This window comes from Nerophis lumbriciformis, linkage group LG17 (genome assembly GCF_033978685.3).
Source record: "Nerophis lumbriciformis linkage group LG17, RoL_Nlum_v2.1, whole genome shotgun sequence".
NCBI classification, from domain to species: domain Eukaryota; kingdom Metazoa; phylum Chordata; class Actinopteri; order Syngnathiformes; family Syngnathidae; genus Nerophis; species Nerophis lumbriciformis.
Window position 1 is genome coordinate 26313567 of NC_084564.2, and position 144179 is coordinate 26457745.

Sequence of the window (144179 nt, forward strand, 5' to 3'; positions counted from 1 at the left end):
CAGGCTTTTTACACAAGTATATTAACTACAGCAATTCGATTATAGCCAAACACATTGCTCACACTCTGCTCTACTATCTGCATGCTTTGATTTGATATTCTTTCCTCAAATAAATTCATCTTAGCCCACGAGACATTTCATTTGCATATGCAACGTACAATATATCTCTCTACCTTGTTTGTACTCCAACAGCACAGATTGTGGTTAAAGAGACAAAATGTTCCTTAAAAGCAAGCTTAAATTGCTTTCTTTTTTCTTTTTTTTTACATTGACATTCATCACAAAAGCTGCACCTGTTTTATTTCACTTACCATGTCTGCAATGGCCGCGCTATCTCGAGGACAAAAGCAGGAGCACCATTCTTCTTCCAAAAAGTTAATTACCTGTTTGCCACTCATTACATTTTTCACACACCACACTATTGTTTTTATTGTATTTTTTTTTTGGTCCAAATACAGCCTTCCGCAGAGAAGTGTTTTCCCTTTGGGAGTCCTCATGCTATTGTCACCTATCTCAGGAATCGTACGCGCAAAACAAGCTAAGAACTCTACTTTCCCAGAAGAGAGATGTGATTATTAGCGCTGCCTCCGAGGCTAAATCCGAGATAACAGGCCACACGTGGGGAAATGAGATATCCCAGTTATCTGTAGCATGTGGCAGAAAGAGACATATATTGCCTAATAGGGAAACATAGTGTTTTAATGGTTAAATACTCAAGTGTAATACTAAATACTAATATGTCCAAATCATAGGCGCCGATCTACATTTCTGCCAGTGGGTGCTCGGTGTGTGTGTATTAGTGTTGTCCCGATACCAATATTTTGGTATAAAGGGGACCACAAAAAATGTCATTATTGGCTTTATTTTAACAAAAAAATCTCAGGGTACTTTAAACATATGTTCTTATTGCAAGTTTGTCCTTAAATAAAATAATGAACATACAAGACAACTTGTCTTTTAGTAGTAATTAAACAAACAAAGGCTCTTAATTTAGTCTGCTGACATATGCAGTAATATTGTGTCATTTATTATTGTATTATTTTGTAAAAAAATATTAAGGACAAGTGGTAGAAAATGAATTATTCATCTACTTGTTCATTTACTGTTAATATCTGCTTACTTTCTCTTTTAACATGTTCTATCTACACTTCTGTTAAAATGTAATAATCACTTATTCTTCTGTTGTTTGATGCTTTACATTAGTTTTGGAGGATACCACAAATTTGGGTATCAATCCGATACCAAGTACCGTATTTTTCGGACTATAAGTATAAGTCGCAGTTTTTTTCATAGTTTGGCCGGGGGTGCGACTTATACTCAGGAGCGACTTATGTGTGAAATTATTAACACATTAGCGTAAAATATCAAATAATATTATTTAGCTCATTCACGTAAGAGACTAGACGTATAAGATTTCATGGGATTTAGCGATTAGGAGTGTCAGATTGTTTGGTAAACGTATAGCATGTTCTATATGTTATAGTTATTTGAATGACTCTTACCATAATATGTTATGTTAACATACCAGGCACGTTCTCAGTTGGTTATTTATGCCTCATATAACGTACACTTATTCAGCCTGTTGTTCACTATTCTTTATTTATTTTAAATTGCCTTTCAAATGTCTATTCTTGGTGTTGGGTTTTATCAAATACATTTCACCAAAAAATGCGACTTATACTCCAGTGCGACTTATTTAATGTTTTTTTCCTTCTTTATTATGCATTTTCGGCAGGTGCGACTTATACTCCGGTGCGACTTATACTCCGAAAAATACGGCAGTTACAGGATCATAGATAGGTCATATTCAAAGTCCTCATGTGTCCAGGGACATATTTCCTGAGTTTATAAACATAATATAAATTAAAAAAAACAAAAGAAGATTTTGTGATGTAAAAAAATACATCGATGTATTCATAGTAGTATCGACTAGATCCGCTATTGTACGTGGTATCATTACAGTGGATGTTAGGTGTAGACTCACCAATGGTGTTTGTTTATATTGTAGCGTCTCGGAAGAGTTGGTGCTGCAAGGAATTCTGAGAATTTGTTCTGTAGTGTTTATGTTGTGTTCTGGTACAAATATTCTTCTTCACCTACTCAGTGGCTTAGTGGTTAGAGTGTCCGCCCTGATATCGGTAGGTTGTGAGTTCAAACCCCGGTTGAGTCATACCAAAGACTATAAAAATGGGACCCATTACCTCCCTGCTTGGCACTCAGCATCAAGGGTTGGAATTGGGGGTTAAATCACCTAAATGATTCCCGGGCGCAGCCACTGCTGCTGCCCACTGCTCCCCTCACCTCCCAGGGGGTGAACAAGGGGATGGGTCAAATGCAGAGGACAAATTGCACCACACCTAGTGTGTGTGTGACAATCATTGGTACTTTAACTTTAACTTTCACTTCTTACAAAATGTGTTTGTCATTGTTGTTTAGTATGGTTTCACTATATGGCACATGTTTATGACAGTGTTGGCGTTGTTCATATTGCCACTCTTAGTGTGACATGTATGGCTGTTGAGTAAGTATGCCCTTCGCACGCTCATGCATGGTGTGTTGAAAGTAAATATATTTATGTCATTAGTTCATTGTCGGGCACTAGAAGTCTTGGCTAGACTTTGTCAATTATAGATTATATGATTTGTGACTTATTTAGTCCTTAACACAGACTTGACTCGCCACAAAAATAATAACGAAATTGATATTTCAAAAATTATTTTAAAGATCGAAAGTAGCCATCAATCCCACGTGGGTGCTCGGCATTGTTCGTGGGTGCTTGGGCCCCGAAGCACCCACGGGATCAGCGCCTATGGTCCAAAGGCATTTGTTTCTACAGACAAAATTCTTGGGGGCAAACTTCTAATCAGAGGTTCAGACTAGTTCCCTCTAAATAGTAAGCCATCATTTTACCAAAATATCATGTACATTCATATTTGTGGGAAGGGCAGCACGGTGGGACAGGGGTGCGTGTGCCTCACAGTAAGAAGGTCCTGGTTTCGATCCCCAGGCTCGGGGTCTTTCTGTGTGGAGTTTGCATGTTCTCCCCATGACTGCGTGGGTTCTCTCCGGGTACTCTGGCTTCCTCCCACCTCCAAAGACATGCACCTGGGGATAGGTTGATTGGCAACACTTAATGGGCCCTAGTGTGTGAATGTGAGTGTGAATGTTGTCTGTCTAGCTGTATCCATGAGGTGGCGACTTGTCCAGGGTGTATCCCGCCTTCTGCCCGAATGCAGCTGAGATTATCGGGAATGGTCATGTGTTGTAAAATGAAAAACATAAACATATAAGATGTGTTTGTCATTGATTTGCCAAAAATAATAAATCAATCAAGAAGAAAAGTGCTCTATAGTGTGAACATAGAACAAAATAACGGACAATAGTCAGTCAAAAAAGAAGAAGTAATGTTACAAAAAAGATTTGCACTGAAATCTATTTTTTTGGTTGAAAATGTGCAATATTTCAAGAAAAAAACAAAAATTGTGCAGTCATAGTTCTAAGAAAAAATGCAATAATACAACAATCAAGTTGTAATTGTACAGATATAGCCATATTTTCTCAAGACAAAAATGTACAAAGAATGATTGTAAAAAGAACACATTTTTAAAGAAAAAAAATCAATAACTTGAGTGAAAATGTTATTTTATCATAAGAAAAAAGTTGTAATAATCAGAAAAAAAAGTCTGTTTATTTTCCCTGTGTCACTTTTGTTTGTTTAGTTTAAAAATGGTAACCATATTTTCTGTATGGCAAAAGAAAGGCAAGGGCACATTATGTACATTTCAAAAGGGCAGCAAAAACCATTGCAATAAAGTTAACAGTCGGCACAATATTTGGTTATGCAAATGTATTTTAGTACCGAGTTGATCCAGGGAAATGTTATGTTTGGAATAATAATAACTATACCTATTATTTTTATTTGAATTATTATACGCAGTGTAATTTACCCACAGCAGATGTATTCAGCTTTTAATTTATGTTAATTTGAAAATATACTTGGCTGAAAAATGTCATTGTATTGATTTCAAATGTCAGTTTGTGGGCTGATTGCTGCAGTGGTGCCAGGTGCCATACATGCGGCTTGTTTGGCACAAATAAGAGGGACGTGGAATATGATGTGCAGGATCGCTTGTTACGCTCCAAGTAAATTAGGATTTTTGTGTTATTCTTGTCCTTTGTTCAAGTAAACTTAAACTTTGTTGGAACAAACTCTTCTTACAGAGAGAACTTTAGATCGTTTTTACGGAGGACCCTTGCAAAACTAATACAAAACTATTACAATAAAGACATTTTATTTGTTGAAAAAAGTCCAAATTGTGACAATCTGTCACTTAATTTCTGTTTGTGCTTTCTTGTTTCGTGTTTATTTCCTGTCAGCACTCTCGTTTCGTTACATTTACATACATTTCCTGTCTCCCTGAGCGCTGTTTTCACCTCACCTGCTGCTGATTGGCGGTCTGGCCACACCTGGTGCTAATCAGCAGGCGGCTACTTAAGCCTGCCTCGCCTGCTCCTCAGCTCCTTAGGATTGACTTTATGTTTTGAGAACCTTACATGCACGACTGCTTCCTTCTCTGTGTAAATACATTAAAATCCTCTTACCTGATCCTCATTCGGCTGGTTCCTGCATCTTGGGGTCACAAATACTACAGCCATGCGAGTTCCTCACACAAATAGTTTGAGAAAGTTAAAGTAAAACTGCCCTTTTTTCCATTTTTTTTCCCTCATCGTCCACAAAACTTCTAGCAAGAGGTGGCTAACAATGCAGTTAATGGGGAGACATCTATTCCGCCCCCAAAACCCTCTAAAAACATCCCTAAACATTCAACAACGTTTTGTATATGTCCTGTAAATATGTATGTCATGTAGTAACTTGCCCATTCAGAATGACATGTGATATTTACAGTATTTTGGTTATTTTTAAATATTTTTCCTGGCCGCATTTATTTCACTGAGTGCATAGTGTCAGGTTCAAAACCCCGATGACATCTATTAAACAGACAAGAAGCAAGGAATTAAACAGAGACATAATTCAATTTAGCTCATTGAGGAGAAACGTCTTTGTACAGTCTTCCACCACGCTCTGACGAAAGGTTGCACGCCTCCTCTTTTATTTGGACTTTCTCTGTTTCTAAAGGAAGGGGGGTCGTAAACAGTCGTTGCCCTCGGTCACAAAACAGTTCAAAGAAAAGATGCCTGGAGCTTGCGTCAGGTCCTGCTTCCTCTCCGCTTTGTAGATCTCAGGTCAAGACAAGATCTTCCTGTGGATTACAATAGATCAAAGAATCCAACCCCTTCCTGTCGCTTCCCATCGTACACAGTGGAGTTTTACAAGCCTTCTGCTTGGTAGGATCAAAGACAGCTTTTGTCCTCTCGCCGGTAACTCATGGCAACACAAAGTTTTGTGATAACTTAGATACAATTATTCTGACACATAGCAACGCTATTTTTATCAACAGCCAACCATAGCAGACTGATGTAAACGTTTCATAAACGAAAAATAACATAACAAAACAGTCACCATACTTGCTCTCCCATCCCTGTTGTATCTTTCAGCACAAAACGTGTTCTCTCTTTGAGCTGGTAAAGTCTTCCTCGCGATGTTGTTGGGTTGTATGTTGCGTTCCATTTGTTGACAGCAAGTATCCACTGCCTGAGTCGGTCCGGATTTGGACTTAGCGTGTGGATTTTGAAAGTTGACCAACGTCTAGGCTTGGTGCCCACAACATTCCACTGTACAGGTGCAGAGCGGGATTTCTAATCTTATTTGCCGTTATTTCTATTTTCTGAATAAATGATGCGATAATGTTCATCAGTCTACTCATTGGTGTTAACTTTCAATCTATCAAGATGAAAGAATTATATCAAAATCAAATTACAGGATGTTTTTTATGTAGTTTGATCATTTTCCTCAACTGATGTCTTTTCTTTCTTTCTGGTTCATTTAAAATAGGGACATATACAGAAACACAGATATCTGAAACCGTTATCCAATGCATGCATCATAGCGTTTGTAGCCAAAGCTAATTTACAACACTTGTCCCCAACAACAACAAAAACACAGATATAACATCATTAAAATAGGAAAATAATAAGAATAAGGCAAAGAGGAGTCGATAATAATAATAACCAAAACAAACAGGCTAAAGAACAGCTTCTTCCCCAGGGCCATAACCATCCTGAACGGACTGCCCCATTGTCCCTCATAACTGCCTTCTCTTCGGTGCAATAACCCATTCCACCAACCACCCTGTTTTTTTTTTTTTTTTTCATGTATATATTCATTTCACACCATATTCATTGCACTTCTACATTTTTTAAATTTTTATATATCTGCACATTGTTTTTCTAGCATGCACACATCGCACTGTATGGAATGGCCTCAATCTCGTTACCTTGCGTAATGACAATAAAGCTGATTCTGATTCTGATTCTGATAATGAATATAGTAATAATACAGACAAAGTGCAAACTAGATAAGAACCAATACTAATGATAATAATACAGACAAAGTGCAAACTGGATAAGAACCAATTAGTAAAAACTAAACATGGGTACACGATTGTTGCTCAACTAGCCACACTTTTGTCTGTTTTTTGAAAGTGACAAGTGTAGGTATACTTTTCAAAGTGTCAGGGAGAGAGTTCCATAGTTGTGCTCCTTTCATTGAAAAGGCAGTCTGGGCAAGAGATGTTCTACGGAATGGAACGCAACAGTTGCCTTTTGACGTTGCTCGGGTGGTAGATCTGGTACCATTTTGCAGTTTTGTAACTGCCTTGCAGAGCAATTGGGGATTATATTATAGAGACACTCAATGGTCTTGATTGATGACTGGTGTGCCTGGGACCATGTAGTTAAGCCGTAAGAGATGTGTGAAAGAATCATTGAATTCATCAAAGTAAAAGCACAGCTGAGAGTTAAGCAGTTTCTTATAATCTTAAAACAGCCTAGGTTTGCCTTCAGGGTTTTACACATTAATGTGACTTTTGAAATTCATAGTCTATGATTATGCCCAAATATTTTACTTCAGGTGCTTGTCTTTTAAGTGTTTAGGGTTGAACAGGATGATGTCAGCCAAGATGCTATTTTGTCTCATTTAACTTCTCAGCAACTAGAGTACAGGTCTGACCTGATGTATATACCACCGTGTCATCCGCATGCATCTGTAGATCTATATCTATGCATACATCTGGTAGGTGGTCCCAAGACACTACCCTGAGGTATGCCTGTTTCAATTTTGCGGAAGGAAGATCTCACATTATTAATGGTGACACGTGTGCACTAACGTCATGTGGTTTATTTTGTACACATGTAGCATCATCTACAAAGATACAAAGAATTTCTATTGCGACATCTGGTGGACACATTTAGAACAGCTGTTTCTTTCGTTCAAAAGTTTCAGGTTAATTTTTATACTTAGCAAACTCATCCCAAGGGGCGGGTAAAACCTGGTAAAATCACAGCACGATAACTTAAAAATAAAGACAACTTCGGATTGTTTTGTTTGTTTAAAAATAGAAGAAGCACATTCTGAAAATGTACAAATCATAATGTTGTTGTTTTTTTTTACACTTAGTTGTAGCGGTTAATGGTATTCTATCTTTATTTGTCGTTATTTATATTTTCTGAATAATTTATGTAATAATATTAATCAGTTAACTCATTGGTGTTCATTTTCAATCTATCAAGATAAAAACATTATAACAAAATCAAATTACAGAATGTAATTTATGTAGTTTGATCATTTTCCTCGACTGATGTACTAACATCATGTGGTTTATTTTGTACATATGTAGCATCATCTACAAAGATACAAAGAATTGCTATTGTGACATCTAGTGGACACATTTAGAACAGCTGTTTCTTTTCATGGGGCGGTACAGCTCGGTTGGTAGAGTGGCCGTGCCAGTTACTTGAGGGTTCCAGGTTCAATCCCCGCTTCTGCCATCCTAGTCACTGCCGTTGTGTCCTTGGGCAAGACACTTTACCCACCTGCTCCCAGTGCCACCCACACTGGTTTAAATGTAACTTAGATATTGGGTTTCACTATGTAAAGCGCTTTATATAAATATATATGTATAAATATAAATATACTTCACTTCATTCAAAAGTTTCAGGCTAATTTTTATACTTGGCAATCTCATCCCGCAGGCCTGATCCAGCCCTCGGGCCGTACCTCTGACACGTCTGATTTAAACATTTCAGCTCATTTTTATACTATATTGGGGCGGTATGGCGTAGTGGGTAGAGCGGCCGTGCCAGAAACCTGAGGGTTGCAGGTTCGCTCCCCGCCTCTTGACATCCAAAATCGCTGCCGTTGTGTCCTTGGGCAGGACACTTCACCCTTGCCCCCGGTGCCGCTCACACTGGTGAATGAATGATGAATGAATGGTAGGTGGTGGTCGGAGGGGCCGTAGGCGCAAACTGGCAGCCTCGCTTCCGTCAGTCTACCCCAGGGCAGCTGTGGCTACAAATGTAGCTTACCACCGACAGGTGTGAATGAATGATGGGTTCCCAATTCTCTGTGAGCGCTTTGAGTATCTAACAATAGAAAAGCGCGATATAAAATCTAATCCAGGGGTCTCAGACGTTATTTTGCGGCCCCCACCTCAATATGAACGTTTAATGTTAGTGTGGCCCGCGAGCATACTTGCCAGCCCTCCTGATTTTCCCGGGAGACTCCTAAATTTCAGTGCCCCTCCCAAAAATCTCCCAGGGCAACCATTCTCCCGATTTTCACCCGGACAACATTATTAAGGGCGTGCCGTGATGGCACTGCCTTTGGTGTCCTCTACAACCTGTCGTTGCGTCCGCTTTTTCACCATACAAACAGCGTGCCGGCCCAGTCATAATATATGCGGCTTCTGCATACACACGTAAGTGACTGCAAGACATACTTGGTCAACAGCCATACAGGTCACATTGAGGGTGGCCGTATAAACAACTTTAACACTGTTACAAATATGCGCCACACTGTGAACCCACACCAAACAAGAATGACAAACACATTTCGGGAGAACATCCGCACCGTAACACAACATAAACACAACAGTACAAATACCCAGAATTCCTTGTAGCCCTAACTCTTCCGGGCTACAATATACACCCCCGCTACCACCAAATCTCGTCCCCCCCAACCCCACCCAAAGACAATTCCAGGAAAAGTGGGAGATGCAATATTTCTTTGTTGAGCACAGGGACACCCCGACGTGTCTTATTTGCACAGAGAAAGTTGTGGTGCACAAGGAATACAATTTGAAATGTCATTATACAACTAGACATGCTGAGGAGTATGCAAAATACCAGGGAGATGAGAGAGTGAACCGGGTTGCATATTTTAAAACCAGTCGACTGAGGCAACAAGATTTCTTCAAGAAAGCAACCGAAAAGAGCAATGCAGCAGTCAAAAATACTGTAGCTACATGGTGAGTGAGATGGTAGGTAGGGCGGGAAAGCCTTTCAAAGAAGGTGAATTCATTAAAAAGTGCATGTTAGATTTTTTTTAAAGAAACATTTTCTTGCGGCCCAGCCTCACCCAGTTTCTGCATCCAATGGCCCCCAGGTAAATTGAGTTTGAGACCCCTGATCTAATCCATTATTGTTATTATTATTACACTGCAAACTCATCTCACGGGCCGGGTAAAACCTACATCATAGCGGAGTTTGACCTACCTTCAATTGTTCACCGAGACTCAACAACCTTCACCTTGTTTTTCATACGTACGAAGGAGAAAAGTCAGGCAAGGAAGGGCCGCTGCCAATTACACTGACCGCGTCCTTCTACAGAAATAGCAGCAGACAATTACATTAGACGGCGACCATTGGTGGCAGTCAATCGTATTAGCCCCAAACAGAGCACAGAGCAGACTGGATGATGAGGAGCCATCCCGTTCACACGTACCCTCCTCCCACTTAGCCATCGGCGTTGAACAACTTTGATTTCCGGCTAATATAGCTTTTAATGTAATTTATGCATTTGTCACTTGACACTGCAATGGAGCAGCTTTGATGAACAGTTTAGCAGAGCCACGTGAGCGACTTCACGCTCATTCATCCCTGCGAGAAAAATAAGAACGTATTCCCTGTATCGCCACATCACATTGTGACTGATATCAAATGCTGCAATGAGTAAACACGGGGCCTCTGTGGAAGAGGGGTTAGTGCGTCTGCCTCGCAATACAGAGGTCCTGGGTTTGATCCTGCGCTCGGGATCTTTCTGTATGGAGTTTGCATGTTCTCCCCGTGACTGCGTGGGTTCCCTCCGGGTACTCCGGCTTCCTCCCACCTCCAAGGACATGCATCTGGGGATAGGTTGATTGGCAACACTGGATTGGCCCTAGTGCAATGTTTTTCAACTAGTGTGCCCTGGGAGAGTGTCAGGTTCAATCACCGATGACATCTATTAAACAGACGAGAAGCAAGGAATCATGCAGGGACAGATTTCAATTTTGCTCAATTAAGGAGAGACGTTATTTGGGCTATACTCTAGTTACAGATCCAAACTTCGCTCTAAAGTCTAGCCCACGTGCTTCCTCTATTTATTTGGGAAGTCCCTGGTTATATCACTGAAGCTGTCGCTGAGGGAAGGGGGTAATCTGACAGCCTCAGTTAGACACAATATATGATTATACAAAATGCAAATATGTTGACACTGGTGATATCGCCTTGTCTCCGCTCTGTCTGCGTCACGGCGGTGTTCGGCCTTGGCAGTCAGCAGGCCGTTCCTGGACACAGACACTGATACGAGACTGGCTAGCAATCTTTTGGATTGCGGGCTTTGCACAGACAAAGAAAAATACCACTTCAGCACAATCGATAATAAATATAGCAACGGCCCTTAAGCATAAGAGTTGTGTGATAATATATACATAATTATTCTAACAGAGATGATGTAATTTCACCTAATTGGGTTAAAAATAATTTTTGCAAACCAGTAATTATAATCCGCAAATGTGCCGTTGTTGAGTGTCTGTACTGTCTGGAGCTCGGCAGAGTAACCGTGTAATACTCTTCCGTATCAATTGCTTTGTAGATGTCGGGAACATGGTTTGTCATGATCACAGCGTGTAGGTAAGAAGGTATCTAACACTTAAACCAAAAATAAACAAAAGGCGAAAAAAAGGCACTGAAGCTTCGGGATGGCTATGCAAAACGAAACTAAAACTGAACTGGCTGCAAAGTAAACAAAAACAGAATGCTGGACGACAGCAAAGACTTACAGCGTGTGGAGCAGCAGACGGCGTCCACAAAGTACATCCGTACATGACATGAGAATCAACAATGTCCCCAAAAAGAAGGATAGCGTCCGCAAAACTTAAATAGTCCTGAGTGCGAAAACAAAGCAGGTGTGGGGTATAGCGTTCAAGGAAGACATTAAACTGCTTCAGGAAAAGACCAACAAAAGAGGAAAAGCCACCAAAATAGGAGCGCTAGACAAGAACTAAAACACTACACACAGGAAAACAGCAAAAAACTCAAAATAAGTCATGGCGTGATGTGACTGGTGATGACAGTACACCTACTTAGAGACAAGAGCTATATTGATGCATGCTTGGTTATGGTTTAAAGTCATATCCAACAATTAAGAGAACAACTTTTTATTGTCAATATTGGCTACTGAGTTTCATTTTTTTATGTTTTCTGCTGGTGGTGTGCCTCAGAATTTTTCAATGAAACAAATGTGCCTTGGCTCAGAAAAGGTTGAAAACACTTTACTAGTGTGTGAATGTGAGTGTGAATGTTGTCTGTCTATCTGTGTTGGCCCTGCGATGAGGTGTACCCCGCCTTCTGCCCGAATGCAGCTGGGATAGGCTCCAGCACCCCTCGCGACCCCGAAAGGGACAAGCGGTAGAAAATGGATGGATTGATGGATGGGGCCTCATTTTTCTTACATTCTTACTATAAAAAAAAAGTCAGCCCCCCGTAAAGCCTTTTCAAAATATTTTCTTATTTTATAACTATCTGTGTTCGCATAACCCATTTTTTCTGGCATGCGCCCGCTGGTCCTAATTAGCATAGATAAACACCCGCTTGTTCCCCGTTGGAGTGGAGACTGCGGGGTCGCATGCATAAACACAAGAGAAGTCGATAAGAGTTGGGAGAAGTGACATTGCTTGAGCAAAAGGTGAAAGCCAGTGAAAAGTGGGAGTCAAAGCTCAGTAGGACTTGGGTGAATGTTGGCTGGGGGAAGCTTACTGCTGCAGGAAGGAAATGCAAAAATAGTTGTATTATTTAGTAGCGGCGCGAGTGAACACGGTGCTACAGATTTGACAATACAGAACAAGGAAACGTGGATACGAGCCCAGAGACATTCATGTATTAGAGGACATTACATCCCTAATCCTTCATGAAATGATGAACATGCATATTTTAAAATCAGCATAATCACACAGATGTCAGTTTCTGTGTCAGTGCTCCTCTCAATGGGCCCCATTCAGCAATAAGTTCCTAACTTGTCCTCTTATCTTTCTTCCTAAGTGATTTCCTAAGATGAGTCCATTCAAATTCATGATGTGTTCTTAAACGGCCAAATTGTTCCCACCTGCTGTTCTTAAGTTGCTGAATGCCAAATGGTTAGCGCGTGCGTGTCCATCATAATTTTGCATATAAACACGCCCTTATTTCCCCAATATGCATATGTAAACACCCTTAATTCCGTAATTTGCATAGGTAAACGCCCTTAATTCCCCATATAAGGGCACAATTCCTTAATCTTAGAGAAACATGTAATTTAAAACATTTGTATGCACGTACAACACTTAAGACCTTCAGTATATCTGTATGTGCAATTAAATTATGGAATGGATTAAGCAAAGCAATCAAACAATGCACTATAATGATCCACTTCAAGAAACTCTTCAAACTTAAAAGTGTTTACAAAGTACAAAGAAGAAGAACCATGATAAACATTCTGAATTTATTTCATCCATCCATCCGTTCATTTTTTCAAAATAATCGTACTCATCTCACCAAATGAAATGTAACTTACTTCACCGAGTATTATTTATCTATTTATTTATTTTTATTGTGATTACTTATGGAGCATATTGTGAATAAATGGAGAACAGGAAGTGAACAAAGGTTTTAGCAACTGTTATGTAAAAGAAAAGGGTTAGGATTAAATAAGCTGTGCTTCTTCCTACTCCTTTTCGAACATGTCGAAAAGAGAAACTGGCAATTGTGATGTATCATGTTGTATGCTTGCATGTTCGAAATAAACTCAAACTCAAACTCAAACTCAAACTCAAACTCAAACTCAAACTCAAACTCAAACTCAATCTCAAACTCAATTCCGGCGGAAAAGCCGAACATCAGACACACGGAGAAAACACAAACAGATTACAGAAGAGAAATACGTATTATATATTAAATACATACAGTAGCGTCAAAATGTCAAAATGTAAGTTTAAGAAAGGGGGGACTGCTGAGGTAGCCCCGAAGCGGTAAAATAAATATTTGTCACTTCGGGCAAAATATGGTCGTGAAATATGCGCTCCCTCCCTCGGGCACGATCTGCGACATCTTGCAGTAGCAGCAAGTGTGTGTGTGTGTGTGTGTGTGTGTGTGTGTGTGTGTGCGTGTGTGTGTGCGTGCACGCACACAGTATTTTGAAATGTCTATATATTGCTCATTTTGCTATCTATCTATCTATCTATCTATCTATCTATCCATCTATCTATCTATCTATCTATCTATCTATCTATCTATCTATCTATCTATCTATCTATCTATCTATCTATGATATTAATTTAACATTAGACAATAGAAGTAAGGGAACTTGTCACACTTAGGAACAAACAGGCCACCCTAAGAGAGCTCTGGAGCACTCTTAGATTTTGTTCTTACCTACGAACAAATCCCAGCTAAGAAAACATTGGTGAATACAAAAATCTCCTTAAAAACTTTGTAAGTGGGCCTAAGAACAACGTTTGTTCTTAAGAACAGTTGCTGAATGGGGCCCAATGTTTTTTTTTCCACTTCCTGTGTGCTTCCCTCTGCCATGTCTGGAGAGCTGATTCACACACCTGTCTCTGTTTGGGGATTAGGAGACTCCCCTGTGGACAATCACTAATTAGGAGTATATTTGCCTGCTATTACTTGTTAAGTAACTTTGCCTCTCCGCTAACAGTGCTTGTGCTTGTTGTTTGTGGTGGACTGCTCTTCCTAAATCAGTTCTCTTTTGTTATGCTTTGTTTTCTGGTACCCAATAAACGGACCTTCTGTTCACACACACCCTGCCTTCTCTGTATCCCGGGGTCCCACCATGCGAGATGTCTTTAAAATGGAAATCTGAACACTGAGCATACTTAACATATTAATTCATTGAATCAAGTAAGACAAATCAGCTTTGTTTGATAGTACTAAAGTAAAGTATTATTCTCTCAAGACAAAAGTCACAAAATCGTGACAAAAATGGTAGTAGTTCGAGAATAGTCATGTTTTTTTTAGGAACATGACAAAAATCATAACAGAAAACTTCTCAGTAAAAACCTTGTAGCTGAAGTTGTTATTTTTTTGCTAAAAATGTCACAATATTACAAAAATAAAGTATTATATGTATCAATATAACATGTTTATACTGTCAACTTTATGTATAAAGCACTTTTCATACACAGGCAAGTTGCAAAAGTACTTTACACCAATTTAAAATAACAATAAAAAGTGAGGTTTGCGGAAATTAAACGCCACCTTTAAAAAGTTGACACTTGAAAATCACCAAAATCTAATGTTCTCTAAAAAAATAGTATAACAATTTGTACATTTTTCAAACTATATATTAAGATGTAAATAATATATTGATAAATAAATAACAACATAACATAATGAGAGTAATAGTATCAATAAATAAAATAACAATAAAAAAAAATCAATTGTTAATTTAATTATCAAAAAATTAAGAACCTTGGAAGAGTATTACTAAAAATAAGTTTTAATACTACAAGAATAGTCCCTTAAAAAGACATAATATGATGTCAAGAAATGTGTAATATTCCACAAAAGTTGTAACAGTACAAACAAAATCATAATATTGCAGGAAAACTGTATAATACAAAAGTAGATGATTGTAAATAATTGTACTATTACTATAACCAGGAAAAGTTAAATTTTTTGATGGAAAATTAATTGTGGAAAAAAACGGTTAAAATAGTTTTACTATAACAAGATAAAAAAATTGTTATCGTCATTTATTTTTTCAAGAAAAAGCTTGTGGCTTAGGTCATATTTTCTCCCCTATAAATTGTCATAATATTACAGGAGTAAAGTATTATATGTATCAAACTAACACTTTGATATTACTAAAAATAAGTTGTATTACGACATCGGGGGCAGTACCTCTGGATTGGCAGACCGGGGTGGTGGTTCCTCTCTTTAAAAAGGGGAACCGGAGGGTGTGTTCTAACTATCGTGGGATCACACTCCTCAACCTTCCCGGTAAGGTCTATTCAGGTGTACTGGAGAGGAGGCTACGCCGGATAGTCGAACCTCGGATTCAGGAGGAACAGTGTGGTTTTCGTCCTGGTCGTGGAACTGTGGACCAGCTCTATACTCTCGGCAGGGTCCTTGAGGGTGCATGGGAGTTTGCCCAACCAGTCTACATGTGCTTTGTGGACTTGGAGAAGGCATTCGACCGTGTCCCTCGGGAAGTCCTGTGGGGAGTGCTCAGAGAGTATGGGGTTTCGGACTGTCTGATTGTGGCGGTCCGCTCCCTGTATGATCAGTGTCAGAGCTTGGTTCGCATTGCCGGCAGTAAGTCGGACACGTTTCCGGTGAGGGTTGGACTCCGCCAAGGCTGCCCTTTGTCACCGATTCTGTTCATAACTTTTATGGACAGAATTTCTAGGCGCAGTCAAGGCGTTGAGGGGATCCGGTTTGGTGGCTGCAGGATTAGGTCTCTGCTTTTTGCAGATGATTTGGTCCTGATGGCTTCATCTGGCCAGGATCTTCAGCTCTCACTGGATCGGTTCGCAGCTGAGTGTGAAGCGACTGGGATGAGAATCAGCACCTCCAAGTCCGAGTCCATGGTTCTCGCCCGGAAAAGGGTGGAGTGCCATCTCCGGGTTGGGGAGGAGATCTTGCCCCAAGTGGAGGAGTTCAAGTACCTCGGAGTCTTGTTCACGAGTGAGGGAAGAGTGGATCGTGAGATCGACAGGCGGATCGGTGCGGCGTCTTCAGTAATGCGGACGCTGTATCGATCGGTTGTGGTGAAGAAGGAGCTGAGCCGGAAGGCAAAGCTCTCAATTTACCGGTCGATCTACGTTCCCATCCTCACCTATGGTCATGAGCTTTGGGTTATGACCGAAAGGACAAGATCACGGGTACAAGCGGCCGAAATGAGTTTCCTCCGCCGGGTGGCGGGGCTCTCCCTTAGAGATAGGGTGAGAAGCTCTGTCATCCGGGGGGAGCTTAAAGTAAAGCCGCTGCTCCTCCACATTGAGAGGAGCCAGATGAGGTGGTTCGGGCATCTGGTCAGGATGCCACCCGAGCGCCTCCCTAAGGAGGTGTTTAGGGCATGTCCGACCGGTAGGAGGCCACGAGGAAGACCCAGGACACGTTGGGAAGACTATGTCTCCCGGCTGGCCTGGGAACGCCTCGGGATCCCCCGGGAGGAGCTGGACGAAGTGGCTGGGGAGAGGGAAGTCTGGGCTTCCCTGCTTAGGCTGCTGCCCCCGCGACCCGACCTCGGATAAGCGGAAGAAGATGGATGGATGGATGGATGGATGGAAGTTGTATTACAGTATAGGGGAATCTGTTTTTTTAAAGAAATGTCATGATATACTGTAACAAGAAAAAGTAACATCACTAAAATAGTCATAATATCAAGAAAATATGTAATATTCCACAAAAGATGTAATCGTACAGAGTCGAAATATTTGTGTGAATGCCCAAGCATATTCTACACCAAAAAATAATCGGTTTATTATTATTATTCTGCTGCAAAAGTTTGGCGCGCTCCACAGCCCACAGTTTTTATCCGATCTGAACCAATCAAGTATCCAAATATTCGGCTTGACCAGGAAAAAATATCCTGTACTCACCAGATTTCTTGATTTTTCCAGGAGATTTTGCCTATTGAAAATGAATGAGTCAATTTTCAAGCATGCACAACTCGCATATTTCTCACCCGAATCGAACCGTTCCACCATCCACACACTCCACTCACCTTGGACAGTCAAACTACCAAGTTTAAGGAATTCCTGGAATTCCCGGTTTTCCAAAGCCCTATTTTCAACTGTTTTTGACCATTCCCCCTTCAAAACATTCCTCTTAGTTGGAACACCAATTGCTCCTATTTTTTTTCGTACAAATTTCCGGTTTTCCCGAAATTCCATGAATTCCGAAATACCCATTCTCGCATCAAACCGTTATTACGTCAACATTTTTCAACCAATTCCAAAACTTCAAACACCAACCTATTCCTATCACCCAGGACAGTTGTGCTAGTATCAATATTTTCAAAAATTCCAGGTTTTCCCAAAATTCCCAAATTTCCTTGAAATTCCCATTCAAATGAATGGATGCATTCATGGTTCTACAATATCCTAAATTCTCAACATTTTGCGCCATTTTTAAACCCAATTCCGACCTTTCAACCTTTCATGCACACTACTCTTCTGATATATTGAACGCAAAACCCGAAATTCACAGTTTTCCCGGGATTTCCAGTCATTTTCTCCCAATTGACAATGAATAAGAAATATACAATCAAATACAAAACCTACATTTCTTATCCGATTTGAAACCGTTCCAACATCCACACACTCCACTCACCCTGGACATTCAAGCCACCATGTTTCCCGGTTTCTTAAATTTCCTGATTACCCGGAATTACCAGGAATTTTCCCCCATTGGAAAATGAATGTGCAATATACAAACCCCTCCATATTCTACATTTTGCATCCATTTCGAACCGTTCCAACATTCACACACTCCACCCACCCTGGGTATTTAACCATTTCAGTTCCGCCCCACGCGTACGGCGGTTTGGCAATTTGCGCATTCTTACAGGAATTGCAAATTCTAGTTTGAGTATAAAAGTAGTCATTTAATTCAATAATTTTAGTATTACCAGAAAAACTAGTAAAAAAAAAGGCTCATTATAAAAAAGTTGCAATATTATGAGTTTTAAACTAATATTTTTTCAAGTTAGAATAATTCTAATAATACAAAAAATAGTAATAATATAAAAACACTCATATTTTTCAATAAAAATCTTGTGGATGAAATTTTTTTTTCTTCAATAAAAAAATTATAATTTTACAAGAACATAGTATTATATGTATCATATCATTCTATTATTACTAAATACTTATTTAAAAAAAAATTCATGTAGGATTTTAAAAAGAAAAATTAAAAGAAAAAAGTAGTATTACTAAAATTCACACATTCTTAGATTAGGCCCCACTGTTTTCCATTCATGGTTTTCTCATTTGTTTCTTTTTCCTGTAGCCCTCGCTCCAGCTGGAGGCGGAGAAATTGGACACACCTGATGCTGATTGCTTCCACACTTTATCAGCTGAGGGTATGCAGCTGAGAGACACCGATTCTTGCCTCCATGCAATCCTGCACAACACACTGACGGACATCTCGCTTAACCTCCTTGAGCTGTTATACCATCGTCTATCGGTAAGTACTATTACTCCAGCCTCTCTCAGTGCGAGTCCAGTTTCCTACCTCTGGCTACTTCTTTTTTTTAATTTTTTGGTACCATAGCAAGGGGATTCATATGGCCTCTTTCGTCGCAGTTTACCTGACACATGAAACGTGACAAATTAGGGGAGTGCACTATCCACATTAGCCACCAGAGGGCAGTAGAGTGTTGGATGTCTTAAAATCGTGTTTTATGGCAATTCCAACTTTGATGACAGCGTCAGTTGCTATGTAAAGTGGCCATTTCCATTATTTTTAGCAGACTGCATTGCAAAATTATTAACCCACCCTCTTTCACCCAGGAAAGAGGCCATATGAATCCCTTCCTCACTGCACACCTTTACAAATGTACCATCGCCTTTAGTTTTATTCCAAAAGTACCTTTTTAAAAGACTATATTTGTTATACACCTGTCTCTTGCCTTTGCATCCGGGGACCAACATGCAAAGCCGTGACAAAAAATAGTCATAATGTCAAGAAATTGTGTAATGTTCCACAAAAGTTGTAACATTGCAAAGTGTAAATATTACGCTGAAAAATGCATGATACAAAAGTGGTCAGGCATGTATAATTTTTCTCTTTTAATAATACCAGAAAGTTATATTTATAAAGAAAAGTGTCATTATGAAAAAAGTTGCAATATTTTGAGTTTAAAGTCACATTGTTTTTTAAAGTTTGGATCATATTATTGCAAGAAAAAATTAATAGTGGAAAGTAGTCATATTTTCTGATAAAAAAAATTGCATTTAATTTTTATTTTTTTAAAGGTCTGCATGTATATATTTGATTTTGATTTTTATTAAGGATCCCCATTAGCTGGTTGCCACAACAACCCACTAGTCTTCCTGGGGTCCGCAAACTCAATACAATTTCAAGTAAAAGCATGTAAGTATAACTACACAATACAGAAAAATAAATAAAAGCATCAGTAAGAAAACAAGCAAATAATTTACAGTCACATAATAATAATTACCATATAAATATAAAACCAAACAAAATCATCAACACGCAAACTAATTTAAAGACTCAGATAAAATATTACTTTCTTTTTAAAAACCTGTTTACTTTCAATGCCGGTGAGAATTCGAGACAGGTTATTCCAGAGCAATACAGATCTATAAATAAAAGATTTCCGCAAAGCATTCTTCCTGGGAATGAGGGAGTACAAAATGCCCCTCACTGGACGCCCTGGTATTATGATTATGCATAGTGCTACTGTGAACTATTTGGGCCATGAGAAAAGCAGGAGTTTTACTACCGGTTACTGATTTGAACAATATTAGAGTATTAGCTGACAACCTGTTCTGCACTGTTAGCCAGGAAAGAGAAGCATGCATTTGGTTTACATTGGTTCTTAGTGAACAACCCAGAACCAGCCTTGCTGCCCTATTCTGGACAATCTGGAGCTTACTGATCTCACCACTTGCAGCAGACGCCCAGACTGTAGAACAATAGTCAAGATGACACAAGACTAAACTCTTAACAATCTGACAAAGAAGAGGTGGATCAACAAAAGGAAAGGAAATACCAACAACCTTTCTAATCTTTGTAACTATATCACTGATATGATTTGACCAGGATAGAGTGCAGTCCAGGATCACTCCAAGGAGCTTGGCACTTCTGACCTGTTGAAATACCTAGATCCAACTTTGGGTCACAAGATAACCCTTGCCTAGTCCCCAATACAATACTTTTTGTTTTTGAGATGTTAAGGACAAGTCTGTTACATACTGTCCAGTCATGCACAGCTTTTAGTTCCTCACTCAATAGCCCAGGGTAAATCATTGGTGAATATAGAAAAAAGTAAAGGTCCCAGGCAACTTCCCTGTGGAACACCACAATCCAAACTTCTGCTATTAGACAAGCTGCCATTAAGATACACCTGTTGTGATCTTGAGGACAAATAACTCTGTACCCACATTAAAGCCGAAGTATTAAAACCATAACATTTAAGTTTCTCAATTAAAAGAGAGTGGTCAATCACGTCAAACGCAGCACTAAAATCTAACAGCACAGCTCCAACCAACATAGAATTATCTATAGCATTAAGCCAATTGTCGGTCATTTATATAAGAGCAGTGGGCGTAGAGTGGCCCGTTCTGTATGCATGTTGAGAATCAGTTGCTAGCCCATTTGATTAAAAGTAAGCTTGAATTTGTGCATATGTAATCGCCCTGAGAAGGGAGATGTTTGAGTATACAGATACGAGGACACAACTTCGTTCTGCTCACGTCTGTATTGACTGCCAACAAATCAAACACCAAACATGTACAAGTACACAGTATTGTAACAAACATAAAATGCACTCCAGTATTATCATACGGATTTTACATTCAAATAATCGAGTAGGATTTTCTGTTCTTTGCACTAATAGACTTTACCTTAGTGTAACAGTATTTGAATATGTCTCAACAAGTAAACACAAAGGTCCACCCACTACAGTAAGTCTATATTGTTTTAGTAACAAAAGTCACATTTCTCCAGTATTTTTACATAAACCAGGTAGGATGCTTATTGGTCTAAAATTGCCCTCATTGAAAGCCAATTTGGAATCCTTATGTAGAGGAGTAACCTTTGCCACCTTCCATATCTTTGGACACAGGTCCACTTGTAAAAATATATTAAAAATATGACACACAGGCACTGATATGATACCAGCAGTCATTTTCAGTAACTTACTATCCAGGTTGTCTATACCAGTTACTTTGTTGTCCGGAAGAGAGTGTAGTAACCTCTCAACCTCACTGATTTCAACCTGATGAAAATTGAATTCACACCCCTTATTACACATTATACTATTCTTAATGAGGTCAGCTGATTTGTTGTTATTGGATATATGCATATCATGCCTTAATTGAGATACATAATAGTTATTGACATGATTGGCAATGTCACATGGCTTAGTGAGTACCAACCCATTTGATTCCACAAAAGGTGTACAGACATTGTTCTTTCTACCCATGATTTCATTCAAAACATTCCATAAGTTTTTGCTATCATATCTCACATGATATAACCTCTGTTTGTAATATTCCATTTTTTTCAGTTTGTTTAACTCTGTGACCTGGTTTCTTAAGGAACAGTACTCATGCCTGTCATCAATTAAACCTGAGTTGACTGAAGCTTTTTTAGCCATGTCTCTTTCTGTCATTAAACTCATAAGTCCATTATCAATCCATGGGGCAGATTTAGTTTTGACTGAAAACTTTTTCAAAGGGGCATGCTTGTCCACAACACTCATGTACAAACCCCGTTTCCATATGAGTTGGGAAATTGTGTTAGATGTAAATACAAACGGAATACAATGATTTGCAAATCCTTTTCAACCCATATTCAATTGAATGCACTACTAAGACAAGATATTTGATGTTAAAACTCATAAACTTCATTTTTTTTTTTGCAAATAATAATTAACTTAGAATTTCATGGCTGCAACATGTGCCAAAGTAGTTGGGAAAGGGCATGTTCACCACTGTGTTACATGGCCTTTCCTTTTAACAACACTCAGTAAACGTTTGGGAACTGAGGAGACACATTTTATAAGCTTCTCAGGTGGAATTCTTTCCCATTCTTGCTTGATGTACAGCTTAAGTTGTTTAACAGTCCGGGGGTCTCCGTTGTGGTATTTTAGGCTTCAATAATGCGCCACACATTTTTAATGGGAGACAGGTCTGGACTACAGGCAGGCCAGTCTAGTACGCGCACTCTTTTACCATGAAGCCACGTTGATGTAACACGTGGCTTGGCATCGTCTTGCTGAAATAAGCAGGGGCGTCCATGGTAACGTTGCTTGGATGGCAACATATGTTGCTCCAAAACCTGTATGTACCTTTCAGCATTAATGGCGCCTTCACAGATGTGTAAGTTACCCATGTCTTGGGCACTAATACACCCCCATACCATCACAGATGCTGGCTTTTCAACTTTGCGCCTATAACAATCTGGATGGTTCTTTTCCTCTTTGGTCCGGAGGACACGACGTCCACAGTTTCCAAAAACAATTTGAAATGTGGACTCGTCAGACCACAGAACACTTTTCCACTTTGTTTCAGTCCATCTTAGATGAGCTCAGGCCCAGCGATGGGATGTTCCAAATACGTGTTTGATGAGCATTCCTCAACTTTATCAGTATTTATTGCCACCTTTCCCATTTTCTTTGTCACATGTTGCTGGCATCAAATTCAAAAGTTAAATGATAAATGGGTAATACTTGTATAGCGCTTTTCTACCTTCAAGGTACTCAAAGCGCTTTGACAGTATTTCCACATTCACCCATTCACACACACATTCACACACTGATGGCGGGAGCTGCCATGCAAGGCGCTAACCAGCAGCCATCAGGAGCAAGGGTGAAGTGTCTTGCCCAAGGACACAACGGACGTGACTAGGATGGTAGAAGGTGGGGATTGAACCCCAGTAACCAGCAACCCTCCAATTGCTGCACGGCCACTCTACCAACTTCGCCACGCCGTCCCCAAGTTAATGATTATTTGCAAAAAAATAAAAAAATGTATCAGTTTGAACATCAAATATGTTGTCTTTGTAGCATATTCAACTGAATATGGGTTGCAAATGATTTGCAAATCATTGTATTCCGTTTATATTTACATCTAACACAATTTCCCAACTCATATGGAAACGGGGTTTGTACATTAACATAAATAAATCCAGTGCAGCCTCAGGGTCTTCCTCACTGCACACCTCGTTCCAATTTAAACAGGATATTTCATCAATAAAACACTCTTCATCAAATCTCTTATAAGACCTTGTAAAAATAATTTTCGCTTTGGGTTTAGGAACCCTTGTCTTTCTAGTGACTGCTATTATATTCCATCCATCCATCCATCCATCTTCTTCCGCTTATCCGAGGTCGGGTCGCGGGGGCAGCAGCCTAAGCAGGGAAGCCCAGACTTCCCTCTCCCCAGCCACTTCGTCCAGCTCTTCCTGTGGGACCCCGAGGCGTTCCCAGGCCAGCCGGGAGACATAGTCTTCCCAACGTGTCCTAGGTCTTCCCCGCGGCCTCCTACCGGTCGGACGTGCCCTAAATACCTCCCTAGGGAGGCGTTCGGGTGGCATCCTAACCAGATGCCCGAACCACCTCATCTGGCTCCTCTCCATGTGGAGGAGCAGCGGCTTTACTTTGAGCTCCTCCCGGATGGCAGAGCTTCTCACCCTATCTCTAAGGGAGAGCCCCGCCACCCGGCGGAGGAAACTAATTTCGGCCGCTTGTACCCGTGATCTTGTCCTTTCGGTCATAACCCAAAGCTCATGACCAAAGGTGAGGATGGGAACGTAGATCGACCGGTAAATTGAGAGCTTTGCCTTCCGGCTCAGCTCCTTCTTCACCACAACGGATCGATACAGCGTCCGCATTACTGAATACTATTACATTGTGATCAGTAAAACCTACAGGAACCGAGACTGCTTTGGAGCGTTGGTCAGGAACATTTGTATCAATGCATGTAGGTAAAATAATACCATCACTACCTACACCTTTTCTCGTGGGAGGGGCAACAATTTGGGACAGATTGCAAGCATTTAAAATGGATAGTAACTTATTTTTTTTTGGAACACCCCTGTCCCAGCCAGTCAACATTCATATCACTCAGTAAATAGAGTTCTCTATTCTCATCTGATATCCTGTCAAGCATCTCACATAACTCCTTCAGATACAGAGCATCAGCACTAGGAGGCCTATAGAAACAGCATACAATATCCATCCTTCCATTTTCTACCGCTTATTACCTTCGGGGTCGCGGTTGGTTTCAAATAAGGCAGATGGACCTGCACACAAATAGCTTCAATGCTCTCCTTCATCAAATCATTACACACTTTGATAGATAAATTATTCTGAACATAAACAGCCACCCCACCCCCAAACCTGTTCCTATTTTTCCTAAAAACTGAGAACACCTCAATGGCTACAACTGAATCAGAAAAGGAATCATCAAGGTGGGTCTCAGAAATGGCAAATATATTAATAAAATTATCTCTGATAATACACTCTACTTCCTGATACTTATTATTCATATTATTATTATTATTATTATGCAGGCTGTATACATTCACGTGAGCTAACACCAGGCCCCTATGAAGGCCCAGTTTAATGCAGGATATAACAGTAGTGGAAGTAGTCATTACACAGGCCAAACCAAGATGCTAAAAACACCCACGAATGCCCATTCTAAAAAAGCCGGGGGGTAACCTTTGGGTCCCGATACAGCTGCCCATTTACGTACAGCCTATCGACAGTTAATGCCACTCTCTTGTTCTGGGCCCGGTTCTCTCTCATGATCGGTGACAGTTTCTTTCTCCTATTGTTGATCTCAGCCGGAAAGTGGTCATTTAACCAGAGAGAGGTCCCTTTCAGCTCCTTTCCTCTGTGTTTCACCAACTCTTTGTGCTTACAATGCTCAAAACGAGCTATTATGGGACCGACTTTATTGTCCACAGGTCTGCCCAAAGTTATGTCTCTTACCACCTCCGGGGAGAGTTTGAGCTTATCCGACATGAACTCTCTTACAGTTTTTTCCGGATCGGCGTTTCGTTTTGTAATTTTGTGTATCATTCACAACCCTTATGTGAGACAAGAACACATATGTTTTTCTTTATATATGCATTTAAATTTTTTTAAATACCCAATTTTTTTCCCACACTTTAAACCGTGAAGGTTATAAGACGGTGCGGCTAATTCATGGATTTTTCTTTGCTAACGGCCATAATATTTTGTATTCAACAAATAGATTTCAAGTAACACCAACAGAGACTCCAAAAAGGTGTGTTATTGTTTGTGCTATGGCGCCATCTTTTAAAAGAGCTCACTCTTGGAAATGTACTTACTTTGTCGTGCCTTGAACCGGAAGTATAACCGTCCATAGATTGTTCTGCTTGAAAGGATTCTGCATTCATCACTCCAAGCAACATTTGTAAATTTTACAATCCAACTAAAACAATTCAATATCACTAAACCGTCCCGTGTGCGATGGCTGTAGGAGTCTTTTCATGCATATTTGTGCGTGCTATCGTAATGTAATCAATCACCCACCCGAGCCTGAGGATGGACAAGTGGTCGTAAATGGATGGATGGACGGCATTCTTTTTGTATTGTTTCAATTTCGATAACTCACCAAAACGTAATAATTCAACATCTGTAGTGTTTAGCAGATTGAAGAGCTAGATTCCCGCACTTGGTGGGCAGTTTATATATCGGTGCGCTCTATAGCCCGGAAATCCAGTACATGCTTGCAATAGTCAGCCAACAATGGAGGTAATGGGAATCACTCTATTCCACTTTAACAAACCTCCAAAAACATCCCTCAACATTTTAAATACATGTGAGTATATATATGTAATGAAATAATAGGCACATTCATAGTAACATGGCGCATGTACATATTTGGGCCTTTTTAAGCATACGGCAAGGTATTCATTTCACAGGTGTATCACAGCATTCGCTTAGACAACTACTGCTCATCATGGCCGACGTCATGACCGCCAACAACGACTCCTTTGGAACAAATGATAATCCAGAACCTTATATTTCTGAGCCTCAATATAAGGAGGATGAGCTACAAGTTTTAGAAGCTGAGTGATAAGCATATCCAGTAAGTGGCTTTATTGCTAAGTGCTTAACAAGCAAAAAAAACTACGACAATAACAAAACAATCACTTACTGTACAGTGTCTGCTCTCACTGGGATGCCGACTGTTGGGAAGAATTATTGTTGATCCTCACGCCGGTAGAAAAAGGAAAAATATGAGCACAAACGAGCATCTTTTTGTGTTTTTTCTCGCCATCTCCGGGTTTAAGTTGAATGTCAAGGTTAACCAACTTCCCGGTTTATGGCCACAACCTTTTACTCTGCAAGTGAGAGGCTTGACTTATAATCTAGAATGTACTTTTACCAACTCAGAGCACTGAGCACTGTTTCCCGCCGATAAAAAAAGTAGTTCCTCAGCGTCAGCACTTACAAAAACAATATCGCTAATACTTGGCAGGTCACGAGATAAAAAAAATAGTATAGTTGGCGGTAGGGCTGGGCGATATGGCCTTTTATTAATATCTCGATATTTTTAGGCCATGTCACGATACATTATATATATCTCAATATTTTGCCTTAGCCTTGAATGAACACTTGATGCATATAATCACAGCAGTATGATGATTCTATGTGTCTACATTAAAACATTCTTGTTCATACTGCATTAATATATGCTTATTTTAAACTTTCATGCAGAGACGGAAACCTCAACTAAGTAATTTTACCAAAAGTGTATTTATTAAACAGTTATTAGGCAGTGGCACAAACATTCATGTCATTTCAAAACAGAAAGTGCAAGATTGTCAGAGACATTTTAAAACAAGCTATTAGTGCACTTTTGTGCATGATGTCACTAAGATGACATATCAAAACAACACTAAATTAAAGTGCACTTTTTGTACAGCACGCCACTACAATAGTTTAAAACAAATAAAGTGCACTTTTGTGCATGATGTCACACAAGATATTTCAATAAGTGTCAAATAAAAATGAGCTGCATAATAGGAAATCAAATAGTGTATGTCATTCGTTATGTGGTATGTTCCTGCGGACGTATTTCATACAGTGTTGATCTGGAAATTGTTGCTTGGGCATTTTGTTGGTGTGGCACCGGCCGGAGATGTTGACATGCAGAGTTTCAAGCACTCTTCATTCTCTAGCGGGTGACTTTTCAAATGATACTACAAATTAGTAGTGCTGCTACTTTTTGTAGCAACGCTTTTGCCGCATACTTGACATATTACGGTTGTCTGTTCAACATATTCCCGCTTGAAGCCAGACCACCGCCAGACGATGGACCCCGTGCTGTTTTTCTTGGGAATTAATTCTTCTTTCTTCATTTGTTTGCCAGATTCGCACCTTCTTTCTCTCGTATTACCACTCACACCTTCTCTCCGCAAGCATCACAGCTAACCTCACCCATGTAGCTACCTTTCTGCTCGGCAAGGGCGTATGACGTTGCACGCGCGACAGTATGTGACGTATGTAAGAAGGTGCGCTTGTTTTATGTCTCTGTGAGAAGGAGAGACAAGAAAGAGTGGGAAACGCATGCAGTGTAATGCCCGCAGCTAAAAGCAACTGCGTGAGAACGTATACTCGAATATCACGATATAGTCATTTTCTATATCGCACAGAGACAAACCCGCGATATATCGAGTATATTCGATATATCGCCCAGCCCCAATTGCCGGTTTTTGGATGTTTTTTTTTTTTTTGTACTTTATCGGCCAGTAGATCGCTCCCATTAGCTGCATTGTTAGCCACTTGTACTTGCGGTATATCGCAAATTAGAATGCATAAGAAAACAAACACACACGTCTCCTTGTCTTACGTAACAATTGTGAATTGTAGGAAACATTCCAAAAAAAGTGCAGTTCCCCTTTTAAGATAAGAATATTAAAGATGTAATAAATAAAGTAATCAGTTAAGTAACTGTTTCAATGAGTAATCAGACTATTTTTCCAAAGTAACTGTGGCAACACTGTATGTGACTAACATTATTGCAGCGGGATAGCTAGAGGCTAGTGCAGGAGACTAACCTCGAAGCCTACATTTTCACTTAGTGTTGCTTGTAACAGACAGTCAAGACTGAAAAATAAAACACAAGAGAAGAAGTGCCAAAAAAAACCAAACATTGTTTAAGTCAAGCTCTGTGTGTTGATTTGGTTAACCGTACCAACAGTTGTGCACTATAATAGTTAGCATTGTTGTCATCGTCATTATAGTGTTGTCTGTAGAATTTTGAGGACAAAAATGAATTTATTCCATTTTGGAATAAGGCTGTAACATAACAAAATCTGGAAAAAAGTGAAGCGCTATCAATCAATCAATCAATCAATGTTTACTTATATAGCCCTAAATCACTAGTGTCTCAAAGGGCTGCACAAGCCACAACGACATCCTCGGCTCAGATCCCACATCAGGGCAAGAAAAAACTCAACCCAATGGGATGACAATGAATGAAAGCTATGAATACTTTCCGGGTGCACGGTATCACTCAATTCTTAAAGTGACAGTTCTCACACCTTTTAGGGGTCAAGGAGTGTTTCCTATTGAAGCCAATTAAAGTCTGTTCAAAGTTAATTTCCCTCAGGGATTAATAATTGTTATCATTATTAATTAAATCCAACCTGCATGTTTAGAAATTCATTAAAAAAATCAACCTTTGGACCAACACACATTCAGCATAATGCAGATGAGAAGTTTTTCCTGAAGGCAGAATATCAATTAGTATGCGGCAATGATGACAAATGATGGTGATAAAGCTCGAGTAGTATTTTGTCATGTATTTGTAATCTGGTTTCTTGGTATTGTACAGGAGTGTACCTTGTGTACACTTCTATAGTTATGTATCTGCACAATAATTAATGCAGTCCAGCCTTTGAGTCAGGGATACCGAGAGCCAAAGAGAAGCCAGATCTTGAAAAAACCCTCTTCCTTCATTAACATACTTGCCAACCTTCCCGATTTTCCCGGGAGTCTCCCGAATTTCAGTGCTTCTCCCGAATATCTCTCGGGGCAACCATTCGCCCGAATTTCTCCCGATTTTCACCCGGACAACAATGTTAAGGGCGTGCCGTGATGGCACTGCCTTTAGCGTCCTCTACAACCTATCGACGCGTCCGCTTTTTCACTATACGAATAGCGTGCCGGCCCAGCCACATGTTGTACGTGGCTTCTGCATACACACGGAAGTGACTGCAAGACATACTTGATCAAAAGCCATACAGGCCACACCGAGGGTGGCCGTATAAACAACTTTAACACTGTTGCAAATATGCGCCACACTGTGAACCCACACCAAACAAGAATGACAAACACATTTCGGGAGAACATCCGCACCGTAACACAACATAAACACAACAGAACAAATACCCAGAATCCCTTGCATCACTAACTCTTCCGGGCTACAGTATACACCCCCGCTACCACCAAACCCCGCCCCCCCAACCCAGCCCACCTCAACCCCCCCCACCCCAATCTCCCAAATTCGAAGGTCTCAAGGTTGGCAAGTATGTTCATTAAAGACTCAATTGTCTTTCTGGAGAGATCAGGAACTTTATGGAATCATTACCGTATTTTCCGGACTATAAGGCGCCCTTAAAATCTTTTTTTTCTTCTCAAAACTCGACGGTGCGCTTTATAACTCGGTGCGCCTAATGTACGGAATACGTTTGGTTGAGCTTACCCACCTCGAAGCAATTTTATTTGTTACATGGTGTAATGATAAGTGGGACCAGTAGATGGCAGTCAAACATAAGAGATAAGTGTAGGCTGCACCGTTTGATGTGCTTCAACATAGGAGTATTATTATGGTGTGTGTATAAGGTAAGACATATTGTCTGACGTTTTGTTTTGCAATATTATGCAAAAGCAAATTTTTTTATCTTCTGGTAACTGCTGATCTGTATTTGAGATCTGCATAAATCCTGAAAAATTCTCCTTTGTAGTCCATGACGAGGCCGTAGTGGATGAGCTTAATTTTTTTCTCTCTATCTTCTTGTTATGGGACAGTCATCTTCCGCTGTTGCCATTTCTAATATAAAGTAGTGTAAAGTTGTTACTTATATCTGTCAATAAACTCGCCATGAAAGCGCTAAAACATACCCGTGTAGTGAGTTTACATTATTCACCCAAGGAACTTTTCGTTATTTGAGTTGCAGTCGGACGCTTTTTCACGGGACACATTTCCGGTGTTGTTGTTTCCGGATGAAGAGATGCTGCGCCTTTATTGATTGAAGTAAAGTCGGAATGTCATTAAAACAGTTAGCGCCATCTTTTGACACTTTTTCCACACCCGTCCTTGCACGCTACACCGCTACAACAAAGATGACGGGGAGAAGACGCTGTCGAAGGTGAGCCATGTAAATAAGACCGCCCACGAAACGGTGCATCTTGAAGTGACTGTCAGAAAGCGGATTGAAGATGATCTGTAAAACATCATCTATGCAACATTTTGACCAAAGAACCACCATTTCATGTTATGCATTCTAAGTGTTTTACATTTAGAAAAAGAACAACAATAATAATAATAATATGACTCCTTTAATGCGCCCTATAATCCGGTGCGACATATATATGAAAAAAGATCAAAGATAGACCATTCATCGGCAGTGCGCCCTATGGTCCGAAAATACGGTATTCTAGGAGAATATTCATTCAGTTGTTTAATTTTGTACAAAAACAGTAAATAACGTAAATGACAGAAAACTACAGTCGTTTCAAATGTCAACTTGCTGCCTTTAAGAAACAATAACAAAAATCAAGAAAACAAATTGTGGTAGTCAATAACGGTTACATTTTTTGATGAAGCGTAGTACAAGAAAAAAAATGCAATTACTCAGTTCTGACAAAAAAAAAAATGGAATCATGAAAATCAAATGAAAACCACTCCAACACACCACTAGTACTTTGTCTCACGCCCTATGGCTTTTATACCAGCTTGCAGTCTCTGAGGCCTGCACTCAACGAGGGACAAACCGTACTCATCAGTCTTGCTCCACCTTTCTCTGATTGCTGTTGTCAGATCAGCTTTGCAGGTTGGAGTCTTGTCATGGAGCATTTTCTTCAATTTCCACCGGATTTTCATTCGGATCGAGATCTGGACTCTTTGCAGGCCATGACATTGACCTTATGTATCTTTCTTCAAGGACAGTTTTTACACTTTTTGCTCAAAGACAAGATGCATTATCATCTTGAAAACTGATCATCATCCCCGAATCAGAATCAGAAATAGTTTATTAATCCCAGAAAGATTGATGGAATAAGAAAAGTGTCCAAAATGTCAGAATCAGAATCAGCTTTATTGTCATTACGCAAGGTAACGAGATTGAGGCCATTCCATACAGTGCGATGTGTGCATGCTAGAAAAACAATGTGCAAATATATAAAAATTTAAAAAATGTAGAAGTGCAATGAATATGGTGTGAAATGAATATATACATGAAAAAACAAAACAAAAACAGGGTGGTTGGTGGAATGGGTTATTGCACCGAAGAGAAGGCAGTTATGAGGGACAATGGGGCAGTCCGTTCAGGATGGTTATGGCCCTGGGGAAGAAGCTGTTCTTTAGCCTGTTTGTTTTGGTTTTAATGCACCTGTAGCGCTTCCCAGAGGGCAGCAGGTGGAACAGGTCAGAGCCAGGGTGGGTGCTGTCTTTGATGATGGCACTGGCTCTGTTGAGGCAGCGGGAGGTGTAGATGTCCGTCAGAGAGGGGAGAGGGCGGCCGATGATCTTCTGAGCCGTCTTGACCACTCTTTGCAGCCTCTCCCTGTCTGCTGCAGTGCAGCTGCCGTACCATACCGTAATACAGTAGGTCAGCAGGCTCTCGATGGACGAGCGGTAGAAGGTCAGCAGCAGGTCAGGCTTCAGGTTGTACTTCCCGAGGACTCTAAGGAAGTGTAGCCGCTGCTGAGCCTTCTTGATGATTGATGTGGTGTTGACTGTCCAGGAGAAGTCATTAGAGATGTGGACTCCAAGGTACCTGAAGGTGTGGACCCTCTCTACACGCTCGCCGTTGATGTAGAGGGGGGCAGGGTCGGTGCTGCTCCTCCTGAAGTCGACGATGATCTCTCTGGTCTTGCTGGTGTTGAGAGCGAGGTTGTTCTCCGAAGACCAGGCCGTCAGCTTCAGGACCTCCTCTCTGTAGGCAGCCTCGTCACCCCTGGAGATGAGCCCGACCACTGTGGTATCGTCGGCAAACTTGACGGTAAGGTTGTCACTGTGGGCCGGACTGCAGTCATGGGTGTAAAGGCAGTAGAGGAGGGGGCTCAGCACACAGCCCTGTGGGGAGCCGATGCTCAGCGTGCGGGAGGATGAGAGGTGCGGGCCAAGTCTCACATTCTGGGGTCGGTCCGTTAGGAAGTCCCTTATCCAGGCGTTTGTGAGAGGGGGGAGGCCAAGAGTGTCCAGTTTATTGCAGAGTCTGTCCGGGATTATTGTATTGAAGGCAGAGCTATAGTCCACAGAGAGCATCCGGACGTAGCTCTGCTGCTGCTCCAGGTAGTTCAGAGCAGAGTGGAGAGCAACAGCGATGGCGTCCTCTGTGGACCTGTTCGCCCGGTATGCGAACTGATGGGGGTCGAAGTCTGGAGGGATATGGTCCTTGATGTGCTGGAGAACAAGTCGCTCGAAGCACTTCATGATTACCGGAGTGAGGGCCACTGGTCGGTAATCATTCAGGCTGGTGATGGGAGACTTCTTCGGCACCGGGATTATTGTAGATGACTTCAGGCAGGATGGGATGACTGCCTGAGCCAGGGAGAGGTTGAAGATCCTGGTGAGGGGGGGAGCGAGTTGGTGGGCGCACGTCCTGAGCACCTTTCCTTGTACTCCGTCTGGTCCGGTAGCCTTCCTGGGGTTCACAGCCAGGAGCACTCGTCTGACACTGTGCTCCTGTACAGTGAGTGGAGTGGCGTCGGAGCCCGGTGGGGGTGGGGGCAGGGCTGGAGCAGATGAGTGTCGCTGGGGGGTTTCGAAACGGGCAAAGAAACAGTTAAGCTCCTCTGCCAGTGTCGCACTCTGATCCGCAGTTGTCATATTGCAGCCTCTGAAGTTCGTGATGTCATGAATGCCCCGCCACACCTCCCGTGAGTTTTTGCTGGACAGATGGGACTCTATGCACCTCCTGTGGTCCGCCTTTGCTTTTTTAATCCCTCTCTTCAGGTCGGCTCTAGCAACACTGTACAGTGCCCTGTCCCCTGACCTGAAGGCTGCGTCGCGGGCCCTGAGGAGTGTGCGGACCTGGCTGGTCATCCAGGGTTTCTTGTTGGGAAAAACCCGGATGGTTTTTTCCACAGTCACATTCCCGATGCAGAACTTTATGTAGTCCAGCACCGTTCCTGTGGCTGTCTCCAGCTCCTGTTGTTGGAAGAGGTCCCAGTCTGTGTGTTGGAAGCAGTCCTGAAGTTTGGGGAGTGCATCGTCAGGCCAGGTCATAACAGTCTTTGTGATAGGCCTGGCCTGGCGTCTGATGGGGGTGTAGGTAGGAGAGAGCAGGAGGGAAAGATGGTCTGACTGTCCAAGCTGGGGGAGGGGTGTAGCTCTGTACGCGTGCTTTATGTTGGTATACACGTGGTCCAGGGTGTTCTTGCCCCTTGTAGAACACTTCACGTGCTGGTAGAACTTAGGGAGTACAGTCTTCAGATTGGCCTTATTAAAATCCCCTGCTATGATATGAACACCGTCGGGGTGGGCCCGCTGCTGTTCGTTGACGGTGTTCAGCAGAAGAGAGAGCGCTGTGTTTACTTTGGCGTCCGGTGGAATATACACAGCCGTGATGATAACAACAGACAGCTCTCTCGGGAGAAAAAAAGGACGACATCTAACAGACATGTACTCCACGTCCGGGCAACAGTGCTGTTCAGTGATTGTCCCGTTGTTGCACCAGTTCTCATGCACGTAGATACAGAGCCCCCCTCCTCTGCTCTTACCGGAGTCCTTAGTTCTGTCCCGGCGGAGCAGAGTGCGTCCGGCTAGCTGCATGCTAGCATCGGGTATTTCCGGGTGAAGCCAGGTTTCGGTGATAATCATAGCACAACAGTCCCGAACATAGCGGTTTCCAGCAAGTTGTAACTCCAGGTCGTCCATCTTCTGTACAAGGGATCTGGCATTAGAGAGGAACAGGCTCGGTAGAGGTGGCTTGTGGGGTTGTTTCCTAAGCCTGAGCAAGACGCCGGACCTGCGGCCACGCTTCTGCTTCCTCTCCCTCCTCCGTCTGCGCCGTCTCCCAGACCCGACAACAAACCACGGAGAGCCCTGTGCTCTCGCTATGTCATCTGGGATGTTATGCTCGTGGTGAAAGTCGCTCGAAACAGATATCTGGTGCGAGTTACCGATATCCAAGAGTGACTGGCGGGTGTACCGGGTGTTTGCAGTACAGGTGGTGCACAAAAGGAAAAAAAACATGAAGAAAAGAAGGAAGAAAGAGCACTGAAATGGAGAGCCATAAGCCGCTGTGTCTGTGCGCGCCGCCATCTTGGGGGGAAAAATAAAAAATAAAAAAAATAAAAAAAATGTAGACTTGTGCATTTACCGGTATTGAAGATGTGACGAAAGACATATCCCCAGTGCCATTACCTGACATGCAGCTTCATATCATCAATGACTGTGGAAATGTGCAAGTTTTCTTCAGGCAGTCGTCTTCATAAATATAATTGAAATGGCACCAAACAAAAGCTCCAGCATCATCGCCTGAATAGGACTTATCCAGTCATCCATAGTCAGTGTTGGGACTAACTCGTTACAAAGTAACTGTAAAGTTACTGTAACACTGTTAGTTTCCGCGGTAACTAGTAATCTAACGTGTTATTTTTTATTATCAGTAACTCAGTTACCGTTACTACATGATGCGTTACTGCGTTATTTTACGTTATTTTTTATGTAGTATCGGTTAGAAACAGAAAATCTGAGTGTGTTTTATTCGAGCGCAGCAGTGTTGTCCTTCTGATTCTTCTTGTGTCACAAGCCAGAGAAGAAAACGTGCGCTCTGTGTGTGTGTGTGTGGGTGTGGGTGTGGGTGTGGGGAGGGGGGGGGGGGGCGTGTCTGATCATGGCGGAGATATTCCGGAGATGTAGATATTCTCACTACTTTTATTTTGTCGAGCACAAAGAAAATAACATTTTAGTTAAATGTAAGTTGTGTCTTGGATCAAAGATCCCGTCTACTGCCCAAAACAGCAATTCAAATCTGCTGAAACAGCTACAAAAGCAACATGCTTCGACGAAGCTAGTAAAGAGAGACACAGACTCCGACCCCTCCACCACCACCACTTAAGGCTTAACTCCGCCTCTGCTTATCATTCAGCACTGAAGATACACACTCTGTCAATTATCTTGTATACTCTTTCATTCTAGACTTCTAGAGGGTTTGATTATCACATCACTCTAAATGTATAGACTATAAAGTTCACAAACATAAAGAGGGATGCTAGTGGGCCAGGCCAATCTTTCCTTATCTCTAAACTAAAACTGGGGAAATGCGTAGAGTGTTCTGGGCTTCAGACATGATTTTGTTTCAGAATTCCTTGAGAAAAAACGCCTGGTTGGGCTTTGTGTATGTAGTGAGTGCCTTCCTTGGTTTACAGCTATGTTATTATTATGCTGTTTGTTACTTATGTATGTTATGTTGCAGCTATTTAAAACAGTTTTGTCAATTTGTTCCGGCCTGAAATAAAATGGCCCTTTGAAACATATCTTTGTCTTTGTGTGTTGTATGTAGACCACATTGCTTAGCAGAGTTCAGTGATGCAAATGCATGTCAAGTTGATCACCAGATTGTATTATTCTCCAGTGTGATAACAGTACTGAAATGAATGCTAAAAGGGCATTAATGGGAGCTTTAAAAAAATAAAAATAAAATAAGAAGTACCGTATTTTTCGGACTATAAGTCACAGTTTTTTTCATAGTTTGGCCGGGAGTGTGACTTATACTCAGGAGCGACTTATGTGTGAAATTATTAACACATTACCGTAAAATATCAAATAGTATTTTTTAGCTCATTCACGTAAGAGACTAGACATATAAGATTTCATGGGATTTAGCGATTAGGAGTGACAGATTGTTTGGTAAACGTATAGCATGTTCTATATGTTATAGTTATTTGAATGACTCTTACCATAATATGTTACGTTAACATACCAGGCACGTTCTCAGTTGGTTATTTATGCGTCATATAACGTACACTTATTCAGACTGTTGTTCACTATTCTTTATTTATTTAAAATTGCCTTTCAAATATCTATTTTTCGTGTTGGGTTTTATCAAATAAATGTCCCTAAAAAATGCGATTTATACTCCAGTGCAACTTATATATGTTTTTTTCCTTCTTTATTATGCATTTTCGGCCGGTGCGACTTATACTCCGGAGCGACTTATACTCCGAAAAATACGGTAACTAAATAGTTACTTTTCACAGTAACGCATTACTTTTTGGTGTAAGTAACTGAGTTAGTAACTGAGTTACTTTTGAAATAAAGTAACTAGTAACTGTAACTAGTTACTGGTTTTCAGTAACTTACCCAAAACTGTCCATAGTCCATGATTGCTTTTCCTTAGCCCATTGGAACCGTGTTTTTTTCTGTTTAGGTGTTAATGAAGGCTTTTATTTAGCTTTTCTGTTTTTGAATCTTATCTTACAATGACTCCGGTTTCCGCCCAATTGTTCATTTGTTTTTGCCGTGCATTTTCTGTTTTTAAGACATATTAATTAAAGTTTTTTGTCTTGACGCTTTGATGGTTTTCTTGGTCTACCCGTATGCTTGCCTTTTGCAACCTTCCCATGTTGTTTGTATTTGGTCCAGATTTTAGACACAGCTGACTGAACAATCAACATATTTTATAACATTGCTTGATGATTGATCTTCTTTAAAAAGTTTGATAATCTTCTCCTTTGTTTCAATTGGCATCTTGTGTTGGAGTCACGATTCATGTAAATCCACCTGGTGCAACAGCTCTCCAAGGTTTGAAAACTCCTTTTTTAACTGCAGACTAATGAACAAATGTATTCTGATGCAGGTGTTATCTTTGGAAATTAAAATTTACAGGGTGATTTTAAACATTTTCTTTTCCTCAGAATTAAGTTTTCTTTTTACTCTTCTTGATCTAAAAAAGAAAAACCATTACTGACCAGTGACAACTATAATGTATTTTCTTGTTTTTTTGTAAAATTTCCTAAAGGCAGAAAGTTGCCATTTGTAATGACCATAGACTTGAGTCATGTCCGTTATCTAATTTATTTATTTTCTACAAAGTTAACCAATCGAATGAACATCCTCCAAGTCTGGTGATTGCAACATTTTTTCCAGGGGTTGTGTATAATTCAATTTATTAGTGAATGATCTGCAGTATCAATATCTTTAGTATTTTAGCAATGTTTATGCAAGAAAATGCTTAATTGGGGCCAAAAATGTTGTGAATATTAAAAAATGCAATGTTGTAAAGCAGCTATATTTGAAGCGTGATGTGACTGACGGTACTGAAATGAACCGAACAGAACCGTGATTATTGAAATGAAATCAGTTTATTTTTGTCATATAATCAACCATTTTGTGTGATCAATTTAACAGCACAGATTATACATATTAACAATCATACACATCGAACACAAAAAGAATGACCGAAAAAGAAATAGGCTGAAGCCAAGGCTTTTATTTGCCTATCCTATACATTCACTGAAAATTAGATCAAGGTTCAAAAAGTCAATGGGATGAAAGCAATCGATCCATCCATCCATTTTCTACCGCTTATTCCCTTTGGGGTCGCGGGGGGCGCTGGAGCCTATCTCAGCTACAATCGGGCGGAAGGCGGGGTACACCCTGGACAAGTCGCCACCTCATCGCAGGGCCAACACAGATAGACAGACAACATTCACACTCACATCCACACACTAGGGCCAATTTTTTAGTGTTGCCAATCAACCCTTGCTATATTTTATAATTTTCCATTATTTCACCTTTTCAAGGCTTTCTCAAACCTTAACAAAGAAGTACATGTCTTCAACTCATCACTGAGCTTGTTCCACCATTTAACTCCTAAAACTGAAATACATTTGTATTTTATATTCCTTCTTACTTTACATATTTCAAAAATCAATATCCCCCGTAAATTATAGTTTTCTCCTCTTAATTTAAATAACCTAAGAATACAAGGCTGTTGTTCTTTACTCAAAACACAATTTCCATTGTTTTTAAAAACACAATATCTGAACATTTTAACACTTTAGAACTTATGAATAATGGATTGGTAGGTTCATAGTCGCACGATTTGTGTATTATTCTAATGACCCTTTTTTGAAGTTTAATTATTGGGTCTATTTTTGTTTTATAAACATTTCCCCAAACTTCAACACAATATGTTAAATAAGGAAAATTATAAGAATAATATAACATATGCAGACATTTCTTATTTAGCATGTGTCTTACTTTATAAAGAATAGCAACGGATTTGGATATTTTCCCCTTTATATATTCAATCTGCAGTTTGCAAAATAATTTATGATCAATTATTATTCCCAAGAATTTAGTTTAATATACTCTATCAATTTCCACTTGATTTAATTAAAAATGTTCTCCATAATTTGTCCTTGCACCACTAAACACCATCAATTTAGTTTTCTTATCATTTAATGATAACGTATTAATATCAAACCCTTTTTTTGTAGCTGAAGCAACTCAAACTATTATCGTCAACACTTCTCCTGAACAATATCCATTTGTATCATCTGCAAACATAATACATTTCAATTTATTAGATACTGAACAAATATCATTGAAATAAAGTATGAATAACTTAGGTCCCAATACCGAACCTTGTGGAACCCCACACGTTATGTGACTTGGTCTTATTAATTTCCACATATCGAGATCTATTACTTAAACAACTACTTAACCACTGTTGTGAAACACCTCTTATACTATCATTTTCCAATTTTTTCAGAAGTAAGGAATGATCGATTGTGTCAAAGTCTTTACATTAGTCAATAAATACACCAACATAGCTATATTTTCTACAAAGTCCATCACTGTTAGGGATTATTGCGTACAGTTATAAAAAAACAAAACCTTACCTAGACTTATTTTTTCAGCTTGGCTCATCCTTTATGATGTTTTGAGTACCCTTCATGAAGACAATGTATAAAGATTTTAATTGGATGGTAATTCACTGAAAGCGTCGCAGTTGGAGAGAATGTTTGTCTTTCGCAAACTGAACGCCGGCAGAAAACACACCAAGGACACTGGATTTTGAGCAGGTTATTTAACGGGGGACACTAGGGGGACGATGTTGGCCGGTTAACCTCGGCTTGGTGCAGCCTGCTAATGCGATTGGGCGCCTCCTCCGTAAGGTGCAGCTTCCAGCAGCTTCCATCGATGAAGATAGACTTCTACCCCCTTGGGTAGCCGATCAGGAATCCTATCACGGGTGCCGGGTTTTCATTGAAACATCAATCCCTGACTCTGTGCCGAATAATTGTAGGGGTTGGTGAAGCATGAAACGGAGACTGCCAGCGAATGTTAAGTACAACCATTACAACAACCGCATGCAGAAGTGGACTTGGACGTGTTTTAAAAGGAATGCTGGCACGCTTTAGAGCAGGGGTTTTCCAAAGTGAGGCACAGCTGCTTGAAAAAAAACAACCCAAAAACATTTAAGTAAGGTTTGAAGTCAAAACTAATATATTGTTAGGACTTACAGTGAGAAAGTAAGGAGTAAAGTCAATAAAATACAGTATGGTGCAGACAATCCTCATGGCTGCAACTGTGTTATTACATGACACAAGGTACGGCTCACTGTGCCAACCCTGCTTCAAAGGAATGCAAAATATATACAGTGGAGTGTAACTTCATCTACAGAATTGGAGCCAATTTCCCCGCATAGACTGTTTTCCCATGAGTTCAGGTTGCCCTGCGAGAAGACAAAAGCTGCCTTTGATCTTATCAAGCAAAAGCCCTACCGCTTGTAAACCTCCACTGTGTGCGATGGGATGTGACGTGGAGCTGTCGGTTTCTTTGATCAGCCACAGGAAGGACCCAAAATCTACAAGCAGAGACGGGGCAAACCGGACACCGCTCCAAGCACCTTTTTGTTTGAACTGTTTATGACCCAATGCAGCAGCTATTTATGGCTTCCCTTAGAAGCAGCTGCAGGTATGTAATCAGGAAATGCCCAAATACATGAGGAGGCGTGGAGCTCCCTCCTCAGAGCGTGGGGCGATACAGTACGAGGGTGCAGGTCGACGCGCTCTCCTCATGAGCTAAATTGAATCCTGTCTCTGTTTGATTCCTTGCTCCGTGTCTTTGTTTAATAGATGTTTGAACCTGACATAGACACTGTAGATAAAGGCATGTAAAATGATTATTTCCCTGCTTGGCATTCAGCATCAAGAGATGGAATTGAGGGTTAATTCACCAAATGATTCCAGAGCGCGGTGTACGCTGCTGCTCACTGCTCCCCTCCCAGGGGGTGAACACGGGGATGGGTCAAATGCAGAGGACACATTTCACCACATCCAGTGTGTGTGTGTGTGTGACTATCATTGGAACTTTAACACAGAAACATGCAATTAAGTTAAAGTTTAACTTGAACTTGAACTTAAATGCATGTTTCTGTTGCCCGAATCCACGATTACTTCAAAACCGATATGGTTAAAGGATCCGGTAATGCGACTTTCTGTGGACCATGTGACCTGTGGAATGTTCAACATTTTTCAGAGTGAGTAATGTGTAACGGTAACAGGATTGAGTGAACATTTCAACTTAAAATGTCTTCACTACAAAGTACAGAAACAGGGATCAAATGCTATTTTTTCTGTGTTAACTTTTTGAAACATAATTACTAGATATGTAATCAGCAGGAGCAGGTTGCAGGACACTTTAATCAAAACAATAATTTAAAGTTAATTTTATCGTCTATTTATATATTTTATTCCCCGGCAACGCAAATGGCACTGATTCGATGTAAATGTCCACAACGACTGGTAATATTAGGAAGACAAGACAAACAAAATGTGACCTACTGAAATATTTCTTTCTAAGATGTCAGTCGTGACCAAAACAAATGACTGCCATGCATCCATAAAGTATTCACAGCACTTCACTTTTTTCCACATTTTTTAATGTTAGACTTAGTCCACAATTGAATAATCTAATTTTTGTCCTCAAAATTCTACAGATACCCAATAATGACAATTTGACCTCGTTTTTTTTTCGGAAATGTTTGCAAATGTATTTAAAAAACAAACAAAAAACAAAAAATCACATGTAAGTATTCACAGCCTTTGCTCAATACTTTGTTGATGCACCTTTGGCAGCAATTACAGCCTCAAGTATTTTGGAATACGATGCCACAAGCATGGCACACCTATCTTTGGGCAGTTTTACCCATTCCTCTTTGCAGCACCTCTCAGGTTGGATGGTAGGCGTCGGTGCGCAGCTATTTTCAGATCTCTCTGGAGATGTTCAATCGGATTCAAGTCTGGACTCAGGCTGGGCCACTCAAGGACATTTACAGAGTTGTCCTGAATACATTCCTTTGATATCTTGGCTGTGTGCTTAGGGTAGTTGTCCTTCTGAAAGATGAACCGCAGTCTTGATTTAAGAGCGCTCTGGAGCAGGTTTTTCATCCAGTATTTCTTTGTACATTACTGCATTCATCTTTCCCTCTATGACTAGTCTCCCAGTCCACTGAAAAACATCCCCACAGCATGATGCTGCCACCACCATGCCTCACTGTAGAGATGGTACTGGCCTGGTGATGAGTGGTGCCTGGTTTCCTCCAAACATGATGCCTGGCATTCATGCCTAATACTTCAATCTTTGTCTCATCAGACCAGAGAATTTTGTCTCTCATGGTCTGAAAGTCTTTCAGGTACATTTTGGCAAACTTTGTACTAAGAAATGTCTTCTGTCTGGTCACTATACCAAACAGGCCTGATAGGTGGATTGCTGCAGAGATGGTTGTCCTTCTGGAAGGTTCTCCTCTCTCCACAGAGGAATGCTGTAGCTCTGATTGAGTGACCATCCTGTTCTTTGTCACCTCCCTGACTAGGGTCCTTCTCCCCCGATCGCTCAGTTCAGCTGGCCAGTGCTAGGAAGAGTCCTGGTGGTTTCAAACTTCTTCCATTTAGATAGGTTAATTGACAACACTAAATTGGCTCTAGTGTGTGAATGTGAGTGTGAATGTTATCTGTCTATCTGTGTTGGCCTTGCAATGAGGTGGTGACTTGTCCAGGGTGTACCCCGCCTACCGCCTACAGATTTTTGCCACGAGCCAATCTTCAAACTGCAACAAAAAACAGTGCAATTAACAGTGCAATAAACATCAATAACAGTGCAATACATTTTAAAGGTGCAATATAAACATCACATCTCTCATATAAGCGACAGTATTACCGTTTTTCTACATTTTCTACTGCCTAGTTTCTCTTGTTATAGTCTTATTTTTACTGTTATTTTTATTCTTATTGTTACTTTTTTATTTGTATTCTTATTGTTATATTTTCTATTTTATTTTCATTTATACCTCTGCTGCTGGAATTTTTATTTCCCTGAGGCAACTCTCTTGAAAGATCAATCTATCTATCTATCTATCTATCTATCTATCTATCTATCTATCTATCTATCTATCTATCTATCTATCTATCTATCTATCTATCTATCTATCTATCTATCTATCTATCTATCTATCTATCTATCCTGTCTTGGAGAACTAAAGACAGTTCCTTCAACTTCATTCTTGGTTTGTGCTCTGCCATGCATTGTCAAGTGTGGCACCTTATATACCGTATAGACAGGTGTGTGCCTTTCCAAATCATGTCCAATCAACTGAATTTACCACATGTGCATTTCAAATAAGATGTTGGAACATCTCAAGGAGGATCAGTTGAAACAGGAGGCCCCCGATTTCACTGTTGTGCTTTGTTGCAAAGGCTGTGAATACTTATGTACATGTCATTCTTTAGATTTTTTTTATTTTTAATTTGAAATGAATTAATTAAGTCATATTATGTTCTACATATGGCGAATGTTTATATTCACCTTGAAGAAAGCAAACCACCAAGTTTAATTATTTATTTAACGTAACGTGTGGAGTCCCCCAAGGTTCAATCTTGGGGCCGACTTTATTTAACATATATATGCTACCACTCGAACAAATCATGCAAAATATAAACATTGACCATCATTGCTATGCCGATGACACCCAAATCTATGTAGCGCTATCACCAAATGACTATCGCCCCATAGATCTTCTGTGCCAGTGCACTGAGCAAGTCAAACACTGGATGTGCCAACATTTCCTACAACTAAATGAAGATAAAACTGAGATAAGTGTTTTTGGTGCTAAAAAAGAAAGGTTTAAAGTCATCCAACACCTTCAATCACTGTCCCTGAAAACCTCAAATAAAGCCAGAAATCTTGGGGTTATTTTAGACTCTGATTTACATTTCGACAGTCACATCAAATCAGTAACAAAATCGGCCTACTATCCCCTCAAAAATGTAACAAGACTTAGAGGGCTCATGTCAGCTCAAGACTTAGAAAAACTTGTACATGCCTTTATTACCAGTAGGCTAGACTATTGTAATGGTCTCCTTGCAGGTCTTCCCCCAAAAAAACTGTCAGGCAGCTACAGCTTGTTCAGAACGCTGCTGCTAGAGTTCTAAAAAGACCAAAAAATGTGAGCACATTACACCAATTCTTAAATCCTTACATTGGCTCCCTGTACATCAGAGAATTGATTTCAAAATCCTCCTGCTCACATATAAATCACTACATGGTCTAGGGCCGAAGTATATCACTGATATGCTCCCACTATATAAGCCCTCTAGATCACTAAGATCTTCTGAGACCAATCTGTTAGCAGTTCCCAGAGTCAACTCAAATCAAGGGAGAGCATCATTCAGTCACTATGCAACAAATAGCTGGAATAAACTTCCTGAAGATGTCAGACATTCCCCAACTCTGACTACTTTTAAAACTAGACTGCAAACTTTTATGGTCACCTTAGCTTTCAGCTAAATCTTTTAATCTTTTAACTTTTAACGTCCGCACTGTTTTTATTTTTATTGTCTGCATTTTAATTTTGCTTTTATTTTCTTTAATTTCACTTTGTTGTCTGTGAAGCACTTTGAGTCTGCCTTGTGTATGAAAAGTGCTATACAAATAAAGCTGCCTTGCCTTAATTAAACTGCGGTATTTCAGTTTGAGCACATTCAGTAAATAGATAAGGCCTCTTTTTTTGATATTCGCAGGTGGATTGAATCACTTCTCATAAGAAAAGAGGCTCTTATTGGGACTTCAGAATGCAAAAGTGATAACCATATCCTTGAGAAAAGACTACCCGTCTAGCTCAACGCCAACAATTGAGTCATGACTTAAAGCAGTTGTTTTCCAGACACTTACACACAATTATCTCCTTTTATAGTCAGGATGTACTCTCCTGAATTAGCACACACACCCAGAGACAGAAAGGAGACATATGAAAACTGATGGTTTGGTTTCTCCAGTTAGGAGTCATTCATTTATTGACCTAGGCTCCTCCGGGTACTGCAGACCTGTTTAATGACACTCGCTTGTAATAAAACAATTTTTTTTTCAGCAAAGCGTCTCCGATGTCTCTTTTGATCCAACCGCCTGGGAGGGAGTGACAAGAACAGAAATACACATCAAATACATTTTGCAAAGATCTCTGAAAAAAAAAAAAAACTTTTTCACATTGTCATTATGGGGTATTGAGTGTATAATTTTGAGGACAAAGTTTAATGTATTCCATTTTGGAATAAGGCTGTAACAAAAAAAGAGGTGGAACAGATGCACTGTACTTTATAAACATTTGATGCAATTTCTATCCAGAACCTTTTCATTATTTTGGATAAAATCATCTGAGGAGCAAGTTGAGTACGGGCTGAGTCGAAAGAACCAACTCTCTTCAAAGAAGAACAGCCGGAATTCCCATCAGTATGAATCTTTCATGTCATGCCCTTCATGGTTTATTCAGCCTCAACATAGAAAACAAACAACTTTTTTTGTGTGTTCCAACTCACTTGTGCGAGGCACATTTCCCCAAAATGTTTGGTTGAATTCCAAAATATTTATGATGTTTCTACTGCAACTATGAGTCAGTTTGAGTTAGCTCAGTCCAACTACAACCACAATAATACAAATATTGCTAAATGGCTTAATTATAGATACAGCTTTTGAATACAGTTCTTAAGGGGCCGATAGCTGGTGAGGCTCGGACTTATGTTTGACCTTTCAAATTATTGTGCTCTCATCAATGTTCATACATGTTGCTATTAAGAGGATACAAAAAGACAATGATTCACCTTAGGTAAAATTTTTTTTACATTTCACATTTTCTTATAAAACTAAAAACTATTTGTGGTCCGAACATTATTCATACGCGGACGTAGGTCTTTTTCTCTTAAAAAAAAAATTGACTGGCGCAGTATTTTAAAAACACCACACCATCTTTCTCTGGGAAAATCCCTGTTACTTTGTTGTCCGAGTTCTCTTTTGTTGAAATTAATCACGATTTTCCTCTTTGTGGAACGATGGCAGAGACAAGCCCCTGCCAGCTCACGCACGCCACTTGCACACTGAGCCAGAATACTTAGTTTGCCGTTCGATCCGCAAGAATAATGGTCACACTTCCACGAGAGGCATTAGAAAGGCTGTAGAAAGTTATGGTGTACAATAAATACACCGCACGCTAAACAGCTATAACTATATTGCACATATTATTAGCGGGCATGTTGCTTGAGCCTGTGTGTAAAATTAATAAGTGCAAAAGTGCTGTGGGCCGCCCTATCCAAATGAGAATGTTCTATGCACTATAGCAGCTGTCATCATGGAGACACTCATTTCCCTCCCTCGTGACATCTAATGCTCCTACGGTCTGACATGTGCTGTTTCCTTGTGTTGTGCAATGTCCAGCACACGCCACCTTTTGGGCAATATAGCATGCCAAAGCTTACATTACAGTAGGTGCCCCCTGGGAGGTACTATTGTTGCGATGGTGCGTCTTGAATGATCAAAAAATGCATGTAAGAATGCTTTAAAACGCATATTGTAGGAGTTGTTTTCATATAGGACATATATCATCAATGATGGAAAAATTAGAAATAACATTAAAAGTGGTTGAATTTGTGTCACCGCCCGGGCGCATGCCAATGCGCACTCATCTGTGCACTCTGCGCTACTGCGGCTGCAGCAGGCAGCTGCAACCAATCTGCAATCCGCACACCTGTCGCTGATGAGCTCCCTGGGCTTCTTAAGCCAGTGCAGACCCGCGTTCCGGGCCAGAACGTAGCTACCTGTCCTGTACAGTAAGCCGTATAACATGCTCTATGCAATCCTGCTCTTTCTGTGTTCTCTCCTCCGTGTTTCATTGTGCGTTGTCCTGTGTCGTGTCGTTCCTGCAGCAAATCCCCGTTCCCGCGTGACGAGCTGTGTGTCTCGTCAACCCTGTTGTTCCTCTCTGGTTCTCTGGCTGCCCCTCTTGGATCTCGACCCCCCCGCCTGGACACGGACTTGTTGACGCCTCGCTATACCCCCGGCTACCTGCCTGTCTCACGGACATTCAATTCGGCCTTTCCCCTCCAGGACTTCCGCCTCTCACTCAACACTCCCGGTAACACACAACAGTTAATTCACACCATTCACACTCTTGGATTTAGTCACACTTCATTCCTGATTATTATTGTTATATATTGTGCATATATAATACTTAAATATAGAGCTTTAACTCCGCCCCTGTCGTCTGTCTCCTCCCCCTGTACATAACAATTTGTTTTAATTAGCTGCTTGTAATGTAGCAGCTGTACAATTATACGATAATATTGCTGAATAGACAATAAATCAAATATTTTTCATTTCTGAAAGTTCCAATATGTTAGCAGACACACAGAGAAACTATTTGCGCTCCTTCGTCTTTACAGTGCGATCATCGTTATTCTCACAATCATCTAAATATAGATTCAAAACAGCGGCCGCAGAGCAGTTTCAGTCTTGATAAATTCCGCAAATATGATTATATTTGCATTATCTCCTACCAGTATTGTGGGTGTTCCGATAATCAGCATAAAAACGGATTGCACTCGCATTTCTGTTCATTTAAGAGATGCAATCCTCTGCGCAAGAGCTTGGCGGATCACCTTTGCAAGTCTGCGTATGTTTTACACATAAACATTTAATAGATCAGGCCTAAATATTTTTTCAAAGTATGGGGTATTCCGTAATTCTGATCACATCCTCATGTTAGGTTTCAGCCCTTTTGTTAAACGGGAAACAGGCTCCATCTAGTGGTGCGCCAAATAATAACTTTATTAAAGTACAGTGTTTTATTTTTCTATATTCAAACAGTGTTACTGTTCCAACTGTGTGTAATGTTACAGTGGCCAAAAGTACAAAATATACTTGTTAAATAAAACACGCTGCCTTGTTTTTGATGAAATGTCAGGTTCAAACCCCAAACTATCTATTACACTATACAAGAAGAAGAAATCAAGCTGGGACAGAGTTGAATTTTACTCATGAGGAGAGACGTATTGAGCTGTACACTCAGTTACAGTTTCCCCCTACGCTCTAAGGTACAGTCCCACATGCTCCTCTATTTATTCGGGAGGTCCCTAAGTTAACATCACTGAGGCTGCAAGCAGCCCCAGTAGACACAATACATGATTATTCAGAATGGAAATGTGCTGACACTTGTGATCTCGCCCTGTCTCTGTCCTGTCCGCGCTGAGGTACTCGATGTCCGTCCTTGGTTGTCAGCAGGCAGGGTCTGGAAACAAACTGCTGACACGAGACAACTCGCAAAGCAAGATTACGCGTTGTGTGCCTTTGCACAGATAGAAAAGTACAACTTCAGCACAATTGATAATAACTATAGCAACGGCCTTTAAGCATACGAGTTGTGTGATAACATATACATAATTATTCTAACATGAATACTTAGGACCACTAAGCTACTGTATTCTAATGCTGGTCATTATGGTGGTACTTGGAGAGCCAGGGTTTTTTCTAAAACAGTTTGAGATCCACTGGTCCCTGATGACAGGTGCTTGCTGATGAATAATGAATAGTTGACTGGTGAGTAACACAACGGGCTACTTAAAGGCCTACTGAAATGCGATTTTCTTATTCAAACGGGGATAGCAGGTCCATTCTATGTGTCATACTTGATCATTTCGCGATTTTGCCATATTTTTGCTGAAAGGATTTAGTAGAGAACATCGACGATAAAGTTCGCAACTTTTGGTCGCTGATAGAAAAAGCCTTGCCTGTACCGGAAGTAGCAGACGATATGCGCGTGGAGCTCCTCACATCTGCACATTGTTTACAATCATGGCCACCAGCAGCGAGAGCGATTCGGACCGAGAAAGCGACGATTTCCCCATTAATTTGAGCGAGGATGAAAGATTTGTGGATGAGGAAAGTGTGAGTGAAGGACTAGAGGGCTGTGGTAGCGATTCAGATAGGGAAGATGCTGTGAGAGGCGGGTGGGACCTCATATTCAGCTGGGAATGACTAAAACAGTAAATAAACACAAGACATATATATATATACTCTATTAGCCACAACACAACCAGGCTTATATTTAATATGCCACAAATGAATCCCGCATAACAGCCCAAAGTACCGTTCACCTCCCCAAAGTTCATACAGCACATATATTTCCCCAAAGTCCCCAAAGTTACGTACGTGACATGCACATAGCGGCATGCACGTATGGGCAAGCGATCAAATGTTTGGAAGCCGCAGCTACATGCGTACTCACGGTACAGTGTCTGCGTATCCAACTCAAAGTCCTCCTGGTAAGAGTCTCTGTTGTCCCAGTTCTCCACAGGCTAATGGTAAAGTTTGACTGTCATCTTCCGGGAATGTAAACAATGAAACACCGGCTGTGTTATCCGGCACACCAGTCAAGGGGTGCATTCTACGGCGGGGGTGCGTTATCCAGCACAACACCTGCCGCAATGCACCGCTTCCCACCTACAGCTTTCTTCTTTGCTGTCTCCATTGTTCATTGAACAAATTGCTAAAGATTCACCAACACAGATGTCCAGAATACTGTGGAATTTTGCGATGAAAACAGACGACTTAATAGCTGGCCACCATGCTGTCCCAAAATGTCCTGTACAATCTGTGACGTCACACGCAGACGTCATCATACCGAGACGTTTTCAGCAGGATATTTCGCGCGACATTTAAAATTGCACTTTATTAAGCTAACCCGGCCGTATTGGCATGTGTTGCAATGTTAAGATTTCATCATTGATATATAAACTATCAGACTGCGTGGTCGGTAGTAGTGGGTTTTAGTAGGCCTTTAAATGCTGCTCATATCATCAGTTATTCTCCTCATGTCTCCTTACGTGCAAAGAAAAAGGTCTTTGACAGCGTGTCACAATATTCCACTGTGTACACTGGTAAAGTGAACTATAATTTAATCTGCAATCATATTAAGTCTGACAATAATGTGTTTACTGTGGACTCTAGAACTGTTCTAGAGTCCACGGTAAACACAGTCAGACATGTTCTGTGCAGTGAATTAACCCACACGTGCACAATCTTCTCCAGGGCTGGTGAAAAACACCCATTGGAGGAAAAATAATTAATGTTGCCAACTTTGTATTTAAACGCGGCCAGTCAGAAAGGACAACCGAGTCAGTGACTCATCCCCAAGCGAGACGCGAACTGTGAGCCAAAATAGACAATGAGCCACATTTACAGTTCATACACGGTAAAAGGAAATTAGGTGCTTTCCACTGAGGGTCGCACACAATTGTGTGTCATGCTCTAAATGTACTTTGAATTATAAAACCCACAGGAGACAGGCCAAATATTTATGCATCAAGCTAGTGGCGTGGTGGAAGTCACACACACTCTTTATTTTATGTGTCTCAGGCTACAAAACACAATGTGTTAAAACGCTATTTATGAGCCTATAAACTCTTTTAAAACCTGGCGTCCTAATCCCTACTTTAAATGGAGACAACAATATATACGATAAAACACTCCCCCTTAATGATGCGGATGACATAATCTGCTATCTTGGATCTGGTGAGCTAATTATAAAAGGCGCAAAAGGTCTTGACACACTCGGGTCTAAATTGGGGGCAGCTTAAGCACACGTTGAGTGTTTGAGCGCATAATTTGACATTTAAATTTTATATACTGTCTTGAGTATCCTAAACCCTTTCTTTAGAGCAGTGGTTCACCCTGTAAATTGTTTTTAATTCAAGTACCCCCTAATCAGAGCAAAGCATTTTTGGTTGAAAAGAAGAGATAAAGAAGTAAAATACAGCACTATGTCATCAGTTTCTGATTTATTAAATTGTATAACAGTGCAAAATATTGCTCATTTGTAGTGGTGTTTCTTGAACTATTTGGTAAAAAAGTTAGGCTTTTATTTATATTTATAAAGGATTTTTGAATTGTTGCTATATTTTAGAATATTTAAAAAAAATCTCACGTACCCCTTGGCATACCTTCAAGTACCCCCAGGGGTACGCGTACCCCCATTTAAGATCCACTGCTTTAGACCATTAAAAACGACAGAGCAGAGATTACTTCCAACTTTTAAACTCGCCATCAGCTAACATTTGAGCAGATTCTTAAAGGAAGTTTGACTGGCATTTACAGTCGCGATCAAAAGTTTGCACTCGTAAAGAATATAATGTCATGGCTGTTTTGAGTTTACAATACTTTCTACAACTCTTATTTTTTTGTTATAGAGCAATTGGAGCACATACTTGTTGGTCACAAAAAACATTCACAAAGTTTGGTTCTTTTATGAATTTATTATGGGTCTACTGAAAATGTGAGCAAATCTGCTGGTTCTAAATTATACATACAGCAATGTTAATATTTGCTTACATGTCCCTTGGCAAGTTTCACTGCGAAAAGGTGCTTTTGGTAGCCATCCACAAGCTTTTGGCAAGCTTCTGCTTGAATTTTTGACCACTCCTCTTGACAAAATTGGTGCAGTTCAGCTAAATTAGTTGGTTTTCTGACATGGACTTGTTTCTTCAGCATTGTCCACACGTTTAAGTCAGGACTTTTGGGAAGGCCATTTTAAAACCTTAATTCTAGCCTGATTTAGCCATTCCTTTACCACTTTTGACGTGTGTTTGGGGTCATTGTCCCGTTGGAACACCCAACTGCGCCCAAGACCCAACCTCCGGACTGGTTATTTTAGGTTGTCCTGAAGAATTTGAAGGTAATCCTCTTTTTTCATTGTCCCATTTACTCTCTGTAAAGCAGAAGTTCCATTAGCAGAAAAACAGGCCCAGAGCATACTACTACCACCACCATGATTGACGGTAGGTTTGGTGTTCCTGGGATTAAAGGCCTCACCTTTTCTCCCCCAAACGTATTACTGGGTATTGTGGCCAAACAGCTCAATTTTTGTTTCATCTGACCACAGAACTTTCCTCCAGAAGGCCACAATACCCAGCAATATGTTTGGAGGAGAAGAAGTGAATCCTTTAATCCCAGGAACATGCTCTGGGCCTCTTTTGCTGCCAATGGAACTGGTGCTTTAAATGGGACGATACAAAAGGAGGAATTACTTCCAAATTCTTCAGGACAACCTAAAATCATCAGCCCGGAGGTTGTAGACCCGATCTAAAACAAGTTTGACACCCCTGACTTACAGGCAGCGGGTTGCATTCAGCAAAAAAACAACAGGCAGTGTGTATTAATTTCTACTTTGAGTAGACTCTAAAGCACACAAAGGCATGCCCATGACCTTGTGTTTGTATTCCAAAGCCTTGACGAGGTCAAAGCATGCACGTTAAACAAATACTAATCAATTCAACACAAATGTGTTTATAATTACTGACACTTGGTGCACAAACACATAAAATGAGCCACGTTGAATAATAGTACAACTGCAAACCACTGAGGCATCAAACTGTGGCGGTCGTGGGTGAAGCACCTTGTTAAAGTGCAGTTTGATAGGAGTGGATGGTCGGTTAAGCACATCATCTACTTTTTATAGTGTATACAGAGTCTTATTGGAACAGAGTTTGAACAATTAATAGGAGTGGATGATGATATAGTCTCTCATATTATATGAGCGGATTTTGAAGTGCTAAAAATAAATTAAAAAACAGTGGCCATGCGACCCTTGACTAGGAATAGAAATACATTTTAAAACTTTTTTCATATGTATGGACATTTTATAACATATGTTCTCAAACGGGCCACAAAGTCTCATGCTGGCCAACCATGTGTCACGGCCAGGGTGCATTCCAATGTGGCCTCATCTTTGCGCTTGGCCTGTTGCGCCTCCGGGAGGTGTCCACGGCCGCGCACTTCCAGGGACGCGCCGGGCGAGCCTCCACCCTGCAGCAGCCGGCAGCTGCAATCATTCATCGGCAATCTGCGCACGTGCCGCTAAGAGAGGTCCTGCCTTCAAGAGCCTGCTCAGCCTGATATCCGTCGCCAGAACGTAATCATCTGTCATGTACAGTAAGCCACGTCGAGCTTTATGCAAACTTGCTTCGCTCTCTGTGTTCTCCACCGTCGTGTTTATTTGGTCTCGTTGTCTTCCTTGTCATCCTTCCTGCAGTCTGCCTTTGGTCCACGTGTCGAGCTGTGCGTCTCGTTGTCTCCCTGTGATTCCTTGTGTGTTCCCCTTTGGATTCCGGACTGCCTCCTTCGATCCTCGACCTCTTGCTTGGACACGGACCTCCTACTCCCCGCTTAGCCACCTGACCATCTGCCTGCCCCACGGACTGCCTTCTTGCCTTGTCCCTCCTCTCGATCCAGCACTAGGTAACACACACTACAGCTAATCTAAAACATAGCCTCACACACACACTCTTGGATTTTGTCACACACCATTCTATAGTTTATTTATTAATATTGTTTCATTATTATATATGCTAAAATGGGTTATACTTGTATAGCGCTTTTTTACCTTCAAGGTACTCAAAGCGCTTTGACACTATTTCCACATTCACCCATTCACACACACATTCACACACTGATGGCGGAAGCTGCCATGCAAGGCCCTAACCATTATCCATCAGAAGCAAGGGTGAAGTGTCTTGCTCAAGGACACAACAGACGTGACGAGGTTGGTAGAAGGTGGGGATCGAACCAGGAACCCTCAGGTTGCTGGCACGGCCACTCTCCCAACCGTGCCACGCCGTCCCCTATATACGCCACGCCGTGCCATATATATTATATTGTGTATATATATATATATATAATAAATCATAGAGCTTTACTGCTCCTTTCTGTGCCGTCACAACTCCCTCCTGTATACATAACACCATGGTCATTAAAGGTGCTGTTTGCAACTTCTTCACAGAAACAGGAGAAGAGCTTGCAGGTAAGAGAAGTTTCTTTTAATTCTAAGGCAAGGAAAAATTACAAAAACTAAGACACAGTGCGGCGAAAAACCAAAAAGTCACCAAGGGCGAACAACGTGACAGTCTTTAAGCGTGGAAAAGAAAACACTTAAACGTGGCAAGAAAAAGAAAAACGCAACATGTCGTTATTAGCGAACAATGCAACAGCGCCGAGTGCACGGTGACATAGGCTTAAAAAAAAGGACATAATAAGAGCGGTAGCAGGTGCAACCAATAATCAGGAAACAAAACCAGGCGTGAAACCCTCAATAATAATAATAATAATAATAACTGGGATTTATATAGCGCTTTTCTAAGTACCCAAAGTCGCTTTACATGTAGAACCCATCATTCGTTCACACCTGGTGGTGGTAAGCTACTTTCATAGCCACAGCTGCCCTGGGGTAGACTGACGGAAGCGTGGCTGCAATTTGCGCCAACGGCCCCTCCGACCACCACCTGTCATTCATCATTCAATTCACCGGTGTGAGTGGCACCGGGGGCAAAGGGTGAAGTGTCCCGCCCAAGGACACAACGGCAGCGATTTTTGGATGGTAAGAGGCGGGGAGCGAACCTGCAACCCTCAGGTTTCTGGCACGGTTGCTCTACCCACTACGCCATGCCGCCCCAATGCTCCTAGCAACGGGAAAACGTAACTAAGGGAGGGTTAGAAGAACTGGCAACATAAATAACATAAACCATAAACAGACATCATCTGTAGTGACAAATCATGACATACATTCAATGACAGCTAACACTAGCTATTCAAATTGCTATTATTAGCGAAGAACACCTAAAGCTAATGCGCGTACATGTGTCACGTACGTACGTAATTAAGTGATAATGGACAATAAGTGGATCGGTGGAAGGAATACTCCGAAGACCTCCTCAATCCTACCTACATGTCCTCCAGTTTGGGAACACCAGCAAGTCAGCCACCAAGTGGTAGGCCATGTAAACTGACAGAGAGGGGTCAGCGGATGCTGAAGAGCATAGTGCAAAGACTTTCTGCACAGTCAGTTGTTACAAAGCTCCAAACTTCATGTGACCTTCCAATTAGCCCACGTACAGTACGCAGAGAACTTCATGGAATGGGTTTCCCTGGCCGAGCAGCTGCATCTAAGCCATACATCACCAAGTCCAATGCAAAGCGTGGGAGGCAGTGGTGTGAAGCATGTCACCACTGGACTCTAGAGCAGTGGAGACGCCTTCTCTGGACTGATGAGTCACGCTTTTACATCTGGCAATCTGATGGACGAGTCTGGGTTCGGAGGTTGCCAGGAGAACGCTACATTTTGGACTGCATTGTGCCGAGCATGACATTTGGTGGAGGATGAATTATAGTGTGGGGTTGTTTTTCCAGGAGTTGGACTTGGCCCTTTAGTTCCAGTGAAAATAATTTTGAATGCTCCAGGATAACAAAACATTTTGGACAATTCAATGGGATGGCACTTCAAGTTCATATGTGAGTAAAGGCAGGTGGCCAAATACTTTTGGCAATATAGTGTATCTCCTGTTGGAGCTGTGATTCATGTCAATCCATCTGGTGCAACAGCTCTCTAAGATGTGAACACTCTTTAACTGCAGACTGAGATTTAATCTGCTGCAATTGTTAGCTTTGGCAATGGAAATTTACAGGCTGATGGGATAATGTTCATCTCAGAATTGAGTGATTCCTCATTTGTGTCACTCTGTTTGATCTAAAAATGATACTGATACTGACGACCACAATTTATTTTCTTGAGTTTATTTTTTAAAGCCAGAAAGTTGCCATTTGAAAATGACTATACTGTAGTTTTGTGCCATGTCTGTTGTCTGCTTCTTTTTCTACAAAATTCAACAACTGAATCAACATCCTCCAAGTCTGGTGATTCCATCATTTTTTGTCAGAGGTTGTACCCCAGTTTTTGGTTTCATATAAAAAAAAGTCTGCTTATAATCACAACCTAATCAGCATTTCTGTGAAGGACAGGAAGGGCAACCACATGTTAGTTTCAAACCGGCTCTGCGACATTGTGACACAAACCAAATTCCAAAGCTTGGCTCCTCCCACAGTAGTTGACTCTGCAGGTGTTTTACTGGATAAATCGTGCAAACACACACACACCCAAGTCCCCGTGGCAACACCGGTCTATGCGTCTACGAGGCAGAATCCCGCCGATGATTGGGATTAGACAGCGGCTGTGTTAACGGGGCTCGTGCGGAGCGGATGACGGCATTTATGGATTACCCGGAACCATCCAATGGATTACTGAAGTACTTCAAGAAGGACGACTTTGAGACGGACCGGATTAAAGTAGCAGAAGGCACATTCGGTCAAGTCTACCAAGTGAAGGTCAAACTATGGCGGGAGAAGTGTGCCCTAAAAGTTTTGGACACCAGTGCAAGTCCACACATGTACAAGTGAGGAATTATTATTGGTTGTGGTAAATGCGTTGCGAATGTGGCGTCACTCTTCAATGAATATTTATTTTTTGTTGTTGCAGGAGAGTAATGAAAGCGGTGTCCAACATAGCGAAAGTGAAATTCAAGTACATAGTGTGCATCTACGGTCTTTGCAACGAGGCACCTGCTATAGTAATGGAGTACATGAATAATGGATCGATGAACAATCTCCTATATAAAGTCAATCTGATGTGGCCTAAGAAGTTCCAGATGATTCACGAAGCCTCCATGGGCATGAATTTTCTCCACAGCCTGCGACCTCCAATACTTCACCTTAATCTGAAGACAACCAACATTCTGCTGGATGATCATCTTCATGTCAAGGTCGGTGATTTTTTTTCCCCACATGGCACTACGAGTGGGCCTCGGTTTACTGCGTTTCGTGTTATGAAGTTGTTCTGCGGTTGTGAGCACGCTCCAGTAAATTAATTAAAGGGGAATTTTAGTTCGTCAACAAAAGACTCGCTTGAAGACGAGTGACAGTGCGCGCCGGCAGAGGATTATGAGCCGCATAACAATGCACATCTAGGGCCGAAAAATATAACATGCCGGTTTAGCTGAACGGAGAATGAATTTTGTGTTTTGTTTCACCTCAGGGCATTGGCATGGCAGCGATTTATATAGGTAACTTTTAACACTTCATTATGAGTTTATGAGTCGCAGTATGCCAAACAAAAGGAAAGTCGTCACCATGGAAGTAAAAATAAACACAAAGAAAAACAGGAACTTATTCATCCATCCATCCATTTATTTTCTACCGCTTGTCACCCGGGGTACACCCTGGACAAGTCGCCACCTCATCACAGGGCCAACACAGATAGACAGACGACATTCACACTCACATTGCTCATAAGTAAGCAAATTAGTCCTCCTTCCCATGGATGTTTCAGTCTTTTATGGCTCCATCAAATAAAATCATAGTCAATTCATTTTGTCTTTTTTGACAAGAATTTTCACCAAAAAAGTATTACAATTTTACTAAAAACAGGTTTTTATAAAGGACTGTCAATTTTAAAAAAATCAGGCATGAGCATGTTAACATTTCGCATGCCAGCAAGATAGTAGAAAGTAAAAAAATACATATATTTTTGTTTTATACTTCTAAAATTAGCCAAATGCTAATACTAACTGTTCGATTGCTAGTGTTGTATATTTGATGGTTGTGTGATGGGTGATGAGCCAAGGAGACGCCAACGAGGAATCGTCGAACAAATAGCTTTATTTGTTTCAGCGATCCCCCGGGATGATGAGCAGACCAGATTACTCTCTTCTGATGTCCTCTCTGAACACTGTGCTTAAATACCTTTTTACACAAGGACTCTTACTCTTTGTGGTTCTAGCCTTGGTGCCGGTCAGTCTGGCCAATCAATCTTGCCTTCACATTATTCCTCTGATCAGTTTGAGTCGGGTGACCTCTGCCCCCTATCCTCTACCCCTATTTGTGGGGCTTCCTACCAGATGTTGCTAATGTCTTTATTATCTCTCCTAAAATCCAACTGCTGCTATCCCTTAAGTTCCTCAATGTCCTGGGGGTAAAAGCCCCCACTCTCTGGGGTGCTTGTGATGTACATTTGCACTTTTGCCCTTAGTAGAATAATCCTTCAAAGGATTCCGTGACCAAATACAAACACATGCTATCTCCAATCATAGAAGAACATTTAACATGATATCATTCACTTCACTAGCACCTAGTACATCACTAAGTGCAAATGGTGCTAAATGTCCTGAATCAGTTCAGCATTTTTACTTTGAGACAGTCTGAATTGATTGTGATTTGTTAATTTTAGAATACCGTATTTTTTGGAGTATAAGGTGCCCTTAAAATCCTTTATTTAAAAAAAAAAAAAAATTCTGGTAGTGCTTACTGACCTCGAGGTCATTTTATTTGGTACATGGTTTAATGATTAGTGTGACAAGTAGATGGCTGTCACACAAACAAGAAAGATTCGGATTGCAAGTTGACACCTGTTCAATAAAATGACGCTAGCAAGCAAGCCCAAAACTTTGATGTTTCTTTGAACATTACACACAAGGCTCAAAAATCTGGCAAAACCTTTTAGTACGACTTTGGTAAGCTACGAAACCGCACCGCTTGATGGATTGTCGGGGAATTACGGCTACCTTAGTCAGGCGTACTGTGCTGTAACATACAGGTAATATTATGGCGTGTGTTTAAGGACCCCAAAATGGCACCTGTTAGGAGACATATTATCGGGTGTTTTGTTTTGACCTATTATGCAAAACCAACCCTTTCCCGTATTTTCTGGAGTATAAGTCGCTCCAGAGTATAAGTCCCACCGGCCAAAAATGCATAATAAAGAAGGAAAAAAACATATATACGTCGCACTGGAGTATAAGTCGCATTTTAGGGGGACATTTATTAGATAAACTCCAACACCAAGAATAGACATTTGAAAGGCAATTTAAAATAAATAAAGAATAGTCAACAACAGGCTGAATAAGTGTACGTTATATGACGCATAAATAACCAACGGAGAACGTGCCTGGTATGTTAACGTAGCATATTATGGTAAGAGTCATTCAAATAACTATAACATATAGAACATGCTATATGTTTACCAAACAATCTGTCACTCCTAATTAGGGATGTCCGATAATGGCTTTTTGCCGATATCCGATATTCCGATATTGTCCAACTCTTTAATTACCGATACCGATATCAACCGATACCGATATATACAGTTGTGGAATTAACACATTATTATGCCTAATTTGGACAACCAGGTATGGTGCAGATAAGGTCATTTAAAAAATAAAAAATAAAATAAAATAAGATAAATAAATTAAAAACATTTTCTTGAATAAAAAAGAAAGTAAAACAATATAAAAACAGTTACATAGTAACTAGTAATTAATGAAAATGAGTAAAACTAACTGTTAAAGGTTAGTACTATTAGTGGACCAGCACAATCATGTGTGCTTACGGACTGTATCCCTTGCAGACTGTATTGATATATATTGATATATAATGTAGGAACCGGAATATTAATAACAGAAAGAAACAACCCTTTTGTGTGAATGAGTGTGAATGAGTGTAAATGGGGGAGGTAGGTTTTTTGGGTTGGTGCACTAATTGTAAGTGTATCTTGTGTTTTTTATATTGATTTAATAAAAAAACAAAAACATTAATTTAATTTAATCAAAATTTATTTGTAAGTGTATCTTGTGTTTTTTATGTTGATTTAATAAAAAAAATAAAATAAAAAAAATAAAAAAAATAAATGATACCGATAATAAAAAAAACGATACCGATAATTTCCGATTTTACATTTTAAAGCATCTCTACTCCTAATCGCTAAATCCCATGAAGTCTTATTCCTCGGTGTCGCTTGTAAACAACTCTGCCAACTCCAAAGGTAGACAAAGCGCCGCTTCCTCTTCTATCGATACGTCGCTTACGTCAGAGTCATCGTCGGTTGCAGTTCCAATTATTCCAGCCTTTCTGAATCCGGACAGGATGGTTTCGGTTGTCACTGAAGCCCATGCTTTGTCCATCCATAAAATGACATCCAGAAAAGTTGCATGGCGCATTCTCCCGGTTGCCGTGAAGCTGTGCTCTCCATCCATCATCCACTGCTCCCACAAGTTGCGCAGTACTGCCTAAAGGCTCCTATTCACGGAGATGTCAAGTGGCTGGAGTATTTTGGTTAAGCCTCCGGAGATGATGGCAGGTATGGAGTTTAAAACTTTTGATTTATTTTTTAACTGTGGTGTGATGTGCGCTCGCATGCTATCCATCACAAGCAGAGCTTTGGGTGCTCTAAAGGAGCCATCCGGACGCTTAAAGGCCTACTGAAATGCGATTTTCTTATTTAAACGGGGATAGCAGGTCCATTCTATGTGTCATACTAGATCATTTCGTGATATTGCCATATTTTTGCTGAAAGGATTTAGTAGATAAATCGACGATAAAGTTCACAACTTTTGGTCGCTGATAAAAAAACCTTGCCTGTACCGGAAGTAGCAGACGAGTAGCGTGACGTCACAGGTTGTGGAGCTCCTCACATCCGCACATTGTTTACAATCATGGCCACCAGCAGCGAGAGCGATTCGGACCGAGAAAGCGACGATTCCCCCATTAATTTGAGCGAGGATGAAAGATTCGTGGATGAGGAAAGTGAGTGAAGGACTAGAGGGCAGTGGGAGCGATTCAGATAGGGAAGATGCTGTGAGAGGCGGGTGGGACCTCATATTCAGCTGGGAATGACTAAAACAGTAAATAAACACAAGACATATATATACTTTGTTAGCCACAACACAACCAGGCTTATATTTAATATGCCACAAATGAATCCCGCATAACAAACACCTCCCCCCTCCCGTCCATATAACCCGCCAATACAACTCAAACACCTGCACAACACACTCAATCCCACAGCCCAAAGTACTGTTCACCTCTCCAAAGTTCATACAGCACATATATTTCCCCAAAGTCCCCAAAGTTACGTACGTGACATGCACATAGCGGCACGCACGTACGGGCAAGCGATCAAATGTTTGGAAGCCGCAGCATACTCACGGTACCGCGTTTGCGTATCCAACTCAAAGTCCTCCTGGTAAGAGTCTCTGTTGTCCCAGTTCTCCACAGGCCAATGGTAAAGCTTGACTGTCATCTTTTGGGAGTGTAAACAATGAAACACCGGCTGTGTTTGTGTTGTTGCTGCAGCCGGCCACAATACACCGCTTCCCACCTACAGCTTTCTTCTTTGCTGTCTCCATTGTTCATTGAACAAATTGCAAAAGATTCACCAACACAGATGTCCAGAATACTGTGGAATTTTGCGATGAAAACAGACGACTTAATAGCTGGCCACCGTGCTGTCCCAAAATGTCCTCTACAATCCGTGACGTCACGCGCTGACGTCATCATACCGAGACGTTTTCAGCAGGATATTTCGCGCCAAATTTAAAATTGCACTTTAGTAAGCTAACCCGGCCGTATTGGCATGTGTTGCAATGTTAAGATTTCATCTTTGATACATAAACTATCAGACTGCGTGGTCGGTAGTAGTGGGTTTCAGTAGGCCTTTAATGTAGCACTTTGTAAGCCATAGGTTCATCATTTCTTGATTCATCCACCCTTTCTCATTCACGGTGACTGCAACTGAGGGGGATTTAATTTTTGGCATGGTTTTTCGTTTGAAAATGACCATTGGTGGAAATTTTGATCCATTTCCACAACATGCCAGCACCACTGTGAAGTGTGATTTCTCATGACTAGTTGTTACGATATTGACACTCTTTTGTCCTTTCTCTGCAACACTTCAGCCCATGGGAATGTCAAACGTGAGGGGGACCTCGTCCATGTGAATAATATGATCCGGTGTCACGTTGTGCTCACTTTCATGCTTTTCAATGAACTCGCGGAAACTGTCTACCTTGGATTGGAAGTCTGCTGGCAGTTTTTGAGACATCGTTGTCCTTGCTCTGACAGAGAGGCGATTGCGTTGCATGAAGCAGTAACACCAAGAAGGTCCCCCCGCAAAGTCATTTATAATCATCTCCATGGCAACTACCTGGGCGTGGAGACCCAACTGTACGGTTGACAAGCCTCTCCCGGCAGCAGGGGCGCCGAAAAGGGGGGAGGGTAAAGGAGACGGATTCGAGGGGCCCATGATGGAGGGGGGCCCATAATTGTATGTAAAATAGCATCAAAAAATGTTGCCGCTGTGTTGGGGGCCCTGTAAAGATTATTTTCATGGGGCCCAAAATCCCTAGCGGCGCCCCTGCCCGGCAGCACGTTGTTCAAACACCCATTTGTGAATTTGTTCCTCGAGCTGTGGCCACCTAGCTTTTAGCCCGCGATTAGCTTTTTTTAGTTTTCTTCATTTGAGTAAGAGTAGCCTCCGCTTTTCACCAGTCCCTTACAAGTTTCTCACTTACTCCAAACTTTATTTCTGCCGCTCGATCGCCGTTTTCTGCTGCATATTTCACTACTTCCAGCTTGTAACCTGCAGTATATGATATCCTTTTCGGTGCCATTTTTGTTCAGCCCTTCTCAGTTTTTATAAGTTACCGGCAATGTTGAAATGGTGGAAGTAGTAGCAGGTAGCATCTTCTTTTCCCACAATGCACTTCTGCCATGACCCGCCTAGGCCGAATTTTCATTGGTTGACGTGTGTGTGACGATTGCTAGTCTCTTATGTGAATGAGATAAATAGTATTATTTGATATTTTATGGTAATGTGTTAATAATTTCACACATAAGTCGCTCCAGAGTATATGTCGCACCCCCGGCCAAACTATGAAAAAAAATGCGACTTATAATCCGAAAAATACGGTACCTACTGATACCTGCTGATGTGTATTTGACATCTGTATAAGTCACTAAAATTTGCGTGCGTCCACCATTGTAGTCCACACCATAGTCATAAGCCCCTTATTTTGTCTATCCTCTTGTTGTTGCCATTTCTAATACAAAGCCGCATACAGATCTAACTTATATCCGTCAGTAGACTCGCTATGGAAGCGTTAAAAACTATCGTTACAACACAGATGACGGAGAAAAATGGAGCCGCGTAAATAAGACCCCCCACAAAGCGGCAGATTCTGAGGAGAAGCATCTTGAACTTGAAAGAAAGACATTAGAATTGTAAATTATGCGGATTATCATGACCATACCAATGCTCTGTTTATTAAGTTAAAAACATTAAAACTGCACGATCTTGTTGACCTCAACACTGTTATTGTGACGTACAAAGCTCATAACCACATGCTGCCTCTGTGTCTACAGGAGAGGTTCAAACCTAGGGAGGCTCAGCTGTCTTTCAGAAAGCAAACATAGGAACGAGCTTAAAAAGTAGATGTGTTTCTGTCAGTGGGGGTTCATCTGTGGAACAGCTTGGATGATTCCTTAACATGTTCCAGTTCCATTCACACATTTAAAAAACACTTTACGACCAATGTCTTGGAAAAATACATCACGCTTGAATCAACACAGTAGTTAATACTATGATTATTGTTAATTTCAAACTAAATGTGGGATATAAATATTAATGGAAGTATAATTGTTTGTATATAGTATATAATTGGTACAAAGGTTGAACTAACACGTGTACAAGGATAATTCCCATGTCTTTACTGTGTATATATTTGAACAGTTTTTTATATTGTGTACAAGGTGTATTTATAATATGTTGTGCAAAGGAAATATCATATTTCTATGAAGCTCATCTTGTATTTGAGATTGTTTATAGAGTTAGGCAAAATACAGTAAGTGCTCAACTTCAGCCGAAACCCTTTCGGTCTGCTACATTTTCAATTTATGAATGTAAAACTGTTTGTTTATTTTGTTGACCACTGACCGAAGAAATAATAAACTAACTAGCTAATTAACTAACATAAAATATGCAACATTTTGACCAACGAGCCATCATTGCATGTTATGTAGACCAGTGGTCCCCAACCACCGGGCAGCACAAGAAATAAAAAAAAAAAAAAAAAAAAAAAATATATATATATATATATATATATATATATATATATATATATATATATATATATATATATATATATATATATATATATATGTGTGTGTGTATATATATTAAATCAACATAAAAAACACAATATACACATTATATATCAATATCAATCAATCAATCAATCAATGTTTATTTATATAGCCCTAAATCACAAGTGTCTCAAAGGACTGCACAAGCCACAACGACATCCTCGGTACAAAGCCCACATAAGGGCAAGGAAAAACTCACCCCAGTGGGACGTCGATGTGAATGACTATGAGAAACCTTGGAGAGGACCACATATGTGGGTAACCCCCCCCTCTCTAGGGGAGACCGAATGCAATGGATGTCGAGTGGGTCTGACATAATATTGTGAGAGTCCAGTCCATAGTGGATCCAACATAATAGTAAGAGTCCAGTCCATAGTGGGGCCAGCAGGACACCATCCCGAGCGGAGACGGGTCAGCAACGCAGAGATGTTCCCAGCCAATATAGATCAATACAGTCTGCAGGGATACAGTCCGTAAGCACACATGATTGTATTTATGAAAAAAAAACAAAAACGCCACCCCCCACCCCCCACCCCCCCACCTTCCGAAATCGGAGGTCTCAAGGTTGGCAAGTATGACTCGGCCACAAATTTACTCCAAATGAGACCCGGGCTTTGACTTGGCCGCACTAAAACATTCACCCTGATGTCTTTGAACCTGTTCTGTGTAGCTTTTGTTGTATGCTTGGGCTTGATGTCTTGCTGGGAAATGCATTTTCCAAGTTCTCTTGCAGGCTGAAACAGGTTATCGTCCAGGATTTGCAGATATGTTTTTATGTGCTCAAATTTTTCTTTACAAGCCTTCCAAGGCACATGATTATGGCCTGTGCTTAAGTAAATATTTGATAATTTTCCCCTTCTTTTAAATCCATCAGTTATAAGATACGACTTCAAAAAGGTTCAATAATGAGGTTGTTTGATTGTGCAACACATCTTACATCTCTCCTTGCAAAAATTCAAAACGGGAGTACGGAACACTTCATAATGACGTCATAATGTCATCAAAGCTCACATTAATGCATTAACACACACCGCCAACATTTGATAAACAAGGACGAGGTGATGGAAGTGAAGTGAATTATATTTATATAGCGCTTTTTCTCGAGTGCACTTTACGTAGTAAAACGCATTGTCTCCATCTCTAAAGGCCTTAGTGGCCACATGCGTGGACAGCACCTTTTAGCTCTTATTTCCAAAATTGTGTACACTACTGAATTGGGGTCTTATGGCCGCTTATGTGGACACTTATACTGCCATCTGGTGGTGTCAGAAGAGTATAACATACAATGGAATTTGGAATTAGCATGTCACTAAACATGAAGTACACGTTTGTGTACTTATTAGAGATGTCCGATAATATCGGCAGGCCGATATTATCGGCCGATAAATGCGTTAAAATGTAATATCGGAAATTATTGGTATCGTTTTTTTTATTATCAGTATCGTTTTTTTTTTTTTTTCTTTAATTAAATCAACATAAAAAACACAAGATACACTTACAATTAGTGCACCAACCCCAAAAAACTCCCTTCCCCATTTACACTCATTCACACTCATTCACACAAAAGGGTTGTTTCTTTCTGTTGATAATATTCTGGTTCCTACATTATATATCAATATATATCAATACAGTCTGCAAGGGATACAGTCCGTAAGCACACATGATTGTGCGTGCTGCTGGTCCACTAATAGTACTAACCTTTAACAGTTAATTTTACAAATTTTCATTAATTACTCGTTTCTATGTAACTGTTTTTATATTGTTTTACTTTCTTTTTTATTCAAGAAAATGTTTTTAATTTATTTATCTTATTTTATTTTATAATTTTTTTTAAAAAGTACCTTATCTTCACCATACCTGGTTGTCCAAATTAGGCATAATAATGTGTTAATTCCACGACTGTATATATCGGTTGATATTGGTATCGGTTGATATCGGTATCGGTAATTAAAGAGTTGGAGAATATCGGATATCGGCAAAAAGCCATTATCGGACATCCCTAGTACTTATGGACTAAGTACATCATATCAAAAGATGATTCTTAGTTTTTATTCTAATTAGGGTCCGATAAGCCCAAATAGCAAAGAAAATTTAAAAAAAGCATGTAAACAAACAGCTTGGGCCTTAAGAGGTTTTTAAGCTGCATTTAAACCAGTGTGTGTGGCACTGGGAGCAGGTGGGTAGAGGCTCTCTTGCCCGAGGACACAACGGCAGTGACTCGGATGGCGGAAGCTGGAATCAAATCTGAAACCTTCAAGTTGCTGGCACGGGCGCTCTACCGAACAAACAAGCCCAGAAAAAAAAAAAAGTTAAAAAAAATATGATAACTCTATTTGTGGCAGCATTGGACAAAGTGAAGTTTTTAAGTTACATTTTTGCATCTCATAATTGTGGTGCATTAAAGGAACCTTGATTAACAAATGCACTAATAATTATAATTATAATAATGATGTATTATTATTACCTACTGATTATAATCATATGTGTAACAGCTCATCTCTATTAAACACCATGAAGTGAAAGGTGCTGTTTGTAACTTCCTCACAGTTAAATTTTTCAAAGAAAAAATGTAACAGGAAAACCATTGGCTATTTGGTATTATTGTTAGTGGTTTAACCCTTGTATAATGTTCATATTGTTATTACATGATCAAATACTTGTATGTTAAAATACTGAACAGATGTTTATTGGGATAAGGTAAACATCTGTTCAGTATTTTAGCATAAAAGTGTTTGATTGTGAGGCATTAAAAGCCACAAAATGCAACGAGTCCACCAGACGCACAAACGCTGGCTGAGTAACAACAATATGAACGTTCCACGGAAAATTTCTCTGCCAGTTTCTGCATCCCACAGGGATTCTTCTTTTGTGTTTATGCACCTGCGGTTCCCACACAAGGTTGCAACATTGTTTGTCAACACTGTCTGCTCTCATTTTCTCGCACATTTGACCCTCTGAAGTTCTGTGTACCTACACACGGTGCTCCTCCAGTCTAGGCCTGCTGTGTGTGTGTGTGTGTGTGTGTGTGCATGCGTGTGTTTGTGTGTGTGTGTGTGTGTGTGTGTGTGTGTGGTACACAGAACATCAATTTCCAAACTTCTATTAGCCAGGACATCTTATATGTAATAGAAATGTGTAAGGGTGGTGTATGGTGTGTGGTCATTAAATATGTATTCTGATATATGTTCTTCACAGAAAATGAGCCAAAGTCAGTGAGTCTCATTTTGAAAAAAGTAATTAATTGTATAATTTTTCTTTTAATAAAAAATGAAAACGGGTCCCACAGACCCGAACACCACACAAGGGACCGGAACACATTTGTATTAAAACGGTCTATATTTTTCACAATTACTAAGTTCGATTGATCGGCTCACTTATGTCAGCATTAGAGGTTTAAAAAAACACTTTTGTTCGACAATTGTCTATGTTTTTCGCAATAACAACGTTTATATAACAAAAGTTTTTACCTGCCCGTGCATGCAGTGAGAGAGCGTGCACACATGCAAAAGCAGTTCAAGAGACGCAGCGAGCAATTTGCAGTCATGTTGTAGTTATGATGGACGTCAGCTACTCAAATTGCTATTATTAGCTGACAACACCCGAAGCCAATGCACGTGCACGTGTTACGGACATACGCAGTTACATCATTACGTCCCAGAAGCCAGAAGAGGGCGGGGTATACTGTGTAAAATACATTGGAAAGTTAGCGCCCTCTAGGCATCCGTGTAAATGTTGCAAACAGCCCTTTTAAGAAAAACTTGACATATTTCCAAACATTGATTCTAAATTATTGCTGTATGATTATAAAAACTCACATTCCGGCTACTATTTTGTAACATAAATGAATGAAATAAAATCAAATTAAAAAAAAAAAAAACACAAAAAAACACAAAATATTCTAGGGAGGTTTAAGAATATTATATAGAGCCTGCTCCGTGGCCTTGTGGTTAGAGTGTCCGCCCTGAGATGGGTAGGTCGTGGTTTCAAACCCCGGCCGAGTCATACCAAAGACTATAAAAATGGGACCCATCACCTCCTTGCTTGGCACTCAGCATTAAGGGTTGGAATTGGGGGTTAAATCACCAAATATGATTCCCGGGCGTGGCCACCGCTGCTGCCCACTGCTCCCCTCACCTCCCAGGGGGTGATCAAGGGGATGGGTCAAATGCAGAGGACACATTTCACCACACCTAGTGTGTGTGTGATAATCATTGGCACTTTAACTTTAACTTTAAGCTAAGTTTAACTTAACTTAAAAAGCCTACTTAAAACACTTACACTTAATGAAAAACTTTATTAATGAAACCAAGACCGAAACATTAGGAGTGCTGGAAAAAGCGATCCAGATCTTACTTATTCCAATGTTGAATCCAGTATTAATTTTTTTTAGGGATTTATAACTTTCTTTTTTTTTTTTAAGAATCGATTTTTAAAAAATGTTATCAATCATTTTTAGAATCACTTTTTAAAAACATGCTGTCATCTCTGCGCTTCCTCCCTGTGTGCACGTGTCACACGCCAGCAGCCAAGAGGCCCTTTTGTAACCTGGAACCTGTTTTGAAAAAGCTTTTATTAGAATTTCTACACTAAATAATCAAGGCGGTATTCACCACTTTTGAATTGTGCACGCAACCTTAGTACAGAGGTGTCAAACTCCTTTTCATTGAGGGCCACATCACAATTATGGTTGCCCTCGGAACAATGAGTAATATATGAATAAACATGTATTTTAAATCTTTAAATTTTAATTTAAAAACTGGCAGCTCAGTCACCAGAATTTTACAGTACAAGCAGTTTATTGTTTTATTTTTTACAGCATATAAAAAAATGTAATGGAAAAACAATACCACTGTTTTTAGCGGTAAAATTCATGCAACAGAGCTGCTAGTCCTTTTTTTTTTTTTACCGTAAAATCTTGTTGTTTCAATGTTTTTTTTGTTTGTTTTTTAATGTTTTAATGTCTTACTGTACATGTAAAAAAATAGTAGCAAAGTTGATCTTATGGTAAAAAACTCACTCGGCGGAATTTAACCTATTGTCAATTTTACAGTGTACAATTTGATTGATCATTTATTTTGAAATCATAAGTCAAGCAGATATTTAAGTACAGTATTTATCTTTATTTTAACAAAAAATATTCTTTTAAATGATAATATAATATTTTGATTTTAAAGTTAAAGTCCCAACGATAGTCACACACATGCACTAGGAGTGGTGAAATTACCCTCTGCATTTGAGCTATTCCCCTTGTTCCACCCCCTGGGAGGTGAGGGGAGCAGTGAGCAGCAGCGGTGGCCACGCTCTGGAATCATTTTGGTGTTTTAACCCCCAATTCCAACCCTTGATTCCAAGCAGGGAGGTAATGGGTCCCATTTTTATAGTCTTTGGTATGACTCGGCCGGGGTTTGAACTGACGACCTACCGATCTCAGGGCGGACACTCTAACCACAAGGCCACTGAGCAGTGGCAATTTTGATAATATTGCATTTTAAAAGATATGCAATTGCATGCAATACATGATTTTTAATGTCAAAAGGGAAATAAATATATTTAGTAATAAAAATTTAAGCATTTTATCAACGCATATTATATCCCGGCTTTTGCGGGCCGCATAAAATAATGTGGCTGGGCCAGATTTGGCCCCCGGGCCTTGAGTTTGACACGTTTGCCTTAGTAGATCACACACAATAGCACACGCTATTTTATAGATTTCACGTGCTGTTTAGTGAGTGGTATTTGGATCTTAGTGAATTAGTCCCCTTGTGTGCATATGTGTGGCGGTGATGTTGGGTTTAGTGTGTGGACCATTCAATAAATAAATATTATTAAAGACCAAAATGGGGTCAGGAAAACAATCTTGTTTAGGGTCATTCAAAGCCTGTGGGTTTTGCTCCAAAATGTACATTACATTACATTAGGGTTGTATGGTATACCAGTATTAGTATAGTAACGCGATACTAATGAATCATGTTCGGTACTATACTGCCTCTGAAAAGTACCGGTCCACCACCCCCGTCGTCATCACGTCGTGTCATTGCTGGTTTTACGAGCAGAGGAGCATGTTCGGCAGCGCACAATCACAGAGTACTTACAAGCAGACACAGTGTGTAGACAGAAAAGGGAGAACGGACGCATTTTGGCTTAAAAACTAACAATAAAGGTGAAATTATAACACTGAAAAGCCCTCAGGAAGAGGTGCTTTAAGACATGGCTTACATGCATACACATGTTTCTTACAAGTATCATCCCTGCAGGACGAGGAATAGCTGGGGCGGGATAGCTCAGTTGGTAGAGCGGCAGTGCCAGCAACTTGAGGGTTCCAGGTTCGATCCCCGCTTCCGCCATCCTCGTCACTGCTGTTGTGTCCTTGGGCAAGACACTTTACCCTTCTGCTCCCAGTGCCACCCACACTGGTTTAAATGTAACTTAGATATTGGGTTTCACTATGTAAAAGCGCTTTGAGTCACTGGAGAAAAGTGCTATATAAATATAATTCACTTCACTTCACTAAACATGCTTCACTACACACCGTAGCACACGGCGTCAAAATGTAAACAAACGCCATTGGTGGATCTACACCTGACATCCACTGTAATGATACCAAGTACAATAGCGTATCTAGTCGATACTACTATGATTACGTCAATATTTTTTGGCATTACATCTTCTTTCGTTTAAAAAAAATTTATATTATGTTTATAAAGTCAGTAAATATGTTCTGGACACATGAAGACTTTGAATATGACCAATGTTAATGTTTGATCCTGTAACTACTTGGTATCGGATTGATATCCAAATTTGTGGTATCATCCAAAACTAATGTAACGTATCCAAACAACAGAAGGATACGTGATTATTACATTTTAACAGAAGTGTAGATAGAACATGTTAAAAGAGAAAGTAAGCAGATATTAACAGTAAATGAACAAGTAGATTAATAACTCATTTTCTACCACTTGTCCTTAATAATGTTGACAAATTGATTAAATGATTAATGACACAATTTGTTACTGCATATGTCAGAGACTAATTAGGAGCCTTTGTTTGAACTACTAAAAGACAAGTTGTCTTGTATGTTCACTATTTTATTTAAGGACAAACTTGCAATAATAAACATATGTTTAATGTACCCTAAGATTTTTTGTTAAAATAGAGCCAATAATGCCATTTTTTGTGGTCCCCTTTGTTTAGAAAAGTTCCGAAAAGTATCAAAATAATTTTGGTACCTGTACCCAAAATATTGGTATGGGGACAACACTACATTACGTACAGTAGTCGGCAAGAGGCGTCCTCATCCTTCGTGCAATGATTTGTTTTAACTTCAGATTTCAGACTTCGGTTTAATCCACTGGGAAGAAGGAACGGACAGGAAGGTGTTCATAGAGCATCTGATAGCGAGAGGGAATATCAGCTACATTCCTCCTGAGAACCTCGGTCAGTCCTGCAGTCCTCCAGGACCTTCCTACGATGCTTACAGGTGACATCATATTATACACTAGGATTTATTCACTACAGATTATTCCTTTCTTTTTTTTATATTGCTTTACATCTAATTGACCTTACATCATTTTGCAGCGCAGATGAAGGCTATACATTCAAACCCAATTTTCTCTCACTGCTGTATTTACAGTTTTGGAATAGTCATCTGGGAGATTCTGACACAGCGGAAACCTTACGCAGGTGGGGTTTAATTAAATTCACGTTTCCAAAAGCCTACAAATGGAAAATATGTCACCTGCATCTAAAAGGGTCATTCAATCATTTGGAACAACATGCACTTCCAGTACAACATGTACGCATTGTTTTGTGCATCCAGGGTGCAGCATGACCACCGTGCTCTTGCAGGTGTCCCACGGAAAGAGACCCAGTGTGGAGATAATGCCTGAACCTAAGCCCCCTGAGTGTGATCAGATGGTCGGCATCATGCAGCAGTGCTGGAGTCAGGAACCGCAAAAGAGGCCGCAATTCTCTGGTAGGAGCGGCTAAATCCGAGAAATGCATTCATGTTTAACCTGCGAGTCACACCTGAATCTCAGTTTAGTTCAATCTTTCTCTAATAGTGTAGCACCAGATTATGGTAGGAGAGATGCAGAGGTATAGTTAGAACACTTTTGTAGACAAATTATACTATTTATAGTAATGGTGCACTGCAAAAACTGAAATCTAAGTAAGATTAAATATCTCAACTAAGGGAAATTTGCCTATTTTCTGTCTGATGAGATAATTCTTCTCACTAAGCAGATTTTATGTTGGAGTGTTTTACTTGTTTTAAGGGTTTTGGTCCTAAATTATCTCAGTAAGATATTACAGCTTGTTGCTGAGATTTTATGACCTATATTGAGTAAAACATGCTTGAAACTAGAATATCAACTCTTGCAAAGCTGTGTCATCAACACTCACAAGTATAAAACTGCTTTTTTAAAGTAATCATTTCTTACTTCAAGCATGAAAAAAAACAATCATGATGCCGAGCGCATATCATTATGTCAAGATAATGGCGCTAGCATTTACTTAATTTAAGAATATTTTTCAACATATTGAGCTAGAAGGTCTCGTTTTTTTTTCTACCAAGAAAAGTGCACTTATTAGTGAGAATATACTTATTTTAAGGTATTTTTGGGTTAATTGACGTTAGCTAATTTGACTTGTTTTGGAAAGTCTTGACCAGCCAAATGTTGTTGTTCTATTGGCAGATAACTTTGCTTAGTTCAAATAAAATACCCCAAATTTTTTTATTTTTTTTCCTTGTTTTTGAACACTGACTTTTTGCAGTGTGGAGAGTGGGAGGGTGCGGAATATTTTATTCTTTGTAATTTTGTGAAACAAAACCTACAATTCTATGCTCCAAATTCACCCTATTTTCTGGACTATAAGGCGCACTTAAAATCCTTTTTTTCCCCTCAAAACCCGACAGTGCACCTTATATATTAAAGTTAAAGTACCAATGATTGTCACACACACACTAGGTGTGTCAAAATTCATCTCTGCATTTGACCCATCACTCTTGATCACCCCCTGGGAGGTGAGGGGAGCAGTGAGCAGCAGCGGTGGCCGTGCCCGGGAATCATTTTTGGTGATTTAACCCCCAATTCCAACCCTTGATGCTGAGTGCCAAGCAGGGAGGTAATGGGTCCCATTTTTATAGTTTTTGGTATATGCACATATATGGAAACATCTGTCTAAGAGTATTTTTATATTAAATAAGGTAAAATATGTGTTAGATTATAGGGCAATGCATATATTGTATTGTGCACTTATATTGCCATATATCAGCTACTGCGTGGAAGTGTGGGGGAACACATAAGAGTAACATAAAGGCATTGTATCAACTACAGAAAATAGCTATAAGGATTATTCATAAAGCAGATTATATAGAACACACTAACATATTATTTATTCATTCTGGTTTATTGAAACTACAGGAGCTAGTAAAGTTACAGACATTATGTGTTATGTTTAAGGCTAAAAGTACAAACCCTGTTTCCATATGAGTTGGGAAATTGTGTTAGATGTAAATATAAACGGAATACAATGTGTGTGTATAAGGTAAGACATATTATCCGGCGTTTTGTTTCACAATATTATACAAAATCAACTTTTCTTACCTTCTGGTACCTGCTGATCTGTATTTGGGATCTGTGTAAATCCTGAAAAATTACGCGTGTCCGCCTTTGTAGTCTGTGCCGACACCGTAGTCAATAAGCTTCTTCTTTTCTCTATCTTCTTGTTATGGGACATTCATCCTCCACTGTTGCCATTTCTAATATAAAGTAGTGTAAAGTTCTTACTTATATCTGTCAGTAAACTCGCCATGAAAGTGCTAAAACATACCGGTGTAGTGAGTCTACATCATTCACCCAAGGAACTTTAGTTATTAGAGAGATCCGGTTGGACGTTTTTTTACGGGACACATTTCCGGTGTGGTTGTTTTTGGATGAGGAGATGCTGCTCCGTTATTGAATAAAGTAAAGTCTGAATGTCATTAAAACAGTTAGCGCCATCTTTTGACAATTCTTCCACTCCCGTCCTTGCACGCTACACCGCTACAACAAAGATGCCGAAGGTGAGCCACGTAAATAAGACCGCCCACCAAAAGGCGCATCAGAAAGCGGCTTGAAGATGATCTGTAAAACATAATCTCTACAACATTTTGACCAAAGAACCACAATTGTTGGATATGACTTTAAACCATAACCAAGCATGCATCACTATAGCTCTTGTCTCAAAGTAGGTGTACTGTCACATCACGCCCTGACTTATTTGGAGTTTTTTGCAGTTTTCCTGTGTGCAGCGTTTTAGTTCTTGTCTTGCACTCCTATTTTGGTGGATTCTTTTCTTTTTTTTTGGTATTTTCCTGTAGCAGTTTCATGTCTTCATTTGAGCAATATTTCCCACACCTGCTTTGTTTTAGCAATCAAGAATATTTCAGTTGTTTTTATCCTTCCTTGTGGGGACATTGTTGATTGTCATGTCATGTTCGGATGTACTGTGGACGCCGTCTTTGCTCCATAGTAAGTCTTTGCTGTCGTCCAGCATTCTGTTCTTGTTTACTTTGTAGCCAGTTCAGTTTTAGTTTCGTTCTGCATAGCCTTCCCTAAGCTTCAATGCCTTTTCTTAGCTCACCTTTTGTTTATTTTTGGTTTAAGCATCAAACACCTTTTTACCTGCACCCTGCCTCCCGCTGCTTCCGACATCTACAAAGCAATTAGCTACCTGCTGCCACCTACTGATATGGAAGAGTATAACGTGGTAAGTCTGCCAATCTCCAGACAGTACAGACACTCAACAACGGCACACCATTTGCGGATTATAATTACTGGTTTGCAAAAAATATTTCTAACCCAAATAGGTGAAATTACATAATCTCTTACGGCACACCAGACTGTATCTCACGGCAAAAACACTGTTGTAGAGGGTGGCTGGAGACAAATGAGACTCACCAATTAATTTACCTGACAATTTAACAATTTGATTTAGGGAATTCTTGTTCTGGTGACTGAACCATGAGACCAGAGAGAAGGACAAAACAGATTCTATAAAAGATTGGTAAAACATGATCATGATGGTCTTGTCAACATTAAAATGAGACAGTTTTCTCAGACTGGTAAGCCTTTTTACACAGCGCATCACAGTTAGCTTCAGATTTCAGTTGTTGATCAATTATAGTCCCAAGGTATTTATACTTGTGCACATATTCAATGACCTGGTTTTTAATCACAGTTGGCTGGTTCACATGGGGTCTCTTCCTAAAGTTGATCAGCATGTTTTTTGTTTTTGATAAATTGAGCTGGAGGTAAGACTCATCACACCAGCGTCATCAATAATGGCTGCTTTCATCTCCATTTAGTAACAATTACTGAATCATCGGCATATTTGATTATTGTCCTGTCGTCATATTTACTCCGACACATGTTTGTGTACAAAATAAATAACAGGGGAGACTACACACAACCTTGTGGTGCCTTTCTTGACAGACAAAGTATCATTGACCCGAACTTTCTGGGTTCTGTTCGTTAAAAAGTTAAGGATCCAGCCTATTAAGTTATTAGTCAGGTTAAAGTGCTCAGTCAACCTGCTAATCAGGATATGCGGCTGGATTGTGTTAAAAGCTGAAGGAAAGTCTACAATTAAAAAGTTGAACTTTAACAGTCTTTAGCAATTCCTTCACTTTGAGTAAAATAGCAATATTTTCAGATACTTTAGCCTTAGTATCATTTATATGTGATTGCCAGGACAAATGTTCATCAATCATAACACCCAAAAACTTTATATTTTGTGTTCTTTGAATCTCAACTTTTTCGACATATAATGAGCCATCCAGACTTTTCCTACTACATCAAAAAAAGTCATACATTTTGTTTTATTAGTATTAAAGGCCTACTGAAACCCACTACAACCGACCACGCAGTCTGATAGTTTATATATCAATGATGAAATCTTAACATTGCAACACATGCCAATACGGCCGGGGTTAGTAAATTTTGCGCGAAATATCCTGCTGAAAACATCTCGTTATGATGACGTCAGCGCGTGACGTCACGGATTGTAGAGGACATTTTGGGACAGCATGGTGGCCAGCTATTAAGTCGTCTGTTTTCATCGCAAAATTCCACAGTGTTCTGGACATCTGTGTTGGTGAATCTTTTGCAATTTGTTCAATGAACAATGGAGACAGCAAAGAAGAAAGCTGTAGGTGGGAAGCGGCGTATTGCGACCGACTGCAGCAACACAAACACAGCTGGTGTTTCATTGTTTATATTCCCGGAAGATGACAGTCAAGCTTTACCATTGGCCTGTGGAGAACTAGGACAACAGAGACTCTTACCAGGAGGACTTTGAGTTGGATGCGCAGACGCGGTACCGTGAGTACGCATGCAGCTGCGGCTTCCAAACATTTGATCGCTTGCCCGTACGTGCGTGCCGCTATGTGCATGTCACGTACGGGACTTTGGGGAAATATATGTGCTGTATGAACTTTGGGGAGGTGAACGGTACTTTGGGCTGTGGGATTGAGTGTGTTGTGCAGGTGTTTGAGTTGTATTGGCGGGTTATATGGACAGGAGGGGGGAGGTGTTTCTTATGCGGGATTCATTTGTGGCATATTAAATATAAGCCTGGTTGTGTTGTGGCTAATAGAGTATATATATGTCTTGTGTTTATTTACTGTTTTAGTCATTCCCAGCTGAATATCAGGTCCCACCCGCCTCTCACAGCATCTTCCCTATCTGAATCGCTCCCACTGCCCTCTAGTCCTTCACTTTCACTTTCCTCATCAACGCATCTTTCATCCTCGCTCAAATTAATGGGGAAATCGTCGCTTTCTCGGTCCGAATCGCTCTCGCTGCTGGTGGCCATGATTGTAAACAATGTACAGATGTGAGGAGCTCCACAACCTGTGACGTCACGCTACTCGTCTGCTACTTCCGGTACAGGCAAGGCTTTTTTATCAGCGACCAAAAGTTGCGAACTTTATCGTCGATGTTCTCTACTAAATCCTTTCAGCAAAAATATGGCAATATCGCGAAATTATCAAGTATGACACATAGAATGGACCTGCTATCCCCGTTTAAATAAGAAAATCGCATTTCAGTAGGCCTTTAAAGGATAATTTATTTACATCAAACCATCTTTTAATTTTGATGAATTAATGTTTAACCACCTCTAACACATCTGTGATCATTTGTCCTGAATAAAATAAGGTTGTGTCATCCGCAAACAAAATAAACAGTTTGGAAACCATGGCATACTTGCCAACCTTGAGACCTCCAATTTCGGGAGGTGGGGGGTGGGGGGTGGTTGCGGGGGCGTGGTTGGGAGCGTGGTTAAGAGGGGAGGAGTTTATTTACAGCTAGAATTCACCAAGTCAAGTATAGGGAATACGCGGTAGTAAATGGATGGATGGATGGATGGGGATATATATATATATATATATATATATATATATATATATATATATATATATATATATATAAAAGAAATACTTGAATTTCAGTGTTCATTTATTTACACATATACACACACATAACACTCATCTACTCATTGTTGAGTTAAGGGTTGAATTGTCCATCCTTGTTCTATTCTCTGTCATTATTTTTCTAACCATGCTGAACACCCTCTCTGATTATGCATTGCTGTGTGGCACGCACAAAAGTGCTTTCATCAAATGCACTAGATGGCAGTATTGTCCTGTTTAAGAGTGTCACAACATTGCTGTTTACGGCAGACGGACTGCTTTACTGTAGACGTTCTTTATTTTGTGGGAAAGCGGACTCAGGTCCGCATGGAGCTGGAGGGGGCGTGGCCTCCAGCTCCGCCTGAATTTCGGGAGATTTTCGGGAGAAAATTTGTCCCGGGAGGTTTTCGGGAGAGGTGCTGAATTTCGGGAGTCTCCCGGAAAATCCGGGAGGGTTGGCAAGTATGAACCATGGTAATATCGTTGACGTACATGAGAAACAGTATTGGTCCAAGGACTGATACTTGTGGTACCCCACAACTAATATTAATTAATATAGATGCAAAACAGTGGCCGCAAAACAGTTGTAATCTTGATAAATCACATGGCAAGTGATAAATGATGATGTTTCCATCTTGTAAAGTGATATTCATTAAGACAGGCACGCAAAATAGATTGTGCTCGCTATTTTGCTAATTTAAGAGTAAAGTTATAGATCAGCTTTACGTTCAGTACAAGTTAGCACGTCTTTTAATACACGCAAACATTTGTTTAGTAGCTCAGGCCCTCAGTCTACTTTTTTACATGTACACATAATGTACATATTGCTCTTGTGTTCCAACAATCTGTCCATTTAAATACACACCAGGTACTGTAGGTAGACTCTCCAGTCACGTATAAGTTACTGTATACTTAGTATAAACATCCTTTATTCTAGTCACATACACATATACAGTAATCTAAATAGATCCCCTGTTTTGTATTGCTATTTTTCTGAGTAATACTGTATAGTTGCCCCTCACCATTTCATGCTTTACTTAATTGCAGATTTCTTTAACATATTATACATATTGTTTGCCAAAATAAGCATTTTCATGAATGAAAATGCTAAATTAACTGAACATATCAATACCCCAGTAGTATTGGCCACAAGATGAGACCAAACCAATCAGAGCACACCGTTCATCAATAGTGGCCACTGATTGGTTAGGCCTCAGGCAGCATTATGTGGGTGTTTTTTCACGTCCAGATGGCTCTCATAATGTTAAAAAATATATATTTAGAAAGTAGTAAACAGGTTGGTTTTTTTTATGCTCCAGCTGTGAAAATATTCCATTCATAATGAATAATTCTCACCCTGCGGAAATACATTTACCAGAGTCAGGCCCAGAAATGAGGGTTTACGGTAGACCAAACACATATTGTAGCTCATATTATAGTATGTCGACATTTATGCATTGCAGATGATGCCGGTTCACAGGAGGTTATTTACATTACGTGAACAGTATTTCCCAGTAACGTATGAACTGAATGTAAAGATCTGTCTCCACAGTTGCATACAGACTACAGTACACACATTATATGTAAACAGCCTTCATTCACTCTGTTAAATTGTTCAGTCATAAATAATCTCTTTAGAGCCCTACCCCTTCTGTTGTTGTCACACAAACCAGGGCTGGGAACAACAGTTTTAGAGAACATAGACATTGTGAACCAATTACCGTACATAGATTTGGTCGCATCTCTGGGACTGTTTCTGGAATAAACAAACCTTTGAAAGATAATCTTTTTTTTAGTTTCACCTGTAAATTGTAAGCATCCCTCTTTTGAATCACATGCACACCTAATGTAACCATTGATACGTTTAAATATTGCAAACAGTCCACATGTGTACCAAATATAAATATTGGACTGTCCATGCACACGCGTACTACAATGGAACCTCGATTTATGAACTTATTTTGTTCTTGAATAGGGTTCGTAAATAAATGAAACGTTTGTATATTGAAGCACAATTCTCCTTAAGAACAAATAAATATAAGTAATGGCTTCCAGCCTAGACAAAAGTCCATGTTTTGGTAAAAGTGTGTACACTTGAAGCGCTATACAGTGCTGTATGTAAAACAAACATAACAAGGGGGTGATGGATCAACTTTCTATTTAATAAAAAATCAAAACAACAAAACTGTCATGACTTGTGACACAGGTCATGTTTTTTTGTGTTGGTATTTGAAAGTATTTAGGTATACTTCTGTTTCAGCGCTCCTTCCTTTGTTTACTTGCTGGTCTCTTGATTAATCTCACCTGCCTCTGATTAGCGATCAGAGGCTCACCTGCGTCTGATCGCTTATCAGAGAGCTTAAAATACTGATGTCACCCTGCCTCCTTTGGAGGTTCATAGTTTGCCCTGAAGGACATCTTGTTTTGTGCCAGCGTGTTGCTAAAGTCAGTTTTTTTCTTGTTTGCTGACGATACTGGCTTTTTGTAGTTTTCATGCTATGCTAAGTTTTACCTTCAGCGGCACTTGTGTATTCTGCCTTAGCATATCTTGTTCCGCCGACGGCGTTTCTGGGTGTTGTTGATAAACGGTTTTCGCCTTGCATAGGAGAGTTTTAACTTGCACTTACAGATGTAGCGACCAACTGTAGTTACTGACAGTGGGTTTCTGAAGTGTTCCTGAGCCCAGGTGGTGATATCCTTTACACACTGATGTCGCTTGTTGATGCAGCACAGCCTGAGGGATCGAAGGTCACAGGCTTAGCTGCTTACGTGCAGTGATTTCTCTAGATTCTCTGAACCCTTTGATGATATTATGGACCGTAGATGGTGAAATCCCTAAATTCCTTGCAATAGCTGGTTGAGAAAGGTTTTTCTTAAACTGTTCAACAATTTGCTCAGGCATTTGTTGACAAAGTGGTGACCCTCGCCCCATCCTTGTTTGTGAATGACTGAGCATTTCATGGAATCTACTTTTATACCCAATCATGGCACCCACCTGTTCCCAATTTGCCTGTTCACCTGTGGGATGTTCCAAATAAGTGTTTGATGAGCATTCCTCAACTTTATCAGTATTTATTGCCACCTTTCCCAACTTCTTTGTCACATGTTGCTGGCATCAAATTCTAAAGTTAATGATTATTTGCAAAAAAAAAAAAAGTTTATCAGTTTGAACATCAAATATGTTGTCTTTGTAGCATATTCAACTGAATATGGGTTGAAAATGATTTGCAAATCATTGTATTCCGTTTATATTTACATCTAACACAATTTCCCAACTCATATGGAAACGGAGTTTGTATATTATTATTTGGTGCAGGAGGGGATAGAACGAGAAAAAAAGGAAGACAGAGGGGGGAATTGTGGGGACACGAGGGGGATAAGACAGAGAGACAACAGCAAACACAACAATAACAACAACAACATCAGCAAATAGGACATGTACACATATGATGATAAAAGTGATAGCAAAGAAGCAGTTAGTGAAATAAATAATAATAATACAGAAATGAAAATGAACATTATTACACTACAAATGGAGCAATGCATATACCAATAGAAATAGCACTATTGGTAATGAATAATAACAATAATTACCTCTATTATCAACAATACGATTGTTCAAATGCATCAATACATACATGTTATAATAACTTGAAATACAAAAGAAAGCAGATACGTAGAGGAAAAGAAAGAGAAGCCAACTATATTAACCTTGTAGATTGTTATAGTAATTATAAGTTATAGGTTAAACGTTCGTAAACTAAGATAAGGTTTGTGTCATGATTCGTTGCCCGGATCATGTTTTGTTTAGCTTTTGACTCCCTCAGTTCCTGTTTTGAGCACCCCTGTGTTTGTGTTTTGGTTGCCATCTTCTCCCAAGAAGGACATAACTGTAGTTATCTAATGTTCTGACTTTCTGCAGGAGGGGGGCATGTCGACTTCGATGACGTATGTGAGTTAATGGGCCCCAAGGATGCTTGCTGAGACTGCACACATGGTCGGCCTCAAGGAGCTCCGTTGTGCCGTTATTAATGTGGAAATGAACAGGTGGAATGGCGTGTTGATGACGCAGTTCGGTCCATGATGAGTCGAACGCCACACCCGGAAGTTAGCACAAAAAATAACTTACAGTTCCATCTGCATCTTGGGAGAACGATCCGCGCATTACCATGCGACCCAGACATGACAGAAGATGGCAACCAAAACACAAACCGGGCAACCGATCATGACAGTTCGTACACCAAAGCATATTTTTATTCGGTCCGTGGTTTGTAAATCCAAAACTTTGCATAATCATTATCATCATTTCATTGGCGGTCACTCTAAGCGAGTATGACGGTCCTCCTGGTAGGGGGGTATCCCTTTATGGAGGATGCCTGTGCGTGACTTTGTTTAACGTGGGGAGACTGGTGCACAGACAGTCAACACACGATCCTTGACAGATCTGGGTCAGGTTCCAGTGGCATGGAGTCCAAGACGACTGGGGACCCTTTTGTGCTACAGCCTTCATCCGCCATCCCAGCCGTTGTGACGCTCCATAGGGTTAGCAATCATCCTCCGCCTGTTCCACCGTTGAGGTCTTGGGTTGTTATTTCCCCATAACTGGGCCCACATGGATGTGGGGGTGCCTTCTTCCGCCACCGCAGCCGTTGTGGTAGTTCTTACATCTACCGTTTTCCGCCTGCTCCGCCGTTGAGGTCTTCACCGTATCCCTGGCTAGGGGGCAGTCAGGTACTAGGCCTTTGCCAAGGGCCACCTGGGGTAACAGTAGTAAAGGGGTTAACCTCCTAGTGCCCCAAGACCCCATAGAGGAGTCTCCACTGCTGATGCACTTTAATGTCATGCCCAGGACACTTTGCACAATGAGGGCTGCTTAAATCAAGGTTTCACTGTATTTCAGTCTGTTCATTTACACAGAGCCTTAAAGGCCTACTGAAACCCACTACTACCGACCACGCAGTCTGATAGTTTATACATCAATGATGAAATCTTAACATTGCAACACATGCCAATACGGCTGGGTTAGCTTACTAAAGTGCAATTTTAAATTTTGCGCCGAAATATCCTGCTGAAAACGTTTCGGTATGATGACGCCTGCGCGTGACGTCACGGATTGTAGAGGACATTTTGGGACAGCATGGTGGCCAGCTATTAAGTCGTCTGTTTTCATCGCAAAATTCCACAGTATTCTGGACATCTGTGTTGGTGAATCTTTTGCAATTTGTTCAATGAACAATGGAGACAGCAAAGAAGAAAGCTGTAGGTGGGAAGCGGTGTATTGCGGCCGACTGCAGCAACTCAAACACAGCCGGTGTTTCATTGTTTACATTCCCGAAAGATGACAGTCAAGCTTTACCATTGGCCTGTGGAGAACTGGGACAACAGAGACTCTTACCAGGAGGACTTTGAGTTGGATACGCAGACGCGGTACCGTGAGTACGCTGCGGCTTCCAAACATTTGATCGCTTGCCCGTACGTGCGTGCCGCTATGTGCATATCACGTACGTAACTTTGGGGACTTTGGGGAAATATATGTGCTGTATGAACTTTGGGGAGGTGAACGGTACTTTGGGCTGTGGTATTGAGTGTGTTGTGCAGGTGTTTGAGTTGTATTGGCGGGTTATATGGACGGGAGGGGGGAGGTGTTTGTTATGCGGGATTAATTTGTGGCATATAAAATATAAGCCTGGTTGTGTTGTGGCTATTGTGTTTATTTACTGTTTTAGTCATTCCCAGCTGAATATCAGGTCCCACCCGTCTCTCACAGCATCTTCCCTATCTGAATCGCTCCCACTGCCCTCTAGTCCTTCACTCTCACTTTCCTCATCCACGGATCTTTCATCCTCGCTGAAATTAATGGGGAAATCGTCGCTTTGTCGATCTGAATCGCTCTCGCTGCTGGTGGCCATGATTGTAAACAATGTGCAGATGTGAGGAGCTCCACAACCTGTGACGTCACGCTACTCGTCTGCTACTTCCAGTAAAGGCAAGGCTTTTTTTTATCAGCAACCAAAAGCTGCAAACTTTATCTTCGATGTTCTCTACTAAATCCTTTCAGCAAAAATATGGCAATGTCGCGAAATGATCAAGTATGACAAATAGAATGGACCTGCTATCCCCGTTTAAATAAGAAAATCGCATTTCAGTAGGCCTTTAATGTTACATAACTGTCCAATTACACACTTTATGTGAAAAACCTTAGGACGGTGACCCCTGACCTGAACATAATTTCTATAGACACACTCGAAAAAAGATTCAGATTTCCATTTCCTGTACTTGTAACAGTCTGCTATGCCAGTACTTTTGCTCCAATTTGTAGTATTTTATCCGTACCAGTTTTACTTTTTAGCTAATAACTCGTGACACAATAAGTCTCGTATGCATTGTTATGAATAGGAGCGGTATGTGTTACTGCTGATAAAAACAGTTGTTGTCAAGGTAGGCATAATTTAAAGGAAAGTTAAGTTAAAGTACCAATGATAGTCACACACACACTAGGTGTGGTGAAATATGTCGTCTGCATTTGACCCATCCCCTTGTTGCATCCCCTGGGAGGTGAGGGGAGCAGTGGGCAGCAGCGGTGGCCCCGCCCGGGAATCATTTTTGGTGATTTAACCCCCAATTCCAACCCTTGATGCTGAGTGCCAAGCAGGGAGGTAATGGGTCCCATTTTTATAGTCTTTGGTATAATTCGGCCGGGGTTTGAACTCACGACCTACCCATCTCAAGGCGGACACTCTAACCACAAGGCCACTGAGTAGGTAATAAGAAATACAAAACACTCAGTAATGAAATCAAATACATCTAAAAAAAAAAAGTTTTATACAGTTTGTGTGCATTGCATTCCAACAGGACTTTACAGGTATGTACAAAAACTGGTAGAGCATCATTCTTTTACCAAGAAGATATGACACAGAACTTGGCTTCAACAGTAGTTTGTCATCTTGAATTGCTTTTGTTGTCACTTGTTACTGCACAGACACGCTTCTTAAGCTTCTTATGTTTATTTATCCAAGGCAGTTAACAACTAGACATTGCCTGTAAGTCACGCATCAACGTATGTTCTGTAATACTGCCGGAGCGTTTAAAGGTGCAAAGCTTTTGTGTAATTATGTAAACTAACGACCGCTGTGTTTGTCTGCTGGTGTGTTGTTGCAGACACCCTGAGGAAAACCGAGGCCCTGAGTGAAATCATGAAGCTACCCGGACCGCATCAGAACAGCGGTGTGAAAGGACACGAAGCGGAACCCCAATGGCCAGCTCTGCCCGTTTATGACGTAAATTCAATTTACAAATGGAGCAAGGAAAACTTAGGCCATGTTCCTGCTGCTGGTCAATTCCCCCTGAATCTAATTTTTTTTATGTTGGTGATTTTTTCTTAAAATCTGACTCAAGTCTCCTTTATTTGGGGTCATAATTAGCTTTGATTATATACCTAAAGCAGTGGTTCTTAACCTTGTTGGAGGTACCGAACCCCACCAGTTTCATATGCGCATTCACCGAACCCTTCTTTAGTGAAAAATAAAATGTTTTTTTTTTTTTCAAATTCAAGAAAAAGTTAAAGGTTTTTTTACAAAATGAACCGTGCATGAACATCACCTTGTTCAAAGAACAAAACCAACACAGTGCATGAACTCAAAACAAATTCCACACCTTACACACATTACCATGAATTGATTAACGTGGACCCCGACTTAAACAAGTTGAAAAACTTATTCGGGTGTTACCATTTAGTGGTCAATGGTACGGAATATGTAGTGTACTGTGTATACTGTACTGTCTCATATAATGTATTCTCTTCCTTTGCAATCTACTTGTAAAAGTTTCAATCGATCAATCAAACAACCTGCAAATCAGATAGTAAAATTATAGGGAACGTTGTTTGGGGGTATCCATAATATGCCGATAGGGAGAAGTTTTTATTTACACGATAAGTTGGATGTGTCTTTACCTCCGTGGCGGAGGCTCCGCCGAACCCCTAAGGCCGACTCACCGAACCCCTAGGATTCGATCGAACCCAGGTTAAGAACTACTGACCTAAAGGAGTAAAAACTGCAAACATGGAAATTCCTAGCGGTCTATCAATTAAAATGGTATAAAGCGACTCGTCGACAATAACAAATCTTGTTGATTAATTTTTACTATTGACCTTAATTACAATAGGGACGGCACTCATATGGCCCCATTCCTGGGTGGATCTAGCTTGAGAGGAAGGTGGGCAAGGGGAGAGGGGGGTAATCATTTTGCAATGCAGTCTGCAGACAATTATGGACAGCTTCACTCTATATAGCAACTGATACTGTGGTCAAAGTTGGAATTGCCACAAAACTAGGGATGTCCGATAATGGCTTTTTGCCGATATCCGATATTCCGATATTGTCCAACTCTTTAATTACCGATACCGATATTAACCGATACCGATATCAACAGATATATGCAGTCGTGGAATTAACACATTATTATGCCTAATTTGGACAACCAGGTATGGTGAAGATAAGGCACTTTAAAAAAATAAAAATAAAATAAGATAAATAATTTAAAAAAAAATTATTGAATAAAAAAGAAAGTAAAACAATATAAAAACAGTTACATAGAAACTAGTAATTAATGAAAATGAGTAAAATTAACTGTTAAAGGTTAGTAGTATTAGTGGACCAGCAGCACGCACAATCATGTGTGCTTACGGACTGTATCCCTTGCAGACTGTATTGATATATATTGATATATAATGTAGGAACCAGAATATTAATAACAGAAAGAAACAACCCTTTTGTGTGAATGAGTGTGAATGAGTGTAAATGGGGGAGGGAGGTTTTTTGGGTTAGTGCACTAATTGTAAGTGTATCTTGTGTTTTTTATGTTGATTTAATTAAAAAAAAAACAAAAAAACCAAAAAAAAAACGATATCGATAATTTCCGATATTACATTTTAACGCATTTATCTCTACACAAAACACATTTTAAAAATACTCAACACTTACACAATGACAGCAGTTTATGTAGGATTTGTTGAAAAACTTCATGCCGAACAATGTCTGATTGTGGGCAAACGCTTCAAGATATCGACTTTTCGTAAAAACTGTGAGCGCCTCAAGGCTTTGAGGAACGTTCCGGTGTTCTCAGATTTCCAAAAAGTGGAGAAACGGGCGAGTTACAGCGAGTAGGAAAATACAAATTGTTGTGTTTTTTCGCGTTTTTTTCGACATCTAACATTGGAGTCAATGAGAGATTTAGCTGACTTTCTTGGCTTTGAGGGCCAACAGAAGCCAAATGGGACACATGACCTCCATAAAAGTGACAGTTTCTGAGAGAGGGCATACGTGTCAACGTTTTCACCGAAACACATGACAGTGGGATAAAAGATGTGGCTGCTAGGACAGGTTGTTCACCAAAAAAAAATATCTAATTTTCGGGGCTTTCACGCTCTAGTAAATTGGAGTTGAGAGCCATCGGCTTTAATGGAGGAAGGCTGATGGCGCTAGCCACCTTCCGATGGCCATCCAGCCAAAACCAAACATTGGACGTCAAAACTTTTTAGCCAGGGTTAAAGTAAATGGTTAAAATGGTAAATGGGTTGTACTTGTATAGCGCTTTTCTACCTTTTTAAGGAACTCAAAGCACTTTGACACTATTTCCACATTCACCCATTCACACACACATTCACACACTGATGGCGGGAGCTGCCATGCACGGCGCAAACCACGACCCATCAGGAGCAAGGGTGAAGTGTCTTGCTCAAGGACACAACGGACGTGACTAGGATGGTAGAAGGTGGGGATTGAACCAAACAAAGTAGACGAGTGTGTGAACAAAATTACTGTATTGGGAAATTATAAACCCCTCAACTTCCTCTCAAGCGAGAGCCACTCAGAAATTGGGCCATATGAATCATTTCCACATACTTGCCAACCCTCCCGATTTTCCCGGGAGACTCCCGAATTTCAGTGCCCCTCCCGAAAATCTCCCGGGGCAACCATTCTCCCGAATTTCTCCCGATTTCCACCCGGACAACAATATTGGGGGCGTGCCTTAAAGGCACTGCCTTTAGCGTCCTCTACAACCTGAAAAATAGACTATTATATATGTCTCCGTTATCCATAGGGTTATGTATAACCCATAAAGTAGGCAGGCACGGAGCTATTTCTCAGCGTGTGTTTATTCCAGCCGGCACGTTAATACACTGACACACAACATCCGAATTCCCATCATGCATTGCTTCAAAACTACGGCAAGTAGTAATGTCCAAAAACATAACAGAGACAAAGCGGAAGAACGAAGACGAGACATGGCGACAACGAGTAAGAAGAAGAAGTACGCTTGCAAGTTCCAAAATGATTGGAAAATATAATTTCAGTTCATCCAGGACAGCTGGAAGGGGAAGGGTTGTATGCTGCCTGCACATTTTGCAGATCAGAGTTCTCTATTGAACACGGTGGACGAACGGATATAATCAGGAACTGATTATTTATATATATATAAATATATAAGAAATAATTGAAATATATACACCCCCCCCAACACACACACACACGCCCCCCACGCCCCACCTCCTGAATTCGGAGGTCTCAAGGTTGGCAAGTATGCTGTATATTAACATTAGCATGCTATTATTTTATGCCAGAATCTTAGCTAATTCTATTAATTTAATCTTGAAATTCCTGGCTTTTAACACTTGGCGCCATCTTGCAAGAATGCAAATTGTTTTAATGTTAGCGTTTTATGTCAGCATTTTTGCCAATTTCTATTTTTATAGCAAAAATCATGGATATCCTTACTTGGTGGCATCATGTAAGTATCTAAACTGATTATTTGTTAACATTGTAATATTAGAATATTAAGTTTACTTTAGCATGTAAACTTTATTTATTTATTTTTTTAGTTAATTTTGCATTTGTATTTAGTGCAACGGCCCAAAAGGCAGCAAGTCTGGCGAGCATGTGTCTAATAATATGCCCGGATTATTATAAAAAAATCAATCATGTTTCCCTGGCATTTGTGTAGCCCTATGTCACTGTTATAATGTACGACCAATTACAAACTTTGTACATGTGGCCTTTTGTTCAGTTTTTTGATTGCACAAAATGTGAATGACAGCTCGTGAAAGTGTTTTCTTTATGTTAATGAGGTCCTTTTTTAAACTCCACATAAATGTTAAATGGTCAGGATTCATACAGCGCTTTACTATACCTAGAATGATACCCAAAGCGCTTTACATGATACATCACATTCACCCATTCACACACTTGTTCGGATGGAGATTTTTGGAGGCACAAGTGTGTTTTAATGAAAGTGGCCTTAATTAGGCACAATGAGGTTTTTAATAATTTATTTTTCTTTTTTCTGTCTTTTGCATTGTAGATTTCCTTGCCGTTACCTGACCTTCTTCCAGGTACAGTACACACACACAGCTTACTGTGGAGCAGGATGGCACATTTATTTCATTATCGTGAATGCCAAACAGGACATAAAAGTCCTAAAGTTTTTGAAGGACTTAAAGACCTTTGGGATTTATATTATTTGTTTACTGTTTTTGCTCAAACTTGAGTCCGACACAAAAATATTAAAGCTATATTTACCCCTTTTGAAGGCCTTTTTTGATCGGGTAATGTCACAGGTTTAAATGAATACATTAACCCATGTTATGCAAATTTATTTTTAATTGAAAACTATGACATTAGAGCAAAAGGCCTTCAAAGGGTTAAAACAGGGGTGTCCAAACTTTTGCCACTGAGGGCAACCTACTAAAAACGAAAGAATGCGGGTCCCATTTTGAGATAAAAATAGATAGATAAAAAATTTAAATATATGACTTTTTTTTTTTTTTTTAGCATTTTTATGACTGAGGCCCTTCCAGGTGCCTGGGACCAAACTTGAGGGGGGGGGCCCTAAAGCTTAAAAAATATATATTTATTGTACTTAAAAAAAAAAAAAAAAAAAAAAAAAAATATATATATATATATATATATATATATTTTTTTTATATATATATATATATATTTTTTTTTTTTTGAGGGGGGGCTTTTTTTTTTTAATTCCTTTTTTTAAGTACAAAAAATATATATTTGTTTAAGCTTTGGGCCCCCCCTCAAGTTTGGTCCCAGGCACCTGGAAGGGCCTCAGTCGTAAAAATGCTAAAAAATAAGTCATATATTTAAATTTTTTACAACGTTTACATTTTTAGATCAACTTCAGATTTATCTGTTGATATGAATTTAATTTAAAAAAATAAAAAATGATTATTACAAATCTGCCCATTTTGTTAAATAGAACCTATTTTTTATGACCAAAACACAAAGCGTCTAATTTATTAAGATTCAAATACCACAGCATGTGCATACAATAAAATAGCGTGCCCTATGAGTGGGCGTGTTGCGCGTGATCCTAATACTGTGTGTGCAGTGGAAAAGTGGTGCAGACCACCTTATTTAAATGAACATTTTGTGTGTATACAGGGCCCCCCTTCAAGTTTATTCCCGGGGACCTGGAAGGGTCTGTCAAAAATAAGTCATATATTTAAATTTTTTATAATGTTTACATTTTTAGATCTACTCCAGATGTATCTGTTGATATGAATTAAAATACATTTAAAATAAAAAAATATAAAACAAATCTGCCCTTTTTATTAAATACAACCTATTTTTTATGACAAAAATACAAAGCGTCTAATTTATTAAGATCCAAATACCACTCATGAGACAGCATGTGCATAAAATAAAATAGCGTGCACTGTGAGTGGGCGTGTTTCGTGTGATCTACTACTACTGCGTGTGCAATGGAAAGGTGGTGCAGACCACCTTATTTAAATTAAAATGTTGCGTGTATACCTCAAGTTTGGTCCCGGGGACCCGGAAGGGTCCGTCATAAAAAATGCTAAAAAAAAAAAAAAGTAGTATATTTACATTTTTTACAGTGTTTACATTTTTAGATCAACTTCAAATGTATCTGTTGATATTAATTAAATAAAAAAATAAAAATCTGCCCTTTTTGTTAAATAGAACCTATTTTTTATGACAAAAACACAAAGCGTCTAATTTATTAAGATCCAAATACCACTCATGAGATAGCATGTGCATAAAATAAAATAGCGCGCACTATGAGTGGGCATGTTGCGTCTGATCTACTAAGACTGCGTGTGCAATGGAAAAGTGGTGCAGACCACCTTATTTAAATGAAGATTTTGTGTGTATGCGGGGCTTTTACTACGGACCCTTATGATCATTATCTGCACATTCATGTCATCATGCTCCCACCTGTCTGCATTGTGGCAGCACACCTTTATCATCTGTAACACCTTTTATGAATCACTGTCTAGACTACAGAGACATATGCACACTGACACTTCTGTGCGCAACGCATTTGGCCGTCTGCAATGACTCATACGCAAGAACATGCACATTGAAAGACGTCTTTTCATGTTGCAGATATATCATAGTAATATATTTCTTGAATAAAAAATGGGCCGGCAGACACCAAAACCAACCAACCAATTGAATTCCTTTTAATCATCCCCTTAAGTCATCCAGCAGCCATAATATTATAAAATAATGTTGCTGAATAGACAATATTTCTAAGAATTTTTTCTTATGAGCATCCAAAATGTTGACACACACACGTCTGCTCATTGTCTGTCTGTGCAGCGATCCAGCCGTCGTGAGTAGAACTGTCAGTTTGCACGTCCTTCTGACACCTGCTGAATAAAACACTGAATCGTACTTGCAAAAAAGGTGATAAGTGTTGATAAATCACATTGCGTGTGCTAAAAAAATATTTTTGCAGAGACGCAAAATGGATTGCGCACCTTATTCTGCTCATTTAAGACTCAATTTCATTAACCGTGTTGCAAAAAAGATCAGTTAGAATAAAACATAATGTTGGATATAGAGAACATACAAACCCTTTATTTATTGAATCAAATATACTGAAATTTCACGACATAGTGAATCTGCAAACAGCCAACATTTTTCACAAAGCAAACCATAATCTGCTACCCAAAAATATACAACAATTCTTCTCAACAAAAGAGGAGAAATATAATCTTAGAGAAAAATGTAATTTAAAACATTTGTATGCACGTACAACACTTAAGACCTTCAGTATATCAGTATGTAGAATTAAATGATGGAATGGATTAAGCAAAGCAATCAAACAATGCACTAATATGATCCACTTCAAGAAACTCTTCAAACTTAAAGTGTTTACAAAGTACAAAGAAGAAGAACCATGATAAACATTCTGAATTTATTTCATCCATCCATTCATTTTCTAGAAAATCTTACTCATCTCACCATATGAAATATAACTTACTTCACCAATTATTATTTATTTATTTTTATTGTTATTACAAACCCCGTTTCCATATGAGTTGGGAAATTGTGTTGGATGTAAATATAAACGGAATACAATGATTTGCAAATCCGTTTCAACCCATATTCAATTGAATGCACTACAAAGACAAGATATTTGATGTTCAAACTCATAAACTTTATTTATTTTTTGCAAATAATAATTAACTTAGAATTTCATGGCTGCAACACGTGCCAAAGTAGTTGGGAAAAGGCATGTTCACCACTGTGTTACATCACCTTTCCTTTTAACAACACTCAGTAAACGTTTGGGAAATGAGGAGATACATTTTTTAAGCTTCTCAGGTGGAATTCTTTCCCATTCTTGCTTGATGTACAGCTAAAGTTGTTCAACAGTCCGGGGGTCTCCATTGTGGTATTTTAGGCTTCATAATGCGCCACACATATTCAATGGGAGACAGGTCTGGACTACAGGCAGGCCAGTCTAGTACCCGCACTCTTTTACTATGAAGCCACGTTGATGTAACACGTGGCTTGGCATTGTTTTGCTGAAATAAGCAGGGGCATCCATGGTAATGTTGCTTGGATAGCAACATATGTTGTTCCAAAACCTGTATGTACCTTTCAGCATTAATGGCACCTTCACACATGTGTAAGTCACCCATGTCTTGGGCACTAATACACCCCCATACCATCACAGATGCTGGCTTTTCAACTTTGCGCCTATAACAATCCGAATGGTTCTTTTCCTCTTTGGTCCGGAGGACACGACGTCCACAGTTTCCAAAAACAATTTGAAATGTGGACTCGTCAGACCACAGAACACTTTTCCACTTTGTATCAGTCCATCTTAGATGAGCTCAGGCCCAGCGAAGCAGACGGCGTTTCTGGGTGTGGTTGATAAACGTTTTTTTCCTTGCATAGGAGAGTTTTAACTTGCACTTACAGATGTAGCGACCAACTGTAGTTACTGACAGTGGGTTTCTGAAGTGTTCCTGAGCCCATGTGGTGATATCCTTTACACACTGATGTCGCTTGTTGATGCAGTACAGCCTGAGGGATCGAAGGTCACAGGCTTAGCTGCTTACGTGCAGTGATTTCTCCAGATTCTCTGAACCCTTTGATGATATTACGGACCGTAGATGGTGAAATCCCTAAATTCCTTGCAATAGCTGGTTGAGAAAGGTTTTTCTTAAACTGTTCATCAATTTGCTCACGCATTTGTTGACAACGTGGTGACTCTCGCCCCATCCTTGTTTGTGAATGACTGAGCATTTCATGGAATCTACTTTTACACCCAATCATGGCACCCACCTGTTCTCAATTTGCCTGTTCACCTGTGGGATGTTCCAAATAAGTGTTTGATGAGCATTCCTCAACTTTATCAGTGTTTATTGCCACTTTTCCCAACTTCTTTGTCACGTGTTGCTGGTATCAAATTCTAAAGTTAATGATTATTTGCAAAAAAACAAACATGTTTATCAGTTTGAACATCAAATATGTTGTCTTTGTAGCATATTCAACTGAATATGGGTTGAAAATGATTTGCAAATCATTGTATTCTGTTTATATTTACATCTAACACAATTTCCCAACTCATTTGGAAACGTGGTTTGTACTTATGGAGTATATTGTGAATAAATTGAGAACAGGAAGTGAACAAAAGTTTTAGCAACTGCTATGTATAGGAAAAGGGATAGGATTAAATAAGCTCTGCTTCTTCCTACTCCTTTTCAAACATGTTGAATAGAGGAACTGGAAATCGTGATACATCATGTTGTATGCATGCATGTTCTAAAAAAACTCAAACTCAAATAAACTCAAACTCAATCCACTTTACACACGTTTAGTAGATCAGTTTTGTGTGTGCCATCAAGTTTGCACGTGTTTTAATACACACAAACCTTTCCTGAATCAGGAATAAAATATACAACATCCGCCCCCAAAATTTTCAGTGCAATATTTGATTGGAGCCCTAAATAGGTCTATAAGTAAATACTTTATTTTTTTTAAAGGAATGGCTGTTTAAAAAAATACAAAAAGTCCCACTGAAATTCTCAGGGATCGAAAAATGTCCCACATAAAAAAGTGTTACAAATAAGTAATACATTGTTTATTTGTTGTACTTTCAACACTTAAATCTTTAGATCGACTTCTGATCTATCTGTCGATATTATTATTATTATTATTATTATTATTATTATTTTTTTTTTTAATGTTTTTAGTTTGTTTTCTGCCCTTTTTGTCATAGAACGTTTTTACAAAAACATTTCAAAGTGAAAGATGTGATGTGAAGTAAATGGAGACTTAAAAAGGTCAAACATTCATAACAACATAGATTTTGATACATTATTATATTTTGGAGCAATGACAGCTGTCAAGAAAAACACTGCCTGCCTTGCAGCTCTGTGTTATACGAGTCACATGTCAACCTTTCCTCGTGACATTTCACCTGAATGGTCTTTTATTACACTTTTTTAATGTTTTTTTTTTTTTGTAATAGTATTTTTAGAATGCGGTTTGGGCTGTTAAACAAATAGCTGCGGGCCGCCTTTGAACACTCCTGGGTTAAAATAATAAATAAAAACCCAACATGTTTGGTATATTTGTTTAGGGCTGACGTTGGTGGAGAGATTTGAGCAAAAAAAAGGAAAAAAATAAAATAAAATAATCCGGCAAAGTATTTTATGTCCTGTTTTGCTTTGGGGTAATACTATGTCTGTTGTATACAAGTGTATACTTGTCAGTGTATGGTACACCTCTGAAAGAATTGGACATGGGAATTTCCAAAATGACATAAAAAAATACTGCAAATATTTACTGATAGACTAAAAAGTCAGCATTTTGTTCCTTGAAGGTTGAAATCAGTGCACCAGAAAGCATAATAGAAGCGTTGCTGAAAGAGTTAACGAGAAATCTCATTGATATTTTCCTAGCATGTTTTCCTGACATTTCACCGAGGTTTGTCTCTCTTGCAAATCTGTGTGTTGTATCTTAAAAAAAATTATGGGCTTGAATAAACATCCACCGTACCAGCTCACTCTTGGCTTGCATTCCACAGACGAACAATCCGGCAAGGAAGCCGTGCTCTCGCTCCTCTTCAAGAAAGACTTTCGCAGTTTCAGGTCGTCGGTAAAGCGAGAGCATGTGTACACGCGGTTTAAGGGCAGCAAGAGCCTGCTGCACTACACGGTGGCCAGCGGGGACAAGACCAGCGTGGAGCATGTCCTGCGTCTGGGTGCCGATGTCAACTGTACCATGACCAAGGGGTACACTCCGCTGATTGTTGCTACCCTGAACAGGTCGGTGCTCAAAAATTGGTCGTAGTCCCACAGAACTGACAACGCTAAACTGACAATAACAAAGAAATGCAACTTGGATAGAACCTAGAGTAGTCAGTGTGCAGCATGAAGCCACAAGTAAGTAGCAAGATGGTGGTAGCGTCATGTTCTGGGGCTCCGTGAGAGCTGCCGGCACAAGGGGAGTTGCGGTTTATTAAGGGGAAACATTAAGTTCCTACATGATAGTTATAAGGTACAACATAATACCCTCACTTGGGAAACCCTCAAAACTCGCCTTATAAACCGGTGCGCCCAATGTAAGGAATAATTCTGGTTTTGCTTACCGACCTCAAAGCTATTTTAATTGGTACATGGTGGAATTATAAGTGTACCAGTAGATGGCAGTCAAACATAAGAGATAGGTGTAGACTAGAGATGCGTTAAAATGTAATATCGGAAATTATCGGTATCATTTTTTTTATTATCGGTATCATTTTTATTTTTTTATTTTTTGTATTTATTTATTTTTTATTTTTTATTAAATCAACATAAAAAACACAAGATACACTTACAATTAGTGCACCCCCCCCCCCCCCCCCCCCCCCCCCCCATTTACACTCATTCACACTCATTCACACAAAAGGGTTGTTTCTTTCTGTTATTAATATTCTGGTTCCTACATTAAATATCAATATATATCGATACAGTCTGCAAGGGATACAGTCCGTAAGCACACATGATTGTGCGTGCTGCTGGTCCACTAATAGTACTAACCTTTAACAGTTAATTTTACTCATTATCATTAATTACTAGTTTCTATGTAAATGTTTTTGTATTGTTTTACTTTCTTTTTTATTCAAGAAAATGTTTTTAATTTATTTATCTTATTTTATTTTATTATTATTTTTAAAACGTGCCTTATCTTCATCATACCTGGTTGTCCAAATTAGGCATAATAATATGTTAATTCCACGACTGTATATATCGGTTGATATCGGTATCGGTTGATATCGGTATCAGTAATTAAAGAGTTGGACAATATCGGAATATCGGATATCGGCAAAAAGCCATTATCGGACATCCCTAGTGTAGACTTGAATATGACTCAAGTAAACAACACCAACATTTTATATGTTCCATTGAAAATATAGAACATTACACACGGCGCTCAAAAATCCATCAAAATGTTTTAGTACAATTTTGGTAAGCTATGACGCCGCACCGCTTGATGGATTGCACTGTGCTTCAACATATCTGGCGTTTTGTTTCGCAATATTATGCAAAAGCAACTTTTCTTACCTTCTGGTACCTGCTGATCTGTATTTGGGATCTGCATAAGTACTGAAAAATTGCCCTTGTAGTCCATGCCGACATCATAGTCGATAAGCTTCTTCTTTTTCTCTATCTTCGTGTTATGGGGCATTCATCCTCCGCTGTTGCCATTTCTATTATGAAGTAGTGTAAAGTTATTACTTTAGTAAACTCAGTAAACTCGCCATGAAAGCGCTAAAACATACCGGTGTAGTGAGTTTACATTATTCACCCAAGGAACTTTAGTTATTAGTAGAGAGTTCCGGTCGGACGGTTTTTCACGGTACAAATTTCCGGCGTATGAGGAGATGTTGCTCTGTTATTGGTTAAAGTAAAGTCTGAATGTCATTAAAACAGTTAGCGCCATCTTTTGACCTCTTTTCCACCCCCGTCCTTGCACGCTACACCGCTACAACAAAGATGACGAAGAGAAGACGCTGCCGAAGGTGAGCCACGTAAATAAGGCCGCCCACAAAACGGCGCATCCGGAAGCGACGGTCAGAAAGCGGCTTGAAGAGGATCTGTAAAACATAATTTTGACCAAAGAACCAACATTACATGTTATGTAGACCACAAGGAAGTGTTTTCCATTTAGAAAAAAAAAATAATAATATGACCCCTTTAATGCGGCCTATAATCCGGTGTGCCTTTTTATATGAAAAAAAATCGAAAATAGCACATTCATCGGCAGTGCACCTTATAATCCGGTGCACCCTATGATCCGGAAAATACGATAACACGGCAGTTTTCTCACATAAGGAGCCCAAACATACCTCCATGAGACAGGAAGTGTTGTGACTCCAAGGGCCCGAGCTACTAAAAGTTTGCGTGTTTCAAACATGTGCAAACTTGATAGCGCACGCAAAGTTGATCTACTAAACTTGTGCGCAGATTATTGTGTCTGGGTTCTGTATATGCATGCTGATGAAAGGAAGACGCTCAAACATGTCCCATACATCTGCCAGCCGAAGAAAACCATTTGACCCGTCAAAACACTCAATCTGACTTGATGATAGAACGAGTGTCACCGGTAGTCAGCACTTCAATTTCATTCATGTCAAAATCTGACGTCTGCCACACTGAAGTATTGTGGACGGACTGGTAAGGCAGCATTGCTGCTCACATACACGCAGTATACACCAGCATGGACGTGTTCATGTCACTTTGTATCAAAAATTGTAGGGACGCAACATTTTTAGATTGTGCTAAAATGATTTTTTTGGTTTTTGAACTGTGCAATAATCACAATTATCAAGAAAAAAAAAATACAGACATTCCATAGAGATTTTGATGTCATATATTACTGTCGTAAATAAGAGCAATCCAATAATAACAGTACAGAGTAGTGAAGTGTATTTCTGGTCTTGTCATCCTCGTCCGGACAGAAGGATGTCACGGCAGTGCAGGCTGGATCAAATGAGACGTCAGAGACGCTTTACTGAACCAAAAGTTGCTTTATTACAAGCGAGCATCATTATACAGGACTGCAGTTCCCTGGAGGAGCCGAGGTCAAAAAATGAAGGACTCCTAAACTGGAGAAGCCAAACCATCAGTAATCCTACCTCCTGTCTGTGTGTATGCGCTGGGTCAGGAGAGCACATCCTGACCATAAAAGGAGATGTTCGTGTGTAAGTGTCTGGAAAGTAACTGCTTTAAGTTATAACTTAAATGTTGGCGTTGAGCTAGACAGGTAGTCTCCTCTCAAGGATATGGTTATCACTTTTGCATTCCGAAGTCCCAATTAGAGCCTCTTTCCTACGAGAAGTGATCCAATCCACCCTGCGAATATCAAACTAAGGGGCCTTATCTATTTAAGTGCTCAAACTGAAATACCACTATTTAATTAAACTTGGTGGTTTGCTTTCTCCAAGGTGAATATAAACATTCACCATATGTAGAACATAATATGAGTTAATTAATTTACTTCAGTGGCACATATACAAATTATTATTCATAACAAATTAATTCTTGAATATATGTATTATGAATGCATTTGAATTTGTTGAAAGGACTATTTGGTACAATCCCTGGGGACTCTGCATGGCAGGGCGTCCTCCTCCCTGAGCCAGGCTTGCACCTGACCGCATACCTAAATGAAGCTAGGTGACACTGCTGGGAGGATTTTCCACCATTGGGACACATCTTCAGTTGTGTGCCCCAGCGTCACGGGGTGTTTCGGCCCGGCTTACCACAAGACACCCTCTGCCGAGGAAGGGCCCACCTCAGGGTGATCAAATCCCTGGGTGTGTGCGTCCCATTAGGTGTTAGCCTTAGCAGCCCAGGTGGTGTCACTCCTCCTCAACCACAACCAATGGCTCGTCCTCTCTGCTGTGTTGGCCAGCTCTTTAATGTCCTGTCTGTGAGCCTGCCCCCTGACTCCAACCTCCCGAAGGAGCTTTGCTGTTGTGTTTGCTACAAAGCCCCTACAGCCCACCTCCACTGGGCGCACCCTTACCCTCCAGCCTCTGTCCTCTGCCTCAGCTGCAAGGTTGGAGTACCACAGCTTCTTGCGTTCATACGCTTCTTCGATAGCATCCTCCCACGGAACTGTCAGTTCAATGATATAGGCAATATGATAGGTTTCAGACCATAGGACGAGGTCTGGACGCAACGTGGTCGTTGCGATCGCCGGGAGGAAAATGAGCCTCTGATCTAAGTCGACTCGCATCTGCCAGTCCCTGGCTGCATTCAATGGGCTTAGATCAGGATTTGAAGGTCTCGTCTTCAGCTTTTCCCCCTCCCAAAGAAACATTTGTAGGTGTCGGCACACATTCTGGTTGTTGATGGGTTGGGCGTTGATGGACATCCTCCTGCACTCAAGTTTGTCGGCTAGACATCTGAGGACCTGGTTATGTCTCCACGTATATCTGCCTTGAGTGAGGCTGGTTCTATAGCCAACCATTATGTGCTTGAGTGTTGCTGGGGTTGTACACAGGGGACAGGATGGGTCCTTTCCAAAACATTGTTGTAGGTTTATGGGAGATGGTAGCGTATCATATGTTGCTCGAACGATGAAACTCAGCCTGTTGGATTCCATGCCCCAAAGTTCGCTCCACGTGAGTTTTTTCTTTTCAAGACCCTCCCACCTTGTCCAGTGGCCCTGTTTGGCTTGTGTTGCGGCTTTGAAACGTCTGGCTGTTTCCTCCTGACGACGCACTTCCTCTACAACCATAGTTCGACGTTCGGTTGCAGATGCCTTTGAAGATGAATTAATGTATCTACTCCGGCAGACAGACATATATAGCAACTCTTCATCACTCTTTGTAATTTGACAGACATGCAACAGCACCCACGGAAAAGGGATACGGGAAAAAAGCAAGAATGCTTATCCATGTCCTGCCCCTAATTTACAATCAACTTATATGTTGATTATATATGTTGGTTATTAGAGATGTCCGATAATATCGGCCTGCCGATATTATCAGCCGATAAATGCTTTAAAACGTAATATCGGAAATGATCGGTATCGTTTTTTTTATTATCGGTATCGTTTTTTTTGTTGTTGTTGTTTTTAAAAATTAAATCAACATAAAAAACACAAGATACACTTACAATTAGTGCACCAACCCAAACAACCTCCCTCCCCCATTTACACTAATTCACACTCATTCACACAAAAGGGTTGTTTCTTTCTGTTATTAATATTCTGGTTCCTACATTATATATCAATATATATCAATACATTCTGCAAGGGATACAGTCCGTAAGCACACATGATTGTGCGTGCTGCTGGTCCATTAATAGTACTAACCTTTAACAGTTAATTTTACTCATTTTCATTAATTACTAGTTTCTATGTAACTGTTTTTATATTGTTTTACCTTCTTTTTTATTCAAGAAAATGTTTTTAATGTATTTATCTTATTTTATTTTATTAATATTTTAAAAAAAAAGGACTTTATCTTCACCATACCTGGTTGTCCAAATTAGGCATATTAATGTGTTAATTCCACGACTGTATATATCAGTATCGGTTGATATCGGTATCGGTAATTAAAGAGTTGGACAATATCGGAATATCGGATATCGGCAAAAAGCCATTATCGGACATCCCAATTGGTTATATATGTTGGTTATATAGTCCAAGTTTCAACAGCAGATTTGATGGATACATGACAATTTCAGAACAAGTATAACATATGATCATGGATGATAATGACAAGTCAGTACACATACACCAATATGGACATATTTTGTTTGATTCATTGATTTTTATTTACATTTTATTTTTTGTTGGTTTCTTAGTCCACATGAGGTCCAATTCCTGTTTCTTCTTGTGTTATTTTGTGCAGATTCATGAACTAATTTTTCCACGTCGTCATTTATGTCCACGCGACGGCCCAGTTTAAGTCTGATTATAATCCATTTCGAGTTTTTGAGGTTCGAGTGTCCAGATAATCCCGCACAGACCGAAAGTGGCCCCTCTACAATGCAGTGTACATTTCCATGAGAGGAAGTGAATTTTCTGCGGAACAATAAGAAATGACTCATTCATTCATTATTCCTCGTCTTCCTCTTCATCCTCCATAGCTTTTGCTCCAGCAGACTTTTTGAATTATCCTTGGTCTCCGCGATATCAGACCTCATTTTTCTGATTGTGGTCAGGACTTCCCTGTTCCCAGCAAAGTCCGACCCCATCTTTCAGCCTGCGGTACATCGGGAAAAAAACACCGCCCAGGCAAATCATGCCCACCACCATGGATGCGTGAATAATCACATCTCCCACGGGCAGTATAGCTCGGTTGGTAGAGTGGCCGTGCCAGCAACTTCAGGGTTGCAGGTTCGATCCCCGCTTCCACCATCCTAGTCAATGCCGTTGTGTCCTTGGGCAAGACACTTTACCCAACTGCTCCCAGTGCCACCCACACTGGTATAAATGTAACTTAGATATTGGGTTTCACTATGTAAAGCTCTTTGAGTCACTTGAGGAAAAAGCGTTATATAAATATAATTCCCTCAAAATTCTCTTCCTCGTCCAAAACGTATTAATATAACACTAAGATTATCTGTTTTGATCCCACAGGGGAAAATAAAGTCAATTGTTATTGTCATCAACTTTCCTCTAATTTATCTTATTTATTCATATTTAACAATCTATTTTATGATGCGTTATTAATAACTGGAATGTACATAATTTGATCCCGTGGTATGTGGCTGTTATTCTACAAGCTCCAGTTGTTTTACACTTGTAATATAGAAGATATCCTCTTCATCCATCCATCTCACTGCCCCTTTATTTAAACTGTCCACCATGGGTGCCCGAGCTTTTAGCCACTCTGCCCCACATCTTTGGAACTCTTTACCACCAGACCTTCGCAACTTAGATTCAAAATCCCTCTTCAAATCAAGACTCAAAACACACCTATTCCTGACTGCTTATTCATTGTACCGTATTTTTCGGAGTATAAGTCGCACCGGAGTATAAGTCGCACCTGCCGAAAATGCATAATAAAGAAGGAAAAAAACATATATAAGTCGCACTGGAGTATAAGTCGCATTTTTGGGGGAAATGTATTTGATAAAACCCAGGCAATTTAAAATAAATAAGGAATAGTGAAAAACAGGCTAAATAAGTGTACGTTATATGAGGCATAAATAACCAACTGAGAACGTGCCTGGTATGTTAACGTAACATATTATGGTAAGAGTCATTCAAATAACTATAACATATAGAACATGTTATACGTTTACCAAACAATCTGTCACTACTAATCGCTAAATCCCATAAAATCTTTTACGTCTAGTCTCTTACGTGAATGAGCTAAATAATATTATTTCATATTTTACGGTAACGTGTTAATAATTTCACACATAAGCCGCTCCTGAGTATAAGTCGCACCCCCGGCCAAACTATGAAAAAAACTGCGACTTATAGTCCGAAAAATACGGTAATCATATTTTCTTTTCTCTTTGTTGTTGCTGTTTTTATTTTTTATTTAAATTTTTTTATCCAATTTGATTTTATTGTTGTGATTTTGTACGGTGTCCTTGAGTGCGCAGAAAGGGGCCTTATAAATAAAATGTATTATTATTATTATTATTATTAATATTAACTCACAATGCCTATAGTATTTTCAACACAGACAGAACTTGCAATCTCTAACGTTAAATGGTCCCTGAATGACAGGGGTACCCTTTGCTGTTTATTTACACCGAACTGACTCCTTTATATTTACCTCAATTCTTCATGAAGTAACTTGCTATGATCAATATTTAACTCAATTATTATATCTTACCTTTCACTGAGGTGAGTGATGCTCGGTGGTGATCCCGCAAAAGCTGAACCATATTGGACGTATTCCACCCTTTAGCCGCAACTTTGTTTTGGCAGGTTTTACCAATGAATGAGCCATCGGCTTCGATGACCTCTTTTGTTTACATTTGTTTTCATATGGCCCTATTCCTGTGTGGACCTTGTGTGAGAGGAAGGTGGGGGTTTAATGATCTTGCAATGATGATTAAACCCACATAGCACCTGACGATGTAGTAGTCAATGTTGGAATTGCCACAAAACACATTTTTTAAGATATTCAACACCCTACTGCTGTGTGGCGGCTAAAGTCGATTGTGCATTCCCCCCCACCCCATTTGTCACGTTTCATGTGTCAGTTAAACTGTGACGTATAGGGCCATATAAACCCACAATGGGATTTATATGACCGAAAATAACATACCAGCATTATGTTTGTTCATAGGAGGACTGAAACAAATGCAATGCAATAACTGTGCCGTCTTTAATTACGGTTAATAGTAAAACTGGTTCAATGTTGCATCGCTAATAGAGAGACGTACGGATGGTGCTCGGTGCCATAATTGGTTTGTTTCAAGCATGACGATGTTTGTGAGATGTACAAAGCTAAACTCATCCTGGAAAGAAGTACACTTATGTGTAAAGTGCTGGAATATATTATTACAATGACATGTATGACTATGTATATGTATATACACCTCATATCTACAAACCCGAAAACCAGTGAAGTTGGCACGTTGTGTAAATCGTAAATAAAAACAGAATACAATGATTTGCTAGTGCTTTTCAACCTGTATTCAATTGAATAGACTGCAAAGACAAGGTACTTAACGTTCGAACTGGAAAACTTTGTTATTTTTTGCAAATAATAGCTCATTAGGATTTGATGCCTGCAGCATGTTTCAAAAAAGGTGGCACAAGTGGCAAAAAAGACTGAGAAAGTTGAGGAATGCTCATCAAAGCACTTATTTCGAACACCCCACAGGTGAACAGGCAAATTGGGAACAGGTGGGTGCCATGATTGGGTATAAAAGCAGCTTCCATGAAATGCTCAGTCAAGGATGGGGCGAGGGTGAACAAATGCGTGAGCAAATGGTCAAACAGTTTAAGAACAACATTTCTCAACGAGCTATTGCAAGGAATTTAGGGATTTCACCATCTACGGTCCGTAATATCATCAAAAGTTTCTGAGAATCTGGAGAAACCACTGCACGTAAGCGGTTAAGCCCGTGACCTTGGATCCCTCAGGCCTTACTGCATCAAAAAGCGACATCAGTGTGTAAAAGATATCACCACATGGGCTCAGGAACACCTCAGAAAACCACTGCCAGTAACTACAATTTGTCGCTACATCTGTAAGTGCAAGTTAAAACTCTACTATGCAAAGCCAAAGCCATTTATCAACAACACCCAGAAACGTCGACGGCTTCGCTGGGCCCCAGCTCATCTAACATGAACTGATGAAAAGTGGAAAAGTGTTCTGTGGTCTGACGAGTCTACATTTCAAATTGTTTTTGGAAACTGTGGACGTCGTGTCCTCCGGAACAAAGAGAAAAAGAACCATCCGGACTGTTCTAGGCTCAAAGTTCAAAAGCCAGCATCTGTGATGGTATGGGGGTGTATTAGTGCCCAAGGCATGGGTAACTTACACATCTGTGAAGGCACCATTAATGCTGAAAGGTACATACAGGTTTTGGAGCAACATATGTTGCCATCCAAGCAACGTTATCATGGACGCCCCTGCTTAATTTAGCAAGACAATGCCAAGCAACGTGTTACAACAGCGTGGCTTCATAGTAAGAATGGGAATTAATTCCTCCTGAAAAGCTTCAAAAATGTGTCTCCTCAGTTCCCAAACGTTTACTGAGTGTTGTTAAAAGGAAAGGCCATGTAACACAGTGGTAAAACTGCCCCTGTGCCAACTTTTTTGCAATGTGTTGCTGCCATTAAATTCTAAGTTAAAGATTATTTGCAAAAAAAAAAAAAAAAAAGTTTTTCAGTTTGAACAATAAATATCTTGTCTTTGCAGTCTATTCAATTGAATATAAGTTGAAAAGGATTTGCAAATCATTGTATTCTGTTTTCATTTACGAAATTTACAACTTGACAACTTCACTGGTTTTGGGTTTTGTATATGAGGTTTACGGACAGAAGATCGTTATTTGGTTAAGGTGCTTTTTACAGCCTCTAGGAATATCACAATATCATGGAACAAGCTGGAACCTCCTGCTGAAAAATGATGGCTGGACTTTATCAAAAAATATGCACAATGGCGAAAATGACTCATAATACATCTGAGGGAAGACCTGTTTAAGAAAAGATGGTTGAGGTGGATAGTGTCATGATCTCTTGCACCGGATCATGTTTGTTTAGTTTTTGACTCCCTCATTTCCTGTTTTGAGCACCCCTGGGGTTATGTTTTAGTTGCCATGGGTGCAAATAAGTTTCACCTGTTTCTGATTAGTGTTTGGGACGCTCACCTTCTCCCAGGCACTAATCAGAGAGCTACTTATTCCTGTTTTTTGCCACACCCAGTCTGGCTTTACCTTTGGATTCCTGAGCTAAGCTTGGCCATTTGTTTTCTTGTTAGCTCTTCCATTAGCTCCCCGTGCTATCGGCACGCTGTAGTTTTGTATTTTTTTTAATGATTTATGGACATTAAATCATTTTCTTACCTGCACCCTGCATCCAGAGTTCCGTCTGCATCTTGGAGAACAATCCGCACATCACCATGCAACCAAACCGTAACAGATATTGTAGAAAAAACATTCATTATACTTATTCTAGGTAAATAAACACTTTTAAGATGATAAGTAAACTCCTGGAAAAGTAATTTCCAGGAGTTTAGTTTAGTAAAGGCTGCCTTTTGTCACCGATTCTGTTCATAACTTTTATGGACAGAATTTCTACGCGCAGTCAGGGCGTTGAGGGGATCCGGTTTGGTGGCTGCAGGATTAGGTCTCTGCTTTTTGCAGATGATGTGGTCCTGATGGCTTCATCTGGCCAGGATCTTCAGCTCTCACTGGATCGGTTCGCAGCAGAGTGTGAAGCGACTGGGATGAGAATCAGAACCTCCAAGTCCGAGTCCATGGTTCTCGCCCGGAAAAGGGTGGCGTGACATATCCGGGTTGCGGAGGAGACCCTGCCCCAAGTGGAGGAGTTGAAGTACCTCAGAGTCTTGTTCACGAGTGAGGGAAGAGTGGATCGTGAGATCGACAGGCGGATCGGTGCGGCGTCTTCAGTAATGCGGACGCTGTATCGATCCGTTGTGGTGAAGAAGGAGCTGAGCCGGAAGGCAAAACTCTCAATTTACCGGTCGATCTACGTTTCCTATCCTCACCTATGGACATGAGCTTTGGTTTATGACCGAAAGGACAAGATCACGGGTATAAGCGGCTGAAATGAGTTTCCTCCGCCGGGTGGCGGGGCTCTCCCTTAGAGATAGGGTGAGAAGCTCTGTCATCCGGGAGGAGCTCAAAGTAAAGCCGCTGCTCCTCCACATCGAGAGGAGCCAGATGAGGTGGTTCGGGCATCTGGTCAGGATGCCACCCGAATGCCTCCCTAGGGAGATGTTTAGGGCACGTCCGACCGGTAGGAGGCCACGGGGAAGACCCAGGACACATTGGGAAGACTATGTCTCCCGGCTGGCCTGGGAACGCCTCGGGATCCCCCGGGAAGAGCTGGACAAAGTGGCTGGGGAGAGGGAAGTCTGGGCTTCCCTGCTTAGGCTGCTGCCCCCGCGACACAACCTTGGATAAGCGGAAGAAGATGGATGGATGGATGGATGGATGGATCTATGAGTATTATTATGATTGTTGTAGTATTAGTATACTTTTCTATAATTTTTTTGTTTATAAACAAAATGTTTATAAACTCTTTTTTTATCTTATTTTTTTTACTTTAATTTCATTTTAACCTATATATTTTTTTCAATCAGGTCTATATATATTTTTCCAATAAACATCAAGTTTTGTTTTTTTTAAACCATGAAAATGTACATTTTCTACACAAGTCATCCCGTTTAGGGTGAGAAGGTAGCAGGAGTCTATCCTAATATATGAAATAATGCCAGTCACGTTTCATATGTTCATTTAGATCTTGCACAGATTTAATTAGCCAGTTAATTTAAACGGGTAATTGTTATCAACGGTTTATTTTGTTATCATCATCATCGTGTCGTGATTGCTAATTAGCATGTTCCTAAAATTCCTTGTTTCTGCAGACTTCACGACATCATGTCCTTGTTGCTGGACCACGGCGCCGACCCGGCCCAGGGAGAAGAGGACCAGTGGACCGCCATCCATTTCGCGGCGCAGAACGGCGATGACAGGGCCGTACGTCTCTTGTTGGATAAAGGGATGTTGGCGGATGCCCGTGAAAAGTCAGGATGGATGCCCCTCCACCTGGCGTGCCAGAATGGCCATGAGACAGTCGTCCGCCTCCTGCTGACGCGGATGTCCATCAAGACAATTGAGGAAAAGGAGGAAGTGCAGGGGAGGACGGCGCTGCACCTGGCCGCCATTTACGGACACATAAATATCACCAAGCTGCTCCTGTTCCATGGAGTCCAACTTAACGCCACCGACGCCTCCCTGTCCACTCCTCTCCACTTGTCAGCCAACGCGGGACATAACAGAATAGTGCGACAGTTGGTGATGGGCGGGGCTGAGGTCGACCCTTTGGACAGGAAAGGCAGCACTCCGCTTCACATGGCGGCGCTTAAGGGTCACACCGGCATATGCAGGCAGCTGCTCGCCCATAGGGCCGACCCCAACGCCAAAACCAACCAAGGCTGGACCCCCATGCACCTGGCCGCCATTAAGAGACACGAAACCACCGTGGTGGAGCTACACAGCCTGGGCGCCAGCGTGAACGCCCCCGGCGACAAGGGCTGGACGCCGCTCCACCTCGCCTGCCACCAGAGCGAGGACCAACTGGTGGCCAAGCTCCTGGCGGCGCAGGCCGACCCCAACGTGAGGGAGGACGGCGACCGGTGGACGCCGTTGCACATGGCCTGCGCCAGCCTCAGCTTCCCGAGCGTGCTCCACCTGATATCTCATCACGCCGAGGTGAACGCTGTCAGCGGGCGGAAGGCCACGCCTTTGCACGTGGCCGCCCAGCACGGCGCCGTGGCCATCGTCAAGGCGCTGCTGCTCAACGGCGCGGACGCGACCTTGAGAGACGCTTCCGGATTTGCAGCTGTCGACGTCGCCCACAGCCATGGGAAATATGAAATAGTGCAACAGCTTGAAACTTTTGCTGAAGAAAACTAAGGAACACGCAATATGTATTATTACACCTCTTCAATCGATGCGGGAAGGCTCATCGCTAAAGAAAGAGTTGCTTTCCATTTTTTGATGCTGCTTCAGAACACTTCATCCTATCAGCACAGGATGTTCCTATCGCTCTAAAACACAATTGTCACTTTCAGGGGGAGTCTTACTGTCACCACTGTTTCAATGTTAAACATTGACCATTTGTTTCCTTGAAATGATGGATTTATATTTTTTACATGTGTTTTACAAAGGCTACTTTAAAATAAATTATTTAATTGTAATTTATAAAAAATTTTGTCTGCGTGATTTTATGAATACAACGCCTAAACATTTCAACAAAATATGATATTGCGTTAAAAAAAGGCAGAATGGAATTACTATTCTTTAACCCTTGTGTGGTGTTCGGGTCTGTGGGGCCCGTTTACATTTTTTATTAAAGAAAAATGATACAATTAATTTTTCAAATTGAGACTCACTGACTTTGGCTCATTTTCTGTGAAGAACATATATCAGAATACATATTTAATGACCACACACCATACACCCCCCCTGCACATTTCTATTACATATAAGATGTCTGGGTCCATTGGACCCGGGGCTAATAGAAGTGTGGAAATTGACACACACACACACACACACACACACACACACACACACACACACACACACACACAGCAGGCCGAGACAGGAGAAGGACAGAGTGTAGGTACACAGAACTTCAGAGGGTCAAATGTGCGAGAAAATGAGAGCAGACAGTGTTGACAAACAATGTTGCAACCTTGTGTGGGAACTGCAGGTGCAGAAACACAAAAAAAGAATCCCTGTGGGATGCAGAAACTGGCAGAGAAATTTTCCGTGCAACGTTCATATTGTTGTTACTCAGCCAGCGTTTGTGGGTCTGATGGACCCGTTGCATTTTGTGGCTTTTAATGCCTCACAATCAAACACTTTTATGTTAAAATACTGAACAGATGTTTATTGGGACAAGGTAAACATCTGTTCAGTATTTTAACATAAAAGTGTTTGATTGTGAGGCATTGTTGGCATCCGTAAGTCTCGGAAAACAATGGATTGGCGCCCGTTGGATATGTTTTAGTTGGTGATGCAGCATCTGCTGTGGCTGTAGAGACCCACACGGGAGTGACAGTCTCTGTTACACTTGGTGCATTTGTAGGTCGAGTCAGCTACAGGATGTAGTTGCTCGCTCTTTCTCTGAGCTCGCTTCTCATCTGCAAGCTGGCGGAGTTTTGCCTCGCCAGCTTTCAGTCCAGTGTTCACGGCATACTTGCCAATATTGAGACCTCCGATTTCGAGAGGTGGGGGGGGGGGGGGCGTGGTTGGGGGCGTGGTTAAGAGGGGAGGAGTATATTGACAGCTAGAATTCACCAAGTCAAGTATTTCATTCATACACATATATATATATATATATATATATATATATATATATATATATATATATATATATATATATATATATATACATATGTATATATGTATATATATATATATATATATATATATATATATATATGTATATATATATATATATATATATATATATATATATATATATATATATATATATATACATATATATATATATATATATATATATATATAGATCTACATCCTGAAAATATGCAAACAAAACTGACTTTAGATAGTTGATACTTCAAACTTGCATAAATATAACATGAATATAACATAACTTGGCTTCTGAGAGCTTCAAAATGTAATGAATAAAATGCTAAAGTTGTTGATAAACAAGCAATTAGTTTAATAATTAAATATGGTCATTTTAAATGAATTATTATGATCATTTAAAATTAATTATTTCAAATATGTTTATTTTAATGTACCTGTATAATTCTATGGCTGGATGTAATAAGGAGTCAGAAAAAATACAAATACAAATACAATTAATTTTGATGTTTTTGGCAAAATATAGTAAAAATGTATTTTTTTTAATTTTTTAAATTAATAAATATATTTATTTTTAGGTAAGATAAACATAATAACACAATTTATCTCTAGTCTGGATGATTTAGTTCTTGTCACCCTGTTGTCCTCCCGTCGTGAAAAAAGACTGTCCTCACTCAGGTCCGCATGGAGCTGGAGGAGGCGTGGCCATCAGCTCCGGCTGAAAATCGGGAGATTTTCGGGAGAATATTTGTCCCGGGAGGTTTTCGGGTGAGGCGCTGAATTTCTCCAGGAAAACTCGAGAGGGTTGGCAAGTATGGTTCACGGTGTGTCTCCAGCTGGATCTGTCCTGAGCAAGCTCTTCCCAGGTGTTCAGGTCCATGTCGAGCGCTTTCAGGTCACGCTTGCAGACATCCTTGAAGCGGAGATGTGGCCGTCCCGTTGTCCTCTTGCCGGAGGCAAGCTCTGCGTAGAGGATGTCTTTGGGGATCCGGCCATCTTCCATTCGACGAACATGGCCCAGCCATCAAAGGCGACGTTGACGAAGGAAAGTGACCATGCTGGGAATCTTGGCTTGCAGCAGCACCTCGTTGTTTGTCACATGATCACTCTATATAATCCCGAGTATGAGGCGGAGGCAGCGCATGTGAAAGGCACTTAGCCTCTTCTCCTGTGAGGAGTACAGAGTCCAGGATTCGCTGGCGTACAAGAGAGTACTTAGCACGCAGGCATGATACACAGCGATCTTGGTGTTTATTGTCAGCATGCTGTTGTTCCACACTCTTTGCGACAACCTGGCCAAGGTTGTGGATGCCTTGCCGATCCTCTTGTTGATCTCTGCTTCCAGTGAGAGGTTGTCAGTGATGGTGGAGCCAACTGGCTGACGACCTCTAGTTGATAGTCATTGATGGTGATATAGGGTGGTTCAGCATCATGGGCCATCACATTTGTCTTCTTCAGACTGATAGTTAGGCTGAACTGGTCGCATGCCTTTGCAAAGCGGTCCATCAGGCTCTGTAGCTCTTCTTCTGTGTGGCTGGCCAGAGCAGCGTCATCTGCAAACAGCATGTCTCTGATGGTTACCTCCCGGACCTTGTTCTTTGCTTTTAGGCGAGCCAGGTTGAACAGTCGGCCGTCTATCTAAAATTAGACAGACATTAAAAGCCACAAAATACAACGGGTCCATCAGACCCACAAACGCTGGCTGAGTAACAGCAATATGAACATTACACAAGGGTTAATGGAGATACGCATCATAATAAATACTTTGTCATCTATACAGTAAATGCCCAGATTGCCTACATCAAAGGTACACTATATTGCCAAAAGTACTTGGCCACCCATCCAAATGATCAGAATCAGATGTCCTAATCACTTGGCCTGGCCACATAGATGACAGAGTCTGGTGTAGATGAACTTGACTGGCCTGGACAGAGTCCTGCCCTGAACTCGATAGAACACCTTTGAGATGAATTAGAACGGAGACTGAGAGCCAGGCCTTCTCGACCAACATCAGTGTGTGACCTCACCAATGCGTTTTTGGAAGATAGGTTGGAAATTCCTATAAACACACTCCGCAACCTTGTGGACAGCCTTCCCAGAAGAGTTGAAGCTGTAATAGCTGCAAAAGGTGGACCGACATCATTTTGAACCCTATGGGTTAGGAATGGGATGGCACTTCAAGTTCATATGTGTGTCAAGGCAGGTGGCCAAATACTTTTGGCTCTATGGTGTATAATGTATACACTTTAATTAGTACCTCACTTACGAGCTTGATTGAGATTTAAACTAAAAATATGTGTATTTCAAATCAGTGTCACCCACTGAAAATAATTAAAATCAATTTAATTAGTGCTTGCACCCCAGAACAGCACCATTTTGACATCTAACATGCCTTTTAAAAATAAATATAACATTTTAGATAATCAATATTATATGTAAACAATACAATAGAATGCACATTGTCAACTACAGTCGTTTTATCAAGTAATGTAATAATAATGTGCAGTATTTACCTTGGAGCGTTGACGTCTGTGGCATCTGCTTCTCCGTCAAGCACACCATCAGCAGCTTTTCCATATTTCCATGGATAAATGTCCACGGTTTAGATATTATTTTAACATCCTTGGCTGGTGTTAAACTCATTCTACTTCAGTATGGTGCAGACCAGCAGTGATACGCTCGTAATGCTTTGTCAGCACTCTCCTTCACACTAACTTCTGTATGTCAATCTCTAGCTATAAGCTAATCCTAGCAAGTAAGAGTGGATGTTTTGGTCGAATCTCACAAGGTTTACTGTGACATTTGCTATGCCAACTAATGGCGGGGATCGTTTTAACACAAATTCTTGCTTGCAACTTAGAGAATAATAATCAGCCATGAAATAGCTATATATATATATTTCTTTTTTATATATACATATATGAATATGTATATATATAAGGGTTGTACTATACCGCCTCTAAAAAGCACAAGTGCCCAACCCCCCTGCCCAGCATCGTCGTCACGTCGTATCATTACTGTTATACGAGCAGAGGAGCATGTTTGGCAGCGCACAATCACAGAGTACTTACAAGCAGAAACAGTGTGTAGACAGAAAAGGGATAACAGACACATTTTGGCTTAAAAAGTAAAGATACAGGTGAAGTTATATCACTGAAACACCCTCAGGAAGAGGTGCTTTAAGACATGGCTTGCTAGTAGCTGCTAAAGTCCATCCACAGTCTGCAGTGTTTTAGCTACTTCTAAATCAATAATCCGTGCGTCCATGGCGACAAATAAAGTATGTTTCGTACAAGTATCATCCGTGCAGGACGAGGAATAGCTAAACATGCTTCACTACACACCGTAGTTCACCGGCGTCACAATTAGGCCTGCAACAACTAATCGATTAAATCGATTAAAATCGATTATAAAAATAGTTGGCGATTAATTTAGTCATCGATTCGTTGGATCTATGCTATGCGCATGCGCAGAGACTCCTTTTTTTAATTAATTTTTTTATAAACCTTTATTTATAAACTGCAACATTTACAAACAGCTGAGAAACAATAATCAAAATAAGTATGGCGCCAGTATGCTGTTTTTTGTCAATAGAATACTGGAAAGGATAGAAATGTAGTTTGTCTCTTTCATCCGATTATTAATCGATTAATCAAAGTAATAAGCAACAGATTAATCGATTATCAAATTAGTTGTTAGTTGCAGCCCTAGTCACAATGTAAACAAATGCCATGAGTGGATCTACACCTGACATCCACTGTGAAGATACCAAGTACAGTAGCGTATCTAGTCGATACTACTATGATTACATCGATATTTTTTAGCATCACAACATCTTCTTTCGTTTTAAAAACATTCATATTATGTTTATAAACTCAGGAAATATGTCCCTGGACACATGATGTCTTTGAATATGACCAGTGTATGATCCTGTAACTACTTGGTATCGGATTGATACCTAAACTTGTGGTATCGTCCAAAACTATTGTAAAGTATCCAAACAACAGAAGAATAAGTGATTATTACATTTTAACAGAAGTGTAGATAGAATTTGTTAAAAGAGAAAGTAGGCAGATATTGACAGTAAATAAACAAGTAGATTAATAATCCATTTTGTACCATTTGTCCTTAATAATGTTGACAAAATAATAGAATGGGAAATAACACACTATGTTACTGCATACGTCAACAGCTTTTCTTACTTACTACTAAAAGACAAGTTGTCTTGTATGTTCACTATTTTATTTAAGGACAAACTTGCAATAAGAAACACATGTATTTTTTTTTTTGTGTTAAAATAAAGCCAATATTGTAATTTTTTGTGGTCCTCTTTATTTAGAAAAGTATCAAAGTATCGGAATACATTTTGGTACCGATACCGGTACCAAAATATTGGTATCGGTACAACAGTAATATGTATGTATATATATATATAGTAATATGTATGTATATATATATATATATATATATATATATATATATATATATATATATATATATATATATATATATATATATATTGGAAATTGTGTTAGATGTACATATAAACGGAATAAAATGATTTGCAAATCCTTTTCAACCCATATTCAATTGAATGCACTACAAAGACAAGATATTTGATGTTCAAACTCAAAAATGTTTTTTTTTTTTGCAAATAATAATTAACTTAGAATTTCATGGCTGCAACACGTGACAAAGTAGTTGGGAAAGGGCATGTTCACCACTGTGTTACATGGCCTTTCCTTTTAACAACACTCAGTAAACGTTCGGGAACTGAGGAGACACATTTTTTAAGCTTCTCATGTAGAATTATTTCCCATTCTTGCTTGATGTACAGCTTAAGTTGTTTAACAGTCCGGGGGTCTCTGTTGTGGTAACCCTTTGATGATATTACGGACCGTAGATGGTGAAATCCCTAAATTCCTTGCAATAGCTTGTAGAGAAAGTTTTTTCTTAAACTGTTCAACAGTTTGCTCACGCATTTGTTGACAAAGTGGTGACCCTCGCCCCATCCTTGTTTGTGAATGACTGAGCATTTCATGGAATCTACTTTTATACCCAATCATGGCACCCACCTGTTCCCAATTTGCCTGTTCACCTGTGGGATGTTCCAAATAACTGTTTGATGAGCATTCCTCAACTTTATCAGTATTTATTGCCACCTTTCCCAAATTCTTTGTCACGTGTTGCTGGCATCAAATTCTAAAGTTAATGATTATTTGCAAAAAAAAAATTTATTTATCAGTTTGAACATCAAATATGTTGTCTTTGTAGCATATTCAACTGAATATGGGTTGAAAATGATTTGCAAATCATTGTATTCCATTTATATTTACATCTAACACAATTTCCCAACTCATATGGAAACGGGGTTTGTATATAAAGTGGAGCTTTACTGTACGTTCTGTACGTATGGGAAATTGTAAACTCACGTCCGGTTTCCAACTGGACGTGACGTCACAATCAACAAAGATATTAAAATATGGCACCGTTTAACTTTACGTGACTCGTTACCCGCCGTATAAAGTACCACATTTGGTACCTATGGGGGCGTCATGGCGTAGTGGGTAGAGCGGCCGTGCCAGAAACCTGATGATTGCAGGTTCACTCCCCGCCTCTTACCATCTAAATCACTGCCGTTGTGTCCTTGGGCAGGACACTTCACCCTTGCCCCCGGTGCCGCTCACACTGGTGAATGAATGGTAGGTGGTGGTCGGAGGGGTACGCAGGCACAAACTGGCTGCCACGCTTCCGTCAGTCTACCCCAGGGCAGCTGTGGCTACGAAGGTAACTTACCACCACCAGGTGTGAATGAATGATGGGCTCTCACTTCTCTGTGAAGTGCTTTGAGTGTCTAGAAAAGTGCTATATAAATCTAATCCATAATTATTATTATTATTATTATTATTACCTATCCCTAAGTATGCAATTCCTGAAATTCCACTGTTGGATCGGGTCATTGGCGCCACTGAGAATCTGTTGGCAAAACTTTCCTCATCAAAAAGTGCACCAATGGCCGGCGTCAAGATAAAAGTGATGGCGGTACATAACTCCGCTGATTAGTCCCTTCCTGCACAAAGAGAGCTGCTCATTAAGCGCGCTGACACCTTATTAAACGGAAAGAGAAAGCCGAACAAAGCGCAGAAGAGTTGACCTCAACGTTTTATTTCCGCACATTGCTGACCGACAACAAACGACTGTCAATGCACAGGAAGTCAAAGTGGCTTTACGGCTTCATTTTGATGGCTTTCATTTGAACGACAGCTCAAAGCGCTGTGTTATTTTGTGCTTTGAAAGGCTTTCTTGAACCTCAAAAAAGGAAAAAAAAAACACACCAATTTACATCGGACCGAAGTTCAACACCAGCTTACACTAAGTAGGGTTTTCTTCCGTACAACTGATTGGCTGTCATTCTTTCTCCTCTAATCCTTTATCAACTCAATAAATAAATCCACACCGCCTCTGCTACTCTTTTTGACAGCCATCACGGAGCAGCTGCCTCAGATTTAGATGAGCACGGCGTTGATTTATACCGTCGTTGGGGAAAAAAAGGATGTGTTGACCTTGCACTCGCCGCAATTTATCCGCAAGACTTCAAGGGGCATTATGAAAAGGAATGCCCATTAGGCGACAGCTGGCTGTCTTAAAGGCCTACTGAAATGCAATTTTCTTATTGAAACGGGGATAGCAGGTCCATTCTATGTGTCATACTTGATCATTTCGCGATATTGCTATATTTTTTTAGTAGAGAACATCGACGATAAAGTTCGCAACTTTTGGTCGCTGATAAAAAAAGCCTTGCCTGTACCGGAAGTAGCAGACGAGTAGCGTGACGTCACAGGTTGTGGAGCTCCTCACATCTGCACATTGTTTACAATCATGACCACCAGCAGCGAGAGCGATTCGGACCGAGAAAGTGACAATTTCCCCATTAATTTGAGCGAGGATAAAAGATTTGTGGATGAGGAAAGTGAGAGTGAAGGACTAGAGGGCAGTGGGAGCGATTCAGATAGGGAAGATGCTGTGAGAGGCGGGTGGGACCTGATATTCAGCTGGGAATGACTAAAACAGTAAATAAACACAAGACATATATATATATATTCTATTAGCCACAACACAACCTGGCTTATATTTAATATGCCACAAATTAATCCCGCATAACAAACACCTCCCCCCTCCCGTCCATATAACCCGCCAATACAAGTCAAACACCTGCACAACACACTCAATCCCACAGCCCAAAGTACCGTTCACCTCCCCAAAGTTCATACAGCACATATATTTCCCCAAAGTCCCCAAAGTTACGTACGTGACATGCACATAGTGACACGCACGTACGGGCAAGCGATCAAATGTTTGGAAGCCCCAGTTGCATGCGTACTCACGGTACCGTGTCTGCGTATCCAACTCAAAGTCCTCCTGGTAAGAGTCTCTGTTGTCCCAGTTCTCCACAGGCCAATGGTAAAGCTTGACTTGTCATCTTTCGGGAATGTAAACAATGAAACACCGGCTGTGTTATCCGGCACAACAGTCAGGGGGTGCATTCTAACGCGGGGGTGCGTTATCCGGCACAACACCTGCCGCAATACACCGTTCCCCCTATAGCTTTCTTCTTTGCTGTCTCCATTGTTCATTGAACAAATTGCAAAAGATTCACCAAGACAGATGTCCAGAATACTGTGGAATTTTGAGATGAAAACAGACGACTTAATAGCTGGCCACCATGCTGTCCCAAAATGTCCTCTACAATCCGTGACGTCGAGACGTTTTCAGCAGGATATTTCGCGCAAAATTTAAAATTGCACTTTAGTAAGCTAACCCGGCCGTATTGGCATGTGTTGCAATGTTAAGATTTCATCATTGATATATAAACTATCAGACTGCGTGGTCGGTAGTAGTGGGTTTCAGTAGGCCTTTAATCCGGTTTTTGAAAAATCAGACTAACACACCTGGGTTATGCGATTGAAAACCACATCTCTCGAGGGGATGTGTGCAGTCAGAAGGGACCCTTCGTATCGCACATGCGCCGGTCCTAATGCGCAGGATATAACCCAGAAGCAGAAACCATTCAATAAAATCATAAGCAAAAACTTGATTCGAGAGGAGACTATTTGTCTTACAAATTACAAGGCCGTAACATTTTAAAGTGCATCGATGGAAGAGAAAAAAGGAAACTGAGATTATTTGAAGAAGGTAGCTGAGGAAATGTATAATGCCGGCTTAATTTGGACTCCTGAACGAAATACAAATGAGATGAAAGATAATGAAGCAGGTATTTTAAAGGTGAATTGTAAAGCGTACACAAAACTCTTCATGCTGCATTTGTGCTCTCCAAACTGATTAACAATAACTCTGTATTCTGCACAACTGGCTTGATAGTCCAGAAAAATAGCAACCTTAGCGGCATAGCTCAGTTGATAGAGTGGCCGTGCCAGCAACTCGAGGGTTCCAGGTTCGATTCCCGCTTCCGCCATCCTAGTCCCTGCCATTGTGTCCTTGGGCAAGACACTTTACCCACCTGCTCCAAGTGCCACTCACACTGGTTTAAATGTAACTTAGATATTGGGTTTCACAATGTTTTTTTGCCTTGCATAGGAGACTTTTAACTTGCACTTACAGATGTAGCGACCAACTGTAGTTACTGACAGTAATTTGAAGTGTTCCTGAGCCCATGTGGTGATATCCTTTACACACTGATGTTGCATGTTGATGCAGTACAGCCTGAGGGATCCAAGGTCACGGGCTTAGCTGCTTACGTGCAGTGATTTCTCCAGATTCTCTAAACCCTTTGATGATATTACAGACCGTAGATGGGGAAATCCCTGAATTCCTTGCAATAGCTGGTTGAGAAAGGTTTTTCTTAAACTGTTCAACAATTTTCTCACGCATTTGTTGACAAAGTGGTGACCCTCTTGTTTGTGAATGACTGAGCATTTCATGGAATCTACTTTTATACCCAATCATGGCACCCACCTGTTCCCAATTTGCCTGTTCACCAGTGGGATGTTCCAAATAAGTGTTTGATGAGCATTCCTCAACTTTATCAGTATTTATTGCCACCTTTCCCAAATTCTTTGTCACGTGTTGCTGGCATCAAATTCTAAAGTTAATGATTATTTGCAAAAAAAAAAAAAGGTTTATCAGTTTGAACATCAAATATGTTGTCTTTGTAGCATATTCAACTGAATATGTGTTGATTATGATTATTTGCAAATCATTGTATTCCGTTTATATTTACATCTAACACAATTTCCCAACTCATATGGAAACGGGGTTTGTATAATTCACTTCACACACACTTCACACACTTCATCTGGAACAATGCACAGACAATCTTTTCAGTCGGATTTAAAACTCTTTCCATCAATCCACATAGACTTATGAATGAACTTCGAGACTAGGGTTGTGCGGTACACCTGTACCAGTATACAAATGCTGGTAGTATCGTGGTACTAATGAATCAAAAACGGTACTATACTCTGTTTGAAAGGTACCGGTTCGCCATATTTTTGTTTTAACAGACTTGACGGCACGTCGTCCCGTCACAACATTGCTGGTTTTACGAGCATATGAGCATGTTCGGCAGCGCACAATCACTGAGTACTTACAAGCAGACACGGTGTGTAGACAAAAAAGGGAGGACGGACGCATTTTGGCTTAAAAACCAATAATAAAGGTGAAGTTATAACACTGAAAGGCCCTCAGGAAGAAGTGCCTTAAGACAGTGTTTTTCAACCACTGTGCCGCGGCACAGATATTGTCTGGTGTGCCGTGGGAAATGATGCAATTCACCTAATTGGTCCAAAAAATATTTTTTTGCAAATCTATAATTATAATCTGCAAATAATGTGCCGTTGCTTAGTGTCTGTGCTGTGTAGACCTCGGCAGAGTAACCATGTAATACTCCATGTCAGTAGGTGGCAGCAGGTAGTTAATTGCTTTGTAAAAGTCGGATGGTCCAATTTTGGATTTTGGATTTTTCTATTTACTTTGCAACCACCTATTTTGGCGAATGATTATGGCGCTCAGTGTTGGGTTAGTTACTGAAAACCAGTAACTAGTTACAGTTACTAGTTACTTTATTTCAAAAGTAACTCAGTTACTAACTCAGTTACTTACACCAAAAAGTAATGCGTTACTGTGAAAAGTAACTATTTAGTTACTTCTTCTACTTTTTTTTTTTTAAAGCTCCCATTAATGCCCTTTTAGCCTTCATTTCAGTACTGTTATTGCACTGGAGAATAATACAATCTGTTGATCAACTTGACATACATTTGCATCACTGAACTCTGCTAAGCAATGTGCTCTACATACAACACACAAAGACAAAGATATGTTTCAAAGGGCCAATTTATTTCAGGCCAGAACAAATTGACAAAACTATTTTAAATAGCTGCAACATAACATACATAAGTAACAAACAGCATAATAACACTAACACTAACACTAACACTAACCACGTTAAACCCAGATTCCGAACTAATAAAGGTCTTAACTCATTCTCTTTCTATGCCACTTCAATATGGAATGCACTCCCAACAGGTGTAAAAGAAAGTGCATCTCTATCCTCCTTCAAAACCGCACTAAAAGAACACCTCCAGGCAACTACAACCCTAAACTAACACCCTCCCTTCCACATAATACCTCTTCGGATTGTAAATAATCAAATGTAGACACTTTTTCTTATACTTTCTGATCTCTCTCTCTGTGTCCACTACTTGCTGTACATATCCTACCAAGTCAGTCCTACACTGTTTCAATGTCCATTTCTCTGATGATGCAATTGTTGATGACTGAAGTGTTGATACCAACCAAACCTAACCCCCCCCCCCTCCATATCCCACACCCCGGATTGTAAATAATGTAAATAATTCAATGTATATACCCTGATGATTATCTTGTGTGATGACTGTATTATGATGTTAGTATATATTTGATAGTATATATCTGTATCTGGACCCCGACTTAAACATGTTAAAAAACTTATTTGGGTGTTACCATTTAGTGGTCAAGTGTACGGAATATGTACTGTACTGTGCAATCTACTAATGAAAGTTTCAATCAATCAATCAATCAATCAACAACATAGCTGTAAAGCTGGCTTCACCCAAGGAAGGCACACGTGACATACACAGAGCCTAACCAGGCAGATTTGAATTGTTGTTTTGGGCAGTAGACGGGATCTTTGATCCAAGACACAACTTACATTTAACTAAATTGTGCTCGACAAAAGAAAAGAAGTGAGAATATCTCATACTTGCCAACCCTCCCGAATTTCACTGCCTCTCCCTGGGACAACCATTCTCCAAATTTCTGCCGATTTCCAGCCGGACTTAAGGCACGCCCCCTACCGGTCTGTGCGGATCTGAGTGGGGACAGCCTGCCGTCACGTCCGCTTAGCCAACCAAAAAGTAACCACAGAACACTATACCGTATAGTCGTATAGTGTTCTGTGGTTACTTTTTGGTTGGCCAACGGTTGTATTGCGCACCCCCCTCCCCCCCCTCCCCTCCCCTTCCCACACTCAGACACACAGTCACACGCACACACACACAGAGAGCGCAGAGGAATAATCAGAAGCACGTCTCTGCTTTGCTGGAATAAAACACACTCAGATCCTCAGTTTCTAGCCGATACTACATACAAAATAACGTAAAATAACGCAGTAACGCATCATGTAGTAACGGTAACTGAGTTACTGACTATAAAAAAATAACGCGTTAGATTACTAGTTACCGCCGAAACTAACGGCGTTACAGTAATGCGTTACTTTGTAACGCGTTAGTCCCAACACTGATGGCGCTTATCGCTTTTTGATAACGTTAATCCGTTGAATGCAACCTGAGCGCGGGAGAGTTCACAGAGGACGCATTGCATATATATCTGATTTATTTCCACATACATAAAAGCTTGGGTCGGATTTGAAAAATACAGAATTGTACTGTTCACAGTGATGTGAAAAAATCCGATTCAGATCGCATTGGAATTGACCTGCAGTGTGAACAAGGCCTTAATCTTCTTGGTTTGCAGCAAAAGAGAGGGGGAGGAGGGTCAGGCAGTGTTGACAACGCTGTGGATTTGTTCCCGAATGTTTCAACCACACATCGCTTATACATTGCTTTTTCATATTTTAAGACTCATATTGAGCTAGCAACACAAGAAAAAATGGTGTGGGATATAAACACTTAAAAAGCACAGACAGTAGCACTTTGTAGATAATAGCAAAAATGCTCTGCTGATTGAATAAACAACGAAGATCGATCACATTCACAGTTGTTTTTTTACATATTGCATTTTTTTTTTACTATTTACAATTTTTTAATAATCATATATATTAGCATAAATTAATAAAAGTACAATTTTGGGACGTTGAATTGCTATCAAGGGATGTTTTAAAAAAAAAGGTATTTTATATAAACTAGTTTTTGAAGCATATGTTAATACATTTTAAATGCGCACACTAGCAGTGTTTTTTTATTACAATATCATGTGGTTGGATTAAAATAGACTATTTAAAACAGTTTTTTGTTTTTTTTAATGTGCTGCCGGACACAAAATGGGTGGGTGAAGCGTTAATGCACTGAGACAAAGTTTGTACACCAAAGCATATTTTTATGTTCCGTAAATCAAAAAGTTTGTAAAATGAGGGGTTCATAAATCGATTTTCCACCGTATGAACATTTTGCAGCAAACAAGTGGAATCAAATGACTTTCTGTTGGGAATTTCTTTAATGTACTGAAAATAAACCAAGGTAGGTACCGAACTGTGATTATTAGGGTGTGCCGTCACACCCTGAGTGAATGATAATAATAATACACATAATTCACATGTATGCACTAAACTGCAATTATACACACAGGCAGTTTAATTACAACGTGAGAATGTGATGATGTCATCTGCCATTACTGAGCATTGTTAACAGGAGATGTCTGGTGGTGCAATGTTGTAAAACTGTCATCTCTCCTGTTCCTCCTTCTTTGTATTTCTTGTATGGAACACTTTTTTATTTTTATTTTTTGTGCTCATCACTTAGCAACGTGTTAGCAAGTTGTGAAATAAACCAGCAGCGGTTGTCGTTCCTATGAGTCCCAAAGGATCAACCTGACTGTTGTGCAAATGACAGATACTCATAGGCTACAGTGAATGCAAGTGTTTGAGCAAGGACTGCTTGTTAATTAAAATCATTCACACACACTCCAACACACACACACACACACACACACACACACACACACACACACACACACACACACACACACACACACACACACACACACACACACAAACACACAATCTTCATCATGCATTATTTCCTTAGAATTAAAACAAGAGAAAACATTCTTCTTGCTATTGAAGTGTAGCGTCTGAAGGGCCTTGTTTTCTCTGGTGTGTTCTTATTATCTCTTCAAGTTTCCTTTCCTGCTTCTTGTTATAATCCTGTGGAATGATTAATAGTGGCTGTCATAGCTATCTCCCAGAAACACACACACACACACACACACTCCTTAACTTTACAATATTTGAATGCATTACACTCCGTACTGATGGGCAGCATCTTCTCTGTGGGGACGCCCGCATGTGTCCTATTTGTTCCGCGGCAGGAATCACAACGACCCTCAGAGTTCTTTTCATGCGACTCTTATCTCTCTTTTATTTGATCGGCAATATCAGCTCATCTTAAGGTGCAACTTTCATCACAAGCAAACGCCATATGGATAATGTGAGTTAGCAAGCTGACCCTTTTGTAAGACACCAAAAGACTTACAAAGTTTGCAAGTAAATAATTATGATCAGAGTCGAGCCATTTATTATATGGTATAGCTCGGTTGGTAGAGTGGCCGTGCCATCAACTTGAGAGTTGCAGGTTCGATCCCCGCTTCCGCCATCCTAGTCACTGCCATTGTGTCCTTGGGCAAGACACTTTACCCACCTGCTCCCAGTGTCACCCACACTGGTTTAAATGTAACTTAGATATTGGGTTTTCACTATGTAAAGCTCTTTGAGTCACTAGAGAAAAGCGCTATATAAATATAATTCACACTTCACACATCTTGAGAGAAAATGAGGGAGCCAGTCACAATAAAATAAACTCTTTAAAAAATGCACCTATTTAAATAAAAAACTATTTATTTAGCAACTATAAGTTTGAATTAAAAAAAACCAACTGTTTTAAATAGTTTATTTTAATCAAACCACATGATATTATAATAAAAAAAACACTGCTACTGTGTGCATTTACAATGTATTAACATGTGCTTCAAAAACTACTTTATATAAAATATGTTTTTATTTCAACATTCCTTGATAGCAATTCAACGTCCCAAAATTGTACTTTTATTAATTTATGCTAATATATATGATTATTAAAAAATAGTAAATATTAAAAAAAAAACAATGCAATATGTAAAAAACAACTGTTTACCCAGCAATTGTAATTATAACTTAAACAAAAACAAAACATCCAAGTTAATGCAATTTTAATAATACAAAAAAACATTAAAAAAAGAAAAACACTGCTACTGTGTGCATACACCTTACAATAATATACACTTTAAAACATGTATAGAATAAGGTTATTTAGTTTTTTCGATCCATACATCCATCCATCCATCCATCCATCCATTTTCTACTGCTTGTCCCGTTCAGGGTCGCGGGGGGGTGCTGGAGCCAATCTCAGCTGCTTTCAGGCGAAAGTGATATAACAACAATACATATTTTATCAATTCATTCTAATATATATAATTGATGCAATAACATAAGATGGAGTTGTTTTTTTTTTTTGCAAAGGTTCATCTAAAAAACTAAATTGGAAAAAACCAATGTATGCAACTATATAAAATAAACAATGCTATTTATCCAGCGATTACAATTTTAACTAAATAAAAAAATACAAATATTTTATTTGTTTATGATTGTCAGTGAAATTAACCTGAAAATGTGATTTGTGTAATTATATGTATATTAAAACAAATAAAATGCAATTTATTTATTCATTAATTTTTTGCAATATATTTTTCAAATTCTAACCTTAATGGATGAGTATAAATATATATATATATATATATATATATATATATATATATATATATATATGTATTAGGGGTGTGGGAAGAAATCGATTCAAATTCGATTCGAATATAAAAATCGATTCTCGATTCAAAAACGATAATATATATATATATATATATATATACATATATATATATATACATATATATATATATATATATATATATATATATATATATATATATATATATATATATATATATATATATATATATATATATATATACATATTAGGGCTGTGAATCTTTGGGTGTCCTGCGATTCGATTCAATATCGATTCTTGGGGTCACGATTCGATTCAAAATCGATTTTTTTTCAATTCAACACGATTCTCGATTCAAAAACGATTTTTTTTCCCGATTTAAAACGATTCTCTGTTCATTCAATACATAGGATTTCAGCAGGATCCACCCCGGTCTGCTGACATGCAAGCAGAGTAGTACATTTTTGTAAAAAGCTTTTATAATTGTAAAGGACAATGTTTTATCAACTGATTGCAATAATGTAAATTTCTTTTAAATATTAAATGAACCAAAAATATGACTTATTTTATCTTTGTGAAAATATTGGACACAGTGTGTTGTCAAGCTTATGAGATGCGATGCAAATGTAAGCCACTGTGACACTATTGTTCTTCTCTTTTTTTTTTAATATAAATGTCTAATAATAATGTCAATGAGGGATTTTTAATCACTGCTATGTTGAAATTGTAACTAATATTGATACTGTTGTTGATAATATTCATTTTTGTTTCACTACTTTTGGGTTCTGTGTCGTGTTTGTGTCTCCTCTCAATTGCTCTGTTTATTGCAGTTCTGTGTGTTGCTGGGTCGGGTTTGGTTTTGGAATTGGATTGCATTGTTATGGTATTGCTGTGTATTGTTTTGTTGGATTGATTAATTAAAAAACAAAAAACAAAAAAAAAATCATTTTTAAAAATAATAATAATAAAAAAACAATCGATTTAAAAAAAAGAGAATCGATTCGAATTCGAATCAATTTTTTCCCACACCCCTAATATATATATATATATATATATATATATATATATATATATATATATATATATATATATATATATATATATATATATATATATATACCTGTATATATACACATGTTTGTTTTCTTTTTTTATATAAGGGATTGAAGTGATGATGACAAGTTTATTAAATGTAACAATAATTAGGCATTTATTTATGAAATCAATTATAATTATGAAATCAAACATGTCTATTGAGCAGACGTGTGAAGTATTCATAGTAATCATAGACAAGCAGTATCAAACAATGGCATTATTTACCGAAAACACACATTTAAATACCTTTTAGATCAGCAACCAAAAAGTCATCAGGCTTTTTGATTATGATTCTCATCATCATTGTGTAATGTTGAGGTATTTATCTTCAAGAGTTTTGCGCTCCGCAATTATGGAAGACATTTAACCATACAACATTCACAGCGTGTGATCATCACTCCACTTCTCATCTTCACCGGGAAAAAACTAATCAGCTTGCCACAGCAAAATAATATAAACGCTTTTCAACTGCATTTTGAACTGAGACTGCTGTGTTTTTGGTTCTGTATGCTAGTCCGGACCTTTCATCCATACATCCATTTTCTATTGCTTGTCCCTTTCGGGGTCGCGGGGGTGCTGGAGCCTATCTCAGCAAGCCTGCAATCAGGCGGAAGGCGTGGTACATCCTGGACAAGTCACCACCTCATCGCAGGGCCAACACAGATAGACTGACAACATTCACACTCACATTCACACACTAGGGCCAATTTAGTGTTGCCAATCAACATATCCCCAGGTGCTAATGATTATTTAAAAATGTGTACACATGGAAATTGACAATTGATAATTTACTGATCCTGTTGTTGTACTGCAGGCCAGGTGTTTCTATTTGGAACCAATCGATGGCGAGCTTGAACCTAAGTTGGAGCTTCTGTGTCCACCTAACAACTAGCAGAAAACTACTGGTCTGGTAGGAAGGCTGCCACAGCCTGGCCCCCACACACTCCATGAAGTCTGGTGCATCATCCCACTCACTCCTTCTCCTAACTATAACCCTTGGGACATTCAATACAACCTCTCAACAAACCCTCATAGGTCGTTGCATCAGTTCTGGGACTGTGTATGATTTCTGTTGAGTGACACAAGTTTTGTTGTTCAATTCCAATTCAACCAATAACTTTGGAAGTGCACTTACCAATCAATCTCTAACTGCAGTTGTAAATATTTTGGGGGTTTTCTATTTTTTCCCTTTTCTGTTGTAAATATTTTGTTGTACACTCTTTATACAACATGGCAACCGGCACCAAATTTAATTTTCTGTTTCTGTGTAATTATTACTGACCACCAGCTCCTACAGCCAAATTTAGATCTTCTGTTCCCCACTAGTCCTTATTAGTTTTATACCTAGTTTCCTATTTTATCCAAACCTATTAGTGCTAATAACCCACTAATATATATTAGCGTGTCCCAAATACCCGCTACATCTCAATCAATCAATGTTTATTTATATAGCCCTGAATCACAAGTGTCTCAAAGGGCTGCACAAGCCACAACGACATCCTCGGTACAGAGCCCACATAAAGGCAAGGAAAAACTCACCCCAGTGGGACGTCGATGTGAATGACTATGAGAAACCTTGGAGAGGACCGCATATGTGGGTAACCCCCCCCACCCCCCCTCTAGGGGAGACCGAATGCAATGGATGTCGAGTGGGTCTGACATAATATTGTGAGAGTCCAGTCCATAGTGGATCCAACATAATAGTAAGAGTCCAGTCCATAGTGGGGTCAGCAGGAAACCATCCCGAGCGGAGACGGGTCAGCAGCGCAGAGATGTTCCCAACCGATACACAGGCGAGCGGTCCACCCCGGGTCCCGACTCTGGACAGCCAGCACTTCATCCATGGCCACCGGACCTGTGTGTCTCCCCCTCCACAAGGGATAGGGGGAGCAGAGGAGAAAGGAAAATAAGCGGCAGATCAACTGGTCGAAAAAGGGGGTCTATTTAAAGGCTAGAGTATACAAATGAGTTTTAAGATGGGACTTAAATGCTTCTACTGAGGTAGCATCTCTAATTGTTACCGGGAGGGCATTCCAGAGTACTGGAGCCCGAATAGAAAACGCTCTATAGCCCGCAGACTTTTTTTGGGCTCTGGGAATCACTAATAAGCCAGAGTTCTTTGAACGCAGATTTCTTGCCGGGACATAGGGTACAATACAATCGGCAAGATAGGATGGAGCTAGACCGTGTAGTATTTTATACCTGAGTAGTAAAACCTTAAAGTCACATCTTAAGTCACATCTACCTTTCACATTGGACCCGACTGATATCAATACCGGCGCTCAACTGTACATACTGTTGGTACTTTTGAGTGTGTTCGTGTGGTAATAAATGTGGATTGTTTAATATGATTATACATTGTTTTAATTTAGCATTTATAACAAGCTGATAATTATAACTGTGCTGTCCATTTGTGACATCTTGACTTCTTACGCTTCTGAGTCTCATTTGCAAGCATGGACAGTAGATGGCAGGGCAGTAGTGTATACACTACGGAACATTGCACAGTACAAGAAAACTGTGAAAATAAAGCCAACAAAACTAAAGTTAGGATTCTCTTTGCTGAGTGGATATGCCAAGTTACAACAGTAAGTATGCATTTCAGTTTGTCCTTTGTTTGTTGTCAGGAAATAGTCTCTGCCATTAAGTTTTAGTTTTCATCACCGAATTTGGAGTTGTTGAAATCCCCATGTAAAGTTCCTAATGCTATTTGGGAGCAGGTACATGGCATATCCAATGTAAATTATCATCGAGCTAGCACATTTTGAATTGTGGAGCCTTACTTTTGGCAGTTTCTATCAGACATGCTGGCTTTGAACGAGTACAGAGTCTGCAAGCAAACATAACGTCATGTGCAACAAAGGTAGCGAAATATGGTACCCTTTGCTTTCACATTGATCTGTATCAGGTACTACTAATCCGCTCGATATGTATAAAAATATTGAATTTGGTACCCGTCCCTAGACATGACATAATGCAAGTATTCCACACCTAAATGCCGTCTGCTGTAATGAATACTAAGGTTATTTTTATATTCTGCTACATAAATGAGACAAACAGCTTGAAAAATATACTTTTGAAGAGCACCGTTGTCATACACACAGAAGAAGAGGAATGCCATTATATTATGTTTCTTGGTGTCCTTTTAATACTGGTCTGAGTCTTTGGGCCATGTAGCGTTCAAGGGAACCAAACTGCACCAAACCAAATAGTGTGTGTGTGTGTGTGTGTGTGTGTGTGTGTGTGGCAACCAGCTGTCCCTCGAGCAGTGCCATTTCTACAAACCCCGTTTCCATATGAGTTGGGAAATTGTGTTAGATGTAAATATAAACGGAATACAATGATTTGCAAATCATTTTCAACCCATATTCAGTAGAATATGCTACAAAGACAACATATTTGATGTTCAAACTGATAAACGTTTTTTTTTTTTACAAATAATCATTAACTTTAGAATTTTATGCCAGCTACACGTGACAAATAAGTTGGGAAAGGTGGTAATAAATACTGATAAAGTTTAGGAATGCTCATCAAACACTTATTTGGAACATCCCACAGGTGAACAGGCAAATTGGGAACAGGTGGGTGCCATGATTGGGTATAAAAGTAGATTCCATGAAATGCTCAGTCATTCACAAACAAGGATGGGGCGAGGGTCACCACTTTGTCAATAAATGCGTGAGCAAATTGTTGAACAGTTTAAGAAAAACCTTTCTCAACCAGCTATTGTAATTAATTTAGGGATTTCACCATCTACGGTCCGTAATATCATCAAAAGTTTCAGAGAATCTGGAGAAATCACTGCACTTAAGCAGCTAAGCCCGTGAGCTTCGATCCCTCAGGCTGTACTGCATCAACAAGCGACATCAGTGTGTAAAGGATATCACCACATGAGCTCAGGAACACTTCAGAAACCCACTGTCAGTAACTACAGTTGGTCGCTACATCTGTAAGTGCAAGTTAAAACTCTCCTATGCAAGGCAAAAACCATTTATCAACAACACCCAGAAACGCTGTCGGCTTTGCTGGGCCTGAGCTCATCTAAGTTGGACTGATACAAAGTGGAAAAGTGTTCTGTGGTCTGACGAGTGCACATTTCAAATTGTTTTTGGAAACTGTGGACGTCGTGTCTTCCGGACCAAAGAGGAAAAGAACCATCTGGATTGTTATAGGCGCAAGGTTGAAAAGCCAGCATCTGTGATGGTATGGGGGTGCATTAGTGCCCAAGACATGGGTAACTTACACATCTGTGAAGGCGCCATTAATGCTGAAAGGTACATATAGGTTTTGGAGCAACATATGCTGCCATCCAAGCAACGTTAACATGGACGCCCCTGCTTATTTCAGCAAGACAATGCCAAGCCACGTGTTACATCAATGTGGCTTCATAGTAAAAGAGTGCAGGTACTAAACTGGCCTGCCTGTAGTCCAGACCTGTCTCCCATTGAAAATGTGTGGCGCATTATGAAGCCTAAAATACCACAACGGAGACCCCCGGACTGTCGAACAACGTAAGCTGTACATCAAGCAAGAATGGGAAAGAATTCCACCTGAGAACCTTAAAAAATGTGTCTTCTCAGTTCCCAAACGTTTACTGAGTGTTGTTAAAAAGAAAGGCCATGTAACACAGTGGTGAACATGCCCTTTCCCAACTACTTTGGCACGTGTTGCAGCCATGAAATTCTAAGTTAATTATTATCTGCAAAAAAAAAAAAAAGGTTTATGAGTTTGAACATCAAATATCTTGTCTTTGTAGTGCATTCAATTAAATATGGGTTGAGAAGGATTTGCAAATCATTGTATTCCGTTTATATTTACATCTAACACAATTTCCCAACTCATATGGAAACAGGGTTTGTACTTACAGTTACAAAAGTAAGACAACAATTTTTTTTTAACAATAATATTTATTGTGCACATACGATTGCACCATGCATAGACAAGCAACCAAACACTGGGGTCGGGGAGCATGGCCAGAGACAGGAGCAGACCCAACAAAGCAACCAAGAGAGCCCGCTCCACCCTCGGCCGCCCACTAACTCTCGGTCAGTGTCCAGTCTGAATGGATGACCTCTGTTATATCATTATTATTATTATTATTTTCATTATATCTATCATGTTATAAGGTATAACATATAAGTGTGATGGTGCTATCTTTAACAGTTGCCATTTTTTCATCATTAAGATGTAAATGATGGCCAAGCTGCAGATTAATAGCCAAATAAAAGCTACTGTATGTTCTATGGGGAGAGAGAGAGATGCCCTGGAGATCATAGGATCATAACACCACAACACGTCTTGGCTCCAAATTGCCAGCAGGACTGAACCCACAGTGGATTAAAGAGCACTCAGATATGTATCGCTTTCATTTCCTCTCCACTTCTCCTCTTTCCCCTTAGGCTTATATGGCAAAGCATTTACAACACAACCTTCTACAGTCGATGTGTTTCTTTTACCCCACACAGAAAGCCTCTCGTGCAGAGGCATCAGTTAGTGCTGTCGCTGTTGCTCTTTTCCTGCATGCACAAACACTTCACCGCATGGGAATGTTAGACGGTTTTGAAAAGAAACACCAACATATTCCTTCTTGCCAGAGAATACGGGCGGCCTTCGTGTTACAACACTTCGTGGTTATGGTACAAACATAAATACATTGGTACAAACAAATACATTGTAGAAAAAAAGAGAACAATAACTAGTTATGTTCATGTGGCGGAAAAATACCTAGCCTCGCTTACTGAAGAAGGATAAGTGTAAAGCAGACTTTTCTGGGGGTGGTGCACAAAAGGAACGTGAAAGTAAAGTGGAATGTACTTTGGCCGATAGGTGCAAACACACAACATCGTATAAAACATAAACAAACCCCCTAAAACACATGCAATACCCGGAAAACACAGCGGGAGTACGATGAAACCGTGAGTTAACTATAGAAGGCCAAATGGGACAAAATTAAATAAATAAATACATCTTTAAATAATTACTTAAATGTGTCATCAATGAATTATAACTGGAATTAAATGTGCTATTAAATATGTAATTTTTTTTGTATTGTAAAATTACATGTAATCATTTATTTAGTTATTGACTCCACAATCTAATTATTTAAAAAAAAAAAAACTGATTATTGATACCATTTTTTTCAGGAGTTAATGGTCTATTTAATCATTACATTAATTAATGACACATTGAAGTAATCATTAAAAATTGCATCTAATTTTGTCCCATATGAGCCTCTATAATTAGCATGCTACGAGGAAGTAAGCCCTGTCTGAGAGGGATATACAAATGCATGAGAGGGAAGCCCACAACCAAGTTAGCGGAGTGTAAAAGTAAATGTTTTATATTTATTCAACTTAAAAATATATATTTACACATTATAGATCTACCGATTAAACAAGTTGTTTTCCCCACAATGCATGTGTTTTGGAGGTGTGCCTGTTGTGGATGTTGCAGCTCATTTTCCCCTGTTGACCAAAATAAAAATTACAAACGTAGATTAGGAGAGATTAATATTGTCTGCATGTCCAGTCCATGTTGCTCAAGCGCCGTGAGCATTATCAAGGATAAAGATGGTGTCTTAAAGGGGAACATTATCACAATTTCAGAAGGGTTAAAACCATTAAAAATCAGTTCCCAGTGGCAAGTTTTTTTTCAAAATTTTACCCATCACGCAATATCCCTAAAAAAAGCTTCAAAGTACCATCGTTATATACACCCGTCCATTTTCCTGTGACGTCACACAGTGATGCCAATACAAACAAACATGGCGGCTAGAACAGCAAGGTATAGCGACATTAGCTCGGATTCAGACTCGGATTTCAGCGGCTTAAGCGAAATTGAAGAAGAAACTGAAGCTATTGAGCCATATCGGTTTGAACCGTATGCAAGCGAAACCGACGAAAACGACACGACAGCCAGCGACACGGGAGAAAGCGAGGACAAATTCGGCTATCGCCTTCTAACCAACGATTGGTATGTGTTTGTTTTTAAGTGTTGTAATGTTTTTAAGCTAAATTATTGGTAAACACAGTTTATGTATAATAATTTACGTAAAACCGCGAGTAATGAATAAAGTTTTCATCAATTAATATATTATGTAGACATACCCTCATCCCCTCTCTTTTCCTGAAAGCTGATCTGTCCAGTTTTGGAGTTGATGTCAGCAAGCCAGGGAAGCTAGGGTCGATATTCTTCTCTTGATCATCTTCGGTGGCATAAGGGACGGTAGAAGCGGTGTGAGTCAAGACATCCAGGGGGTTTAGCTCGCTCGTCTGCGGGAACAAACTGCCGCCATTGCTTGCCGTGCTACCGAGGTCCTTTGTCCCTGAATGGCTCACACACTCCGGCAGATTCAATGGGGGTCTGGCGGCAGATTTCTTTGACTTTATCGTTGGAAATGCATCTGCTTTGAGTTTCGCAGGATATCCACACATTCTTGCCATCTCTGTCGTAGCATAGCTTTCGTTGGTAAAGTGTGCGGAACAAACGACTGACCATTTTCGTCGGCTTTCCCCACACCCTCGTATTTTGAACAAATTTCGTCCAATTTCTTGCCACTTTCGCATCTTTGGGCCACTGGTGCAACTTGAATCCATCCCTGTTCGTGTTGTTACACCCTCCGACAACACACCGACGAAAGTGAGAAAATGGCGGATTGCTTCCCGATGTGATGTCACGTTGTGACGTCATCGCTCCTAGAGCGAATAATAGAAAGGCGTTTAATTCGCCAAAATTCACCCATTTAGAGTTCGGAAATCGGTTAAAAAAATATATGGTCTTTTTTCTGCAACATCAAGGTATATATTGACGCTTACATAGGTCTGGTGATAATGTTCCCCTTTAACATGTGAAGGTGTCTTCCACTGTGAAATGGATTAACTAGAGATTTTCAAAAAAATTGATTCACATCCGAATCGCAATTCTTATTCATTCCGATTCTCTATTGATTCATAATTTTCAAAAATATATATATCTTTGATTATAATTTTTTCAACACTAATTCTTTAAATAGACGGTCATAAATTTAACAGCTTTTCTAACCTGGGTTTTTCAAAAAAGTTTTTTTTTATCATTTGTATACCAAATAATATATTGTGAGACTTGCTGAATCAAATCGTGTTAACTCGAAAACTGATTTTGAATTGAATTGTCACCCTTAAGACTCAACATCGAATGAAATGAAATCATGAGTTGTTGTAATATTCTCATCCCTAATGATTACTAAACAGTGCAGTGGTGTCAATATTCCACATTATTTTACAGTATGAGTGACTTGGTATTTAATTTAAGTATAATTTAGGTACAAGTTCGGAGTCTACAATACTCACTTAAAAAAAGATAATATTGTTATGGCTGTTTTATTAGTTTAGCCTAGGGCTGGGCGATATATCGATATACTCGCGGGTTTGTCTCTGTGCGATATAGAAAATGACTATCGTGATATTTGAGTATACGTTCTCACACAGTTGCTTTTCGCTGCAGGCATTACACTACAGGCGTTTCTCACTCTTTGTTGTTTCTCCTTCTCAATAAAACAAGCGCACCTTCTTACATACGTCACATACGTATGCGCCCTCGTGGAGCAGAGAGGTAGCGGCATGGGTAACGTTAGCTGTGGTGCGAGTGGCAATACGAGAGAAAGAAGGTGCAAATCTGGTAACAAATGAAGGAAGAATCAATTCCCAAGAAAAAACAGCACCGTGTCCATCGACCGGCGGTGGTTTGGCTTCAAGCAGGAATATGTCGAGCACACAACCATAATTTGTCTAATGTGGGGCAAAAGCGTTGCTACAAAAATGACTGCTAATATGTAGTATCATTTGAAAATTCACCCGCTAGAGAATGAAGAGTGTTTGAAACTCTGCATGTCAACATCTCCGTTCGGTGCCACACCAACAAAATGCCGAGGCAACCATTTCCAGATCAACACCGTATGAAAAAAATAGTCAACAACAGAAGGATATAACGTCCCCAGGAACCTACCAGATAGCAAAGGACATACACTATTTGATTTCCTATTAAGCAGCTCATTTTTATTTGACAGTAATTGAAGTAGTTTGTGTGACATCATGCACAAAAGTGCACTTTATTTGTTTTAAACTATTGTAGTGGCGTTCTGTACAAAAAGTGCACTTTAATTTAGTGTTGTTTTGATATGTGTGGAAGAGTATGCAGAGTCTGTGTCCGCATATATTCTGAAGTTCATGGAGGATGTCAGTGTGATCAAGAACATCCCCATACGGGCCAACGAGAAACCCTGGATTAACTGTGAGGGTAGTGCAATGCTGAAGGCTCGGAACAAGGCTTTTAAGTCTGGTGACATGGTGGCATTAAAAATAGCCAGAGCTAACCTGAACCGTGCCATTAAGGTTGCAAAGCGTGCTCAGTCAGAAAGTGCAGGACTTCTTCGACAACCCCACAAACACTAGACGAATGTGGCAGGGCATACAGGTCATCACGGACTATAAAGCTGCCCCCCGTCCCTGCGACAACAGTATCAGCTTCCTAGGTGACCTTAACAACTACTTTGCGAGGTTTGAGGCACTTAACACCACTCCAGCGAGAAAATCCATCCCTCCCCCTGATGAGCAGCCACTCAACCTGGACAGAGCGGATATCCGGAAAACCCTGAGGAGAGTGAACCCCGGAAAGCACCGGGACCTGATGACATTCCGGGCAAGGTGCTTAAGGGATGTGCAGACCAGCTGGCTGGGGTTCTCATACACATCTTCAACATCTCGCTGACCCAGGCTGTGGTACCATCATGTTTTAAGACGGCCACAATCATTCCAGTGCCTAAAAACTCCACAATCTCCTCCCTCAATGATTATCACCCCGTTGCACTCACCACCATCATAATGAAGTGCTTCGAGAGGCTGGTAAAGGAATACATTGTCTCCAGACTTCCCCCCACATTCGACCCATACCAGTTTGCTAATCGCCCTAACCACTCCACAGAGGACGCCATGTCCTCTGCACTCCACCTGAGCTTAGAACATCTAGAAGAAAAGGACACACATGTGCGGATGTTGTTTCTGGACTTCAGCTCAGCATTCAACACCATCATCCCGCAGCACTTGGTGAGCAAACTGGCCCCCCTTGGATTCAGTACACCCCTTTGCAACTGGCTGCTTGACTTCCTCACAGACAGATCCCAGTCTGTGAGAGTGGGCAACAACACTTCCAGTGCCATCACCCTGAGCATTGGCTCCCCCCAGGGCTGCGTCCTGAGTCCGCTGCTGTTCACGTTGATGACCCATGACTGCTGCGCCAGGTCCACTACTAACCACATTGTGAAGTAAGCGAACGACACGACAGTAGTGGGCCTCATCCGTGACAACAACGACATGGACTACAAGGAAGAGGTGAAACATCTGGTTGACTGGTGCAGAACCAACAACCTGGTCCTGAATGTCGACAAGACCAAGGAGATCATCGTCGACTTCAGGAAGCACCAGTCCAGCCACGCTCCACTCTTCATCAATGGCACAGCAGTGGAGATGGTAAGCAGTACCAAGTTCCTGGGGGTGCAGATAACTGACAATATAACCTGGTCCCTACACACCGGAGCTCTTGTAAAAACAGCTCAGCAGCGCATGCACTTTTTGCGTAGGATGAAAAGAGCGCAGCTCCCTCCCCCCATTCTCACCACATTCTACAGAGGCACTATAGAGAACCTACTGACCAACTGCATCTCTGTCTGGACTGGAGCCTGCAATGCCTCAGACTGGAAGTCTCTCCAGAGAGTGGTGAGGACGGCGGAAAAGATCATCAGGACTCCTCTTCCTCCTATCCAGGAGATTACAATAAGCCGCTGCCTGACCAGGGCTCAGAAAATCTGAAAAGACTCCTCCCACCCCCACCAAGGACTGTTTTCACTGCTGGACTCTAGAAAGAGGTTCCGCAGCCTCCAAAGCAGAACCTCCAGGTTCTCTAACAGCTTCTTCCCTCAGGCCGTAAGACTCTTGAACGCATCATAATTATCCCCTCAACTCCCCCCAAAATGGATTAACTCGCTGGAATAAAAAAGACAATATAACATACATCCATAAACGTGGATGCACATGAAAAAGTGCAATATATTTATCTGTACAGTAATCTATTTACCTATTTATATATGCACCTTATTGCTTTTTTATTCTGCACTACCATGAGCTTATGTAACGAAAATGTGTTCTTATCTGTACTGTAAAGTTCAAATTTGAATGACAATAAAAAGGAAGTCAAAGTCTAAGTCTAAGTCTAAGTCTAATATGTCATCTTAGTGACATCATGCTCAAAAGTGCACTCATAGCTTGTTTTAAAATGTCTCTGACAATCTTGCACTTTCTGTTTTGAAATGACATGAATGAATACTAGGAATGAAATTAACAGTTTGGCCACACAAGAAATAAATACAAATCTAATGTTTTTGAAACAGACACACTATGAAAGTGGCTCTAAGTCTATGAAAATATTGGCCTGGAAACTAAAAAAAAAGATAGTGGAAAACACAATTCATAAAATCAGGGATCCAAGAACAAAAGAGATAAAAACTAAACCAAGCGAAATTCAGGAAGCCTTCAAACATTTTTATAAAACTCTATACTCCGAGGTCTCTAGTAGGAGCATAACCCAAATTGACAGTTTCCTGAACCCTCTGAATTTACCTATTTTAGATGAAAAAACAAAACCAAACAATATCTGCAGATATAACTGAAAATGAATTAAAAGTTGCAATTAGTAGGCTTAAATTTAGTAAATCGCCAGGATCAGACGGTTACACGGCTGAGTGGTATAAGGAATTTAAAAAAATAATTAATACCTGTTTTATTTCCCACATTGAATTGGGCCTAAAAAAAGGCACAACCGCCACTTAGTTGGAGGTAGGCAATTATCTCAGCTATACCAAAAGAAGGCAAGGATAGAATTGAATGTGGATCTTACAGGCCAATGTCGGTTCTCAATGTAGATTATAAACTATTTACTTCCATTATAGCCAAACGATTAGAAGATTTCTTACCTATATTGATACATAATGATCAAACAGGTTTTATACAACGACAAACACAAGACAATATAAGAAAGACACTACATATTATGGATCATATACAAAGAAAAAACATTGAAGCACTTGTTATAAGTGTGGATGCTGAAAAGGCCTTTAATTCGGTCAATTGGAATTTTCTTTACAGAGTTTTATATAAATTCGGCTTTCAGGATACAATCATTAAAACTATACTGGCACTATATAACAATCCTACTGCTAGGATTAAAGTCAATAGATACTTATCAAACAGTTTTACCCTAGAAAGGGGCTCTAGACAGGGATGTGCATGGTCACCATTACTCTTTGCATTATATCTGGAGCCATTAGCTCAGGCTATCAGACAAAATGAAGATATTAAGGGAATCATGATTAAAGGAAGAGAGTATAAATTGGCCTGCTATGCGGATGACATTTTGGTCTACCTCGGACACCCAACATACTCGCTCCCTAAATTAGTGCAATCATTTGAGCTGTATGGTCAACTATCAGGATATAAAATCAATATAGGTAAAACCCATCTACTCTCATATAAATATAACCCACCAGGGGAAATCAGAAGTAGTTACCCTCTCATATGGCAAACAGAGTCTTTTAAATACCTGGGCATTAATTTGTCAAAAGATCTAAAAAAATTATCAGAATACAATTATATACCCATACATAAAAAGATTAAAGATGACGTAGCAAGATGGAACTTAAAGGCCTACTGAAATGCGATTTTTTTATTTAAACGGGGATAGCAGTTCAATTCTATGTGTCATACTTGATCATTTCGTGATATTGCCATATTTTTGCTGAAAGGATTTAGTAGAGAACATCGACGATAAAGTTTGCAACTTTCGGTCGCTGATAAAAAAGCCTTGCCTGTACCGGAGTAGCAGACGATATGCACGTGACGTCACAGGTTGTGGAGCTCCTCACATCTGCACATTGTTTACAATCATGGCCACCAGCAGCGAGAGCAATTCGGACCGAGAAAGCGACGATTTCCCCATTAATTTGATCGAGGATGAAAGATTTGTGAATGAGGAAAGTGAGAGTGAAGGACTAGAGGGCAGTGGGAGCGATTCAGATAGGGAAGATGCTGTGAGAGGCGGGTGGGACCTGATATTCAGCTAGGAATGACTAAAACAGTAAATATACACTAGGCATATATATACTCTATTAGCCACAACACAACCAGGCTTATATTTAATATGCCACAAATTAATCCTGCATAACAAACACCTCCCCCCTCCCGTCCATATAACCCGCCAATACAAGTCAAACACCTGCCCAACACAAACAATCCCACAGTCCAAAGTACCGTTCACCTCCCCAAAGTTCATACAGCACATATATTTCCCCAAAGTCCCCAAAGTTACGTACGTAACATGCACATAGCGGCACGCACGTACGGGCAAGCGATCAAATGTTTGGAAGCGTACTCACGGTACCGCGTCTGCGTATCCAACTCAAAGTCCTCCTGGTAAGAGTCTCTGTTGTCCCAGTTCTCCACAGGCCAATGGTAAAGATTGACTGTCATCTTTCGGGAATGTAAACAATGAAACACCGGCCGTGTTTGTGTTGCTGAAGTCGGCCGCAATGCACCGCTTCCCTCCTACAGCTTTCTTCTTTGCTGTCTCCATTGTTCATTGAACAAATTGCAAAAGATTCACCAACACAGATGTCCAGAATACTGTGGAATTTTGCGATGAAAACAGACGACTTAATAGCTGGCCACCATGCTGTCTCAAAATGTCCTCTACAATCCGCGATGTCACGCGCTGACGTCATCATACCGAGACGTTTTCAGCAGGATATTTCGCGCAAAATTTAAAATTGCACTTTAGTAAACTAACCCGGCCGTATTGGCATGTGTTGCAATGTTAAGATTTCATCATTGATATATAAACTATCAGACTGCGTGGTCGGTAGTAGAACTGGGTTTCAGTAGGCCTTTAATTCCTTTTTTTAGCCTTAGTTCTAGAATTGATTCCATTAAAATGAATGTACTGCCAAGACTGCTGTACCTATTTCAAACCATGCCAATAGAGATTCATCAAAACCAATTCAACGAATGGGACAAAATGCTATCAAGGTTTATATGGAAAAGTAAAAAGCCAAGAGTTCGTCTCAAAACAATTTACAATTGGTCAAACAAAAGGGAGGATGGGGTTTACCTTGCCTCTGATATTACTATTTTGCAGCCCAGATGAGAGCAGTGATATGCTGGTGCAACCTGTCATACATTGCTCAATGGAAAATTATTGAAGAAGAAATGTCCTCCATCCCCATACAAGCAATCCTGGCGGATAGCAATTTACAAACCCACATAAATAACATTGATAACCCATGGGTGAAATGGACCCTTAAAGTGTGGAAATTGATTATAAAGGAAAACAAACTCGAGAATGATATTGCAGTTCTTAAATGGTGTGCCTATGATACAGAGTTTACACCTAATAAATTAGACTCAATGTTTAAGGACTGGATATCTAAGGGTATAACAGCTTTATGTAGTGTAATGAAAGATAAAAAAATGCTTCGTTTTGAAACTATTAAAAGGACATATATATTAGAAAACCAAGACTTCTATCGATATTTGCAGTTGTGGCATTTTGTTAATATGAAGGTGAAAAGTGTCACAAAGACGAGTATATGTTTGATTGAACGATTTACAAAAGCCTACAATTCAGAAATTATTGATAGAACTGTTTCATGCTTGTATAAGGGTCTGTTGAATATGAAATCATATTCAACTTCATATATTAAAACAAAATGTGAGAAGGAAGGAGGGATAACTATATCTGAGGAAGAATGGACAATAATATGGAAATATCAATTTGGACTCACTCAAGTGGAGGGGAGTTTGGCTGGAAAAGTTTGATCAGATTTTTTATTACACCTTCTCAGAAGTCTCACTATGATAACAACTCCCCTGCCTGCTGGAGAAATTGTGGGAATTCAAATGCAAATCACTACCATGTTTTCTGGGACTGCTCCACACCATAAATGACTATTGGAAAGAGCTACACCAAGCTCTACAGGATATTTTCAAACGTGAAATACCCCTTGAAAGTAAAACTTAGTTTTTTGGACATGTACCTCAGGACTGGCTGAAGAAAGATAAACACTTAATGAATATCCTACTGGGGGCTTGTAAAAAGACCATTACTAGGAAATGGATATCCCAGGAGAGCCCAACTTTGAAGCAATGGATGGAAACAACAATGGACATATATAAAATGGAGAGGATAACTGCCTCTATAAATTGGAGAAATTTACTTTTTACTGGGAAAATTGGGTCAACTATGTCACGCCCCATAAACCTGACTTTAATTTTTCGAATTAGCGATTGTACTGCAAAAAAAAAAAAAAATAAGAGATTACTCCCTATATGTGTTTTTATGTATGTATGTACAGTATATATATATTTATATGTGTGTATGTATGTATATATATATATATATATATATATATATATATATATATATATATATATATATATATATATATATATATATATATATATTTGTTTATATTTTATTTTATTTCTGATTATTATTATTATTAATGTATTATTATTTCCTTCTTTTTGTTTTATTTATTTATTTATTTCTGTTTATTTAATCGATGTATTTGTAGATATTACTTAGTTTTTTTGTTGTTTCTTTCTTTTTTTGGGGGGGGGTGGGTGGTATGGATGGGATATAAACATAAACAAAAATATTTTGACATTTAGGGCAGACAATAGATATATGATTTATGTGAATATGATGTAATGGATAAGAATGTCTGATGCTGGATGTCAATAAAAAAAAAAAATGAAAAAAAAAAAAAAAAAACTCAATAAGCAACCTGGCCTACTTTCATATTAAATTTAAATTTCACCATCTTGTGGACATTGCAATATACTGGGGACGGCGTGGCGGGGTGGAAGAGTGGCCATGCCAGCAACCTAAGGGTTCCTGGTTCAATCCCCAGGTTCTACCATCCTAGTCACGTCCGTTGTGTCCTTGAGCAAGACACTTCACCCTTGCTCCTGATGAGTCGTGGTTAGCACCTTGCATGGCAGTTCCCGCCATCAGTGTGTGAATGGGTGAATGTGGAAATAGTGTCAAAGCGCTTTGAGTACCTTAAAGGTAGAAAAGCGCTATACAAGTATAACCCATTTATCATTTATACTCAGGTCAGTCACCATGATGTGTATTTTTTTTATTTTTTTATTTTTTTTACATCACAAACACAGCATTCACTTATATGACCCAATCCAAACAACCTTTCTCAGTCATGCAGAAAAAAAAATCAACCAGCACATGGTCACATATAACACAACCTGCTCAGACAACTTTTTGAATATTATAAAAAAAAGTCCCATCACCATAAAAACTTACACCCATCCATTGCAAGGCATGATGGAAAAAAATGCAAAGCACTCTCTCCACACTTATCCATGTTTGACTTTTAACTGATATTTCTGAATGATTACACAGCTTTAAAGAGGTCATAACGGAAGTAAACAAGGTAAGAGTTGAACTTTCACCCCTGCTATAGTGGATCAAATAACAACAAAACAAAGTAGGGTCAGTGACTACTGTAGATCAGCATCATGTCTTCCTTGTACCACGGAGCCTTTATAATCATGTTGCCGCTGTCACAAGTGTGGCATCAATGACATTTCCAAACACATCTGTGTGAAAAAAAACCTAATTTAAATGCAAAGCTACATTTCCCTTGATATTTTTCTGCAAGGCAGGAAAAATGAATTAGGAATACATCAGGGTCTCTGATTCTTTCATTCTCAACCAAATGCTAAGCATAGACATGAATGCATATTTAGTGTGCGTGAATGTGTGTTTGGACGAGCAAGTGAAGCCATGTAATGGTTTCGGAAGACAAACACAGCGTTATTCCCGTCACATTTTGGAATAAAAGCTATCAAAAGAATTTACCCATTTCTGTTCATTGCAGGAGAACAGTAAAACTGAATTACTCAATTATGCAATTGAATTTCATTTTCCTTGCCTTGTCGCTTAGAGACTCCAAAATGCAATCTGGTCTAACATGCTATGGAAAAAGATGGTTTGGTACTTTTGGGCTTTTAAAAGACATAACATGCAGCTAAAAGTGTTTTATTGCATTGTGTGTTTTTTTTAAGAATAGCATTCTGGTGGCAGACCGATTTTAAGGACCGACAGCAAAAAATGTCACAAAGGCTTTGTTGTCCTCTCATTTTTACATCTCATGTGATTCCCCTCACAACAACAACCACCACTTCTATTCATGTATGCACAATATTTGCACTTTTGCTACTATGCAGTTGTACTTTACTCCAAGAAAACTAAAATAACTGTTATAGAGTCGGCTGCATAACTGCCATTTACAGGGACATATTTTATAATATTGATGCAGTCGCTTTAAAAAAAAACATAATAATTATACGTTTTAATATATCTCCACATCTCTTTTTGCAAATGGTTACAATTTCAAAAATACCTTATACTTTTTAAAAATAATTTTCACAATTTCAAAATATTTTTTTAAGTTTTTTTTATTTGTATTTAATTTACAATGGAGTTGAATAAATGTGAGTGCAACTGTACAATTCCAGTATTCTATAGTTGTATTATATTAACTCCACCAGGAGGTTATGCAATCACTGGACTTTGTCTGTTTGTAAGTTGGTTAGTCAGTTAGCGAGATTGCTCCAAAAATGACAGATTCATCAAAATCAGGCTGTCAGGAAATGTCGGAAATGGCATGAAAAACATTCGGTTAGATTTTTTTAATTTCTGCTATGTTAACTTAAGTTTAAGTTAAGAGACTGATCCTTAAAATTAGAAAACAATAAAAATAAATCAAGAGAATGAACTTCTCTCTGTGTGTATGGTATTAGCTCCGCCTCTACCCGCAGAGACAAAATCAGAAAATAAAATAGTAAATGGTCTGTATTTATATGGAGCTTTACTCTACTTGAATCATACCCAAAGCACTTTAAATTATACATCACATTCACCCATTCACACACTGATGGTGGAGAGTGAACCTTCTTGCAGCATGTTTGGAAGCGACAGACAAACAAAGCAAACACGCACACACAGGTATTCTATTTACCCTATAATTACATCTGCCAGGAGTTTATTTATTCTCTGGGGTTCAATCTGTTCGCCCATCTTGTTAATTTTCAAATAGATTTTTAAAACAACTTGCTTCCCCAATAATGAACAAGAAATTCAACCTCAGAGGGCAGTTTGAATCTAAAACATCTATATGCTCACAAAACTAAAAAAAACATTTAGCATATCAGTATGCGCAGTAAAATAAATTAATTCAATTAAACAATGTACTAATTAGTGCTGTCAAATAGTTATTTTGTATTAATTGATTGATTGAGACTTTTATTAGTATGTTGCAGGGGGTTAGGTTTGGTTGTTATCATCAGTCATCAACAATTGAGAACAGAGAAATGGATATTGAAACAGCGTAGGTCTGACTTGGTAGGATATGTACAGCAAGTAGTGGACATAGAGAGAGAGAGAGAGAGAGAGAGAGAGATCAGAAGGCATAAGAAAAGTATCTACATTTGATTGTTTACATTTGATTATTAACAATCCGGGGAGGGTGTTAGTTTAGGGTTGAAGTTGCCTGGAGGTGTACTTTTATTGCGGTTTTGAAGGAGGATAGAGATGCCCTATTCTTTTAGCGCATTCCACATTGATGTGGCATAGAAAGAGAATGAGTCAAGACCTTTGTTAGATCGGAATCTGGGTTTAACGTGGTTAGTGGAGCTCCCCCTGGTGTTGTGGTTATGGCGGTCATTTACGTTATGGAAGTAGTTTGACATGTACTTCGGTATCAGGGAGGCGTAGCGGATTTTATAGACTAGGCTCAGTGCAAGTTGTTTTACTCTGTCCTCCACCCTGAGCCAGCCCACTTTGGAGAAGTAGGTAGGAGTGAGGTGTGATCTGGGGTGGAGGTCTAGAAGTAATCTGACTAGCTTGTTCTGGGATGTTTGGAGTTTATATTTGAGGGTTTTGGAGCTGCTAGGGTACCAGGAGGTGCATGCGTAATCGAAAAAGGGTTGAACAAGAGTTCCCGCTAGAATCCTCATGGTGCTTTAGTTGACCAGAGAGGAGATTCTATAGAGAAATCTCGTTCGTTAGTTAACCTTTTTGATTACCTTGGTTGCCATTTT

At 39.9% G+C, this 144179-nt stretch overlaps 1 protein-coding gene across 1 annotated transcript; it reads left to right on the forward strand.

The window, feature by feature from the left end:
• The first annotated feature begins 55480 nt into the window (after positions 1-55480).
• On the forward strand, positions 55481-107662 carry ankk1 (ankyrin repeat and kinase domain containing 1). Its single transcript, XM_061972980.1, has 9 exons — positions 55481-55954; positions 56038-56320; positions 70856-71007; positions 71161-71210; positions 71347-71502; positions 84142-84260; positions 88342-88372; positions 94348-94588; positions 106351-107662. Exons 1-9 carry the CDS (start codon positions 55761-55763, stop codon positions 107399-107401), a joined length of 2277 nt encoding a protein of 758 aa, XP_061828964.1. The 5' UTR covers positions 55481-55760; the 3' UTR covers positions 107402-107662.
• The last annotated feature ends 36517 nt before the right edge of the window (positions 107663-144179 follow it).

What these genes read in the sequence shown, in the direction of transcription:
- ankk1 (XM_061972980.1), top strand. Translation starts at nt 55,761, where the DNA reads ATGACGGCATTTATGGATTACCCGGAACCATCCAATGGATTACTGAAG. An exon ending in CCTTCCTACGATGCTTACAG is followed by an intron (nt 71,008 to 71,160) that starts GTGACATCATAT and finishes CTGTATTTACAG; the next exon opens with TTTTGGAATAGTCATCTGGG. An exon ending in CAGCTCTGCCCGTTTATGAC is followed by an intron (nt 84,261 to 88,341) that starts GTAAATTCAATT and finishes TTTGCATTGTAG; the next exon opens with ATTTCCTTGCCGTTACCTGA.